This window comes from Myotis myotis, unplaced genomic scaffold (genome assembly GCF_014108235.1).
Source record: "Myotis myotis isolate mMyoMyo1 unplaced genomic scaffold, mMyoMyo1.p scaffold_m19_p_10, whole genome shotgun sequence".
In the NCBI taxonomy this organism is placed as follows: Eukaryota; Metazoa; Chordata; class Mammalia; order Chiroptera; family Vespertilionidae; genus Myotis; species Myotis myotis.
Genome location: NW_023416314.1, coordinates 75,856,306 through 75,978,455, shown reverse-complemented (window position 1 = coordinate 75,978,455; position 122,150 = coordinate 75,856,306). Strand labels below are relative to the sequence as shown.

At 39.5% G+C, this 122,150-nt stretch overlaps 2 protein-coding genes across 6 annotated transcripts; both read left to right on the top strand.

The window, feature by feature from the left end:
• The first annotated feature begins 26,812 nt into the window (after nt 1-26,812).
• PRRG4 (proline rich and Gla domain 4) lies at nt 26,813-38,355 on the top strand. Of its 2 annotated transcripts, none has more exons than XM_036326314.1 (6): nt 26,813-27,074; nt 27,405-27,529; nt 30,197-30,360; nt 31,751-31,799; nt 32,872-33,004; nt 35,727-37,034. In XM_036326314.1, exons 2-6 carry the CDS (start codon nt 27,427-27,429, stop codon nt 35,749-35,751), a joined length of 474 nt encoding a protein of 157 aa, XP_036182207.1. In that variant the 5' UTR covers nt 26,813-27,074; nt 27,405-27,426; the 3' UTR covers nt 35,752-37,034. The 2 variants fall into 2 exon arrangements, with proteins under 2 accessions (XP_036182207.1, XP_036182206.1); XM_036326313.1 differs by lacking the exon at nt 35,727-37,034 and adding an exon at nt 37,056-38,355 and having other exon boundaries at nt 26,814-27,074.
• A 16,888-nt stretch (nt 38,356-55,243) lies between these two features.
• QSER1 (glutamine and serine rich 1) lies at nt 55,244-119,023 on the top strand. 4 transcript variants are annotated; one of them, XM_036326312.1, is made up of 13 exons: nt 55,244-55,449; nt 66,524-66,636; nt 67,132-67,194; nt 72,068-72,559; nt 86,813-87,141; nt 88,076-88,192; nt 88,733-88,866; nt 92,677-92,888; nt 102,075-102,212; nt 106,585-106,682; nt 112,831-112,983; nt 113,997-114,092; nt 115,343-119,023. In XM_036326312.1, exons 1-13 carry the CDS (start codon nt 55,259-55,261, stop codon nt 115,481-115,483), a joined length of 2,277 nt encoding a protein of 758 aa, XP_036182205.1. In that variant the 5' UTR covers nt 55,244-55,258; the 3' UTR covers nt 115,484-119,023. The 4 variants fall into 4 exon arrangements, with proteins under 4 accessions (XP_036182205.1, XP_036182204.1, XP_036182201.1 ...); XM_036326311.1 differs by having other exon boundaries at nt 67,033-67,194; XM_036326308.1 differs by having other exon boundaries at nt 67,033-67,194; nt 72,068-75,757.
• The last annotated feature ends 3,127 nt before the right edge of the window (nt 119,024-122,150 follow it).

The window sequence follows — 122,150 nt, the reverse complement described above, 5'->3', positions numbered from 1 at the left end:
TCGATTCCAGTCAAGGCCATGTACCTTGGTTGCAGGCACGTCCCCAGTGGGGAGTGTGTAGGAGGCAGCTCATCGATGTTTCTCTCTCATCGATGTTTCTGACTCTCTATCCCTTTCCCTTCCTCTCTGTAAAAACTCAATAAAATATATTTTTTTAAAAAATGAATTCAATCAATCTGTAGGCAGAGGTGAGTCTCTGGAGGATTTGAGTCTTTGCCTGATCTAATTAGTCAGAAACAGCATTTGACTGTCCTGCACTAGAGATCTGGAGGCATAGCAGACCTACCTAATACATAGTCACAAACCCAAACAGGCAACCAAAATGGGGAGACAAAAAAAAAAAGAAAGAAAGAAAGAACAAGAGAATGCTCCAGAAAATAAATGAAGATAAGAAACTTATCTGATATAGAGTTCAGAATAAGGATGGTAAAGATACTTAACAGCATAAGAAAAAAGATATAGTAAATATGAAAAAAAACACAGGCTGAAATAAAGAACGATATAGCACAAATAAAGAATACACTGGAAGGAATATACAGCAGATTAGGGAAAGCTGAAGATTGGATCAGTGAGTTAAAAAACAGGATAGAAAAAAAAATCAATCAGAGAACCAAAAAGAAAAATACAATGAAAAAACAGGACAGTTTAAGGGAGCTGTGGGACAACATGAAATGTAACAATCTTTGCACAATAGGTGTGCCAGAAGGCGAAGAAAGTGAGCAAGGGATATAGAATGTGTTTGAAGAAATAATGGCAGAAAACTTCCCTAACTGGTAAAGGAAAAAGTCACACAAGTTCAGAAGGCACAGAGAGTCCCAAGCAAGAACAACCCAAACAGGCCAACGCCCAGACACCTCATAATTAAAATGCCAAAAATTCTCTTGCTTAATGGCAGCAAGAGAAAAGCAATTTGTTACCTACAAAGGAGCTACCATAAGGTTATCAGCTGATTTCTCATCCAAAACTCTACAGGCCAGAAGGGATTGGAATGAAGTACTCAAGGTAATGAAAAGCAAGGATCTGAAACCAAGATTACTATATCCAGCAAGGCTATCATTCAAAATAGATGGTGAATAAAGAGCTTTGCAGACACAAAGAGGCTAAAGGAGTTTATTGCCAGCATTGTAAAAAATGTTAAAGGGACTGCTGTAATGAGAAGAAGAAATAGAGCAAGAAACGTAGGCATACAAAATTAAAATAGTGCCCTAGCCAGTTTGGCTCAGTGGATAGAGTGTCGACCTGAGGACTGAAGGGTCTCGGGTTCGATTCTGGTCAAAGGGCATGCAGAAGGTAACTTACTGATCAATGATTCTCTCTCATCATTGATGTTTCTGCTTCTCTCTCTCTCTCTCTCTCTCTCTCTCTCTCTCTCTCTCTCTCTCTCTCCCTTCCTTTCTGAAATCAATAAAAATATTTTTTTTAAAAAAGGAAAATTTGGCCCTAACTGGTTTGGCTCAGTGGATAGAGCATCGGCCTGCGGACTGAAGGGTCCCAGGTTCAATTCCCATCAAGGGCATGTACCTTGGTTGCGGGCACATCTCCAGTGAGGAGTGTGCAGGAGGCAGCTGATCTATGTTTCTCACTCATCGATGTTTCTAACTCTCTATTCCTCTCCCTTCCTCTCTGTAAAAAATCAATAAAATATATTTAAAAAAATTTGTTCTAAAAAATTAAATGACAAATAAATATGTATCTATCAATAACTTTAAATGTAAATTGATTAAATGTTCCAATCAAAAGTCATGGGGTAGCTTAATGAATACAAAAACATGACCCAACACTATACTGTCTATAAGAGTCTCACCTTAGAACAAAAAACTCACACAGGATGAGTGAAGGGATGGGAAAAAATTTTTCCATGCAAATGGAGACGAAAAACACCCTGGGTTAGCAATACTCATATCTGACAAAACAGACTTTAAAATGAGGACCATCACAAGAAACAATAAAGGACACTACATAATGCTAAAGGGATCCATCCAACAATAGGATATTATAATCCTGGTAAACATATATGCACCTAATATAGGCGCACCTAAATATATAAAAAAAACCTTCTTGAGGACTTTTAGGGAGAGATCAACAATAGTCCTAGTAGCGGACTTTAACACCTCACTGACTTCACTGGATAGATCTTCCAGAGGCTTTGTTACAATAGCGCCCTCTTGTGGACATTCTGAGAACAGCACTTCTTTTATGCCTGGCTATTAAATGGGAGGTCTTCATTCATGATGGTCCTTTAATAGAACCAAAGCTTTCTCCATTTAACCCATGCTGTTATCAATCATGTACAGGCATAAATGAGCCTGTAAGATTTTTCCAGTGTCACAAATGACACCGTGACCTTAGGCCAGCATCTTCATTTGCTTCTTCGGTGATTCACTTCAGCAGATATTAACCTATTTTATAATCCATGAAAGGCAAAATTAAAGGATACCATCCATAAAACAGAATAATTCCTATCAGCAACAAAGTGATGTGTGTATTACCTTATAAACTATATGTCTATACTAGAGACCCAGTGCACAAAATTTGTGCATTTGTGGGGGGGCCCTCAGCCCGGCCTGCGCCCTCGAAGTCTGGGAGCCCTCAGGGGATGTCTGATTGACGGCTCAGCCATAAGCCATCAGTCTGACATCCTTAGTCCTGCTGCGGAAGCAGGAGAGGCTCCCGCCACAACTGCTGTGCTCGCCAGCTCTGAGCCCGGCTTATGGTTGAGCGGCGCTCCCCCTGTGGGAGTGCACTGACCACCAGGGGGCAGCTCCTGCATTGAGCATCTGCCCCCTGGTGGTCAGTTCACGTCATAGCGACCGGTCATTCTGCCATTCGGTTGATTTGCATATTAGCCTTTTATTATATAGAATAGTGTGGTGATGTAATGAAGTAAAGATGGTAATAATCAAAGGCCTAGGGCAAACGCTAATATGCATTTAATCACACAGCATAAAACCATTTGTCCCTACAGTTGAATGCATATGTACATAAAATACATGAGTCAGGTCCTTATTGTTATACTATAACAGCCTCAATTTCACACAATCACATAATGATTGGTGAACTTTGATATTAGCTAAAACATTCAAAGAGTATAAACAAAATCAATAGCTTTACAAATACAAAAAATTTTGATTTTTTAGTGACTAAAATATTTTCCTCAAAAATTTTGCTAAAGAACTATAACTTCCAAGTTTCCTTTTTTTTAATAGCCTATAAGTTGGTATCATCATATTACCTTTATTCTCAGAAATACTCTTAAATCTTAAACTAAATGCTAAATCAGTCTTATAAGCATATCTCCTTCATAAGTAATTATAAATATAAAATTTAGATGTAAAATATGGGTGATATTTGTCACAAAAAATGAATCCTTGTGTGAAAATTGTATTAATGTATATATAAGCTAGTGTATATATTTATATATTTTTAAAGTGTATAAATATATTTTAAAAGTATTATATGTATACAAGCTAGTGTATATATATTTCTTTAAAAGAAAGAAAAAATTACCAAAAAATAATCATATTCTATCTTGTATTAGCAATGGTGTGTTAACCATTATATTGTAAGTTCTTTAATTAGTGACCAAATCTCACTCACTTTTATATCCTCACATTGCCCAATACAATAATTTACAAAAGTCGGGCACTCAATATTTGTTGCACTGAGTTTAACAGATCACTTATATACTCTGGAAAGATGGGGAGTAGGATACGGGAAACTGAGTCAAATAAAGTCACATGTGTAATCAGAGTGTTTCCTGTAACTGTGATAGATAAACTTTGATAGATATCACAATACTAGAAAAGACCTAGAGAATAATAATTATCTAATGAAGGAAAATGGAAAAGCATCCACATATTAATTTTTTAAATATATTTTTATTGATTTCAGAGGGAAAGGGAGAGGGAGAGAGACAGAAACATCAATGATGAGAATCACTGACTGGCTGCCTCCTGCATAACCCACACTGGTGATGGAACCTGCAATCCAGGCATGTGCCCCAAACAGGAATTGAACCACAACCTCCTGGTTCACAGGTCGACACTCAACCACTAAGCCACGCTGGCCAGACCACATATGAATTTTTTAAATTAGACTTCTTGTATAGAGACAGTAAAAAAGAGAGTGACATAATTTAATAAATCTCTCTGTTCAAGAAACTGAGGTGACACAAATTTGAGTTAATGGTATTTAACTTCAAGATCTGAAAGGTGAATAAAGCATTTATTCAAATAAGTGTAACCCCAGACATGATAACACTAAGCATGATATAAAACACATCATAGATAGTCCTGGATGGTGTGGCTCAGTTGGTTGACCGTCATGCCATACACTGAGAGGTCACTGGTTCTATTCCTGGTAAGGGAACATGCCCGGGTTTCAGGCTCAATCCCCAGAAAGGGGCATGTAGGAAGCAGCCAATCAATGTTTCCTCGATGTTTTCCTCTCCCTATCCCTCTCCCTTCCTCTCTCTCTAAAATCAATAAAAACACCTTTTTAAAAACACACCATAGATTTAAAAGGAGGCTCTAAGTGTTCAGAGAGTTCAAAGTACACAGTGCCAAAGCCTCATTTATGTTATCTATAAAATAAGAATGGTAAACTAAGTTTAAATTTTTATTTGTAAATAAGCTCATTAACTGAAATAGTTATAAGTGCAATAGCAATTGGAGTAAACGGTATCAAGGCTACTTGTAGCAGTATAATTCTGATCTAGTCCTATATAATAAAAGGAAAAGGCTAATAGGCAAATAAACTGAACGGTGGGACAACTGAACAACGGGTCACTATGATGTGCACTGACCTCCAAGGGGCACATGTGGAACATGGCAGGCATTGGCCATGGCAGGATGGTGGAGCAGGTGAGCAGGGGCGCCAGACCAAGGTGGGGCACCAGTCACTGTCATCAGGGCAAGCCTCTGGTGGCTACTGAAAACTCTTTACTCCCGCACACCGTAGTCCCATCCAGTGCTCACACCCACTGCCAGTGTCCGCTGCTGGCCCCAATCGCCCCTGAGGGCTTCTCCACCTCCCCCTGCTCCTGAGGGGCAATTGGGGCAGCAGCCACCACTCACACCTGCTAATGGCACCTGCTGCTGGCGCTGGCCCCAATCACTGCACGCCATCAGTGGGTGCAAGCGGGACTGGTGCTGTCAGAGCGTGGGAGTGGTGGGAGCGGGGCTGCCAGCAGACAGCAGACCAGGGGCTGCAACAGGAGGGGCTGGGCAGAGGTGTGGAGGATGGGCCAAGACCTGCCCCTGTGCCCAACGCAGCCTCACAGCCCACAGTTCCTTTCAAGGTGCATGACTTCTTGCAGTGGGCCCCTAGTTGAGCTATGAAGAAGAATTCTTAGGCTATGGAGAAATTCAAGAAATAGTTCAAAGGGAAATCAAATTTGGCAGAAGGATAACATGGTAGTTCTATTGACACAAACTGACCTGGAAAGTAAGAGATCACTGATGAGCAGTCCTCACAAAAAGATATGAAATGAAATATAGATAGTAGTTTAAGGTTATAAATAATCAAGGAAAGGTAGGAGATAAGAGAGAAATGGAAACATTAAGAAGCTAGTAAAGCCCTAACCAGTTTGGCTCAGCGGATAGAGTGTCAACCTGCGGACTCAAGGGTCCCAGGTTCGATTCCGGTCAAGGGCATGTACCTTGGTTGCGGGCACATCCCCCATGTTTCTAACTCTCTATCCCTCTCCTTTCCTCTCTGTAAAAGTAAAAAAATAAAAAAAAGAAGCTAGTAAAGATCAACTGATTAAATATGAAAAGAGGGGTAACTGAAGAAGTGAGGTCTTGGAGTTAGGTAGAGCTGAAACACATTGCTGAATGATTAACCTTAGGAAAAAAAGGAAAGAACACACTCTTTTCTTTCTTAGAAAGTAGAGTGAAGAATAAAGTATAGGGCCAATGTACAAAGATTGTTGAGGTTACAGAAGGGAATAGAATATTATAAAATCAAGTGTAAACCTGGTATTAAATAAATTTCAAAATACCAGAGCTAAGGAGTCTGAAAATATTAATGTAAATAAACCAAAAAATTTTTCATTCATTCAACAAACATTTGTTGAGCCTTCTATATTCAAAACGTAATGATTTAAGAGAGAGAGAGAGAGAAGAGGGACTTTGTCTTCAAGGAACTATGGTAGAAAGAGATACAAATATATAAAAATAATTATAATACAACTAGAGACCTGGTACACGAATTTGTGCACAGGTGGGGTCCCTCAGCCTGGCCTGTGGGATTGGGCTGAAACTGGTTCTCCGACATACCCTGAGGGGTCCCGGATTGTGAGAGGGCACAAGCCAGGCCAAGGAACCCCACGGTGCACGATGGGAGCCAGCGAGGGACAAGGGAGATTGCCCAGTCAGGGAGGAACCGCAGGAGGGCTCCAGGGAGTGTCCAGCCTGTCTCACTCAGTCCCAATCAGCCAGACCCCAGCAGCAAGCTAACCTACAATTGGAGCATCTGCCCCCCTGGTGGTCAGTGCACATCAGAGCGACTGGTTGAAATCAATGTAAAAGGTCTTTTATTTTAAAGACTTTTTAAAAATGAAAGCCTAGGCTAGCCCTGGCTGGGTAGCTCAGTTAGTTACAGTTAGTCATCCTGGTCAGATCTCTGGTCATGGTACATACAAGAAGCAACCAATGCCCGACTGGTGTGGTTCAGTGGTTGAGCGGCAACCTATGAACCAGAAGGTCACAGTTCAATTCCCAGTCGGGGCACATGCCCAGGTTATAGGCTCGATCCCCAATTGGGGGTATACAAGAGGGAGCCGATCAATGATTCTCTCTCATCTTTGATATTTCTATCTCTCCTTCTTCCTTCCTCTCTAAAATCAATTAAATATATTTTTTAAAAGAAGCAACCAATGAATGCATGAATGAGTGGAACAACAAATCAATGTTTCTTTCTCTCTAAAATCAATAGAAAAATTAAATGGAAGGCTAGGCTAGAAAAACATAAACATAAGAGTAGTATGAAAGTAAGTACTACCTCATGTGTATTTTATTTAAGTTATACACACACACACACACACATACACACACTGCCTTTTGTAAACCATGCCCCCCCTACTGTTTTGAGGCACATTATATAAAACCAATAAAAATTTTATATTCTTTCAGAATATCCCCAGATTTCTCATATTAACTGCTGGTTCTTCACTAATTGGTCAAATTTACAATGGTTTTAATTTGATTAGCATGAAGTAGTTAGCACCTGTGTTTCAGTTCTGGCTCTATCACTTATTGGCTTATTATTGGCCTTGCATTATTTTTTAAAATATATATTTTATTGATTTTTTATAGAGAGGAAGGGAGAGGGATAGAGAGTTAGAAACATCAATAAGAGAGGAACATTGATCAGCTGCCTCCTGCACACTCTCTACTGGGGATGTGCCCGCAACCAAGGTACATGCCCTTGACCGGAATCGAACCTGGGACCCTTGAGTCCGCAGGCCGACGCTCTATCTACTGAGCCAAACTGGTTAGGGCAGGCCTTGCATTATTATTTATCCTCTTTCCCACAGCTTCCTCATATGGCATAAAAAGAATAATAGGAATATTTAAGTCACAGGTTTGGGAATTTATTTAGGATTGAATGTGAAAATACACATAAAGGAGTTGGTCCAGCACCTGGCATGTAATAAGCATTCAACATATGAAAGCTATTGACTGCTATCAGAAGAACACGGTTACAGCATCAGTAATTATGAAATCCAGGGAAAGCTAAGGAAACTAAAAACACGATGCTGCCACCCAGTGGGCACTATGACACAGAAATTGACAGCAGGACCCTTCCTGATACTATGGTATGAAGCAGTATAAAAACGAAAACCTTTTCTCAAGTTACAGCAGCACAATTTACAAATCATCAAAGCAGTGACTATAACGTTTAAAATTCAATAATACTACTCGAATCCAACCCTGAAACCAGGAAGGGTTATCACAAACACTAAAATTGACTAAAGAAATGGGCAGAGAAGAAAACTGTGGAGGACTGCAGAAAAAAATTCCACTCACATAGGTTAGACTGCCGTTTCAGTAAGAGTTTTCCTTTAAAAAAAAATTCAACACAGCCATGGGCATTTATCACAACTAAGGCAAAATAGCAAATAATCAAAAGGCAAAAGGATTTCGTAGTGGAATCTTCACATTTTCTTTCTAACCCAGTGGTTCTCAACCTTGGCTGCACGTTAGAATCACCTGGGAATCTTTTTATTTTATTTTATTTTATTTATTTATTTATTTTAATATATTTTTTATTGATTTTTTACAGAGAGGAAGGGAGAGAGACAGAGAGTCAGAAACATCGATGAGAGAGAAACATCGATCAGCCGCCTCCTGCACATCCCCCACCAGGGATGTGCCCGCAACCCAGGTACATGCCCCCGACCGGAATCCGCAGGCCGACGCTCCATCCACTGAGCCAAACCGGTTTCGGCTGGGAATCTTTTTAAAATCCTGATTTCCGGGCCTCAGCCTCCGGAAATTCTGTTTCTTTGTTACTAATGCTGTGGCCCCACCCCATCACAAAGAAACGGAATTTCCAGAGGATGAGGCCCGGAAATCAGCATTTTAAAAAGACTCCCAGGTGATTCTAACGTGAAGCCGAGGTTGAGAACCGCTGGTTTAAACCTATATACTCCGGCGTTAGCAGGATCGGCGGGAAACTCCACTCCAGCCGGCTCGTGCCAGGCACTTCAAAAGGAATGAAGTTACCACAAGAACAGAGAAAACTGGAGAGCTGCTCCTTGGGGAGTTACACACTTCCGCAACCGCCCCTGACGCTAGAGAACCGCTGCCTCATTCTGCGAATTAACACCCAACAAACCCGTCCCGATGCACGGCCACAGTTCCACACGCCGCACACCGGGACCACCGGACGCGTTTGAAATTGTTCACCAGAATGACCGGCATCATTGCCTTGTATTCACAACGAAAACGTGAAGTTTCCAAATAAAACAAAACCTTAAAAACAAAACAAAACAGTATAGACAGCATCGGCGCTTTTCCCAAACTGCGTTTCTCTGTAAGGAACAGACAAGACTCACCTGACTAACCAGCAGCCTCGACAGGCCCGAGGGGAGAAGCCCAACCAGAGAGGCCTGAGGGCGATGGCTTCTCCCGCGCCGGGCGGAAGGTTCTAGAGTCCCCACTGCGCCCGCCAGGGGCCTCCTGGGAAGGACACCGCTCAGCAGCCAGAGCGAGGAGGGGAGGTCGGGCACCCACAGCCGCAGCTGACGCCCTGGAAACTGGGCGGAGGAGGTCAGGCCCGCTCCTCGACAGCCGGCCTCGAGCTGCCAAGCGCGCGGGGACCTCAGCCAGGCGCCTCTGTGGCTCCCCGGGAAGGACTTCCGGTTCATCTTCACCCACCCGAGGGCGTTTCCGGTTTCCGGGCCTTAAGCTCACCAGCTGAGCGTGGGTGGGCAATCTTGGGCAGCTGGGGCAACATGGAATCACTTTTTTTTAAAGATACAGGCTACTGTAAAGCTGTCTCTGGGTGCTCGGTGGTTTTCTTTTGTTTAAGTAGAACATGTATTGGCTCACATGTCTGTGTGTGTGTGTGTCTGTGTGTGTGTGTCTCTGTGTGTGTGTGTGTCTGTGTGTGTGTGTGTGTGCGTGTGAACCTTTGGGGCCCCGCCCGGTAGTTCAGTTGCTTACAGCGTCCTCCCCACTGACCAAGGTAGCAGGTTCCATCCTGGTCAGGGCACTCACTAGATTCAACCAAGGAATATATCAGCAAGTAGAACAACAAATCAATGTTTCTCTCTCTCTCCCTCTCCCCTCCTCCCTCTCTCTCTAAAATCAATCAATAAGATAATAATAATTTTAAAATCTTTGGAATGATTTTTAAACATTTGAATGTGTTACCTGTTTGTTGGGAGCCATGCAAACTGTATAGATGAGGACAGGACAGAGACACTTCTCTACCTATTTACACGTTTTTAAAATATATATATTTCTTTATTGATTTAAGAGAGGAAGGGAGAGGGAGAGAGAGAGATAGAAACAACAATGATGAGAGAGAATCATTGATTGGCCGCCTTCTGCTTGGCCCCCACTGGGGATTAAGCTCGCAACCCAGGCATGTGCCCTTGGCCGGAATTGAACCCAGGACCCCTCAGTCTGCAGGCCAACGCTCTATCCACTGAGCCAAACCAGCCAGGGCCTTATTTACACTTTTTTATGTTTGAATCATGTAAAGGTGTTAATCCATGCAAAAAATTAAATAGTGATTAGTGATTTTTAAGTGAAATAATAAAGAGAAAACTGTAGCTATAATCATGCTATTCCAACACCTAATGTAGAATGCAATATATTTCAGGTCTCCTATATAGTTTTGGCTGTGTTACCAAAGAATTGGTCCCTGTACTCAAAAGTTTAACCAGCCACGGCCTGTTTTTCTCAGTGGTGAGAGCATCGACCCACAGACTGAAGGGTCTCGGGTTTGATTCTGGCCAAGGACATGTACCTCAATTGCAGGCTCCATCCAGGCCCCAGTCGGTCAGGGCGTGTGCAGGAGGCAACCAGTTGATGTGTCTCTCTCACATTGAAGTTTCTCACTCAGTCTCACCCCTTCCCTTTCACTCTCTCTGTAAATCAATGGAAAAAATCCTCGGGTGAGGATTAACAACAATGAAAAAAGTTTAACCATATTTCCAAGTAAAAGTCTCTCTTTTAACTCCATCTTTTTACAGGTCTTTGCCCAAATGTTGCCAAGTTAGGGAGACCTTCCCTGACTGCCATATATACAATAGTAATACCCACGTACATACTCTACTTTATGGATTTTGCTTTATTTTCCATAACACAATCACCATCTAAGATGTCAGATCACAACCATAGCACTGCTGCTCTGAGTTGCTTTGAATCCATATATTCTTCTAAATTCTCCCATTTAACTACGCCAAGCACAGGGCAGGTTCCTTTGTCAAAACCCTGCCTACTGTTCTAATTGTTGGGTCCCAGGCCCTCTGCCTAGGGGCTGGACCTTCTTGGACGCTGGGTTTTAGATGGAGAAGCCATGAGAGGTTGTGGGTGTATAAGAATGAGTCTTTATTGCAGAAGCCAGTGGCCATATAGCCATCAGACAAAACAGTCCTTTACAACAAAGTCCATACAGGCAGCCGGACACCGGCTGGTAAATACATATCGTCCTCACACAGTAGTAGCAGTCTCTGCACCCACAGTTATTATTTGAGCAGCCGCACGCTGCCCCCCTAGACTTATCGCCTCACATAGTAGCGGCACCTGAGCTCTCTGGCTCAGCAGCTTCTCCTGTCTCCCGAGTCTCCAGTAGCTACATCCTCTGTGCCTACTGCCTCTCTAGCACACTCCTCTGCCCAGCACACTGGCTGGTCAGCATGGTAGCTACATCTGAGCTCGCTATGAGCTCTCAGCCTTACATGGTAGTGGTACCAGCTCTCACCTCCTCTGAGCTCTCTAGCTTTTTTCCCTTCTAGCCCACTGGCTGGTTAACAACACGTATTATACTCCTTAGACAAAGAAGGCTAGTTGCCAACAATGGCATCAATCATTTGGCTACAGAAGGGCATAGCGTACCATCAGATCGCTGGAGCCTTGCATCTGCTTATGGTATCTCAATCTTGAACATTTGATTGAGGTGCCCATGTTCAGAGCGGCCTTGGCCATCCGGCATACTATATACAAGGCCGCCACACTCTAATTAGCCTTGACTATCTGGGGACCCTGGCATGGTTCCCACACATGATATATTTGTTTATTGTCTGTATCATAGAACATAAACTCCATGAAGGCAGAGACTTTTTTCACTTTTGCATACCAGATTCTAGCACAATGTCTAGCATTTACATGCTGAATAAATGAATGGATGGAATATGATCTTTCAATTTATTATATGCTAACTATTACAGCTCTACTATAATAATGACTAATATTTACTGATAATTTACTTGTGCCAGACAATGGCCTAAGTGTTTTACATGCATTTTCTTGTTTTGGTCTCACAACAACTCTATAATTATAGACTTTTGCACACTAGGAAATTAAGGTGTAGAGAGGTTAAGGAGTTGAACTTAATGACATCTGATCCCCTTCTAATTCTATGCAAATTTCTCAGTGATTGGTAAATATAAAATATAAGTTATTCCTAGAAGTGTTATTTTAAATAATTTCTAGAATTATTTTGCTATTCTCCTTTTCTAATATATTCACAGTAGATATTTGTTGTTCAATGGAAAACATCTTGGTTTCGATTGAAAATATTTTACAGTAAGAGTTTAGTTCATCACAATAACATCATTATATTAACAAGAACAGTGAAATTAAATGGATCATTTGACTCCATAATTTCATTTTTGAAAGATCATTCCAAGAGGAATGATCAAATGGAGACAGAAGGAAGAATAGCAATTTGTACAAAGGTGTTTATAACAGTGCTATTTATAATAATGAAAAATGTTTAAATAATCATCCGAAAGTAGTTGGATATGTGGAAAACAACATAGTATATCAATAAATTCATACCCTTTATAACCTTTTAAAATTAAGTACACTGTTTCAATGCAAAAAAAAATGCACTCTCAAGCCCTAACCGGTTTGGCTCAATGGACAGATCATCAGCCTGTGGGCTCAAGGGTCCCAGGTTCGATTCCGGTCAAGGGCATGTACCTCAGTTGCAGACTTGATCTCCAGTCCTGGTCGGGGCGAATGTGGGAGACAACCAATCAATGTTTCTCAACCCTGGGTTGTGGGTTTGATTTCCAGTAGGGGACATGCAGGAGGCAGCCGATCAGTGATTGATCTCTCATCATTAATGTTTCAATCTCCCTCTCCCTTCCTCTCTGAAATTAATTTAAAAACATTTTTAAATAAAATAAAAATGATTGAGCCCTGTTCGGTTTGGCTCAGTGGATAGAGCGTTGGCCTGCAGACTGAAGGGTCCCGGGCTCCATTCCGGTCAAGGGCACATGCCTGGGTCACAGACTAGGAGGCGTGCAGGAGGCAGCCGATCCATGATTCTCTCTCATCAATGATGTTTCTATCTCCCTCCCTCTCCCTTCCTCTCTGAAATCAATAAAAATGTATTTAAAAAAAATGATTGAGTAAAAATGTATTTTAAAAAAATGATTGAGTACACTAAACTGGTATTTTGAAAATTACACAAAAAGTAATTGAAAAATTATTGTGAGGGAACAAACCTCTTTTTATTGTAATAACATTGTTATTGTATATAATTTGTATTTATCATATGATTACCATAATTACTTAATTACCTAACATATGATTACATAATGGACTCATACTAGAAACAATGGTACCCACTCCTCTGTATCTGTCACTGATCTAATTCATGGTATTAGTCAATTATGTGGGGAAGAAGTGAAAGTAAGACTAAAAGGGGAAAATACCAAAGGAGACCTTTCTTCTTCCCATCTGACCCCAGCCCAGGATTTTTTATGGAAGGGCCTGTAAAACTTCAACGACCTAAATGAGGATTCATTTTGTAGCTACACACCTTCCCCCCAGTAGATATTTCTCTCTCAAATACCTCACAGATAGAAGCCTTAAGACTTCATTCTCATTCTGTAAGATATGTTTTCCTCTCTGAACACCAGAATTTTTATTCCAGTAGCTATATAGAAACTACCTGGTCCAGATATCTATGTCCAAATACCTAAAAGATATTGTAATGCTGCATAAGATGGAAGTTATATTTTTTAAAAGTCCATATGTACAATGGCCTAAAATTGATATCCCCAAAGTGAAAACAATGATTGGGTAAGTCCTTTAATTTTAAAAATTTGTGTCAAAGTTGGTACATTTTATAGTGAATTCTAATTGAATAGTTTGGCTATTTTGTCTTTTAATATGTTCTTAATAGAGTTATGCCCTAACTGAAAATTAATAAATATATTAAAACTGTTTAGAATTCCTTATGCTTCTTTCACTTGCCTAAGATATCCTTGTAGTCCTCCTTTTTAGATTTTTCCTCCATAGTACTTCGCCCCACTCAGCAGTTCCTTTAGCTTTGGCACGTGATGCTTCCTCTACCTTTATTGTCACTCTACCTGCCCCCCAAATCTTCTCCTTCTTTAAACTTCAGCTCTCTTTCTTTAAATTCCACACCTCCACTTTGAAATTTCATGAACCCTCCACTCCCATCTAAGCAGAATTAATCATTCCTCCTTGGTATAATCTCTGTATTCTACAAATCTTTGTTGTAGTATTTATCACACTCCACTGCAATTATCTGCACTTTCTTTCTCCTAATATATTGTGAACTTCAGGACAAGGATTCTGGTCATATAGACTTTTAAAGCCTTTGGGGAAAGGCTTGTCCCAGTCGGTGTGCTTAGTGGTTAGAGCGTTGGCCTATGCACTGAAGGGTCATGGGTTTGATCCCTGGTCAAGGGCACATACCTGGGTTGCAGATTGATCCCAGCATGTGGGAGGCAGCCTCTCTCTCTCTTCCCCTCTCTCTCTCTGTCTCTCTCTCTCTCTATCTCTCTCTCTCTTATCCTCTACCTTCCACTCTCTAAAAAAATCAATGGAAAAAATATCCTCAAGCTAACACAGTGGATGGTATACACACACAGTGGTTAAGGCATAACTGGCTTGATACAAATCCTAACTCCCATTCACTAGCTGATGACTTGGGAAAAGGCATATTATTTCTCTGTGCCTCAAAATCCACAACAGTGAAATAGGGATAATGATAGTACCTACTTCTAAGATACCCTATATAATAAAGTGGTAATATGCAAATTGACCATCACACCCTCACATCACAAGATGGCGGTCCCCATGTTGTCACAAGATGGCCCACCCCCACGTCACAAGATGACTGCCCCCACGTTGTCACAAGATGGCCACATTTTGCACCATGGGGTCTTGGCAGTGTTGGCTGCGATTTGGTGGGGTATTGCTCCAGAGTGTGGCGGGGCCTGTGTCCCACTTGGGGGAAGCTGAGTGTTGCTTTGTGGCTGTCAAGTGCACAGTTCCATTTCTCTGTAAATGACCAGTGTGCATCATGGCAGCTCCTGCAATGAGCATCTGCTCCCTGGTGGTCCATGTGCATCATAGCGACTGGTTGGACGGTCGGACATTTAGCATGTTAGTGAAATACCATTTGTATACTTAAAGCCTGCTTACAAACTTTTCAAGGACACAAACTCCCTTTATTTCAATCACAGTAAATCCCCCTGACATTAATAGGAATTCCACATAGGTAGGAAAAGGATAAAAGAGCTCTATAAAATATTCTCAAATGCTTATTAGGTTCTTTTACTCATAGAGTTCAGTAAATCAAGTCAAGTGTAAGCAACTGTATCCAAAAATGTGGATCTAAGTGAAATAAAAATATAAAACACAGGCCAACTTAAGGCAATTTTCTGAAGAAAATTCTTCTGATCAGATTTACTTAACAAATTTATATTCTGGCCAAGTGTGGCTTGAAACAACTTTACTAAGTCAGTTTTTTGTTTGTTTGTTTGTTTTTTATTAAATATATTTTGTTGATTTTTACAGAGAGGAAGGGTGAGGGATAGAGAGTTAGAAACTTCGATGAGAGAGAAACATTGATCAGGTGCCTCCTGCGCACTCCCTATTAGGGATCGAGCCTACAACCAAGGAACAAGCCCTTGACCAGAATCAAACCCAGAACCCTCCTTCAATCCATGAGCCGAGCTCTATCCACTGAGTCAAACAAGTTAGGGCACTAAGTCAGTTTTTTAAAATTTCAAAATGAGCCTAGCTGGTTTGGCTCAGTGGGTAGAGCGTCAGCTGGTGAACCAGAGTCCCAGGTTAAGGGCTTGTACCTTGGTTTGCAGGCTCCTTCCCCTTCCAGCCCCATTGCTGGGGGCAACCAATCAATGTGAGAGAAACATCAATGCTTTTCTCTGTCTTTCCCTGTCTCTTCCATTCTCTCTAAAAACCAATGGAAAAATATACTCTGGTGAAGATTAACAACAACAACAAAAAGAAAATGATTTTTTAAAGGGAATGACATTTAATATGGCCTTAACTGCAAAAGTGAAATGATTCGAGTAACTTCTATAAATTATAGTGATTACAATTTGCATGCAGAAAAAACCAGATAAATGGTAATGTATTGTCCTATAGGAATTCCAAGAATAGACTAAGCCCAATTAAAACAAAACAGTTCCAACAATCTTGGGATTACACTTGGCTAAAATACACTCTAACAAAAAATACTAGTAGAGAATTCAAAAATGAAGAACTATAAATATTCATTTAGTATGTAAAAAATAAAGCTGGTTAAAGCAAGAGGGTATTTTTAAACCATTTTTAAAATGTTAATATCCACTGTTGACAAGGAGAAATTACAGTCTTGCTTGTCATTTCCCTTTTTATATAGGTGGGCATATACATTTATAACCCTTTCTGGAGGCAGCATGTATAATACATACATATATTTATGTCTACTCTAGACAAAAAGCCTGGAATGATGTACTCCAAGTGGTACACTTGGAAATGGAATTAGGCATTTTTCTTGCTTGTTCTTGTCCCTTAAATTTTTCAATAAACAAGGATTTTTCTTGCCCCTTGAGGGCAAGGGGAACCAGTTCACTTTGTTGAAGTCAACTTATTAATTAAAAAAAAAAAAAGCTTTTATGAATAAACTAGAATTTTACTGGGCTTCTTAGTGGCATATCTAGAAAGTGATAAATAGATAAAACATAGAAATAACTGAAGAGACATTACATCTTCAATTAGAGAATGACACATGAGATCATGATCATGAGATTGACTCTTGAGATGTTATGTTTACAAATCAGCAATGCAAACGCGCAATAGTTAGGTAAATACAAATGGATTGGGCAATACTCTCATGTATGTTTAAGAACCGAATCTTCACACTTATTAAAGCGAATTGCTAAAATGCCATTTAAAATGGTTATTACAGTAGTGAATAGAGAATGCCCTTTTTGCCACCCTCTTCACAGTACTACATGTACTGAGCAAAAAATGAACCTCATGTTACTTTTCATATCTTTGATGATTAGTGAAACTGAGCATTGCTAAGGCTTATTTATTGGCTGTTTGTACTTCCTCTTTTGTGCAAAAAAAAATTTTGTAATATTAAATGTGTCCAAAGAGTCATTACAATACTACAAAATTTACTCTAATATAAGTATTTAAATAGTTCAGAGTTCATTAAAGTAAAGGACTGGACTGTGTGAAAACTTATTTTAACAGCTTTCTTTTAGATTAGGTCTTTTTTACTAACTAACTTCTATGTTATTTGGATGTTTTACAAAGGATATGTATTGCTTTACTATTAAATAATTATAAATTTATCTTTAAAAAAGAAAGAAAGAAAAAGTATGTCCTTCCTTGGATGAGAAATTGATACCACATGTCAGAGTCAGATCTTGAACTTCACCTTTTCATGACTAAAAGAGAACAAAAGACACTCTTCACAATTCATGGGAGTGTGAATCATAAGTGCAATTACTGAATGACTAAATAGAAGTCTAATGCCAGTGAGGTGAAGTGGAAATCCTATTGGGTAGAAACCAGAAATCCTAGTTTTAATGTTCCCCCTGATTCCCTGATTTGCTTACTGAATTTCATGAGATAAATTGCTTAAAATTCTGCACCTATTTGTCAATGCATTAAACAAAGATCTTAGTTGTTAAAAAAAATGGGCTTATGTGATAATGTATTGAAGTATTAAAAGCAGCTTGAACTAAAAATCTTCATGGACAGTGTCAGCAATTCTAGTCATCAGCAACCCAGTAAGCCTGAAATGTTTCCACAATTATAAGTCTCCTCTCCAAGGCTCGTCTGTTATTTCAGTGTGCATAAATTCTCATAGGCCCATTGAAGGTAGAATATTGGAGGTGACCAATGGGGAGATAACAGATATTTCACATTAATGCTAATGACACTGAAATAATCATGTATTTTAAGAAACCTAATCTTCCTTCAATTTCTGCTCTTTCTGAACAAACTATTTCCCTTTTAACATATTTCAGCTTTTTGAGATGATGTTCTCAAAAAGATGCATGCTCCATAAATTTGTTTCCTAACATCCATGCAAATATCCTATATAATAAAAGGGTAATATGCAAATAGACCAAACAGCAGAACCAAACAACCAATCAAAGTGTAGTATGCTAATGATATGCTAAGTTTGCTCTACTGCTTGCTATGACATGCACTGACCACCAGGGGGCAGACAGTCAACTGGTTGACCAGTCGCTAAGACATGCACTGACCACCAGGGGGCAGATGCTCCAACTGGTAGGTTAGGTTGCTGCTGGGTCCGGCCAATTGGGACTGAGCGAGATGGGCCAGACATGCCCTGGAGCCCTCCTGCGTTCCTCCCTGGCCTGATCGTGCACCAGTGTGTCCCTCAGCCTGGCCTGCACCCTCTTGCAATCTGGGACACCTTGGGGAATGTCGGAAAGCCGGTTTCAGCCCAATCCCACAGGCCACTCCCCTTGGGAGGACACCAGATGCAGGGCTCATGGCTGCTGAGTGCTGCTGCAGCAGCGTGAGCCTCTCTCGATCAGGACTGATTGGGGGCAAGCCCATGGCAGACACAGTGGGCCAGGATGAGCAGGAGTGGCAGGTAGGAGCTGCAGACAGTGTTGGACTGCAGGTTTCAGCCCGATCCCTGCAGGCCACCCAGAGGAATCCCACCCATGCACAAATTCATGCATCAGGCCTCTAGTCTATATATATAAAAGCCTAAACAACTGGCTGACTGGCCAACCAGCTGGTAGCTATGACATGCAGTGACCACCAAGGGGCAGATGCTCAATGCAGGAGTGGAAACCACAGGCATGGAAACATGAAACAGACTGATGAATCTCAGTGGGAAGGGGGGAGGAGGAAGGGCGGGAAGAGATTAACCAAACATCTTATATGCATACTAGAGGCCTGGTGCACGGATTCATGCCTATAGTAAATTATATAATAGCAAGTAATCTAAGACTATCCAGGCAGGAAAGAATAATTAGAAACTTATTTAAGTAGAGTATCTTTACTCTTCTATTATTAAAGGATGGTCAAAGAACCATAGAATTTTAGCATAGGAAGGAATCTTAGAGTTTATTCAGACTAACCAGGGGTGGGCAAACTTTTTGACTCGAGGGCCACAATGGGTTCTTAAACTGGACCGGAGGGCCGGAACAAAAGCATGGATGGAGTGTTTGTGTGAACTAATATAAATTCAAAGTAAACATCATTACATAAAAGGGTACGGTCTTTTTTTTCAATAGTTTTATTCATTTCAAACAGGCCGGATCCGGCCCGCGGGCCGTAGTTTGCCCACGGCTGGACTAAGCCCTCAATGACTCAGAAGAGGATGACAGAGTTCAGAGAAGTGATTTGTTCAAAGTCATCTAGCTAGAGAGAAGCAGACTCAGGACTAGAATTTATTAATTCTTGCATTCACTTAGAAAATCTTGCCATGTGCCAGGTGAGATTCAAAGACTGGTAGATTTTGTTCCTGGCTCTCAGGAACTGTCAGGGAGGCACTGTTGAAGGTGGGTAAAGGAGCGCCATAAATTTTACTAAAGCTGTTAGAGTACATCAGTAAAAGAAACAATGCTTAAAACCCTACATTTTATATTTCAAAACTCATGTTTTGAGAACCCTTATTTGAGAGCTTCAAACCAGAGTGATACATAAAATAACAAAGGAGACTTGTCTGCCTAAGCAGGATAAATGGAAACCTGGTTTATAGACTTCCTAACAGTTCTCCCACGTAATGTGCGACTTTAATCATATCAGTAATATCAACACTGTGTTATTATCCTTCTTCCACGCAGAATTAACAAAATGCATGATTTTTTAAACCCCCTTTTCTCATGTTGTGGATAGAAAGTATGGTTTTGCAATTGATGCCAAATAAACTTATGTATGAAAATGATTCTGTGTTTTCTTAGAACACCTGAACACGAGTTTCCAAAATAGAGGCCAAAATAATGTGTGGCAATCAGACAGTAAGTCTATGATGATAAAATCAGTCTATGAGTCAAATAATTAATTATAGTTGTAAAAATGCCAAGGCCCGAACAAAGAGTGAGAGTTTTGTGACCAATTGTGACACAAGTCCCTGTCAAAGGCCCCTGTGGGCATCTCAGAACTACGGTGATTCTTATTGCTCCGTAAGGATTTTAAGGATTACTCATTTTTAAAAGCATGACACGTAGTTATTATTACTCACAGTGTCACGTGAAACCAGATGACCCCTCACACTGTTCTTTTTTTTTTTTAATATATTTTATTGATTTTTTACAGAGAGGAAGGGAGAGGGATAGAGAGTTAGAAACATCGATCAGCTGCCTCCGGCACACTCCCCACTGAGGATGTGCCTGCAACCAAGGTACATGCCCTTGACCAGAATCGAACCCGGGACCCTTGAGTCCGCAGGCCGATGCTCTATCCACTGAGCCAAACCAGTTAGGGCATGTTCTTGATATTATTTGCTTTGTTATTAACAGTCACTGTTCTTAAATTAGATAAGTAAATATGAACTCTAGTCAAAAATTCCTTTAGTGGACTTTAACCAAATGTTTAAAATAAACTCTTTAACCCCTTTACCTATTTGTTGAATCTGAAAATACCTGCAGACGAGTATATAATCACCCTTGAACACGAGGAGTCTTTCCTTTTCCACCTGCTGATTTTACTAGGATGAATTAAAATTTTGAACAATTGATGTTGAAATGTCAAGGCTAACATGTCACAGAAATATCAAGTTCAGGAAAGTTGCATCTCCTGTTCTGAGGAGTTGAATGGTAGAGTCATCACTGTGTCTTTAAGGATGTGAATGCGATCTCATGCTGTAAGAGCTTCATGGCCACAATCTTAGCATTTCCTGTCACAGCCCTTGAGTCAACCCTCATGCCCACAGTGAGCATGAAAAGTAAAGCAGGTTTCCATTTCATTCTTGAATTCACACAGGTAAGTGGGCGGGTATGTGCTCAAACTCAATGATGCATTATCACTTCAATCCACATATTTTAATCTCATTGCTCTGTTTTTTTTCTTCTTATTTCTTTTTTTAAATTAAATAATTCTTCACCTAGTACCCTCCATTGCTTTGTAATAACTCAAAAAAAAAAAAAAAAGTACTGGAAAGAGTCAAGAGCCAGGCTACTACTTGGCCAATGACCATCCAAGACTTTTTATTTCACGCTCTCTCTCTGTAAAGTAAGAATCATAATATCTGGCCCAACTCCACAGATGGCCAGAATAAGAGCACTTGAAATGCTTTGGAAGAAAGGCATAAGAATACTATGACTTTAACAAGCAAATGGCAGAGGCAGAGCAGCATTGAACAGACTGTCAAACTACAGTGGGAAGCCTGGGGAGGGTTTGGGGGGGTGGGTTAAGAGATCAACCGAAGGACTTATATGCATGTATATAAGAATAACCAATGGACACAAGACACTAGGGGTTAGGGGAGGTCGGGGGAATGTTAAGGGGGGGTGGGGGGAGGAGACATATGTAATACCCTTTGTAATACTTCAAGAAATAAAAATTATTTTAAAAAATTTTGCCGAAGCCGGTTTGGCTCAGTGGATGGAGCGTCGGCCTGCGAACTGAAAGGTCCCAGGTTCGATTCCGGTCAGGGGCATGTGCCTGGGTTGCGGGCACGTCCCCAGTGGGGGAGTGTGCAGGAGGCAGCTGGTCGATGTTTCTCTCTCATCGATGTTTCTGACTCTCTATCTCTCCCCCTTCCTCTCTGTGGAAAATCAATAAAAAAAAATAAAATAATAAAAAAATTAAAAAAAAAACAAGCAAATGGTACAAAATTAGAAAATAAATACTGCAAGTAAATAGAAGAAATCAACAATCTTGGACAATGTTGTTTCTGACTACACTCTTTTCTCTTTGCTGTCTACTCTCAAAATATCTTGCAGTTCCATAGTGGCTGAAGTTTATGTGCATATTGCCAAATGCTATAATATTCTGTAGGATCCAATATTACAGGTAAACATTCAGGGATGTACTTCACTACTGAGAAACAGACTCATTTCTATATCCACCTCCCCTCTCAGGCTATAAAGTGATATTTCACTTGAACACAAAGCCTCATTTATTTTGGTCCAAATATCCAGATATGTGGGTGGATGCCTTCTGCCAAGGAATGTAATTAAAGTTCACATCTGCTGATTCCACAGCATGAAGCATCTGACCATTTGCCACTCTCAAAATAGCGTGAAGTACTTTTCCTACCTGGAAATAAATTGCTTCCACCCAAAAATATAGACTGAGCACAAACAACATAAAAGGCACTCTGCTGGGTACTGTGTAGAATATAAAGCTGAATAAGTCAGTTCTTGCTCTTGATAAGAACTTTATAGGCCCACATTCTTAGATACAGATCTTAGATTACATTCTTCTCCAAAATATGGACAGTGATGATCTCTCCATCCTTAGATGTTAGTGTTGTGGTTTGGCTAAACGAGTGAATTAATAGAAGAATGGGTATTCTAATGAAGACATTTTTTTGTTATTGTATGTCAACCAACAAGAAATCATTTCTAGCCTCTTTAGTTTGATCCCATTTGCTTAAGGACAATAAAAGAACTGAAGAGTGGCCGAAACCGGTTTGGCTCAGTGGATAGAGCATCGGCCTGCGGACTGAGGGGTCCCAGGTTCGATTCCGGTCAAAGGCATGTACCTGGGCTGCGGGCACATCCCCAGTGGGAGATGTGCAGGAGGCGGCTGGTCGATGTTTCTCTCCCATCGATGTTTCTAACTCTCTATCTCTCTCCCTTCCTCTCTGTAAAAAATCAATAAAATATATTTAAAAAAAAAAAAAAGAACTGAAGAGTGAAAGAAGAAGGATCTATGATAGGACCAGGATAGAGAACAAGGCGAATAGGAGTTGGAACTTGTAAAGCAGGGGTGAGGAATCTTTTTTCTGCCAAGGACCATTTGGATATATTTTTTAAAAATATATTTTATTGATTTTTTACAGAGAGGAAGGGAGAGGGATAGAGAGTTAGAAACATCGATGAGAGAGAAACATCGCTCAGCTGTCTCCTGCACACCCCCTACTGGGGATGTGCCTGCAACCAAGGTACATGCCCTTGACCAGAATGGAACCTGGGACCCTTTAGTCCGCAGGCCGACGCTCTATCCACTGAGCCAAATCAGTTAGGGCGCATTTGGATAATTTTAACATCATTCATGAGCCATACAAAATTATCAACTTAAAAATTAGCCTGCTATATTTGGTCAAATATTTAATTAACTCACCCCTAATGCCTTGGCAGGGCCAGACCGAATGATTTTGCAGGCCTTATACGGCCCGCAGGCCGGATGTTCCCCACCCCTGGTATAAGGAATCAGTGAAAACAAATATTCTGTAGAAGATTAAAGAAGAATACAGTTGATTCTAAAACATTAAGATAAAATTGACAATAGTAGCCTTTGTGGGGAGAAAAAAAGAAAATTTAGTGGAAATTGACTTAACCAAAGATTAGAAGGGGTCGGGGAGAATGTTTCCTTTGGCTTCCAGCAAGTGCCAAGCCAAAGCATGGAACCTTAAGTGATGTTCCAAAGAATTGCTAAGCATGTTGTTTGGACAAAGAAGGATGAGAAAATCACCTGCCAGAGGTCCTTTGTCCACCTGCTGCCTTCATTACTTATGGCGGCAGTTCTCAAACTCTTTTATCTTGGGAACTTTATATAATCTTTAACATTAACAAGGGCCCCAAAGAGCTTTCACTTATGTGAATGCCATCTAACGGTATTTCTATTACATATTAAAATAGAGAATTTCAAAATATTATTTCAAATTAAGGCAACGACGAGTACTTACTTTTTGTTGTTTCTCTATAGACTCAAAGACAAGTTCAAGATTTCAACATAACCATTTATTTGAGGATAATGAGGTTATAGCTATCCTGACAGATAATACCAAGGTTAGCTAATAAAATTACAGAAATACTGAGATAAAACATTTTATGAATCTTTATAAATTTCTATTATTTATAAATATATACATATTGATCCTTACATCAACTACCATAGAAAATACTAGAAAACACAAGAATACACATGCAGGCAGGCATTCTATTAGTCAGCAGAGTGATGACATCATTACACATCAAATGGTCTCTGGAAATTTCCACTGTACATTCATAAGAGAATGAAAATGAACTGGAAGGAGTCACTGGGGGAAGTGCTGTTGGACACAAATTTGTAGGGGAATGTTTTCCTTTTGTCATGATTCTAGGAGTGGGGAGGGAAGAAGAAATAAATTGCCTTTTTCTGTACTTTCATTCAGTGGAGGGAGGGAAGCATATATTGGACTACAGGAAGAAAAGCTAATAAATAGGTTGGAAGTAATATTCTATCAGCAGGAACTTGATAGATCCAGGTAAATGCTTTGGTATAGTGGCTCCTTTGAAGAGCAAAACCAAGATTTATTAAATGTCCTTCAAAGTGTTTATCTTAAAAGCAATTACAAGTTTTTAATTATACTGCTAATTACCAAAATCAAGCAATGGAGTTTTTCTTTCCGCTCAATGAATATTAATGTTAGGACTCTCACACCCAGTTGGCCTGAAGGTCAAATCCCCCCAGTATTAACTACAACAATCAAGGCTTAACTACAACAAGACTGCACACAAAGACCACTAGGGGGTGCACCAAGAAAGCATTAAAAAAAAAATGCGGAGACAAAGAAACAGGACAAAATTGTCAATGGAAGATATAGAGTTCAGAACCACACTTTTTTTTTTTTTTAATATATTTTATTGATTTTTTACAGAGAGGAAGGGAGAGAGATAGAGAGTCAGAAACATCGATGAGAGAGAAACATTGACCAGCCGCCTCCTGCACATTCCCCCACCGGGGATGTGCCCGCAACCCAGGTACATGCCCTTGACCGGAATCGAACCTGGGACCCTTCAGTCCGCAGGCCGACGCTCTATCCACTGAGCCAAACCGGTTTCGGCCAGAACCACACTTTTAAGGTCTCTCAAGAACTGTCTAGAAGCTGCCGATAAACTTAATGAGATCTACAAGAAATCTAATGAGACCCTCGATGTTATGATAAAGAACCAACTAGAAATTAAGCATACACGGACTGAAATAACGAATACTATACAGACTCCCAACAGCAGACCAGAGGAGCGCAAGAATCAAGGCAAAGATTTGAAATGCGAAGAAGCAAAAAAAAAACCACCCAACTGGAAAAGCAAAATGAAAAAAGAATCCGAAAATATGAAGATAGTGTAAGGAGCCTCTGGGACAGCTTCAAGCGTACCAACATCAGAATTATAGGGTTGCCAGAAGATGAGAGAGAGCAAGATATTGAAAACCTATTTGAAGAAATAATGACAGAAAACTTCCCTTACCTGGTGAAAGAAATAGACTTACAGGTCCAGGAAGCGCAGAGAACCCCAAACAAAAGGAATCCAAAGAGGACCACACCAAGACACATCATAATTAAAATGCCAAGAGCAAAAGACAAAGAGAAAATCCTAAAAGCAGCAAGAGAAAGAAACTCAGTTACCATACGACTGTCAGCTGATTTCTCAACAGAAACTTTGCAGGCCAGAAGGGAATGGCAAGAAATATTCAAAGTGATGAATACCAAGAACCTACAACCAAAATTACTTTATCCAGCAAAGCTATCATTCGGAACTGAAGGTCAGATAAAGAGCTTCACAGATAAGGAAAAGCTAAAGGAGTTCATCACCACCAAACCAGGATTATATGAAAAGCTGAAAGGTATCCTTTAAGAAGAGGAAGAAGAAGAAAAAGGTAAAGATACAAATTATGAACAACAAACATGCATCTATCAACAAGTGAATCGAAGAATCAAGTGAACAAATAATCTGGTGATCATAATAGAATCAGGGACATAGAAAGGGAATGGACTGACTATTCTTGGGGGGGAAAGGGGTGTGGGAGATGCGGGAAGAGACTGGACAAAAATCGTGCACCTATGGATGAGGACAGTGGGTGGGGAGTGAGGGCGGATGGTGTGGCGGGAACTGGGAGGAGGGGAGTTATGGGGGGGGGGGGAAAGAGGAACAAATGTAATAATCTGAACAATAAAGATTTAATTTAAAAAAAATAAAAATAAATAAAAAAATAAAAAAATATTAATGTTAGTAAAAATTGAAGTTTGGCATGCCAAATAAACTGGCATGTTTGTCAAAAAACGAACACGTGGTTTGAAGATAAACCAGATCTAGAATACGTATTTGTAGATTTTTGCAAAATAAAATTAAGTTTAATTTTATCAATTAAGAAAATGAAAAAGGCAAATTGTCTTATTATCCTAATGGAAATGGTTTTGATCTCGGAGATTCCTTGAAAAGATCTTGGAGACGTCCCAGATCCGGCGAGTTTGAGAACCAATGCCACCGAATAACTTTAATGTCACTTCCCATTTCATATTATTACTAAAGTGACTTTTCTCTGATGCATATGTTGCTCTCCTTCCCAGATCACCCTTTTAGGAATGTTGAGTTAAGGGAACCACAAGACCCCCCCGCAGCTTAGTGGGGCCCAAACCCGAAAACCTCCGGACGACCCGAGGACGCTCCGCTGAGCACAGAGAACCCCCTCCTGAAGTCGCAGAATAAGCCGGGTCTAGAACCCAGATAAACCAGCTACCCTCGCGCTTAGGCGGGGCCAGAACCGGAGGCCAGAGGCCGGGCTCGCCTAGGGCTCAGGAGGGAGGTTCTTGCCTAAGAAAGCGCAGCGCGAGCTCCGGGAGACGCCCGCGCATTGGCCGCCCGCCGCAGGTAGGCGGGCCCCGGGGGCGGGGCGGGGCGGCGCCGCCAGGTGCTCCCCAGGTAGCCGCCGCCTCCCTTTCCCACCGATCAGCTGCGCGGCCTCCCGGGATCCAGGCAGGAAGTTCCGTCGCGCGCGCCCCGGTGCCGGTCAGGGCACTCCTTCGCGGACCCCAGGCGCTTCCGTGGCCCGAGCGCGGGGGCCACCCCGTCCTGCAGAGAGCGTGGCCGAGATTTGGCGGGGAGCAGAGACGGAGGGTCTGGCGGCCGCAGACACCACCCTACGACGCGGCTGCGGCCCGGGAGCTGCGGGAACATGCGCCCGGAGCTGCAGGTGCGCTGCCCCGCGCTGGCCCTGGCGGGGGATGGGTTTCTCGGAGCGGCCACTCCGCAGATCGGGTCCGATTGCAATTCGAGGCAGAGGGTCGCCCGTGGCGGCAGGTGCCGGGTCGGGCGTCGGCCGGGTTCGGGGCGCGGCGTTTGTCCCCAGGCACTTTCGCGGCCGCTGTCAGGGCGCGGATTGGACCCGGGTGACCGAAACCGCGCGCGGGGCACAATTGTCCCGTGGCTCTGAGCACAACAGGCCCGTGACTCAGGTCCTACAGAAACTCAATGCTGAGCCAGGGGCTTTTTTGACGTGTCTTTCTGTTTGTTTCTGTTCTAGTTTGTTTGACCGTTGCTGGACTATGTTTACGCTCCTGATTCTACTCAGCCAGCTGCCCGCAGCTACCATCGCGTTTCCTCTTTGTGCGAGAGGTCCAGAGGAGTCTGGGCATGCGGGGGAAGAAGGTGAGCGTGGCTTCGGTTTCCCAGAAAACCCTCTTGCAACCCCAAGCCGCCTATTATAGATCTCAAATTAGGAAGCATAGTATTTGAAATTACACGCCCTCGTCAATCATAGGAACACTGAAATATTCTTTAGTTTAATTTTTGGTTTATTTGGTAATGTTGTGGTTTAAGTGCAATGGATACAAACTGATTTTGAGTTACTTTTGATTAAACACACACACACACACACACACACACACACACACACACACACACACACAAGATCTGCTTTGTGGTTAACCTGAATGGAGAACCTATTTCAACTTCTAAAATCAGTGAGTGCCAGTTTTCTTTTCTTTTCTTTTCTTTTCTTTTCTTTTCTTTTCTTTTCTTTTCTTTTCTTTTCTTTGTTTACATAAGGCTATGTGGTAATTATAATTAGCATAATGAGTTGTTCTTCCTGGAAAGATAGAGTCCAAGATCTGGTCTGGACTTGTTGAGACCCTAGGCAAGTCACCTGATGCCTTTTGGCTTGAATTTCTTCATCTGTAAAGTCATGGGGGTGAGGAGTGGAATGATCTGAGGTCCTTTTTGATTTTTCAAATCTCTGGATGTAGTCGGATGGTTGTGAGATTAGGTTTGGGGCTTACTAACCTATATTTTCACACCTCGTGGGTTCCAGGTCATAAATAGACTGGTTCCTGCCCATGTTTTAAGGGCCTAACAAAGAAGAAGAAAAAAAAAAAAAAACAACAGAAAAGCGGGGGGGAAAAGGCTTTGGCTCTCATCATCCTTCTCCCTGCTTCCCTACCCAGCGCTAGTACTTTGGATCTACTTCCCCACACATTCCTGTCCCTTATCCCTTCCCTTCTCATCAGATCCTACTCAGCTCATTTTCATTTGGGAAGGATCTGTTACACTAATACTCCTGGATGACTTATTAATGATTAATACAGCTTAGTGTGTTAAACCTTCTAGGAGAGAGAGAGAGAGAGAGAGAGAGAGAGAGAGAGAGAGAGAGAGAGAGATTGGGTTTTAAGATAGGGCAATTATCTTAATCCAGAGGAATTGAACCCTTGATGACAGAATTCTAGGCAATTGGATAGGCTAGCTCATGGTAAAAGGACAGATTTTGGAAGGAGATCCTTCTTGGTATCTCCCAAGTTGTACCATGTATGTAAGTTCACTCATATATGTTGATGATCCATTCTCAGTGGGACCAGATGCTGATCCCCAGAATCCTTGTGAATGTATTCATCTATGCACACAGTAACAGACAAAAAGACACTCTCGAAAATAGTATCACAAACTCTGGAAGGAATTTAGAGATCATACTTGAGTGCAAAAGGCTGGCAATATCTGTGGGAAATGTAAAAGAGGAATCCTCTATGTTTAAAAAGCCAGCTTGTTCAGTTATTAACCATTTTGTTAACACAGACTCTGCGCCAGGCCCTATGCTGTGTACTGGAGATGTAGAAATGAAAGGCTGTAATCCTTGCCCTGGAGGGCCTCTTCATTGATCTGGGAGGCAGGGTGTAAACAGGAAGTGACCATAAACTCAGAAGGTAGTAACAGAGACCTGCAGAGTAGAGGAAAGTGTGTAGCAGTAACTCTGTCTTAGGAGAGTTGTATGGCACAGAAGCCAGTGCTCTCTATATGCAAATAAGACATATGAAAAGGTATATAATAAATGGAAATATGAAAAGTAACTAGGAAAACCTACAGCTAAATTCTGATAAAGGTCAGTGACTTACAAGGAATTTATTTAAAAAACATGTGGAGACTGGAGAGAGAACGAGAATGAAATGTTTGGACTGGTGGGTCTGAAATGCACAGAGGGACTCTTTGAATGGTCTAAGGCAGGAGAAATGGAGACGGATAGAGACTCTGAGGAGGCAGATCCAAAATGCAAAGACCAGAGGGAAAATAGAATCTCTCGCGGAAGTTCAGGATGATCCAGAGCAAGGAAGTTTGCTTCTTTCAATTATAAGCACTTTCAGGGTTACTTAGAACCCAAACAATAAAAAGCAGCATTTCTCCTAAGACTGTGAGGGAGGCAGGGAAAAGTTTGATAAGGCACTGACCGAATTGGAACTTTCACACTCAGGGAAGTGGCAAATAGCCTCTGGGTGAGGATTTGTACTGGCATAAACATCACTTCAGGAACAATAAAACACGTTTACGCCTCTCTCTTTTGTATTCCTTTCAAGTTGAAAGTAGCCTTATTGAGTGCCATTCAGGAGGGTAGGGATATTTTTATAACTCAGATAACCTTGTCGAACAGAAGACCGACAATGAGAAATTTGGCACCGCTTTCTAGTCAATAAAATGTGAAGATCTGGGTGAATCTGAGAAGTAGCAATACAGAAGCAGATTTCTAATATTCTCCTTTCTGAAATTAGATTTCATGTAGTTACAGTTAAGTTAGGCAGGTTTTGAGGTACTGCATTATTGGTTTAGTATTTTAAACCCATGTCAAGTCGAGTAACACTAGACTATATCTACGAATTGCTTCAACTGATAGAATTATTTTTACTGATATTTCTTTTTGTCAGCTTTGAAAACCACACAAGAAAGCTTGGTGTAACTTAACTACATCAAGAGAACTCTTCACTCTTCTCACAATTTAAATAGGAATTTTCTTTCTTATTGTTATCAGTATTTGACATCTTTCTGTTTCTTCACTAGTATTTACATCAAAAGAAGAAGCAAACTCTTTCATTCATAGACACCTGCTATATAATAGATTTGATTTGGAGCTCCTCACTCCAGGTGACCTAGAAAGAGAGTGCATCGAAGAGCTCTGCAATTATGAGGAAGCCAGAGAGATTTTTGTGGATGAAGATAAAACGGTAATTTGGTTAATGATGTTAATTGTCTGGAAATTTAATAACTCGTACCTAAGAAAATGGCCCTTGCAGTCATTAGAGATTTAATGCTTTAAATACAATTAGGATTCTATCTCTGTCATCTCTTTTCTACTTTCTTTAAAAGCGAATTAGCTTTTACTTTAGACTTGGCTTTATACTTAATTAACTGGGCTTATAGTAATCAGCAAATGATTGGTTATGCTGTAATTTTGTGTGCTTAATGTTTATTATCTTCAAAAACAATCATGACGCAGTGAACTAAACTTCAGGATATAAGTTGAGTTAGCTCTCTGACACAGGCTTTAACCCAAGACTCTGAGCAGTGTTTTCGGACGGTGGCCTCACCTTTTGGATGACTGTATTTATAGTTCAGGTATTGGCAATCTGCTATGTGCCAAGTGCTCTGCTAGAGCCTGAAGATACAAAATACACAGTCCCCGCACTCAGGAGTCGGTTGTGTGGCATCACTGTAAATGTAAGGGAGAGACTTTGAGACATTCTCCCTTAAAATATAATGAAATCCCGTCTGTTCATCTTGTAAAGGCACAAAACAGAGACAGCACTGGCCTTGTTATAATCTGGCATATTCTTGAAGAATGTTAAATGACCCAAATTCTTTACTTTTGTAGATTAAATAACCCCAGCTCCTTTTTCCCTTCCTCAAAAGTGCCATTTTACTCTTTGGTCAATAAGAACCTCGCTTGGTATCCTTCAAATGCAGGTTTTAATGGAACGTAGTTTTTTTTCCCAAAAAACTGTGCCCAGCCTCCGCGCTAACATCTGCTGCTTGTATTAGAGAAGGAAAACAAAGTCTACACTTTGTAAGGGTGCCTGTTGAGATTATATTGTTTTTCACAAACCCGTTTTATAATTTTATCACGGTTCCTTAAAATCTCTCCCATTCTCTCAAGTAACACTGAACTTAAACAGCCTTGGGGATGTCTTTCTAAATCAATAAATACCTTTCAATAAAATCTAGCAAACCGAGGTCCCACTTAGCATAGAAAAATTCAGACTCCTTTTCAAAAATTAGTCTCCTGCCTCAGCTTCTACCTTTGGCACTTGCACCAACTCTGCAATGCAATAGTTTCCCTGATGCCTGCGTGGGAGCTCTGGGCAGGTGAAGGGAGAATAGCAGGGTACAGTGGTAGAGAGGTGGCACTGGCAATGATCCCCTGACCATTCCAGAGTTGGGAGAAACAGTAGTGCATGGTAGTGCTTTAATTAAAGTGAGTCACACCCTTTAGCTTGAATGAACTGGTATCTTACCTGTGGTACATGCCAAAAACTTACCATCCCTAGTCTAGGTCATTGGGACCAAATAAAATGACAATGAAATGAAATTAACTTGGAAAATTTATCTTTCTCTTAGCTGGCATTTTGGCAGGACTATTCAATTAAAGGACCAACCACAATATCAGGTAAGACAAGAATTGATTAAATAATGTCTTTCCCACACCCTTTCTTTTATAATACATTTAGTTTCATTATTTGAGTTTGGTTGTTGCTCAACATGCTTACCTTGTAAATTCAAGGAAATTTTCTCAGTTATACACTGGGCTATCTAAGATAGAAAAGGCCCCATTCATCTATTTATACAATGAAAATCAAGTTTGGTGAGATACTCGGGAAATGAGATAATAGGTTTAAAGCTGCTTTAAACAGCTCAGCTAAGTCAAGACTTGCACAGAATAAAAGTTGTACTCCATTGCTTTAAAGTAGTAAACTGTTTTAATTGTTTTGTCTTTTTTTTTTTTACCATTACAAGTGAATGGAAATCATATGTTACTAGGTAAGTTAAGATTGTTAGGTAGTATGAAGTAACTTCTAGAGAGGGACCATCCTGTCTTTTATCTATATTGATCACCTCTAGTTGACTTTTAGGTAGGTTTTTTGCCAGCTGTTCTTTCATTCCTCTTGCATAGGGCCCAAGCTTATAGGGAGATTATATTACACAGCTACACTGGAGTTGCTCAATACATTAATCTTAGTAGTTACTATCAAAGTGTGCCTAGTGGAACAAAGTTTAAGTTTATCCCGCTTAGTCTTGAATATTATTCATTTAATATGACTTATTTAAAAGAAACAAAACCATAACTAGGGCTTTCAGGAAGTGTTTAAAATTATTATTTTTTAAAATATATTTTATTGATTTTTTACAGAGAGGAAGGGAGAGGGATAGAGAGTTAGAAATATCTATCAGCTGCCTCCTGCACACTCCCTACTGGGTGTGTGCCCGCAACCAAGGTACATGCCCTTGACCGGAATCGAACCTGGGACCTTTGAGTCTGCAGGCCGACGCTCTATCCATTGAGCCAAACCGGTTAGGGCTGTTTAAAATTCTGTAGGTCATATGTTTAGCACAAAGATTTTTTAAAAATTAATATTATTTGATGCTTAATATTGTGCTTAGACCCAGAGTTAAATTTATGGAAACCACAGGTAGGGCTTTTCAGTTGTTATATTTACGTTATTTTAATGATTTTTCTTAAGGTGGAAACAGAGAGAAAATTGACGTTTTGGGCCTTCTGACTGGACTAATTGCTGCTGGAGTATTTTTGGTTATTTTTGGATTACTTGGTTACTATCTTTGTATCACTAAGTGTAACCGGCAAGGACATCCAGGGTAAGTACCAAATGAAAATATTTAACTCACTATTACACATTCTGTACTGTTATTTTTAAGTGGATTTAAAATGGCTGCCTGTTTTTTAAATAAACTTTTTATTTTGGAATAATTTTAGATATACAGGAGAGTGATAAAGATAGTTCAAAGGAGTACCATGTATCTTTCACCCAGTTCCCCTCACTGTTAACAGTTTATGTTATCATAGTACATTTGTAAAACAACATTGGGCCCTGGCCGGCTTGGCTCAGTGGATAGAGCATCGGCCTGCAGACCAAAGGATCCCGGGTTTAATTCTGGTCAAGGACACGTACCTCGGATGCTGGTTCCTCCCTGGCCTGGGCCCGGGTTAGGGCATGTCCAGGAGGCAACTAATCAATGTGCTTCTCTCACTTCGATGTTTCTCTCTGTCTTTCCTTCTCTATTCCACTCTCTCTAAAAGATCAATGGAAAAATATCCTTGGGTGAGGATTAACAAACTAAAATAAATAAAAGTTTAAAAAAACAACATTGGTACATTAATATTAACTGAATTCCAGACCTCATTTAGATTTCACCAATTTTTACATGATTGTCCTCCTCCTGCTCTAGGAGCCAATCAAGATAGTACATTGCATTTAGTTGTCATGTGTCCCCAGTCTCCTCTGGTATATGATAGTTGTTTGGTTGCCTAATTTAACACAAATAAAAAACTTCAAAATGCTGTTTCTAAGGTCCTTCAAAAGAATACAAGAAGATTCCCAAATATCAGATTGAATTTTCAATGTTTCCTTCTTTTTTAAAAAAAAAATTGTAATTGATTTTAGAGAGGAAGACAGAGATAGAAACATCAATGATAAGAGAGAATTATTGATCGATTGCCTCTTGCACACCCCACACTGGGGATCGAGCCTGCAACCTGGGCTTGTGCCCTGACCAGGAGTCAAACCCTGACCTCTATAGGTTGATGTTCAACCACTGAACCACGCTACGGGCCGGGCGATGTTTCCTTCTTGAGCAGGAGGCAGATACCAGTGTCCCCACATTCTTTCCAGAGGCAAGAAGTCCCATAGTTTAGTCTGAGTCACGGTGATATCAGATCTAGCCATGTGGCTACCCAAATAGAAAAAGAATAGCTTTTAAATTCAGTTATTTTTACTGATACTTTAAATCAAATAAAAATTAATAAAATAAAATGGTTACCCACTTGAAGATAATAGCACATTAATAAAGTTTCATGAATATTCATAAAAGCAGTACTTGTTTACATAATAGAACCTCAATGTACTTATAGGAATAAAAGGTTATTAGCTTCTGTATTATCTTCTCAATACATATAGATGAGTAAGCATAGAATAATGTTATTTTTAAAAGCACCAGATACTAAACAGACTATTCAAAATTGGGGCTTATATATTCCTATTTACACTTTCAAATTAAGTGAACAAGTGCATGATGGTGACCAGGTGATGAAAAGGTTATGGATATTAGATAATGGTGATGATTACAGAACGTTGTGAATATAATCAATACTGCTGAATTGTATACGTAAAAATGGCTAATATAGCAAATTTTAAGTTATATATATTTTATCACAATAAATTTTTTTTTTCTGTATTGTTAAGGTCAGAGTTTAGGGCAACAATACAGAATTAGGATTCATCTGTTGGAGGATAAAAGCTGAAGCCATGAGAATAGGCAAGTTCTGAGTGAGATGGAAGAACAGAAGGCAAAGGACTGAGCCTGTAAGGATGCCCACAGAAAGGGTGCAGACAGGAGACATGCCAGCAAAGAGGGCAGAGGACAGGGGCAACATAAATTGTAATTCTGTCCCCAAACTGGAATTCCCAAAAAGCTCCCTGAGGCATTCATCTGACCTGTGGGCATGGACTAAGGAGTGTGTCAGACTTCTGTAAATCCTGCAGAAATCTGAGCAGTGAGAGAAAGTAAGGAGAATTGGTTTCATTTTTCTTAAGCCACTATCTTTTATGCTGTATGACTTCTATTAATTTCCCTTATTTAACAGACAGAAAGTATTTCCAAGTATTAAAATTAAAAATAAAAAACGCTGGTCCTTCAAAAGAATACAAGAAGGTTCACAAATGTCAGCTTTTTTAAAAAAATAGTTACACTTAATGTTAGTATAGTATAGTGCTGTACAGTTCACAGATCATTCTTACATCTATTGTCTCACTTTAACCCTCACAGCGACCCTTTGCATTTTAGGGGACATTTCAAACTAGGTTTACCAAATATTCTCCTTTGTTGAGATTAGCTTTTAGATACTTACTAAAGTACATTTCATCTATTGTCCTAAGAAATTCTTCCAGCAGAGTTATTTGTTTTCTTTCTATATTTTGCAAGTCTGAAATGGGGGAAGGGTGAGGAAATATTTGAAAAAGAGTGAAAAATAAGATCATTGTCAGAAAAGTTTGTCTCATTCTTCTGTAAAAACATGCCAAGAAATTGGAAACAAGATCTTTTCATTTCTTAGTTTCTTATTTTATGGAGTAAAATAGGTGTAATATGATGTCCATTTATTTGAGATGTTATTGGTGCATACTTTCTGGTTTCACTCATCTGAGGTGTATGTAAGAAATAGCTGTGTAGATATTTAATGGTTTTGGTGCAGTTATTATATTGTTTCTATATCTCAAGCTTTGAAAGTTGACATGGAAAAATTTATTTGTTCAAATAAAGCATCTGTTCCCTATAAGCAAACAAATAGAACTTTTCGTTACAGGCTAGTGAATGTGGCAAGTGACTAGCCTACCATGAGAACATTCCAGATTTCTGACAGAGGAGGAATTGTGTTCAGCCCTCTAAGTGAACGTGTAATGATCTCGGTCACCTCTCAATTATTGACGGGCTGATTATCCAGTTCCTAGATTTACACAGGTCTTTTTCTTCTCTCCTTCCCTCCAATTTCAGATCTCATTATTACCTCTGAAGGGAAGGGTGTTTTAAGGTGCAAATGGACTTACTTAGTTTGGAAAAGTTTACAGAATTTTGAGTCTGCTAAACTGTCTCTTGTTGGGAAGGATGTTGTAAATATTGACTAGAGGTTGGGGATTACCTATGAATTTTAATTATCTTGTTAGCCATAACTGTAGGAGGTTAATTTATGCATAGATTAGCCAGCTTCACAGCCTAAACAGATCCATTTACTAATGTTTCAATTATCATTTTGTAGTTTACAAGTGAGGAGGGAAAAGGTAGGTTCAAAACATCAGACCCATATTGCATTTCAATTTTCATTGGCTGGTGTAACCGACAAAGTTTTGTGAAAATGGTGGGACTAGAACTAGGCCATATATATATTTTTTCATTGTTGGGCTTAGATCAATGGAGTGGGAAAAAGACATAATGTGAGGAAGGGAACCATACCAGTGAACGCACAGAGCTCATTGCACATACTGAGGAGTGTTAAAGAGGCTACCTTGGCAAGAGCAGAGAGCTATAAAAAGCAGGATGAGGCTGGAATAAGGGAGGCTTTGAAAAGGAGGTACAGGAGTTAGAACTCGATTCAATGGGAAGAACGCTGCAGGTTAGACTTTTGCAGAGAAGAATGATGCGATGAAGGAACTGTTTAGAAGGGACCTACGCATCAGGCAGCAGGACTTCGGGAGGGGGACAAAGTAGAGAGACAGATATCAGCTGCTGTGATTATCGGTGGCATTGGTTTCCTTGACTTGGCGTTGAGCTGCCTTTCAACAAAACCTGGGTTTGGTTTCATGCCATACTTTGAGAAAGTTTTCATCCAGGGAAAGTAGCATATTTTGAGTCCTTATGTAGAGGTAGCTATTATTATTCCCCCTTTACAAAGAGGTTAACTTGCCTTTGGTCACATGACTAACAAAGGACAGGATCTGGCTTCATACCCATGTCTGACTTTAAAGCTCTTGATCTTTCCACTAGACCAAGAAAGACTCTTTCTGTTGTTAGAAACCTGTTGTTATATTAATAAATTAGGTTCAACTTTCATAAAATTAGTCAGTTGGATTTTTAAATGTTGCCACCTTAAACTAAAACTGCTGCCTTTTCTAGACATAAATGCTGTATCTCTGTTTAGTTCTTCAGCCACCTACGTAAGAAGAGGAAGGCAGACTCCCTCCATCATTTTCAGAAGACCTGAGGAGGCTGTCTTGTTTCCATCACCACCTCCACTGGACGACACAGAATTACCTTCTTATGAACAGGCAGTAGCACTGACCAGAAAACACAGTATTTCGCCACCACCGCCTTATCCTGGATCAACAAAAGGGTTTAGGGTATTTAAAAAGTCTCTGTCACTCCCATCTCACTAAGCTCACCTTGCCATCTTGGTGGAAGAGGAGATTCGTATTATTTGAATGGTTCATTTTTCCCGAACCATAAAGACACGCCAGTTCAGCCCTTTATGACAAACTGCAAGAAGTAAAGGAGGAATAAGCATGAGTACTACACCACAGAAGTTCTGTCGGCATCTTGAACCTGAACTTGATCATTATTAACCTGATAAGAAGCTTGGACTCCATATCTTTGCGGTTAAGAAGAGAGCACTTTTTTCTTATTTATTTTAATGGTTCCAAAAAAAAATCTGTAGTATGGGTGTCATAAGTAGAACTGATGAAATATCTGTATCCTTTGTGGTAGATAAAGGTTGTAGATTTTTTGTGTTGAATATTTTAAAAGTAAGAATTTGTAACCATTAGATTATCCCATCATAATATCGGGCCCACTCTTTATTAGGTTTTCTTATTGGTTGCAAAACTTCAAAGAATTTGATACTTCATTATAAATTGATGGCCTTAATATAATCACTTGGTTTTACATTTTAAATTATAAAATGGCATTCACCATATATTGCCGGTTTTAGTTGTTAATTCTGGCTATCAGTCATGTTTCATTATGAGGAGTGGGATCAGTAATTTTCTCTAAAAAACAACGCACTTGCTAAGGAGTTAGATCTTTAGAGGATTGTAATAACAAGGATTTTCAAGAGTGTTACACTAACAAATAAATAAACAGGCCTCAAATCTAGGAGTGGCTAGAATTTGATAAAGTTACCCAAATTACTAAGTAGGCACCTATTTTATTGTTAAACTAGAGGCCTGGTGCACGAAAATTGTGCACTGGTAGGGTACCTAGCAGCTGCTGTCTGGGGCCTCCCTCCCTTCCCCTGGCTGGCCTGCCCCCTGGTCGAACTCCCGGAATAACTCCGGTCAAGGGGACAATTTGCATACTACGTTTTTATTATATAGGATTATCTATATATAACTATAATTATTTATTTTGAAAATATGATTTTTCTAAATAATAGCTTCAGAACCTAGAAAAAGTAATTTACTTTTCTGCTATTAAAATATAATATTGGTTAAAGTTACCAGCAACCCCTTGTATCTCTTAATGTCTGGACACAAAACACTATCAGTAACCATTTTAACTTATATTTTATCTCTCCTTCTAATCGTATTTGTGACCAGTCTCTCCTTAAGAATGTAGAGTTGCCCTAGCCGATTGGCTCAATGGTTAGAGTTTGGCCTGCAGACTGAAGGGTCCCAAGTTTGATTACAGTCAAGGGCATGTACCTCGGTTGCAGGCTCAATCCCTGGCCATGGTTGGGGTGTGTGCAGGAGGCAACGAATTGATGTGTCTCATTCACATTGATGTTTCTGTCTTTCCCCCTCTCACTCTCTAAAATTCAATAGAAAAATATCCTTGGGTGAGGGTTAACAAACAAAAAATAATGTAGTAGAGTATCTAATGTAATAATAGAGGAATATGCAAATTAGCCAGGACGCTGTAATGTCATGATCAACGTACAAGCGGCGGAGAGCTACAGGGGGGTGGGGCAGCGAGCTACAGGGGGGCAAGCTATGAGCGGAGAGCTACAGCAGGGCGGAGGGCGGGGCAACGAGCTACCAGCAGTGGAGAGCTACTGGGGCAGTGGGCGGGGTGGCCAGCTGAGGCAAGTGGCAGGGAGCTACTCACGCACGGATTCATGCATAGGGCTACTAGTAACCTCTGGAATGAATGTGTGTGCACAAATTTTTGTAGGTGGATGTGTATGTATGTGTAATTTGCTTCCTCCTTGCAGGAGCTCAAGAAATACAACTATTACATGTAATAAAGAGATCCAGAATCACACACACACACAAAAGAAAGACAAAGAAAAGAAATATAACATACTCCTGAGAAATAGAAAATTCTGTTCTTTATGTTTTTACCAGGCATTGCATTTTTCTATTAAAGCTCATTTGTAAAATTGTATTCTGTTTTATAATTTTTACAGAGGTGAGACTTAAACTCACATGACTGATAATTCCTTCCAAATTGAATATTTAGAAAGTATAAGTCATGTTACCATATGTGTATGTGTCTCTCCTTTAAGACAGCATGATCTTAAGGCACATAAAAGCAATACCTTCACCATTACAGACTACCAAAGGCATTATCCTTTTTAGATTCTTGTGTCTCTTTGTTTGCTTGTCTGTCACAAAGAAATAATCTAGTAACATTTACATATAATTAGGAAAAGTGGTCCTTATAGAGCCTCCTATATTACCTATAAAAATTTAACTGTTAGTCATAACTTGGCTTTTACAAGTAAGCACTTTTTCTCATGTAACTTTGCACCTTGCACTTTGCACTTACTTTAGCAGATCAGAGGCAAACTCTACTTTGCTCACTTTGTAACAGTCAGACTAAGGCATAGGCTAACTTGCCCAAAATCTAACATATTGGTGAGAGCTAGGTTTATAATGAGCAAGCACACTTTTCTAGGCCCAACTTGTAACTATAGAATTAGACTGTCTCAAATTATGAAATCCAGGGATGTTGTTGCTTAATTCTAAATCTATATGAGGAATTTATAAGCATTTGTCATATGTAATATATGAACCTATATATAAAAGTATATACTAGTATATGTGCCCTAGCTGGTTTGGCTCAGTGGATAGAGCATCGGCCACAATTGACAAATGCTTATAATGTTTGAAAGGAAAATATCTCAATGTAAAATTATTGACATATTTCTGACATATATCCACCCTTTCCTATTCCTATTGTATTTTGGGTGGATTTTTTTGTTTGTGCTTCTTCCCTAGGTAACTGATTAGGGTTAACCATTAAATCTACTTTGACACAAAGTTTTATGTTGAATTAGGTGTTTTCCCCTCTATTACAGTCAGGAAATGAATGGAATATGGGTATAAAAAAGGAAATTGGCCCTAGCTGGTTTGGCTCACTGGGTAGAGCGTTGGTCTGGGGACTGAAGAGTCCCGGGTTGGATTCCGGTCAAGGGCATGTACCTTGGTTACAGGCACATCCCCAGTAGGGGGTGTGCAGGAGGCAGCTGATCGATGGTTCTCTCTCATCAATGTTTCTAACTCTCTATCCCTCTCCCTTCCTCTCTGTAAAAAATCAATAAAATATTTTTTTTTTTTTTTTAAAAAAGGAAATTGGAGAAACTAAGATGGCGGCATAGATAAACACCGGGAAATTTCTGCTTCCCACAACAATCGATAAATGCATCAAAAACACAAGGTGGACATCATCCAGAACTACAGGAGGGCTGGCTGAGTGTAAATTCTACAACTAGAAGGAAAGAAAAGCACACTGCGAGCGGGAGGAGCTGCGGAGGTGGCGTGCAGAGGTACCGGGGCTCGCGCGCGCGCGGAAAGGGTCTGGCACCTGAGGACGCGGCTGTCTTTTTGAATCCGGAGGGAGACACAAGCTCCCGACGGCTCTGAAATCCGGTTCCGGGAAGTCTCTGGGGACCCAGGGCTCATACGGGGAAATACTGGACTGTCTGGCAGCGGGCGAGCTTGAGAGCAGCTTTCCCTCAGAGGTGCTTGCAGCCGTTGCCGGGACACTGGGACTCGCGACTCCTTAGGGCAGGGCTGAGGCTCCGCCATAGCTGCTTTCTCAGCCCTTTGATTCCTTGAGACCCCGCCCCACCCAGGCTGCGGCAGAGGCTTTTGCATATGAATGCCCCGGCCATTTGCAACCTGTAATTACCTAACCGCAGCCGGGCCAGATAGACTCAGAGCTTCCAAGAGAAGGCCCAGGCCCCACAGCGGCTTGCATTGCTACACAGCTGAGCATCATCAGGGCAGCTGATTCTCGCTGCCAATTGCCCTGGAGGTCAATTCCTCCCAGTGATCCTACAACAACCAAGGCATAGCTACAACAAGACTGTGCACAAAGCCCACGAGGGGGTGCACCAAGAGCGTCCACCTCAGGTAACTGGGGAGGCTGAGCTACTGGGCCCTACAGGACACCTAGCACACAAAGCCACTCTATCAACACAGGGAAGCAACCAAAATGCGGAGACAAAGAAACAGGTCACAAATGGCAGAAATGGAGGAAAGCAAACGATTGGATATAGAGTTTAAGGCCACGGTTATAAGGTTTTTCAAGAATTTTATGGAAACCGCCGATAAATTTAATGAATCCCTCAATAAGTATAGGGAGACCATGGAGGACATGAAAAAGGACCAACTAGAAATTAAGCATACACTGACTGAAATAAAGAATAATTTACAGAGATCCAGCAGCAGAAAAGAGGATCCCAAGAATCAAGTCAAAGATTTGAAATACAAAGAAACAAAAAATACCCAACCGAAAAAGAAAAAAGAAAAGAGATTCCAAAAATATGAAGATAGTGTAAGGAACCTCTGGGACAACTTCAAGCGTACCAACATCAGAATTATAGGGGTACCAGAAGGAGAGAGAGGGCAAGATATTGAAAACCTTTTTGAAGAAATAATGACAGAAAACTTCCCCTACCTGGTGAAAGAAATGGACTTACAAGTCCAGGAAGCGCAGAGAACCCCAAACAAAAGGAATCCAAGGAGGACCACACCAAGACACATCATAATTAAAATGCCAAGAGCAAAAGACAAAGAGAGAATCTTAAAAACAGCAAGAGAAAGAAACTCAGTTACCTACAAGGGAGTACCCATACGACTGTCAGCTGATTTCTCAACAGAAACCATGCAGGCCAGAAGAGAGTGGCAAGAAATATTCAAAGTGATGAATAGCAAGAACCTGCAACCAAGATTACTTTATCCAGCAAAGCTATCATTCAGAATAGAAGGTCAGATAAAGAGCTTCACGGATAAGAAAAAGCTAAAGGAGTTCATCACCACCAAACCAGCATTATATGAAATGCTGAAAGGTATTCTTTAAGAAGAGGAAGAAGAAAAAGGAACTCTTACCATTTGCCACAGCATGGATGGAACTTGAGAGCGGATAAATACCACAGGATCTCACTCATTTGTGGAATATAATGAACAACATAAGCTGATGAACAAGGACTGATCCAGAGACGGAGAGGCATTGATTGGACTGTCGGGACTTGGAGGGAAGGTAGGGGAGGGTGGGGGTAAGGGGGAAAGATCAACCAAAGGACTTATATGCAAGCATATAGGCCTAACCAATGGACATGGACAACGGGGGGGTGAGGGCATGAGCGGGGGTGGGGGGCGTGGGGGGTAGAGGGTAACGTGGGGACAAGGACACATATGTAATATCTTAATCAATAAAAATATATTTAAAAAAAAAAAAAAGAAATTGGACTAGAAAAAGAGAAATACACATTTATAATGTTATACCTTCAGTAGATAGATAATTCTACATGGAATGTTCTTTCAAAATGAAAAAAATTAAAGAGAGCACAAAATAATGTGAAAGTTTTGCATCTGTTAATAATATTCCCTCTGTGTAAAAACAGGGTGGGTGAAAACTCTCCGAACAATTAAGAAATAGAACAAAAGTGTCCTCGGTGTCTTTGGTTTCCCCTTTGCCTGTAAAATTCTAATCATTTTTTTTTCTATTTATCAGATACTTTCTGTGTGTACACTTTTCCAGTATGTACAAGAGAATCTTTAACAAGAAAATGTTTGTTAGTGCTGTTCAAAAGCTCAATTTCATATCATTCATATTGTTTTTGTTCTAACTGAATGTGAATTAATTGTTATTAGTTTGATTTGGAATGTTGCATATAGTGCTTATGCTATTAAAAGAGTGTCTAGAATTTCTGTATTTTTTAAACTAGACTCTTTTGTAGATTGCCAATATGACATTTTGGAACATATATGTCATATTGATGCCTTCACTCTTCTGTACTGTGTGATTTCTCCACCATTTTTTGTTGTTTAAAAATGTTTTCCTATCAGGTTAAGAACTTAAGACAATACAGTACAAATGTACCAGTATTTTCATTATCTGGAAAAAGAAATCCATTTTTTTAATGTACATTTTCCCCACAGCCTTGATTATGTTTTGGTTTTAATGGATTTTTAATTACAGACACTTTTTAAACATGTGAATAAAATTTATACTAAGTAAATTTATACTAAGTAAATATTTATTGCTTGTTTCAATTATACTTTTTCCTTACTTAGTGGCATATAACTATATAAATTAAATGTGAACAACACAATGCATGTTTTCAAAACAATGTTTACAGCATGGTGTTGCTGTATATATCTTTCACCCAGTGGGGCCAGCATTCTGTTAAACAATTTAGTTGCCATTGTGAAAGTGCTATTGTCTTTAACATGATTTTAATATTTAATTTATTGTTTGAGGCAATTTTATTATATATTACTCCTTAAAAATTATATATATTAATTTTATATAGTAAAATTGTATAATTTATTTCTGTGGCCTATGACTATACATAATTTAAAAATCAAGAGACTATAGTAATGTTACACTAAACTATACCATAGCAAAAAAATAAAAGATAAATTATAGCATAGAAGTACTTCTAGCTTAAGAGAAATACATTAAGTAATATTAGGTACCATATACATAGAATAAACCCTAATTATTGTTAAATATTACTTTATGTTATACATTTAAATTACCTTAAGTTTTTGCCCTGACCAGTTTGGCTCAGTGGATAGAGCGTCGGCCTGCGGACTGAAGGGTCCCAGGTTCGATTCCGGTCAAGGACAGGTACCTTGGTTGCGGGCACATCCCCAGTAGGGGGTGTGCAGGATTGTTTTTGGATCCAATACAACTATGCATATAAGATTACTTTAATCGCCCTAACCCGCTTGGTTTGGGTTGGGGCACATACCCAGTAGGGAGTGTGCAGGAGGCAGCTGATCGATGTTTCTCTCTCATCGATGTTTCTAACTCTCTATCCCTCTCCCTTCCTCTCTGTAAAAAAAAAACAATAAAATATATTTTTTAAAAAAGATTACTTTAATCAAGGGAATGAGAAAACAAACTAGTGATTAAGAGAAAATATTTGCAAAAGACATCTGATAAAGAAGGCCTGTTACCCAAATTACACAAGGAACTCTTAAAACTCAACAATTAAGAAAACAACCCAGTTTTTAAAATGGGCAAAAGATCTGAATAGACACCTCAACAAAGACAGGGCAGGAGGACAAGGCAAAGGGTATTTTATCAAAGTTGTTGGCAATAAGGGCTCACTTCTGTGAGGACCACTGAAAGAGGTGCTAAATGCCTTCCATAGCAACCCACCTGGAAGCTAAGAGGCTGGAGCGTTTACCCACTGACTTCCCTTCTCTGTTGGATGAGGGTTTCTCCTGATGGGGAGATGCAAGCTCCCTTGAGTTTCAGGGAGCTTCAGTGGAGTCAAAGAAAGCAGAGTGCAGCCCTAGCCAGTTTGGCTCAGTGGATAAAGTGTCAGCCTGCAGACTGAAGGGTCCCAGGTTCCATTCCGGTCAAGGGCACATGCCTGGGGTTGCGGGCTCGATCCCCAGTGGGGGGTGTGCAGGAGGCAGCCAATCAATGATTCTCTCTCATCATTGATGTTTCTATCTCTCTCCCCCTCTTCCTTCCTCTCTGAAATCAATACATTATATATATTTTATAACAATAAAATTTTATAAAAATAAGCAGAGTGCAGCAAGACCTCAGAGGTAAGCCGGGGATGTGATGTGGGCACAGAGGGGTGTTCTACCACCTGACACAAGCAATTTTCCTCTGAATTCTTAAAGTTCTGAGTGAGCAGCAGAAAAACGAATTTATATAAATATAATAAAACTGGTATGATGAATAGTCCAGTGCTTACATTGTTAGTTTCATAAATGTTCCATTTGAGTGGATTTTGTGTGTGTGTAGGTCTATGAAGAGACTGAATTTCAGCTTCTCTCCTGAAAAGAGAAAGCACTCATGGAAGCAGAAGAAACTTGAAGACATGTTGAGGAAGAGACTCTGAGTTTCTCCAAAGTTTGCAGAAATTTGGGAGAGGGTTTTTTGACTTTCACAAGATGTTTTGAGATTACCTTATCCTGAACTTAAACTAAGAAATCCCATATGACAAAACTGAATCTAATACCAATTCCTGACATGCTTAGTACTTAGTATATATATAACATTAGCATGGACACTAATTAGGGGAAGCCTAAATCTTTTCCAACAAGTTCCTTTACTGCGCCCATATCTGGGGCATTGGGATAAAGGGAACAGAGAAAGGAGAGGATATAAACCGGCAGAGTGAGCTTTACACCTTAGGCCGTAGCTGGGAGAAGCTGGAGGCTGGAGGCTGGGAACACATGCTCTATCACCCTTGGTTTGAGGTTCAGTCCTTCAGCAGCAAAACCAATGCAAAATATTTGCTTCAAGTGTTTGCAGGCAACCAGGACAAATGTGATTTTCCTCAACAGTAAAATGTTTGTGTATTTTTTGTGTGCGTGTTTTCCCCAAAGTTTAGCGAAACATTTAAACGGTATTTGTTTGTTTATTTATCTATTTATTACTAGTATCCTGGTGCATGGATTCATGCACATTGAAAGGAAATTAATTAGAAGAAATATTTTAAGATCAGAGCAGAGATAAACGACATAGAGACCAAAAAAAACAATACAAAAGATCAACAAAACCAAGAGCTGGTTCTTTGAAAGGATAAACAAGATTGATGAACCTCTAGCCAGGCTCACTAAGAAGTAAAGAGAGAGGACCCAAATAAACAAAATCAGAGATGAAAGAGGAGAAATAACAACAGACCTCACAGAAATACAAATGATTATTAAAAAATACTATGAACAACTCTACTCCAACAAACTAGACAACCTGGAGGAAATGGACATATTCCTAGAAAAATACAACCTTCCAAAACTCAATCAGGAAGAATCTAAAAATCTCAATAGGCCAATAACTATGGAAGAAATTGAAGCAGTCATCAAAAAGCTTCCAGCAAACAAAAGCCCAGGGCCAGACGGCTTCACAGGGGAGTTTGACCAAACATTAAAGGAAGAACTAAAACCTATCCTCCTCACACTACTACAAAAAATTCAAGAGGAAGGAACACTTCCAAGCTCATTCTATGAAGCCAGCATCACCCTAATACCAAAACCAGATAAAGACAACACAATGAAAGAGAATTACAGGCCAATATCCCTCATGAACATAGATGCCAAAATCCTCAACAAAATCTTAGCAAATCGGATTCAGCAGTACATCAGAAAGATCATACACCATGACCAAGTAGGATTTATCCCAGGGATGCAAGGATGGTACAATATCTGCAAATCAATAAACGTGATACATCACATAAACAAATTGAGAGATAAAAACCACATAGCCATATCAACTGATGCAGAAAAAGCATTTGACAAAATCCAACACCCATTTTTGATAAAAACTCTCAGAAAGGTGGGAATAGAAGGATCATACCTCAACATAATAAAAGCCCTATACGACAAACCCACAGCCAACATCATACTCAATGGGAAAAACTAAAACCATTTCCTGTAAGAACAGGCACAAGACAGGGAGGCCCACTCTCACCACTCCTGTTTGACATAGTACTGGAAGTACTAGCCATTGCAATCAGACAAGAAGAAGAAATAAATAAAAGGCATCCAAATTGGAAAAGAAGAAGTGAAACTGTCCTTATTTGCGGATGACATGATATTGTACATAAAAAACCCTAAAGACTCTATCAAAAAACGATTAGACTTAATAAATGAATTTGGCAATGTAGCAGGATACAAAATTAACGCCAAGAAATCTATGGCATTTCTATACACCAATAATGAACTTACAGAAAGAGAGACTAAAAAAGTAGTCCCATTTACCATCACACCAAAAAAATTAAGATACCTAGGAATAAACTTAACTAAAGAGGTAAAAGACCTCTACTCAGAAAACTACAGGACGTTGAAAAAAGAGATAGAGGAAGACATAAACAGATGGAAGAACATAACATGTTCATAGATTGGTAGAATGAACATCATTAAAATGTCCATACTACCCAAAGCAATCTATAAATTCAATGCACTCCCCATTAAAATACCAACGACATATTTCACAGACCTAGAATGAACTCTCCAAAAATTCATCTGGAATAAAAAAAGACCCTGAATAGCTGCAGCGATCCTGAGAAAGAAGAACAAAGTAGGTGGGATCTCAATACCAGATATCAACCTGTATTATAAAGCCACTGTTCTCAAAACTGCCTGCTATTGGCACAAGAACAGACATATAGATCAATGGAATAGAATAGAGAACCCGGAAATCGACCCGAACCAATATGCTCAATTAATATTTGACAAAGGAGGCAAGAACATGCAATGGAGTCAAGACAGTCTCTTCAACAAATGGTGCTGGGAAAATTGGACAGATACATGCAAAAAAATGAAACCAGACCACCAACTTACACAAAAATAAACTCAAAATGGATAAAGGACTTAAATGTAAGACGAGAAAACATAAAAATACTAGAGGAATCCAAAGGCAACAAAATCTCAAACATATGCCGAAGCAATTTCTTCATCGATACATCTCCTAGGACATTGGAAACTAAAGAGAAAAATAAACAAATGGGACTACATCAAAATAAAAAACTTCTGCACAGCAAAAGAAACCATCAACAAAACAACAAGAAAGCCCACTGCATGGGAGAACATATTTGCCAATGTTATCACTGATCAGGGTTTAATATCCAACATTTATAGGGAACTCATACAACTTAACAAAAGGAAGATAAACAATCCAACAAAAAAAATGGGCAAAGGACCTAAATAGACACTTTTCAAAAGAGGACATTCAGAAAGCCAAGAGATATATGAAAACATGCTCCAAGTCACTAATCATCCAAGAGATGCAAATCAAAGCAACAATGAGGTACCATCTCACACCTGTCAGACTGGCTATCATCAACAAATCCACAAACGACAAGTGCTGGAGAGGATGTGGAGAAAAAGGAACACTCATGCACTGCTGGTGGGAATGCAGACTGGTGCAACCACTATGGTAGACAGTATGGAGTTTCCTCAAAAAGTTAAAAATGGAACTCCCATTTGACCCAGTAATCCCACTTCTAGGAACATATCCCAAAAACCCAGAAACACCAATTAGAAAGGATATATGCATCCCTATGTTCAGCACAATTTACCATAGTGAAGATATGGAAACAGCCTAAGTGTCCATCAGCAGATGAATGGATTAGAAAACTGTGGTACATCTACACAATGGAATACTATGCTGCTGTAAAAAAGAAGGAATTCTTACCATTTGCAACAGCATGGATGGAACTGGAGAGCATTATGTTAAGTGAAATAAGCCAGTCAATGAAAGAAAAATACCACATGATCTCACTCATTTATGGATAATAAAGACCATTATAAACTGATGAACAAAAATAGGTACAGAGGCAGAGCAGCATCGAACAGACTGTCAAACTACAGCAGGAAGGCTGGGGAGGGTTGGGGGGGGCGGGGGGGGGGGTAAGAAATCAACGGAAGGACTTGTATGCATGCATATAAGCATAACCAATGGACATAAGACACTGGGGGGTAGGGGAGGCCGGGGGAATGTCAAGGGGAAAAAAAAAAGGAGACATATGTAATACTCTTTGTAATACTTTAAGCAATAAACAAAATTTTTTTAAAAAAAGAAATATTTTAATATCGCTATTCCCCTTTTCTCTATAATAGAAGTATCAACCAAATTCATGATCAGCAATGACAGATTGAAACACACGCATGCGATTGGCACTAGTGAGAGCTTTATATGTATCACACATGCACACTTAGCCTTTTATAGATATAGAATAAACTTGCTTAATTAGACCTGATTTCTGATGTTGCTAAACATTTCCCAGCCCAATGAAGCACCCTAACTTCTCTTTCAGGTAATTGTCAGCAACACAGCAGTAAATATCAACATGAAGCAGATTATTATTGTAGATCATGCAGGGAGAACAAAGGGTAAAATATTTAACTGTAGCAGTGTTTGACTATATTCTGCGCAGTGAGAAAACCTGAAGTCATTGTCAAGTTCCACCATTTCTTACTTCTTTTCAGTCAGGTCAAGTTTCTAAACTTTCTAAATCTCCATTGTGTTGCTAATGAAAAGAAAATAGGATTCTTACCAAGTCTCCTATCTACCTACTCCAGGACTTCTGTAAGGATCAAATGAGATGAGGCATGTGAAAACGCTTCACAAACATTTGGTTAAACTGTAAAATGTTTGCACCTGGCTATAAAGCAAGTCATGTTCCTGGGCTGAGGAAACTCCAAGGAGGCTAGTCACTAGGGAGAGGAAGCCAGGTGTTGCTATGTGAAGTCATTACCTGGCACCCATAGTGACCATTTCTGGGCTGTGGGCCGCATTTTGCACCATGAGGTCTTGGCAGTGTTGGCTGCGATTTGGTGGGGTGTGGCTCCAGGGTGTGTCCATTTAGCGGAAGCTGAGTGTTGGTTTGTTGGGGCCAGGTCCATGGTGCCTTTATTTTTAAATGGCCAGTGGCCAGTGCACGTCATGGCAACTCCTGCATTGAGCGTCTGCCCCCTGGTGGTCAGTGTGCATCATAGCTACAGGTCAGACAGACAGACACTTAGCCTGACTGGGGATGGAACCTATAATCGGAATGATGCTCTAACCAACTGAGCTACCCAGCCAGGGCCTGTTTTATTCTTTTTTTGTTGTTATCATTGTTGTTGTTGTTGGTGGTGGTGGTGGTGGTGGTGGTGTGTGTGTAAACCTGTGAAGGAACTATGCTTCTAGGGGGGGTACACCAATGTTCTATCCAGGCTGAAGATGTAGACTATGGTGGAACATTAGGATGGGCAAGGGAATGTTTTCCATGGCTTTGATCATGTCACTCCCTGCTTTAAAGTTTCTCTTGGCTCCTTATTGGGAGGAGGTATACTAAAGTAATCAAATGTGTGGATATCGGGCCAAATATAGACTATTTGAACATCAAAATAAATAATTATGGTAATGGATTATAATCCTGTGTTCAAGGACCTCCCAATACCACTCTCACTCTCAATGATTTGCTATAAGGACCCACAGAGTAAGGAAGTTGTGCTGAGGATTACAGTTTGTTACTGTGAAAGAATACAGGTCAAAATCAGCAATGGAAAAAGGCACACAGTGTAGAGCAGGGGTCCTCAAACTTTTTAAACAGGGGCCAGTTCACTGTCCCTCAGACCGTTGGAGGGCCGGACTATAGTTTAAAAAAAACTATGAACAAATTCCTATGCACACTGCACATATCTTATTTTGAAGTAAAAAAACAAAACGGGAACAAATACAATATTTGTATTTGCATGTGGCCCGCAGGCCGTAGTTTGAGGACCCCTGGTGTAGAGCATATGGAAAACCAGGTGCAAGTTTGCAGTTGTCCTCTCTCAGTGGACTACTGTGGACACTGATCACGTGAAGTACTGCCAACCAGGGAAGCTCACCTCAGTTTTGGTGTCAGGGATTTTATTGGTGGTCAGTCACATGGGCATGGCTGACTGTCCTGGTGGCTGAACTTATTTCTCTAGCCTCTTTAGAGGTCAAAAGATACTGTGTGGTCCAAAACCCTCACCATAAATCACATTGTTAGCATAAACTATCTGGTGTGGGCCAAGGCCTCAGATAAACAAAGATACTCTTAACAGGAACGATATTCAAAGTACTTAAAACTTACTGTCCTGGAGTCTGGCAAGGGACAAATCTTTCCTTGGAATGTACAGGGTCTGGACAATCTGGGTCTGCTCAGTTAATCTTTTGGCACAAACCCATTGAATAACATAAGAATCCACGAGTCTATAAGGAAATAAATAAATAAATAAATAAATAGTAAGAAAAAGTTCCCTCTTGTCCAAGAATGATTCTAGGAGGGATAATGGATTAGAAAAATCACTGTTTGGTTACCATGATAATACTTACTTCAAGCAATAATTATTAATGGATGCTCCAGTGAGTTGATTAATGGTTGCCCAAAAGGTATGTCCATGTTCTATTCTTCAGAACATGGGAATCTGACTTTACTTGGGAAAAAGGGTCTTTGCAAGATATAATTAAATTAAGTACCTTGAGATGAGATCATCATGAATTACCTAGGTGGGTCCTAAATCCAATGACTGTAAGAGATACTTAATGTTTTTCTCTTATAAAAGACAGAGCAGCAGACAGATATACAGAAGAGAAGGTAATGTGAGACAGGGACAGAGCAGAGATTAATGTGGCCACAAACCAAGGAATGCCACCAGAAGCTGGAATAGGCAAGTAAGAATTCTCCCCTGGAGTCTCCAGGGAAAACACCCTGCAGACATCTTGACTTCAGACTTCTGGCCTCCAGAACTCAGACAATAAATTTCTGTTGCGTTAAGCCATCCAGTTTGTAAGAATTTGTTGCAGCAGCCACAGGAAACTAATACAGATGCTAAAACCATTGGTGAAAAAAGAGTGACACATCAGGAATTTACAAATTCTTAAAGTACCCACAAAATTCGTACTCATTATAAGGAAAAATATAAAAATATAATAACTCCTCAGTGGGGAAAGTAGGCAATAGTCCTTATTACTGAAACTTACTGGGTTTCAGAGTCAAACATAACTGGTTTGAAGTTCTACCTGCATTATCAATTTATATTAGCTGAAATGATTTTAGGAGTTACTTAACTTCATTAAGCCTCAATTTTCTATAAAATGGAAATATTAATCATCAATACCCATATCTGAAGGACATTTTGAGGATTAAATGAGACAACCCATGTAAAGCCCACAGCACAGGATCCAGCACATATGTATTAAAATACACATTGGTTGTTCTGATGAGAATAGCTATCATCTACAGAATGAAGTTTAAAGTTCCTGTAATATGTCCTGGTCGGGTAGCCCAATTGATTAGAGTGTCATCCCAATACTCCAAGGTTGCAGGTTCGATCCTGGGTCAGGGTACATACAAGAATCAACCAACGAATGCATGACTAAGTGGAACAAGTGGATGTTTCTCTCTCTCTCCCTTAAATCAATTAAAATATGTATATTTTAAGTTCCAGAGAGATAAAAAGCTATACTCATTGAAAGACTTTATGATCAGGCCACACCCCTATCTTTACAGCTACTATTTAAGATTATTTCATTCCCAGGCCTCCTGGTCCAATCCTTCAACCTTGCTCCTTCCAGAGCACCAATCAGCTAAGCCATTCACCAGAGCCCTGAGGTCCATCCATATCAATAGCTCAGACCACTCCTTCTACATACAAAATTGATGACCAAATATGCTTCTTGAAGCTCTGCTCACTGGGAGGAGTATCTCATCACTGTCTGCCAGTGACACTTCAGTGAGACTGTGGCGTCCAAAGAAGCAGGCTTAAACACAGCTCTTTGGACTCCATTGCTGTTGCCCAGGGGGTATGGCAGGCAGCCAGTCAAAGATGAGTGCCCTTAAGGAACTAATCTGTGAGGGAAAGTGGCAGATACACAACTAATTGTAATGGACAGGACAGTGTTAAATGTAATAATAATAAGCGCCATCAGGCAACTGAAAAGGAAGCAATTGGTTTTACTTTGGAAAGTTGGGGGAATGTCATGGAGGACAGCATGTTTGATCTGGATTCTTGAACAATGAATAAAAGTTCCACAGGCAAAGAATGGAATAACCATTTTTATTTAAAACAAGAACAAGGCTCCCTTTTGACACTATCTAGCTCAGACTTAATGCAGCTTAGTTGTGGACTATTTAAAAGAGATCATGAAAAATTTGCAGCATTGGGAGTATATTGCCAGTAGGGAAGAAGACATTCTCCAGATACCCATTTAATAAAAAAGATTTAATGACATTATTTGTAGACATGTAACATTGGAAATGTACGTGTATTGGTTTAAAGTAAATTAAGGAAATTTCACTTAGTGGGCAAAGGAACATGTGACAGAGTAATACATTTTTAAAATACTCATTGAACATTTTGCTTAATATCTTTCCTCTTATTTATGTGATATAAACACACTGCATAATGGTGTGAGGTACTATAAAGGTTTTATTGCCACTTGTTTGGAATTGACTGCATAACTCACTCTGACTAACAGTTGTGGGTACCTCAAACTAAGTGCCATAAAACATTTATAGCATGTCTCTCTACTTCCTATATACCTTCTCCACAGAGACATTTTAGTGCTCAGAAAAATACACATAAATGTAATTGTGAAAACTTTTTTTGGTTTATTTAGATTACAGACCTCCAGTCTGCAGTAAGAAAAATAAATGTTGCAAGGAAGATTTACTTCTCTGCAGGATCTCAGATTTTCTAGCAAATTCCTTCCCCAAGGAAAACCACTTTTCAAAGATATCCTCGGTAACATGCATACTGAAATTAACATAAAATTGGCAAGTCCCTTGTGTCTGCACATTCGAATTCATTTGTAAATAACCACTACTCACTTCCTTGCTTTCCCACCCCAGGACAGGACTCCAAGCAGCACAGGTGCCTAAAGACTTACAAAAAGGAATGAATAGGAACAAAGGGATGTAGGCGCCAGGAGGAAAACAATCTCCCAGGACAAAATTAATCTCAAAAGAAATAGCTAATCCAATACCGGGTATTACCAAAGTTTAAACTGCCTTTAAAATGGTGAACAGAGATAGTGTATCAAGTTTATTGGGTCTTCTACTATGCCTGCCTGATTTGCTTAAACTTTTATCCTAGGCTTATCTTGGGGATAGATTTCTGTGCTAAGCACATAATAGGTGTTAAACCAGTATTGATTTTTAAGGGCGATGGCCAATAAATATAAACTTTACTCTTATTTTTAACTTTTACTTTATGCCTTCACGACCGATGTTTCCTATGATCCCTAAATCTCACTACTAGGGTAGAGGAAACACAACTCATGTACAATAGAAGAACCTCAAATAATAATTTAATTACCGTGCACCAAACAGATAGTAAATGTGTGGGTAAAGAGTCCTGCTGAGGTTCCAAGTCTCAAACAAAAAACTCCAACACAAGATGTGCATAGTGCGTTTAAATTTATTGTAATTAGAGTCATCCAGAAGGTAGCTGGATTAATTAATGAAGAGGCACTATTTATCTTGGGATAGAAGATTCTAAAACCCAGAATGAGAAAATCCCCGAGGTGGGGCGTGGGGAGTTAATAAGAGCCCCTGGGAAAGGTCCTTTCATCGAGGACTGAAAATAAATAATGCATTTGAATTTGAATCTCTTTAAATAGAAATTCCCCCCCTAACAGCAGGAAAAGGGTCCCCTAACCGAGCAGCTCGGGGCAGGAAGGGAGTAAACGGAACCGGGGAACAGCCCGCTCAGCTGTTTCTGGTCGGGGACCAGGCGCAGGGAAAGGAGTCGCGATGTGGGAACCGAGTATCTGGGTCCAAGTAACTCGAAGGGTCAAACACGAGCTCCAGGCGACGCGTGGCCAGGTCCCCCCGCTGCAGCTCCTACCCGTTTCCACTCAGTTCCCCTTCCCTCGCGCAGCGCGAACATCAGGCGCGGCCCCTGCCCACGCGGGGCGCGGCGAGCGGACAGCTGTCCCTGGAGCAGCCGACGGCGGGAAGCTCGCGGCCCGCGGGCTACGGCTGGGGGGCGCCCCTCCGGAACCCCCAGAGCGGGCTGGGCGGGGGAGGCCTCGAGCCTTCACCCCCACGGTAGCCACCGAGAGGCGGCCGGTGGCGGCGGAGGCCTCGAGGGCAGCCCGCTCGGCCGGGAGCTGCGAGCGCGGGGCGCCGGAGCGGGGGGGCGGGGCGGAGGGGGCGGGAGGTGCATCCTGGGAAATCCACCAACATGGGGCGAAACCGCCGCCGCCGCCGCGAGCCCGGGCCGCGGATGCCGCCGCTTCCCTGACGCCCAGCGGGGGCCTCGCCGCGCGCCGCGGCCCAGGAGCCCAGGGCACAAACTGGCCAGCGCGACCTCCGCCCGTCCGCCGCCGGGGCCATGTGAGCGGGCGGCTCCCGCCGCCGCCGCCGCCTCCTCCTCTTCCTCCCCCCTCCCCTCCCCCCCCACTCCCCTCCCACGGGGCCCTGGAGGAGCCCCCGCTGCTGCCCGCCCTTCCTACGCCGCCCCCGCGATGGACAGGAACTACGCGACCTCCGGCTTCGCCGACCCGCCGCCGCCGCCGCCCGCGCCCCCCGCTGCCCCCGCCGCTTCCAGCGCCGCCGCACAACCCCCCGCCCCCGCCTGGGCCTACGAGCCCCGAGCCGCGGCGGCCGCCGCCAGCAGCAGCGGCAGCAGTTGCAGCAGCCCCAGCATCAAGGCCAGGTAGGGAGGTGGGCGGCGGGGTATTGGTGGGCCAGGAAAGGCCGGGGATGCGTTTGGGGCCTTCGCCCCTTTGCAGCACCGCGCAGGGGTCCGGGCCGGGTGGGGAGCCCTCCGCTCGCCTCCCCGCCCTCACCCCCCCGAGGCGGCGGCGGGTGACTCTTCCCGGTGGTCTTGGGGTGGGCGGGGGCGCCCAGCGCGGGATTCGCGCCCGGGGCGAGTGGGGGACGGTGGGGACCAGGGAGGGCTGGTCGGGATTCGTGGGATCCGTCACCTCCCGGGTCCTGGGCTCTCACATGGTGAAGTTTGGGTTCGTGGCTGCACTCGCTCTCACGGAGCCCGAGAGTGCCTCCGGGGTGAGGGGGGAAGGGGGGCTCCGAGGAGGTCGGGGCTGTGACATTCCATTGTATTAGCACCGGCAATGTGGTCTTGGGGGGCCTGGCAGTGTAGGGGTGGGGGAGGCCGGAGAGGAAGAGGCGCCGAGCCGGGCCGCTGACTTTGGGGGGTCCGGGAGGGTTGGGCGGCGGGAGAACCCCTGGGGCGCGGGGCCCCGGGAGGGGTCCTGGTGGCGCGAACGCTGCGCCGAGCGGGTGACATATGTTTGCAGTGCCGGCCAAGCCCAAGCCCTTTCTCTTCCCCGCCTTCAGAGTTCTCTTCGGTCTCCTTCCCTTGCCGCAGCAGCGGCAGAAGTAAGGAATCGCTCTGTGTGTTGGGGAGACCAAAAGTTGGGAAGACATTGGAGGGGGGCTTCCGTGCAGGCCGCAAAGGTTGAAGAACAGGGGCGTGCTTTTCCATTTCGGCTTCTGGCGCCCTGGTCGTCATTGTAGCGCGGGGTTCAAGAGTTCATCTCTGCGAGTCGATAGCAGAACCAAGGGAATCTAAGATATTGACGCTTTCTCGGTATTTAAGCGCACGGGAGACGTGTTGTAGTGCCACTTCGCGAAACGGTCCTTCGAATGATGGCCGGAAGGCGTGGTCTGGTTCGGGTGGTGCGGGAGCGGGGCGTTTTGAAACCACCTCCGCCGAACAATGCTGAGCCCGGTAGGTGGGTGCCGCGTCTGAGGACTGGGATCGGGAAGCCGGGGTCGCTCATGACTTCATCCTCAACTACCGACAGGAAGCTTCGTGGCTTTGCCTCATCAGATTTCTTCATTATTGTCCAGACAGAAGTGAACTTTTTTTTTTTACTTTACATATTACAGTGTTCTAGGTTATCTTTGTTTTTATGAAAATTCCACGTTCACTATTTGGAAAATAGGTGTGAAGATCAGCTGATCTTTGTCTTTAGTTAGTATCTTGGGATGATTATGAGAAATTGAGAAAAATCTGGCACAAGAAACGGGAAATCAGCTTCCTTAGAAAATTTTAGGGCCTTTGCTTAAAAGAACTGCGATTTTTAAAAAAATAATATGATGTCCCAATTTGGAGATAAATACTTAAATGCTGAAATAAATAGTTATAAACAGTCATAACTCTGTATTATATACAATTAAACCATGGAGTTTTATGAAAGATGTTTGGTACCTTTCCCATTACTATTATTATTTTGGTGGTAATTTGACTATCATTTTTCAAGTAGCTTTTGCATTGAAAATGATAATTTACAAATTAAAACTACTTTCTCTTCAGTGAACAGCAATGATAGGAATTTGTGCAGCATTTTTTTATGTTTTAAATGAAAAAAATGTTTTATTAGGTAAATGCTACCTAGTTATTCCTGTTATTTCTTTTAGCAGAATACTTCTGAGGCAAGAAACTAAATCTACTTGTCATATTTTCCAAATGTTGTTTATCAAAATAACAAAGAATGACTTCCCAAACACATTTGAAAACAGTAAGTAGATTCATTTGGAACACATAATCTAGAAAAAAAATTATTTTCTGTTTATTGGAAGTTACTGATTTTTAAATGCTAAGTCCCCCCCTTAAAATATATTGGGGGATGGGGTCAGCAAAATTATAGCATAGAAAATGCAGGCTTTCCCCCTCCCCCACCAACTTGCTTTGTTAACATCTTGTGTTAGGATCAGGCCATCTGTACAGGGCTACACACACTTCTTAATTGCACCTCGTTTTATTCCTCAAACTGTGCAATGCCCTCTTTCATTTCAGTTATATAGAAAATACCAAATCTGAAATGATGCCCTTAAGTCTTTCAGTATTCTTCATTTTCTGAAGCCTGTTCATATTTTTATAACATTTTAAAGAGCTTTTTCATAATTCAGGTTATCAGTTGAATGTTTTTGTTTCCCTTTGTGGCACTTTCTTCTTGAAGGTGCAAATGAGTACTGGTTGTGATGAGGTAATATGGATACATATCCATAAAGAATTAGCTTGTCTGTCGCCTTGTTTCCAGTAACCTATTCAGAAGCTTATAGATGATAACGACATTCAGTTGTTACTGGCATGGGATCGAACATCCTACTTTCTGTCTGCTTGGTCCTGAAATGGAACATTTTCATCAGTTGATAGGGAAAAGCATGGTAAATAATTTTTCATGAGTTTAAAGTAATGCTTTTTTTATATAACCGCTCCATCAGACATAGGTATTTCTCTTATTTTAACCATTGAAAAATAAAGAGCTAATGGGAAACACCAGCATTTTACCTTAAAATAGGGTGTAAATAGGGATTTCTGAATATTTCTCTAAAACAATACAGGCTAGGTACATGGAAGTTCAGGGGTAAGAACTGGTCATATTAGTCTCCATTTATTTGTGCTTTTCTCAGTTGGTTTTAGGGACCAAATGAGCATATTTTTGCCTATCACTATGGAATTGGAAATATTTTTTGTGGGACTATTTTAGATACTATAAATACCTTCACATGCTTTTGGAAAGAAGATGACATCAGGAAGCTGCAGACCTGCTGCCTTTTCTCTATTACTTATATTTTGTACTGAACAGGGAGAGATAGCAGTTTTATCATGGTGATGACAGATGTTTGTATCTGAATATGCACCAGAAAGTGACTAAATGGAAATATTTTGTTTTACAATGATTTATATTTGTTTTTTTGCCTTTCTAACTTGAAACAGTCCGGGGTTTTTCTTTCCACCAGTTTTTAGAATTTCCCAATAAGTTCTTTCTGATTATAGTATGTGTAATGAGTGTGATAGGTACCCCTCCAAAAAAACAAAATAATGATTAGCTTCTCTAAAAATGGTCAGCTACTATATTAAGGACTTTTTGAGTGAGTTTTAAAGTTAGAGTTTCCCTCAAGGCTTTTGGAAAAAGACCTTGTAAGATCACAATTTATGAGGAGTAAGGACAATCCCAAATTACTAAGGTTATTTTAAATAAACTTTTGTTGTTCAGAAAGTGTTTTCCCATAGAAATAATGTTGTAAGTAATAGTAACCATCATTTACTGAGCAACTAATGTGTGCTAGCTACTGAGTGTTTTAAGTGATGTACTAGAACACACATGCACACAATTTAATCTTCCAGCAATCGTTTGAGGTACGTATTTTTACTTTCTTTTACTGAAAATGGAAGCCGAGGCATAGAGACATTAATATACTTAGAGACACGTAGCTAGTAAGTAGTGGAGCTGGGATTTAAACCTGGGCATTGTGGATCTGGAGCCGCATGTTTAATTACTGTACTTAACTACTTCATGATAAGATACATCTACCTGTATTATGGGTTGAATGAGCTTTTGTAGCTGGCCTGGAAACCTAACCATTATTAATATATTTACTTCGCTGTTCTTTGTCACCATTACCTCCCCCCCCACCCCCCCCTAATTGAAACAAGCTTCCTTTCACTTTCATAGCACTGTATTTTCCTCTCTGGCCCACTGCTTTTCCCTGTTCTTCGTTAGTCCTGACTATTTTAATCTCTACATGTTGTCATTTCCTCGGGGCTTGGGACTGATGTGATTTCTTGTCCACTCTGTGCTTTCTCCTAAGCATATAACATCCATGATTATGGCTTTAAATATCATCTCTGGGGACACATGTGCTAAAGCCCAGACCTCTTCTGAGCACCTAATCCATATGCAGTTACCTCTCTGAACTTTTACTTGGGTATGTGATGGGCTTTTAGTTAAGAGCTCATGCTTCCCCCACCACCCCAGCTCTTGTTTGTATAGTGAGGTCCATCTCAGTCACACCTCTCTCCACCTAGTTGCTCAGGCCAGAACCTGGGAGTTGTGTGTACTACTACTTTTTAATCTCTTAAATATATATTGAAATTGTCTACTTTTTTCTGTTCCCACTACTTCACCCTGATTCAAGGTACTGTTATTTTTCACTTGGATTACTATGGTAGCATCCTATGTCATCCTTAGTGAAGCTACCATGTATATCAAATGACTTTCAAATTTATATCTCTAGATTCATACCTAGTTGCTTACTATTATCTCCACATGAATATTGAAGAGGTATTTCAAACAAATATGGATATCACCCTAACCACCAAACTGGTTCTCCTTTAATCTTTCCCACCTCAGTAAATAATATCACCTTTTATTGTATCTCAGGCCTAAAAGTGGGAGCCATCTATGATTCATTTCTTTCCTTCCATATCTACTCCCTTAGTAAATCCTGCTGACTTGAGTCCATGGTTTCCTACATGGACTGTTGCAGTTGCCTCCTTTTGCTTTTCTTGCTTCCACTTTAGCTTTTCTAGAGTCCATTAAGCATGCAACAGTCAGATTTAATATTTCATAATATAAATCAGGTGATGTCATTACCCTGCTTAAAACCTTCCAATGTTTCTCCAGAGGAAAATATAAAGTCCTTGTCATGGACTTTATATAATACACATACACACTTCTTAAAAACTAATAAGACAGCTAACCACCACTTTTTTTTTTTTTTGGCCAAACAATTTAAACAAACTTCATAAGGGAAACTATAAGAATAGTCTATAAAAATATAAAAAGTTGCTCCTCATCATTTGTTATTATGGAAATGCAAATTAAACCACAATGAGATACCTCTACCTACTTAGAATGTCTAAAATTAAGAAGACTGAAAAATTCAAATGGTCAAAAGAATATAAAGCAGAAATGGAATATTCATTCATTATTAATGGTAATGTGAAATAAATAGTACATGCACTTACCTTCTCACCTAGAAATCCCACTCCAAATATTTAATTTAGAGAAATGAAAACATATGTCCACAAAAAACTTATATACAAATGTTCAAAGCAGGTTTGTTTATTCATAGTCGTCCCTAACTGGAAACAACCCAAATGGCCCTCAGGTGACTAGATAAACATGTTATGATATACTAGTATTCATACAACTCATTGAAAAGGAATGAATTATTCATGTATGCAACACCATGAATTTATCTCAAAAACATGTTGAATGAAAAGAGCCAGACACAAAAGAATATAGGCATGAGGCTTATCAGTGGCTATCTGGGGATGAGATGAAAAAGATATTGATTGCAAATAGTCATGAGAAACCTTTTGTTGTGAAGGAAAAGTTGGCTAGGATTGTGATTATATTGGTGTATTTATTTATCAAAATAAGTGAACTGTGCACTTAAAATGGGTATACTTGCCCTGGCCAACTGGCTCAGTTAGTTAGAGCATCACCCGTTCGATTCTGGGTTCGATTCTGGTCAGGGCACATACCTAGGTCGAGGGTATAGGAGGCAGCTGATCTGTGGATGTTTCTCTCTCACATTGGTGTGTCTCTCTCCTTTCCCCTTCCTCTCTAAAATCAATAAAAACATATCCTCAGGTGAAGATTTTAAAAAATGGATGTAGTTGATTGTGTGTAAATTATACCTTAATAAAATTTATTTTTAAAGTTAAAAAAAGATTTTTATGCCCTAGCTGGTTTGGCTCAGTGGATAGAGTGTTGGCTTGCAGATTGAAGGGTCCTGAGTTAGATTCTGGTCAAGGCCGTGTACCTTGGTTGCAGGCTCAATCTCCGGCCCTGATCAGAGTGCGTGTGGGAGGCAACCAATTGATGTGTTTCTCTCACATTGATGCTTCTCTCTCTCTGTCTCTCCTCTTCCTTTCCACTCTCTCTAAAAATAAAGGGGAAAATATCCTCAGGTGATGATTAACAACAACAAAAAAGATTTAAAAATAACCCTAAATTGAGTCTTCAAACAAACAAAATGTAATTCCTACAAGTAATAAGGTAGCTGTAACAATATTACTTTTGAATCAGTATTCTAACTGTTTACACTTAGTGGGATATAATCTTGGCACAGAAAGCACTATGAAGAAATACTGACCTTTACTTAGTAGATTTGTTTTTGGTAGAGGTTGCATTATAATTATAGTATTTTCAAATAGAGCTAATGAGAAATATTGATGTAGTTGTGAATTAGGATTCCAACCTTAGGAAAAGGGAGATACATATGTGAAATCAGGGAAGATGAGGAATACTATATTAGATTTGAATGAGAATTGTCAGTATGAACTCATATATTTTAAAAGACTAGCTTTGTCCACCAAAAGGGCCTAAAAGCAAATGAAACCTCCGGCATCGAACACACCTTACACCCAGATCTTGGTTTTTAAACGCCAATGCCCACTAAAGGGGCTCCTAGTAGAAATGATTGATTTCAGGTCTGGTACAGGAAAAATAACAAGGTGAGCCTAAAATTTCTTGTGTTAGAAGGATGTGTTTGAGCCTAACAGGAATACCTCCCACCACCTCCTTTCTCTGGGAAGAATTCAGGGGCTTCCTCACAACCATTCCTCCAGGATCTGGAAACTACCCCTGGAGATTTTCGGGTAATTGAACAGGGATCAAGGACAGTCTTGTCATCAGATTCAGTCCTGGCCAGGCCATGAGTAGGGTGCTAAGGGGATGGAGCCCAGTTCTATCCTGGGCCCACAGAGCATTGCCTGGCCTGGACCCTGGACCCAAGCCAGCAGAAGTTCCCACGCCAGTAAAGATAAGCTGTGTTCTCCCACCTGGTTCTTGAAAATTTGAGTGGGGCCACCCTGCCTTCTCCAGCAGCTCCTTCCTGCCACCCTCCAAGGCTCCATCTTCATTTATTCTCTCTATTCCTACCGTTTAAACTCTGTTCAGAGTCCAGATGCACTGGGCACTTTCCTCTCTCCCACTGTAGTGTGGCCTTTAAAGCATCCCTAATCTAAACAGGTCAAAGTTAGTCATTCAGAAATACTTATGAAACACACATGAGGGCGCCAGACAGTTCTGGGCACTGGGAAGCCAGCAGGGACCAGGATAGGCAAAGTCCTGGCCTCCCCAAGCGGACATTCTAGGGACTTTCATGAAAGGAGAGTTCCAACTTCACCACAGAGGGGCCAGTCTGGGTGGGGAGAGACAGGGAGAATCACCCTAGATAAAGTCAGTAATTCATCCTTTTGCTTTGAACCACAGCCAGCCAGGGTTACTGAAGCCTAGTGGAAGGGACACTGTCCCTGCTGTTGAACAATTGGCCTGGGGCAAGTTTGAGCTCTCAGCTGTGATGACTGGGCCCTTTCATGCAACCTGGGAATTCACCTACACAGACCTCACCTGAGGCAGGAATGTGGTCTGTGCTGGGCTTCTGTCACCACCACCTGCCCAGACTTCCAACCCGAGGATTCAGGGGAAGCGAAAGCTGCTACATCCACCCAAGGTGCTTTCTATTCCCTTTTGTGTTTGCAACAATCACTGTGTGGACCTTGGCAGGTGCTATCCACATACTCTGGGATTACCTGTGGCATGCAGCCGGGGTCCATGCACAACTGCTTCATGTGGACAATGTGCTGAGTGGGAGTGGGGGTGGGGGTTAAGTAATTTAACTAGAAAGTAGGAAAAAGATCAGAAATATCAGTTTTATGTGAAGAAAAACAATGTTAGGAAATAGAATGAAAAGTTCCCATGAATTCCAAAGTTGAAGATGGGAAGTCAAGTGTATTTCAGCTCCTTGGGTGGTGGCTTTAGTCCCTGTGCCCCAGTCCTATGGGGGAGTGGGGGTTGCCTCTCCTCCACCCTGCCTCACGTCCTGTTTTGAAAGGCTCTGGTTTAAGATCTGCCCTCTGAGGGGGCCTTTGCTTGGTGGTACCTTCTCCCAAGTGCTCTCCAAGCAGGAAGGCAAGTATAGATGCCGAAGAGGAGATTCATTTGCCTGTTAGCCGGCTTCGATAATAGCAACCCAACCAAGTGGCTCTGGGCAACAGGGACAAATCATTCCCTCTCACAGTAAGAGCTTCCAAAGTAGAGATGATCCAAGATTACATACATGAGCAGCTGAAAAATGTCATTGAGGACCCAGGTTCTCTCCACTTTCTCCCCCTGCCATTCACTTTTGCTCACGGTATCCTGTCTCATGTCCCTCATCAGATGTCCCCCAGGTTTCATTGGCCAGAATCAGCACAACCCACTTAACAATCTCCAGGTAAGACGAGGCCCCCACAATGGCCTAGACCAGTGGTCGGCAAACTGCGGCTCGCGAGCCACATGCGGCTCTTTGGCCCCTTGAGTGTGGCTCTTCCACAAAATACCACGTGCGGGCGCACACGTACAGTGCGATTGAAACTTCGTGGCCCGTGCGCAGAAGTCGCTATTTTGTGGAAGAGCCACACTCAAGGGGCCAAAGAGCCTCACGTGGCTCGCAAGCCGTAGTTTGCCGACCACTGGCCTAGACTAATGAAGAGTCGCCCTTTGGAGCTGGGTGGAGCCCATGGTCCTAAAAAGGACATAACCCTAAGAAGAGGGCAACCCAATCAAGGTTCTGCCACCCAGGTAGCAAGGAGGAAATGGCTCCCTAGTGGGCAGCCCACAGGTCTGCAACAGGTGGTGGCCCCATTGACCTCTCTAAGGAAGGAATGGTAAAATGATCCTGATTTTATTCTCATGGGAACCAAACTATTCTAAGACAAGAATCCTGCTTACTCAGCTGCCATCAGGTTGAAGAGATAAAGCCCCCTTGACAGTGTTGACCCAGTGGCTCCCACCACAACCTTCTAGCAAGCCTACAGGTGCATGGGACAGAGAATTTCCTGCTGGTACTGAGAGGCACATGGCTTGTGCCCATTCTGATTACAGATTAATGTCAGAACCAAAACAGTGATGCTTAGCTTCAGTATCTGTCTGTGTAATAAAACTGACCGTGTCCCTCTGTTTGGAGAATACTCACTCTCATGGATAAGAAATACCACTCCATTGGAGATTTTGCTATGGCTTTGTAAAGGTCCTTTTCGAAAAACTGAAAATCTTCTAATTCCTTGTGAAAAAATATAGCACTTTTACAAAGAGAAAGAGGTCAGGAATCTATTTGTCCTGAACACCTGACTGTAAGTCCTCCCTGCAATTCTGTGAAATACACCCTTGATGCTCAGGAGTCCCTTCACTGCCGCTCACCACTCACTCACTTGACTTGGGTTGGCTGTCTCTCTTTGACTCATGCCAGGTCCACAAGTGCTGAAAGCTCAGGTCTCCATCCTGGTTTTCTCAGAAGAGCCAGAGGTAGTAATGGGCACGCCCCTGGAGCCTTCTGATTCTCCTCCGTCTCCAGGAAGTCCTCCCCATTGAGAGTATCCTCTTCCCACAGCAGGCCTTCCTTCCACCTGAAATATGAAAAGCAAGGCTCAGATTCCTCAGCGATCAACCCACACTGTCCACATTGTGAAACTTCTTCTCTGACTCTGCTTCTGAGAGAGTCTGTGTGTGTTCTGTCTCAGCAACAGAAACAGGTTTCTTCTGGAACAGTTGAAAGCTCAGTGTCCGTTGCTGTGCCTGTTTGAGATCCAGGCTCCCACCTATCAGTGGGATCTGGCTCCACCGAGAATCCATTGTCCCTTGGGCCTGGGCAGAGTGGACCGGGACTGTGTTAGTAAGAAGACAGGTTTGAGGGATCTGGGGTTGGAGTTCGTAGGGCAGCCACCCTGGTTTCCTGTGCTGAGTCATTCTACACTGCAGAGGATATCTTTCTCCAGTGAACCTCTGCTCTCCAGAAAAGGCTCCCCTGGTGAGCGCAGCAGTGGTGGCAGGGGCACCTCCGCAGCAGCGCTAAGGATGTCTGACTGCGGACTTAGGGGAATGGGCCTAAGCCATTAGTCGGACATCCCCCAAGGGCTCCTGGACTGTAAGACGGCGCAGGCTGGGCTGAGGGACCTCCATGCACCGGGCCTCTAGTATATATGTATGTATGTGTGTGTGTGTGTGTGTGTATTTAAAAAACTAAATGTAAAGAGATACAACCAAATGCTGTTCTTGAATTTGATTGGATCCTACATTGAAAAAGCTTTAAAATTTCCAAATATTTTGCTAATAATTAGGGGAAATTGAATTATGACCTCTGTGTTACATGCTATTATTGACTTAATGTTGAAGTTCTTTAAGTTAATACTGGTTATATAGGACAATATTCTATTCCTAGGAGATACAACTGAAGGAATTAAGGATGTAGTGTTGTGATGTCTGCAAGTTATTTTCAAGTGGTTTAGTAAAAAAAAAAATAATGTGTGTGTGTGTGTGTAGTAAAAGATAACAAAATGTTAACAATTGTTCAATCTTAGGTGACAGGTGTGTGGGTTATTCACTATACTATTTTAATTTTTTCTGTGGGCTTAAAATATTCAAAATAAAAATCAAGAGAAGAAAACATCTTTTTCTGAATGACTCAAAATGTAATTTCAAGCTTTTGGGAAATAATATTAATGATCAATTTATTTGAATGATCTGATATTACATAGAATGTTAAAATTAGAGGGACCTTGGAGATTATCTTGTTTAGTCCCTTATTCATACAGATGAGGAGATTAGTCTGACAGTAATTGAATCACTTCTTGAAATCACACTGTAAGCCAGTAGTAGAGCTTGGATAGTGAATTCAGCTCTCCTGTTTTCCGGGATATTGCTCTTCCCACTGTACCATGTTTTACCACTCTCAGTAAAAGGACTTTGTAGGAGGTAAAAGTTGAATTAAAGAAAATATTATGTGTCATTTTTCTTCCTTGTATATCTTCAATGTGCTTTCCCCATTTTGACTGCTTGATCTATTGGTCTATAGATCAGGAATTTATAGTCAAAGACTTCCGCTACTTTTGACAGTTGCTGTTTTAGAAACTTTTTTTCTAGAAATTTTTTGATCATATGGTTTGAGCATTGTGTTTTTGGTCACTTATTTTTATTATTCTCTAGTTTAAGCTATGAAGAAGGACATCCCTCACTCTCTGAAACAAATCGCCTTCAGAGACAGACTTTTGCAGCTTCTCATCAACTTCCTGGATATCCTACCACACCTCAGCCAACCGGTAAAAATTCTCTTGTGAAATATAACAGAATCTGGATACATTTAGTGAATAAGGGGGAAAAAATCAGTTTTCACATGTTGGGTTATGAATATGTGTGCAGTACATAACAGTGTCATGGGAAATTTTAAAATAAAAATGAGATTAAAAGCTTTGTCTTTTATTGATAAGGAATATAAACAACTAATTAGTTGGGAGATCTTTTTCATGCATCTTTATAGATTTTAAATGATAACTATGCTTAGTCAAATTAATATTTGTTTGCTACTTCAAAATAAGACAGTTTAGAATTGTAGAATTTTGGCCTCAAATTTCAGAGAGTCCTTTTAAAAATATCAGAAATATAATTTTATATTAATAATATCTTTACTTTGGGATATATTTTATCTTCAAATGTAGGTCTTTCTGGAACATTTGATACTGGTGTGAACAGTGCCAGCACTAACACTAAGGAATCTTCAGTAATGAACTTTCTCTCTTCTGTTGAATCTCAAACAGCTCAGGCTGCTTCTTCAGGAACTACTCTTTTACCACAATTCAGGGCTCCATCCTGGCAGACAGGTGATTCTTTGTTTTCAGAATTTTTAAGTCTTGTAAAAATATACTTTGAATGGGCCTTATCATTATGGTAGTGTGGCTGAGAGTGAAGTTAATTATTGATTTTCCAGTGAACTTTAAAACCTGAAATTTTTCACAATTTTAAGGTGGACAAAATAAATTTTACTAGCAGAAATTCAGTTTTAGCACTCTGATAAAAACCAAATTGAAGAAAGAAGATAATTATTAAAGATAAACCCTAGAAGTAAAGTTTTTATCTGGCAACTTAAATACAGTTGACCCTTGAAAAATGGGTGTTAAGGGTGTATTGACCCCCTCCCCTGCATAGTTGAAAATCCACATATAACTTCTTTTTAAGAGCAAAATTTACTTTTTTTCCTATTACAGTTGACATTCAATATTATTGTATATTAGTTTCAAGAGTACAACATAGTGATTAGACATTTTTATAATTTGCAAAGTGATCGCTTTAATAATTCTAGTGCTCACCCGGCATCATACATAGTTATTACAGTATTCATTATATTTGCTGTGTTGCAAATAACTTTTTAAAAAATATATTTTTATTGACTTCAGACAGAAAGGGAGAGGGAAAGAGAGACTGAAACATTAATGATGAGAAAGAATCATCAATCAGGTGCCTCCTACATGTCCCCCACTGGGGATCTAGCCCACCCAGGCATGTGCCCTGACTGGGAATTAAACCATGACTTCCTGGTTCATAGGTCGACGTTCAACCATTGAGCCATGTCGGCTGGGCATGCAAAAACTTTTGATTCCCCTAAAACCTAACTTCTAACAACCTACTGTGGACTGGACGCCTTACCAATAAAGTAAGCAGTCGATTGCACATTTTATATGTTTATATGTATTATGTGCTATATTAAAAGAAAGTAAGCTAGAGAAAAGAAGATGTTATTAAGAAAAATCATGCCCGAACTGGTTTGGCTCAGTGGATAGAGCGTCGGCCTGCGGACTGAAGGGTCCCAGGTTCGATTCTGGTCAAGGGCATGTGCCTGGGTTGCGGGCACATCCCCAGTTGGGGAGTGTGCAGGAGGCAGCTGATCGATGTTTCTCTCTCATCGATGTTTCTAGCTCTCTATCTCTCTCCCTTCCTCTCTGTAAAAAATCAATAAAATATATTTAAAAAAAAAAAAGAAAAGAAAAGAAAAATCAGCCCTAACCAGTTTGGCTCAGTGGATAGAGCGTCAGCCTGCGGACTCAAGGGTCCCAGGTTCGATTCCAGTCAGGGGCGTGTACCTTGGTTGCGGGCACATCCCCAGTGGGGAGTGTTCAGGAGGCAGCTGATCCATGTTTCTCTCTCATCGATATTTCTGGCTCTCTATCTCTCTCCCTTCCTCTGTGTAAAAAATCAATAAAATATATATATATTTTTTTTAATATATTTTATTGATTTTTTTACAGAGAGGAAGGGAGAGAGATAGAGAGTTAGAAACATCGATGAGAGAGAAACATCGATCAGCTGCCTCCCGCACACCCCCCACTGGGGATGTGCCCGCAACCCAGGCACATGCCCTTGACTGGAATCGAACCGGGGACCTCTCAGTCCGCAGGCCGACGCTCTATCCACTGAGCCAAACCGGTCTCGGCAATAAAATATATTTTTATAAAAAAAAAAAAAAAGAAAAAGAAAAATCATAAGGAAGAGAAAATACATTTACAGTATTTATTTTTAAAAATCTTATGTAAGTGAACCCATGTAGTTCAAACCTGTGTATCTAAGGGCTAACTGTAGTTCTTGTCTACTTGAGAGGAGCAGAGATTAACTTTCTTTTTTAAATTTTAGCTTTTATTGTGAATATAAAATTGTAAGATAATGAAAATATACCTTGTAATGATTTTATATACGTTTACATTGTGAACGAATTCCCCCTCATTTAGTAAATTTACATTCATCACTTTATTTTTCATTTTTTGGTGAAAGATTAAATTCACATATGTCAGCAACTGCAGGCTGGGTAGCTTATATGATAGAATAAAATCATGGAACTGATTTCATCATTAAAGTTACATAAATTTATTCTTAATTAAATTGACTGAATCACTATTTAATAAAAATCATTATACAAGGTGGGGCAAAAGTAGGTATTATAGTTGTTTGTATGGAAAATAATACAATAATTAATAATAATACAAGAATAGACTTTCACATACAACTATAAACCTACTTTCGCCCCACTCTGTATTGTGTTCGTTTATATGTACTTGTAAATTTTATTTTCATTATTTTACTTTTCAACTGTTTCTCACCCCCAGTTATTTGTATGTTTTTATTTTTTACAGGATAACAGGAAGGTTAGTTTTTAAGGTTTTATTTTAAAGAATAAAACGTCATAGCATATTTGAGAAAACATTTGTAAATGATAGCTATAGGAAACAATATTTTATTCTAATGCAAATTACAATAGAGCTTCTCAAAATGCCTCAGCAATTTCTGCTTCTAAGAAGATAATGTTTAGTGTAAAATATAACAGAATATTAAAAAACACAATAGCTTCATCTTTTGCTTCCTGGAATAATTTTACATATTCAGTTAGACTTTCTATTCTAGTTCCTATGGTAATATTATTTTAACCACTAATTATAAGTGTTATTTATTCTTTTAAGTGTAACTAGATATTTTCTGTCCTTGTAGTAGTAATACTTTTTTGACATTTAATGGAAAGAAGTAAGAGAAGAATGTTTTTGAAAGGACTAGAGAATCTGTTTTCCCCAGTTTCTCCAAAGTGGAAAAAAATATTTTTAATGGAAACTCACTAAAAATCATGTAAACAATACAAGGGTATATAATATGGAAAGTGATAGTTTCTAACAACAATCCCACTTTTTAGGGAAGATTTATCAGTTTGTATTTACCCTTTTTTTAAAAAATGTATTTTTTATTGATTTTTTACAGCGAGGAAGGGAGAGGGATAGAGAGTTAGAAACATCCATGAGAGAGAAACATCGATCAGCTGCCTCCTGCACACCCCCTACTGGGGATGTGCCTGCAACCAAGGTACATGCCCTTGACCGAAATCGAACCTGGGACCCTTCAGTCCACAGGCCGACGCTCTAGCCACTGAGCCAAACTGGTCAAGGCAACCCTTTTTTTTTTTTTATGTCTTTGTATATCAAAACATATATCCACCTATCAATGTTTATAGCAATAATATTATTAGGGTATGCCATCATTATTTGATCAATCCCCTGTTGGTGGACATTTAGGTTGTTTCTACTCATTATGTATAATAACTGTAGTGAATATCTTGTACAAATTTTTTTGTGTCCACTTATTTCTATAGGATAAATTTCTAGAAGTGGAACTTTAGGATGACAAGGGCATATACTTTTTTATTTTAGCTGTATATGGCTAAAATGCTGTCCTGAAATGTTAACAATTTCTCTTTTTTTCCCCAATATATTTTATTGATTTTTTAGAAGAAGGGAGAGGGATAGAGAGTTAGAAACATCGATGAGAGAGATCGATCAGCTGCCTCCTGCACGCCCCCCACTGGGGATGTACCTGCAACCAGGGTACATGCCCTTGACCGGAATCTAACCCTGGACACTTGAGTCCGCAGACTGATGCTCTATCCACTGAGCCAGACCGGTTCGGCAACAATTTCTTCTTGACAGTACTTTATTAATTTCTGATTAGCCTTTTATGATAAACATGCATCTGTTGTTACTAGAAATTGTTCATAGGGCATCAAAACTTGAATTGCAAGAGATTTTTAAAGTGCATATATTTTGATAAGAGAAACTTTGCAGTATTAACCTTACTGTAATTGTGAGATTTATTTATCATGTTAAATGTAGATAATTTAGTTTTAATTTTTAAAATATATTTTATTGCCGAAGCCGGTTTGGCTCAGTGGATAGAGCGTCAGCCTGCGGACTGAAAGGTCCCAGGTTCGATTCCGGTCAAGGGCATGTACCTGGGTTGCGGGCACATCCCCAGTAGGAGATGTGCAGGAGGCGGCTGATCGATGTTTCTCTCTCATCGATGTTTCTAACTCTCTATCTCTCTCCCTTCCTCTCTGTAAAAAATCAATATATTTTATTGATTTTTTACAGAGAGGAAGGGAGAGGGATAGAGAGTTAGAAACATCGATGAGAGAGAAACATCAATCAGCTGCCTCCTGAACACTCCCTACTGCGGATGTGCCCGCAACCAAGGTACATGCCCTTGACCGGAATCGATCCTGTGACCTTCAGTCCGCAGGACGAAGCTCTATCCACTGAGCCAAACTGGTCAGGGCTTAGTTTCAATTTTAATGTTATGAATATTTGAGTTTGTCCATTGTTATTTTGCATTGGTTAAATTGATCACTAGAGATTGTGCATTTTTACAGGTGGTTTTTGTTAATCCTCAAGGTCATTTTTTTCATTGATTTTTAGAGATTGTGGAAAGGAGGGTGGGGGCGGGGGGGAGAGACATCGAATTGTTGTTCCACTTATTTATGCATTCATATGTTCCTACTTTATGTGCCCTAACTGGGGATCAAACCCACAACCTTGGCATATTGGGATGATGCTCTAACCAGTTGAGCCACCTAGCCAGGACTCATTTTTACTGGTTTCTTAATTGGCCTTGTCTAACTGTTTATAATCACATTTATGTAACAATTATAGGTATGAGTTGCTGATAACTGTAATTTTGTTTTTGCTTTAAGAAAGCTAGCTATTTGAAAATGTAATTTTCAGAATCTTCTCAAAAAGTAGGACTGTTGTTAGAAACTATCACTTTCCATTTTATATACCCTTGTATTTACATGCTTTTTAGTGAGCAAATGTTACAGAAGTATCTACTATGAAAACATATATATTTGTGTGGTAATTGCATAAATGTCTTCATGTCTTCTCTTCATAGGTATGCATTCCTCCGCAGCAGCTGAACTGTTCGTTACTGGACCTTTGCCAACCACTGGAACACTTTCACCTTCTGCCCTCTCTGCTTATCAGCATCCCACCACCTTCAACAATAGGAACTTTGCTACCACCTCACCTTTGGTGCTTCAGGATTCAAGTTTTAACACTACATCAAATGGAATTCTAAATCCTCATGACCCTTTGCTACAAATCAAAACTTCCCAGGGAACTGTTCCGACTGCTTTGGCATTTGAGCGCCTGGGCAGTTCTGTGTTATGTAACAGTGTACCACCTCAGTCCTCAACATATCGCTCAGCTCAAGAGTCTGCACCCCATCTTTTACAACCTCAGTTCAGTTTGTTGCCTTCAGCACTTGGGGGAACCCAGCAAATGCCTCAAGCCTACAGTACAACTCTCTTTACTAATTCTACTGCTTCCATTGAAAGAGCTCTTCGAGAATGTAGTGTTATTAAACACCATCAGCGGCCTTCAGGTACCCAGTCTATTCAGGCACAACTGACTGGTTCACAGCATTCCTTACATAGTTATCTATCAAATGCAAATGTAGTTAATTTTCAGGAAACAAGCAGGCAGTCATCTTTATCCTGTAGCCCAATTGGAGAGTCCACTCAGGTGAGCAATGGAGGACTGCAGCAGAAGACCTCCCAGGTATCAGTGGAACTTGCTCAATCTTATTCATCTGTAATTCCATCATCAGGGTATCCTCCTTCCACTATAATAGTAAAAAGCTCTTCTGCAAAGGAACCACTCACATCAACTCAGACTCCCAAACCTCAAAGTATAATTCCTCCTGTGCAAACACTAAGCTATTCCAAACCTTTACATAACCAGAGTTCTGTAATATCAGGCCAAGCACAAATTTATTCTACAGCACAACTACCAAGCCTTTTATCAGTTAGTCAGTCCCAAAATTATGGTTTAGTACAACCACATAATGTGCCATCTATTGTTCATTCACAGGTTTATAGATCCAGCAAAGTTGAAAAGTTGCCATCCTTATATAAAACACTGACTTTTTCTGGTTCACCTCAGACTATAACTTCTGAAAATCAGACACTTAATTATTCTTCTAATCAGCAAGAGGTGTTACCCTCAGTTACAAATGAGAATTACCCTGCTCAAACAAGAGATCTATCTTCAGTTAGCCAGTCTCAAAGTTACTCATCTGGTCATTCTCAGGGTTTATCACCAGCTAGCCAGACACAGGTTAATTATTCATCTCAATCACAAGTTTTGTCCGTTGTTAATCCTTCAGAAAGCTATGCTTCGGGGCAGTCCCTAACATTAACAGCTCCTTCTCTTTCTTATTCTTCCGCCTCTCGGGCTCAGAGTTTGCCAGAGTCTAGCACAACCCAGAATTATATTTCTATGCACTCTTCCCAAAATGCTCAAGCTCAAGGGTCATCATCTCCCCAGTCCCAAAAGTTTTTGCCTGCCATTCAGTCATCTTTTACGTCCTCTACTCATTGTCAGACATTAAAGAACAGCATACCTTCCCCTGATCCAAAGTCTTATGCTGAAAGGAAACTTGACTCAAATGTGTATACATCTTCAAAGCAAAAAGATGGTTTTCCAATGCAAGAGTTACAGGTATTACAGCCACAAGTATCGCTTGAGTCATCGACCCAAAGGCTATCTGATGGGGAAATTAATGTTCAAGAATCAACTTATAAGGTGTCAAAGGCAGATGACAGATATTCTCAGAGCGTAATCAGAAGTAATTCCCATCTTGAAGATCACGTTGTTGGGATTGCTCTACAAAGTTCAAAAAAAGAAGAAAGTATGGTTGGTTCAGTGACACAACTTAACCAACAAATTGGCCAAGTCAATAGTGCAGCAGCCCTTGATATTAAGAAGGCAACTGATTTAATGCAAACTCCACAAATAACATTGAATACTAAAGACCTAAACCAGCAGCACTCTCTTATACATAAGGTACATGATGCCAAGGTCCAGGAGCAGCATGATCAAATAATTAATGCATCATCTCAGATTCAAATTCCAAATCATACTTTAGAGCAGGGCCATCAGGCATCTCTTCCTAATACACAGATCCTTTTAGATTCTACCTGTGATTTACAAATTCTTCAGCAGTCAATGCTGCAGGCAGGTTTAGGACAAGTAAAGGCGTCTTTGCAAGTACATCATGTTCCAAGTCCTCAACAAATAGTGCATCCTTTTCTTCAAATGGATAGTCATATTATTCAGAGCAATGGTGATCATTCTCAGCAGCAACTCCATACTCAGAATTCTGAAATTATGAAAATGGACCTCTCTGAGTCTTCAAAACCTTTACAACAACATTTAACAACAAAGGGCCATTTTAGTGAAACAAATCAGCATGATTCAAAGAATCATTTTGTTTCCCTTGGATCAATATGTTTTCCAGAGTCAATTCTTCTCAATGATGAAAGAAATATTTTATCAAATGTGGATGATATCTTAGCAGCTACAGCAGCAGCTTGTGGGGTTACACCTTCTGATTTTTCCAAGTCAACTTCAAATGAAACCATTCCAACTGTTGAAGATGGTAATTCTAAATCTCATTTTCAGCAGTCATTAGATGTCGGGCATGTAAGTTCAGATTTTAACTCTATAACAGCTACAGGAGGAAAGCCACAGAATATAAATGATATTTCCTTAAATGGAAATCAAGTTACGGTAAACCTTTCACCAGTATCTACCCTTCAGTCAAAAATGACACTTGATCAACAGCATATTGAAACACCAAGTCAAAATAAAGCATCTAAACTAACTTCACCAGTGACTGGACCAAGTCATGAAGTCCAGGAGCAAAGGTCTGGCCCATTCAAGAAACAGCCTGCAACCAATCATGACTTTGAAGATGATTGTGAAGTTCCTGTTGATAGTTCATTAAATAACAGAAACCAAGAGTTCGTTTCCAGTAGTAGAAGTATAAGTGGAGAGAGTGCTACATCGGAGAGTGACTTCACCTTAGGGGGTGATGACAGTGGTGTGTCAGTGAATCTGACGAGGAGTGCACTTGCACTGTTGGCCATGGCCCAACCTGGGGAGGCAATCAGTGTCAAGATTGAAGAAGAAAACCAAGATTTACTGCATTTTAACCTTCAGAAGAAGAAAACTAAAGGGAAAGGGCAAACTAAAGAGGAAGAGAACAGTAATCTGAAACAGCTGAAAAGACCTATCCAAGGCAAACGCCAGAATTCAAGGGGAACAGATATATATTTGCCATATACTCCTCCTCCCTCAGAAGGCTGCCATGATGTTTATCAGCATCAAGAAAAAATGAGACAGAAGATCAAAGAAGTAGAGGAAAAACAGCCAGAAGTCAAAACAGGATTTATTGCCTCTTTCTTAGATTTTCTGAAATCTGGGCCCAAGCAGCAGTTTTCCACTCTTGCTGTACGAATGCCTAACAGGACTAGACGACCAGGGACCCAGATCGTTCGTACATTTTGTCCCCCACCATTTCCAAAGACTTCATCTACAATACCCACACCTTTAGTGTCTGAAACGGGGGATAACAGTCCATCAGAAAAAGTTGATAAGGAACTTAAAAACTTAGAACATTTATCTTCATTCTCATCTGATGAAGAAGATTCTGGAGTATGCAGTCAGGATATTTATAAAAGCACCCCTACTACCTTAACTACTTTGGATACTACTTCTGATAAAAAAAAGGAAACAGGTAAAGTTTTAAAATTTAGATTTCATAATTATGGCTGTCCACTATTATTCTTCTGGCTGTAAGACTGGCTTTGAAGCTTTTTTCACTTGAAGCAGGTCTGCAAATTAATTTTCAGGACAAAATGCACAGGTAGGTACCTTAAGGACTTTTTTCCCCCCAGTGTTCCTTGACTGTAGGAATTTCTGGATTTCTGATGGAGTAGTTTCGTATTTTCCTTGACTTTTTTTATCACATGCAACTTAACTTACATGGTATGCTATCCAGACTTGTCTAATCTGAGACACCTTGAGGTGGGATTATGAATATGAGGCATTGTATTGAGGGCCCTGTTGTATAAACTGGCATTTTTTTTTGGTATGCCGATTTTACCTGAAGAGTAACATTTTACTATTAAATGTGGTTATATTGTATGTAGCATGTACAGTTAATATAAGATAAAATTTTCAGGTGGCTCCAGACTATGTCCAAATCACTTTAAGGGAACATTTAGAAGAACTGTTTTAAGAAACACTATCTTATGTAAATAATTGACAAGTATAAATACTACTATTTTAAAGAATATACTAAGGAAAAAATATTTAAAATAGTAAAATAGCTCCCACCTCTGTGCTAGGAACCTAGTAGCAATGGTGGGAGATATGCATTGTTACCTCCAATATACTGATAATATAACAGAGTAAATGAATTGCCCAGGTTCATGCAGCTAGTAGGTGGCAGAGCTGGATTCTGAACTCAAGTTTTCCTGGTTCTAGCCTAGCTCTTTTGTATAAACAGTGGTGCTTCAAGTGTTAAACCTTGTTTTGTGGTGTTCTTAGCTTCTTTCCGGACTTGAGACTACCTTTAACTACTAAAGTGACATGAAACAAATGGTATCCCAAATAATCTATTAGCATAGCTATCTGCTAGTATGTTTCTGAAGAATTCTTACTTGGTGCTTAATGGGAAGAAAGACAAATAATATGTAAAAATTCTTCTTTTCCATATGTTACTCTCTTGCCCTACTCTTTCCATGTTCCCTCTTCTGTGACAACTGAACTTCTCATTGTTCCTTAGACTGTGAGTCTTTGAACAGGTTTTCTTCTACCTCCTCTCCATTTTTAGCCCAGCAGACACTTAGTTATCTTTGAAGACCATTCTCAAAGTCACATTGTGGAAATTACTGCAGGCAGAATAAGTGCTCCTGTCTTCTAAATTCCCACAGCCCTTAATTCTGAAGGGCAGGCATTTTAAATTGTGATGAGATCTAATAAATCCACCTTTTCCTTTATGATCTATGCTTTTTGTCTAGCCCATGGTTACAAAAATTTTCTCCTGTTTTCTTCTAGAAGTTGGAAAGTTTTGCATTTTACATTTAGGAGTATGGTGTCTTTTGATTATATTTTTGTGTAAGATATGAAATATAGGTTGAAGTTAATTTTTTTTTACATATAGAAGTCCAGTGTTTCCAGTACCACTTGTTGAAAAGACAATCCTTTCTCCATTGGTTGTTTTTGCACTTTTGTCAAAATCAATTGGTCATATTTATATGAATCTATTTCTGGACTCAATTCTGTTACATTGACCTATGTGTTTATGGTTTTACCAATACCACACTATTTTAATTGTTGTAGCTTTATGGTAAGGCAGTGTGAGTCCTCCAAACTTGCCTTTTACAAAATTGTTTTGACTATTTTAGTTCCTTTCCTTTTCCACATACATTTTCAAATTAACTGTTGGCATCTACAAAAACTCCTGCCGGGATTTTGATTTTGATTTCCTTGAATCTATAGCATTTTGAGAAAAACAGCTGTTAACAATTTTTTGAGTTTTAACAATTTATGAACATTTTTAAATTTCACTAGTCTTTTTTTATAGTTTTTGGCATATAGATCCTATACATGCTTTGTTAGATTTATTCTGGGATGTTTTTGTGGTGCTATTTATTATAAACTATACTTTTAAAAGCTTTCAAATTCCAATTATTCTTGGTAGATCATAAAAATACAGTTGCCTTTTATATGTTAACTAGAGGTCCGGTGCATGAAATTCGTGCACGGGGGAGGAGGGGGTCTCTCAGCCCGGCATGTGCCCTTTTGCAATCTGGGACCCCTCAGGTAGGGTCCCTAGGCCTGGCTGGCGATCAGGGCCTATTGGGGTTTTCCTTCCCCTGGTTGCCCGCAGCTGGTCCCGCCCCCTCTACTGCCACTGCTTGCCATCTGTATGTCACTGCCCTTCCCCGCTACTGGTCACCTCCCTCTGCGGGTGACAGGTGTGGGGTGCGATTGCTTGGCTGGCCTGGGTCTCCCTCTGCAGGGTGATCGCTGGCTGGCCCCACACACCCACCACAGTGTCTGCGGGCCAGTCGTGGCTGGCTTGGCACCAAAGCATGTCATAGCCTGGTCATCCAGATGGTCGTTCTGCTGTTCGGTCGTTGGTTGATTTGCATATTACACTTTTATTATTATAGATTTTAAATTCTGCAAATACGCACAACTCATTTATTCTAGGATATTTTTATTCCATATGATTTTTTATGTAGAAAATGACGGCATCTGCAAATGGAGATAATTTATTTTTCCTTTTCTAATCTTATGCCCTTTTTATCCCTGTCTTAATGCACATGCTAGGATTTCTTATACAATGTTTAATGAGAGTGATGTGTTGGACATCATGATCATGTTCTTAATCTTTGGCAGAAAGGACTCAATCTTGCCATTAAGTATGATGTTAACCGTATGTGTTTTGTAGATGTCTTTTATCACATTAAAGAAGTTCCATACGTTTCTTAGATTGCTGACAGTTTTTACAATGAATGGAGGTTGAATTTTGTCAAATGCTTTTTTATCTGTTGAAATGATCGTGCAGTTTTCTTGTTTTAAAATTCTTTTAAAAAACTTTAATTGATTGATTTTAGAGCAGAGGTGGGCAAACTTTTTGTCTCGAGGGCCACAATGGGTTCTTAAACTGGACCGGAGGGCCGGAACAAAAGCATGGATGGAGTGTTTGTGTGAACTAATATAAATTCAAAGTAAACATCATTACATAAAAGGGTACGGTTTTTTTTTTTTTTTTTTTAGTTTTATTCATTTCAAACGGGCCGGATCCAGCCCGCAGGCCGTAGTTTGCCCACGACTGTTTTAGAGAGAGAAACATCGATTTGTTGTTTCACTTATATATGCATTCATTGGTTGATACTTATATATGTCCTGACCAGCAATCAAACCTGCAACCTTGGAGTATTAGGACCATCCTCTAAACCAGCGATCGCCAACCAATAGTCTGCGAACCACTGGTGGTGCGTGAGGTCTGAAAGGTTGGCGACCGCTGGTTTAGGGAAACCTTTGGAGCGGCAGTCACCAACCGGTGGTTTGTGGACCACTGGTGGTCCATGAGATTTGAAAGGTTGGCAACTGCTGCTCTAAACAACTGAGCTACCAGGCCAGGGCTTCATGCAGTTTTCCCCTTTTTTTATACATGAATGGATTCGACTTTCTAATTTTTTTTTGCATCTCTGTTTGCAATCGATATTAGTATATACAGTGGGGCCTTGACTTACGAGTGTCCTGACTAACAAGTTTTTCGAGATACGAGCCGTCTCTTGGCCGATTTTTTGCTTTGAGTTGCGAGCTAAAATTCGGGTTACAAGCCAGCTTCAGATACCCCACCGCTAGTTGGCGCAGCGAACATCACAGTGAACGCCACAACATCAGTCCAGCATCACGTGTCTCACTCATTCACTTTACGCGGTTAGCTCTTGGTTGAAGCATCAGTGTTGTGCTCGCATTTGTGCTTGCAGTTATTTTGCAAAACTTGGTTTTTTCAGCCATGGATCTGAAGAAGGTAAGTGCGAAGGACAGTGCTAAGAAGCAGAAGCGGATGATGTGCATTGAATTAAAGAAAGAAATTATCGAAAAACATGACCAAGGTGTGCGTGTAATCGACTTGGCGAAGCAGTACGAGCGTAGCACTTCTACGATCTGCACCATACTGAAGCAGAAGGAGTTGATACAGGCTACAACTCCAGCCAAGGGTGTTACAATAATTTCTAAACAGCGGACATCTATCCATGAAAATATGGAGAAGCTGCTAATGGTGTGGTTAACGGAGAAGCAGCTCGCAGGAGATACCGTGACGAAGGCTATAATCTGCGAGAAGGCACGAGCTATTTACGCTGATTTGCTGCAGCAGACCCCAGGCACTTCAATGGACGAGGTATCGGGTGAGCCGTTTAAAGCCATTCGGGGCTGGTTCGAAAATTTTAAAAAGAGGACTGGCATTCACTCCGTTGTCAGACATGGTGAGGCAGCGAGCGCGGATATAAAGGAAGGTGACATCAACGAGCTCATCGAGGAGCACTCCGAGGAACTGACAACACAGGAGCTAAAGGAGCTACAGACGCAGCAGCACACGGAGGTTGTGCAGGAAATAGATGACACGGAGGAGGAGGAGGAGGAGGAAGAGGGGGTTATCTCTATAAGTGAGATAAAGGAAATGTTGGGAATGTGGGAGAAACTTTCATACTTTATTCAAAAGAAACACCCAGAAAAAATTGCAACTGGGCATGCGATGGAGCTATTTAATGACACTTGGCTAACTCATTTCAGAAATATTCTGAAAGAGAGGATGAAACAGATCTCATTGGACAGGTTTTTATCGAAAACTCCTGTAGGTGAAAGTGATGAAAGCATGGCAAAAAGGGCAAAAATCAGCAAATAAGATTCAGTTATTCAGTTATTCAGTTCAGCCTTTCTCCTCCAACTCCATCAGCATCTTTAAGTCGTTTGATCTCCAAGGTAAATGCTGTACATTAAACTTAATAAAACAAGTTTATTGCGCTACATTCTATTGTTCAGTATTGTGTTTTTATACAATATTCGTTATTTTTAAATACATTTTTCTTTTTTAAAAACATTTAACAAAACAGTTGCGGTGTTTTTTGGGTGTCTGGAACGGATTAATGGCATTTCAATTCATTGTAATGGTGAAAATTGATTTGACATACGAGTAATTTGAGTTACGAGCTCCGTCACAGAACGAATTAAACTCGTAAGTCAAGGCCCCACTGTAGTTTCCTTTTTGTAATTCATTTGTCTGGTTTTGGTATCTGGTTATTGCAGACTTCATAAATGAATTGGGTAGTGTTCCCTTCTTTTGTATTTTCTGTAAAAGATTTGGTGGTAGTATTTCTTCCACAGATGTTTGGCTGAATTTGCTAGTGAAGCCATCTAGATCTGGAGTTTTCTTCATCAGAAAGTTTTTAACTCTGAATTCAGTTTACTTCTTTTTTCCTTTTTTTTTTTTGTTAATCCTCACCCAAGGATATTTTCCATTGATTTTTAGAGAGAGTGGAAGGGAGGGGCATGGACAGAGAGAAACATCGATGTGAAAGAGACACATGGATTGGTTGCCTCCCACACACACCCAAACTAAGGGCCGGGGATCAAGCCTGCAACTGAGGTATGTGCCCTTGACTGGAATCAAACCCAGGATCCTTCAGTCCGCAGTCCAACACTCTATCCACTGAGATAAACCGGCTAGGGCTCAGTTGATTTCTTATTGCTAAATCCTTTTTTTAAAAAAATTCTACCATACTCTACTTGGTCATGATGAATTTTTTTAACCCATTGTAAAATTTAAGTTGCTGGTATTTTATTTGGAACTAGAGACATGATGCATGAAATTTGTGCAAGAGTAGGCCTTCCTTCCCCCGGCCACCGGCACCTGCTTCCCTAAGGCACCTGGGACCTGGGCTTCCCTCCGGCCACCGGCAGGCACCGGACCCCGGCTTCCCTCCAGCTGCCAGCATGCACCCAGGACCTGGGCTTCCCTCGCAGCCCTGGCTTCCTCAGGTCTAATTAGAATATTATGCTTTTATTATTATAGACTAGAGGCCCAGTGCACGAAATTTGTGCACTTGGGGGGGGTTCCATTAGCCCGGCCAGCACCCTCTTGCAGTCCGAGAGCCCTCAGGGAACATCTGACTGACGGCTTAGGCCCGCTTTCTGTGGGGAGCGGGGCTAAACCGGCAGTCAGACATCCTTAGCGCTGCCGCGGAGGTGGGAGAGGCACCCGCCACCGCCGCTGCACTCGCCAGCCTTGAGCCTGGCTTCTGGCGGAGTGGTGCTCCCCCTGTGGGTGCTCCCCCTTTGTTGAGCGTCTGCCCCCTGGTGGTCAGTGCATGTCATAGCAACCGGTCGTTCCATTGTTTGGTCGATTTGCATATTAGCCTTTTATTATATAGGATTTTAGACCTAGATTCATAAATGAGATTAGTTTGTACTGGTTTTCTTTTGTCTAATTCTTGTTTGTATTCAGGAATATTTTGAAGTTTATTACATATTATAGGGATTTGGTTAAACTTTCTAAGAATATGTCTGGGACTTTGCAGTTTTTTCCTGAGGTAGTTTGATCTATCTGGGTCAATTTAAGAAAGGTATATTTTCTAGTAAAATCATCCCTTTTGCTTAATTTTAAAGTTTGTTGTTATAAAATTGTACATAGTATTCCCCTATACATTTAAAAAAAACTTTTTATTGATTTAAGAGAGGAAGGAAGAGTGAGAGAGAGAGATAGAAACATCAGTGATGAGAGAATCATTGATTGGCAGCCCCCTACACACCCCACACGGGGATCAAACCTGCAACCCGAGCATGTGCCCTGACCAGGAATCGAACTTTGACCTTCTCATTCTTAGGTTAGTGCTCATACATTTTTTTTTTTATTATTATTGATTGATTTTTAGAGAGAGATAGAAACATCTATTTGTTGTTCCACTTGTTTATGCATTCACTGATTGCTTCTTATATGTGCTCTGACTGGGGATCAAACCCACAATCTTGGTGTATTAGGACAAAGCTCTAACCTACTCAGCAACCTAGCGAAGTCTTCCCTCATAAGTTTTTATTCCCCTCTATTTCTGTAATTATGTTCTTTTTTGCTCTAAATGACTATTTGAATCTTTTTGTTGATTGATTTGTGAAAAGTTTACCTATTTAATGAGTCTTTTCAAGAAACCTAAGTACTTTTTTTATTCTTTTATCATTTTTTACTCACTTTTTCTTAATTTTCGCTTTTATCGGTTCTTTTTTCCTACGTTCCCTGGTTTCAATTTAATATTCTCTCTTTGGCTTCTTGAGTATAATACTTCATGTTTGTATTTGTTCACTTTCTAACTATTGCCATTGAAGTGTTAGTGGTTTTTTTTGCACAACACTCTGTCTCTATCCCTCTGGTTTCAATTTGTAATGCTCTCACTGTCCCATCTAAATGGTTTGTCATTACAGTTTTGATTTCCTTTTTAACCCAAAAGTTATTAAGAATAGTGGTTTTTTGCCAATTTCCTAGCAGGTTTTGGTGTTTGTTGTTGTTTTGGTATTCTTTTGTTACTGACTTGTGGCCCTGTTATATTATTATCAAGGAAATATGGCTTAAATAATATCTGCATCTTTAAGTGTATTGAAATTTTATTAGTAGCTGGGTAAATGGTCAATTTTTATAAATTCCATGAGTAACAAGTGGTAATAGGTTTCATTAAATCCTTTACATCTCATTTTTCACTATGTGATGAATGGGTAGATGAAAGAAGTATACCAAAATGTTCATGGTTGTTACCACTGAGCTATGGTACCACGAGGGTTTGTATTCTCTACTTTTGTGTATGTTTGAAATGTTTAATAATAAAAAAAGTTTTTAAAAATCCTCCCTATCCTTATTTGTTTTTAGATTGCTTGATCTGTTGATTCCTGAAAAAGGTGTGTTAAAAGTTTCCAACTACATTTAATTATTTATCGAATACAGTTTATTTGATATGTTTTGAACCTATGTAATCAGGTGCATACAATTTTACTATAGTTAAATTTCTTTTATCATAATAAAATATCTCTTTTCCCTGTTTAATTTCCCATTTCTGTTTTTAATATTGCTGTACTAATTTTATTATTGGTAGCATATTTAGTGTATTTTTCCATATCTCTGTTTTCTTTCTTTCAGAACATTTTTCTTATGAAATAAAACTCACATATGGACTATAACACACACAGGAAAAACACATAAAAATTTCCATAAATTTGAAAATGCAGACATTATTTAAGCCATATTTTCTGACCATATACAGCAATTTCATTGTTCAGTATTTTATATTTTTCCCTCAATTAATTTGAAAGTTATACATTCTTTAAAAAAGATATTTGCTTAACTTTTAATTATGGAAATTTTCAAACATAAACAAAAGTACAGTGATTGGCATAATTAAACCAATTTATGTATCAATCAGCTGAACCACATCGGCCAGGCAAAAAGAAAAAAGAAAGATACAAAGAAATAAAAAAAAGTTTTTATTTAAAAACTTCTAAATAACTTGTTACAATTCTAAACACTCATGGCTTAAAAAGGAAACCAGAACTGAAGAGACAAACCACTTAGAAAGGACCGTGGAGCATTGTATTTTAAAACCAATGGGATGTACCAAGAATGTGGAGCAAAGAAGAAAACTTATGACATTAAATTCTACACATTAGAAAGCACAAAAGTACAAAAATAAATTGAATATTAAATTAAACCCAACTCATAACCTTTAGAATTAATCACTGAGTTGGATGGTAATCACTTCCTTGCTTTTCTTCTATCATTTTACCACCTGTGTATGCATCCCTACACACTATACTTTTGTTTTGGCTTGTTTTAAAACTTCATATAAAGAACACCATACAGTATTATATATTTATCTCTACTTGTTTGGAAGTTATACACTTTAAAAAAATATTTGCTTAATTATGGAAATTTTCAAACATAAAAGTACAGTGATTTGTATAATTAAACCAATTTAGGCATGAAATATATTTCTTAAATAATAAGACTGAAAGTCAGAATTATTCCTTTACTAATAAGCGTGATATTAACTGGATTTTTTATAGATAAATACCCTTTATCAGGTTGAAGACGTTCCCTTCTATTTTTAGTTTGTATTTGTATCATGAAAGTGTTTATTCATGATACTGAATTTTGTCAAATGCTTTTTCTGTGCTCATTGAGATGATCCTTGGTTTTTGTACTTTTTTATATTAATATGATGATTGGTTGATTTTCAGATGTTAAACTAAGCATGCATTCCTAGGATAAAACCCACTTGGGTCATTCTTTTTTATGTTGGTAGATTTTCTCATAGTTTTTTTTCTTTGTTTGTTTTGGAGATTTTTGTGTATATATTCATGAGGGAAACTGATCTATAGTTTTTTTCATGGTATTTTTGTCTGGTTTAGGTATTAGAATAATACCAGTCTCAAAAAATGAGTCTGGAAGTACTTCCTCCTATTTTTTGGAATTTAGCAGGGATTCGTATTCTTTTTTTTTTTTTTTTTTTAATATTTTTTATTTGTTTTTTAAAGAGAGGAAGGGAGAGAGATAGAGAGTCAGAAACATCGATGAGAGAGAAACATCGATCAGCTGCCTCCTGCACATCTCCCACTGGGGATGTGCCCGCAACCCAGGTACATGCCCTTGACCGGAATCGAACCTGGGACCCTTCAGTCCGCAGGCCGACGCTCTATCCACTGAGCCAAACCGGTTTCGGCAGGGATTCGTATTCTTATTAAACTGTTGGGTGAACCCATTTAGGCATGTGCTTATCTTTATCTTTGTGGGATGTTTTAAAAGTTCTTTTATTCTCTTTATTTGTTATTGGTCTATTCCAATAATTTTCAACCTTTTTCATCTCATGGCACACATAAACTAATTACTAAAATTCTACGGCATACCAAAAGTATATTTCCTGCTGATCTGATAAAAAAAATAGGTATAATTTTGATTCGTTCCCACCGATGGCTGTTGTCATTTTAAAAAATGTTTTTATTAATTTGAGAGAGGAAGGGAGAGGGAGAGAGCGAAAAACATCAACACTGATTGGCTACCTCCTGCATGCCCCCTACTGGGGATCAAGCCCACAACCTAGGCATGTGCCCTAACGAGGAATCAAACTGGTGACCTCTTAGTGCATGGGGCCAAGCTCAACCCACTGAGAAACACTGGCTAGGGCAGCTGTTGTCATTTTTAAATTTGATAATCTAAGGGAAAAGAGGTCAGTGCCCTGACTAAATACTGCATGTTTTCAAAATTCTTACGACACCAGTTGAAAATCACTGGTCTAGCCCTGACTGGTTTGGCTCAGTGGATAGAGCATCAGCCTGCGGACTGAAAGGTCCCAGGTTTGATTCCTGTCAAGGCATGTACTTTGGTTGCGGGCACATCCCCAGTGGGAGGTGTGCAGGAGGCAGCTGATCGATGTTTCTAACTCTCTATTCCTCTCTCTTCCTCTCTGTAAAAAATCAATAAAATATATAAAAGAAAAAAAGAAAAAAATCCCTGGTCTATCCAGAATTCAGTTTTTTCTTGAGTCTATTTTGGTAGTTTGTGTCTAGGAAATTTGTCCATTTCATGTAAGTTATTTGTTAGCATACAATTTTTCATATTATTACATTGTAATCCTTTTTATTTTATGGCTTCTAGAGCTGGTTCAGAATATTTTTGGGTTGTTGTTTTCCTTTCCTACATACAATTGGCTGTTCTTCTAGGAATATTTCACAGCTTTGGTCAGCTGACCCTTACTTAATTTGCATCACTTTTGTGACTCTATTCTTTGTAAAATATTTTTATATTACGTAAGTGGACTTAGGGTCATTGTAGGTCAATGGAGGTTCTCAGTCTGTAATGCCCACCACTTTGATTATTGAAAATTAACAACCATTCTTTAATTTCTTTCTGCAGTTTTTGACTGTTTCAAGTACTTTTTTAAATATATTTTTTATTGATTTCAGAGAGGAAGGGAGAGGGAGAGATGGACACATCAATGATGAGAGAATCATTGATCAATTGCCTCATGCATGCCCCCTACTGGGGATCGAGCTCACAACCCGGAAATATGCCCTCACTGGGAATCGAACCTTGACTTCCTGGTTCGTAGATGCTCAATCACTGAGCCACACAAGCTGGGCATTTCAAATAATTTTAGGCAAAAATAATTGTTTCTTTTTAAACTGTTATGTTTAATTATTTTTATTATTTATTTGTATTTGCTTGATCTAGTTTCAGAAGCCCTACAGGTGGTAACTACTAGCCTAACTGCCAATACTACTGGTACTTCTACTACTTCCTCCACCTCTGTGGGTACAATTAAGCAAGAACCTCTCTACTCTACTTCATCTGCAGTAAATATCCTGGAAAATAAAGGCTCTACAGAACTCCCAAAGCCCATCGAACTTGATGGTCTTCCTTCAAACCAATTTGCAAAAGGACAAGACACTATTGCCATAGAAGGTTTTACAGATGATGAGAACACAGAAAGTGGAGGAGAAGGCCAATACAGAGAGCGTGATGAGTTTGTGGTAAAGATAGAAGACATAGAGACTTTTAAGGTGATGTGAATGTTCACAGGTATAAAGGCTATGTATAGTTTAGTGGGAATGTACTATTTTAGCTTTCATGATGACTTCAGTAGTATGTACCTAGCTTGAAATTCATAAAATTATATTCTTTATAATAGTTCAATAATAAAATCACTAGTATATACCAGATATTATATAAAGGAAAATAACTTAAAATAATTTTAACTTGTATCTGAGTCTTATGTATTTCTGACTAGTCAATATGTTGCATTTATGTACTAGAGACTAGAGCAGTTTTGAAATGTTAATTTTTTTTTCAAGGCTCTCAACTAATTATATATTAGGAGATTGAGAAAATGATTATTTAATTTTAAAGTTTAAAGAAAATAACAGGAGTATAATGTAAAAGTAGAATTAGACTTATTTTTATAATTTCAAATTATAGAACCATGAGTAGAACTTTACAATTTCACACAAGAAAATTTTATCTATGTTTAAGAAAACTTATGTTTGAGTTTCTGTGTGTTTGCTTTGGTTTTATTTTTTAATTGGGGTGGAAAGGAACAGCATTAAAAAGTACAATGAGTACAAAATTCAAATTATCTATATTCCATTCACAATTAACTGCTGTCATTATTTCAGCATGTTTGTTTATTGTCTTTTTAAATATGTATCTACTGTTATAAAATTGCATAAGTAATACATGAAAATATCAGAAAAATTTTCCAATAGCTATACAAAAGGGTAATGGGCTACTTTGCATGTTAGTGTGCTCTCTATATCTGGAAGAATTTAAGCAGAGACTGAATAGCCAGCTTATATGAATTATTATAAAAATTCAGCTAAGGTAAAAGATAAAAGGTTGCTCTAGATAGGTTTTTAAGATTCCTTTTAGCTCTAAGATTCTATAAATCTAGAATATGTTGCTAGTGTTTGTAAATGTAATTAATTCTGCTTATTATAGGAGGCTTTAAAAACAGGAAAAGAACCGCCAGCTATTTGGAAAGTACAGAAAGCTTTATTACAGAAGTTTGTTCCTGAAATTCGAGTTGGGCAAAGAGAATTTGCTGCTACAAATAGTGTAAGCAAAATGATTGTTTATATTAGCTTTCCTATTTTTTGACAGTGATCCTGTGGAAAATATAGAATGATTTAAATTTAAATATATTTTATATTGAGCATTTATAAAATAGCATAAAATTTGAATAACAGAGTACAGGCATACCTTGGAGATATTGCAGCTTCAGTTTCAGAACACCACAATAAAGTGAGTCATAATCTTTTTGCTGGTGGAAGGTAAGAGTTTAGATGGGCTCAGAGACGTTTAATGTTGATTATCCCGATTTACCAGAAGATTTACAGAGGTTATTCTTTTATACTTATGTACTTATTTAATAGCATTAAGTAAATATCTAATAATTAACCAAATGAAATTGCTTCTGTGTATGAGCCTGCAGTTAAGAATTAGCCTAGGATCACTTTTATTAAGGGTGCAATTAGCCTGCCCAGAGCTGCATTTTGAAAAACGTGAAGGATGGTTATGTGACATTCAAGCTGACAAAGTGATATTCTATGTACAGAATGTATAATTATGTAATTCAAAGTGTTGCTTTTTCCTTAGTACCTTGGATATTTTGGAGATGCAAAGAGTAAATACAAAAGGATATATGTGAAGTTCATTGAAAACACAAACAAAAAGGAATATGTCAGAGTGTGTTCCAAAAAGCCAAGAAGTAAGCCTTCACAAACTAGCAGGTATTTATTTTTTTATATAATACTAGAGGCCCGGTGCATGAAATTAGTGCATGGGTGTGGTCCTACACCTGGCTGATGATCGAAGCGCAAGCATCTGGCATGGAAGGGCAGGTCCCAGCTGACCTCTTGGCCTCCTGGGCCCCCACGCGCCCTCTCCGCCTGAGTCACAGCGCCCGAGTCCCCATGCAGAGATGCGATTAACGTGGACGGACGCCATGGGCTAGGGTGCAGCCTGGGCCTCTGTGCTGCCCAGCGGCGCCACATGGAAGCCAGGCGGGCAACACGCTCTCTCTTCTCTGTAAAAAATCAATAAAATATATTTAAAATAAAAAAGAGCATGTACCTTGGTTGCAGGCACATCCCCAGTAGGAGGTGTGCAGGAGGCAGCTGATTGTTTCTAACTCTCTATCCCTCTCCCTTCCTCTCTGTAAAAAAATCAATAAAATATATATTTTTTAAAAAGAGTAGGCCTTCCTTCCCCTGGCTGCCGGCACTGGCTTCCCTCCGGCAACCAGCAGGCACCCGGGACCTGGGCTTCCCTCACAGTCCCAGCTTCTTCTGGAAAGTCACTCAGAACGATGTCTGGTCTAATTAGCATATTATGCTTTAATTATTATAGATGTTTGTGTAGTAATTATTGGAGAGCTTATTATTGGTGATGTCTTGTATAAAGAATTATATCAGCCAAACCGGTTTGGCTCAGTGGATAGAGCATCGGCCTGCGGACTGAAAGGTCCCAGGTTCGATTCCGGTCAAGGGCATGTACCTTGGTTGCGGGCACATCCCCAGTAGGAGGTGTGCAGGAGGCAGCTGGTCGATGTTTCTCTCTCATCGATGTTTCTAACTCTCTATCCCTCTCCCTTCCTCTCTGTAAAAAATCAATAAAATATGTTAAAAAAAAGAATTATATCAAAGAGACAGATTTCCCCCCCATTATATACAAGTCTAAAAATTCAGCCCTAGGGAATAATTAATTCTTTTTGAAGAAGTGAGAAGAAAAAGAATTTGTAGTCAAGGTTTGAGTCCAGCTTTTTGTGACCTAGAGTAAGACAATCTTTTTTTATACATAAAGTATAATGGTTTGTTGAAAATGATAATGGTTTGTTGTGCTATTCAGACATTGTTCCACATGAATTAAAGGGCCCAAAACATGCCAGGAAAACATGCCCCAAACCATAACACTGCCCCCACCAGCTTGAAGGGTTGTATGTGGGGTGCATGCTTTCATGCTGTTTCCGCCAAATTCTCACTCTGCCATCTGCATGATGCAACTGGAAATGTAATTCATCGGACCACATGACTTTTTTCCAATGCTCGACTGTCCACAATCCTTGTGTTCCTGTGTGAATTGGAGATGCTTTATCTTGGTAACTGCAGACAGCAAAGATGTTCGAACAGGCTTTTGGCTTCACATCCCATATGATGCAGTGTACGGCTAATTGGCCTACAAACGTCAGGTGGTCATAATAATCTGGCCACTCATCATAATATATATCCCACATTCAAAGGCTGTTAAATCGCATTGTTTACCCATATCTTCAGAAAAAATCACTTCTGTTGTGGTAAACAACCTGCTTCCCTATTTATAATGGTCTGGCCCTCTAGCAACTTCAGCGCAAAATTATAGCTAATTTGCCTACCAACGTCAGGTGGTCATAATAATCTGGCCACTCAGTGTATATTATTAAGCAAGTGTACAATAGAATTATCATCATATTAATGTAACTGAGTTGTTGGCAGCATGAATCTGGAAGGACACTGACCTACCTAGCCACATTCCCTGTGGTCTGTATGGGAAAGGAGATACACTAGTTCAGTAGTTCTCAACCTTCTAGCCCTTTAAATACAGTTCCTCATGTTGTGACCCAACCATAAAATTATTTTCGTTGCTCCTTCATAACTGTAATGTTGCTACTGTTATGAATCGTAATGTAAATATCACAGGATGATCTTAGGCGACCCCTGTGAAAGGGTCGTTCGACTGCCAAAGGGGTTGCAACCCACAGGTTGAGAACCGCTGCACTAGTTATTCTCAATCTAGTGCTAGGAAGGTCTAGTTGATTAAAATTCCAACTTATTGGAAACAGCCCACCTTATTTTTATAATGGAATTTGATCCATTTAAATCTCTAGCACTCGTATATAGCAGATCTTCTTTTTAATATATTTTTATTGACTTCAGAGAGAAAGGGAGAGAGAGAAACATCAATGATGAGAGAGAATCATTGATTGGCTGCCTCCTGCATGCCCCCTACTGGGGATTGAGCCCAGAGACCAGGCATGTGCCCTTAATTGCAATCGAACCCGGACCCTTCTGTCTGCAGGCCGTTGCTCTATCCACTGAACCAAACCAGCTTGGGCTATAGTAGATCTTTTTTTTTTTTTTTTTTTTTTAATATATTTTATTGATTTTTTACAGAGAGGAAGTGAGAGAGATAGAGAGCTAGAAACATCGATGAGAGAGAAACATCGATCAGCTGCCTCCTGCACATCTCCTACTGGGGATGTGCCCGCAACCCAGGTACATGCCCTTGACCGGAATCGAACCTGGGACCCTTCAGTCCACAGGCTGACGCTCTATCCACTGAGCCAAACCGGTTTCGGCTATAGTAGATCTTCTTAAGGAGCTCCAGGACAGATACAGTTGGGTCTCCACATCAAAACCTACACCACATGTGAGAGTTTTTTATGTTCACAGCTAGATGTAGCTTTGAAGGGTTTATCATGTATTACTTCCCAAAGCTATACCAGGTCATCTGCTATACCAGGGGTGGGCAACCTTTTTGTGAGTGTGTGCCAAAACCTGCAAAATCTCTGACTCAAAATTCTTCTGCGTGCCAACCCTAATTTTTTGAGAACATGTTACGCCTACTTGATATCTCCTAAGGTGTATGTATGTGAAGAACCTTGAAGAAATAATAGAATTCATTCAAGCAACAAAAACACAGTATATGATGATTAAAAATACATTTATTTTTTAATGTATACATGTACACTGATAGTCCGACAGAAAACTTTATGACTCCGTTTGATATTATCAGTGGGACTTTTGCTGCTGCATCACTGATGACAGATTTTACATCAGGTTTATATTTCGTGACCTTTAGAGATATGCACGAGCTACTGCTTTCATCCTTCAGGCTACTCCTATTACAAGACTTAAAATTCATCACTGAGAACAAAGATTCACAAGCATATGTGGATGAAACCAAAACACTGGTTGGATCTAGGAAGGCAGGGAGAGTTAAGGCAAAGGCATAGAAATTGCTCTTCCCCTCTCTCGTCAATCCATGTCTATGGTCTTTAAGATAACTTGTTATGTAAAATTATTTATTTATCTAAGATGCACCTACACTGAATTTATCTGAAAAATAAAAAAGTTGATATTAAGAAAAAAATTGTAAATGGAAGATTATAAGAGAGGGTTTCGCGTGCCAGCAAAAGTTACTGGCATGCCATGTTTGGCACCCATGCCAAGGGTTGCCCACCCCTGTGCTATACAGCCTCATATTTGGGAAAATTAGTTCATAAAGGGAGGGGGTAGTGAAGAGAGAGAAATAGGGACTGAATTAATAGTCCCTTAGTAACTGAGTATTGAATGTCAGTAAAGAATGCATTTCAAGAGAATTTGGGGGATTCAGCATTGGAGAGGTATAGGACTTGGACTTTATTTTGGAGCTATTGTTGAGGAAGTGAAAGTGTTCTCCAGTCTTTCTCTTTTGGTTTTGGTTTTGTTTTTTTCATTTGTTCTACTTTATTTTAATTTGACAAGATTTCAGTGTGTTAATGAAGTCTGTTTATAACATTACAGAACTGTTCAGGCGAAGCCTAGTAATAGCAGTAAAACTTCTGATCCTCCAACACCAAAAACGACTACAAAAGCCCCTTCCATGAAACCCAAAGGTAAACAGCTAAAAGTAAAGGCTGAGCCACCACCAAAGAAACGAAAGAAATGGAAAGAAGAATTTTCATCATCCCAGTCTGATTCATCTCCTGAGGTCCATTCTAGTAGTAGTAATGAGGGTGAGTTCTCCATGAAATGAGTACCTTAATTACTTTACATCTTCTACATAAATGGGGAGAAGCAGTAGTGCTGATGATTCAATATTTATTTATCTTTAGGAGGTTTAGCTACCTAATCAGACTTTTATAAAAATAAATTCACTTTCCCTGGTCCGTTTGCCCACACATATAGCCTTGTGAAGTAGAAAAAGCAGTGAACTGAAGAAGACCTTAGTAATGCCAGTTCTCAGATGATTTACTAAGAATCCTCTAGTTCAGCGGTTCTCAACCTGTGGGTTGCGACCCCTTTGGTGGTCGAACGACCCTTTCACAGGGGTCGCCTAAGACCATCCTGCATATCACATATTTACATTACGATTCATCACAGTAGCAACATTACAGTTATGAAGTAGCAACGAAAATAATTTTATGGTTGGGTCACAACATGAGGAACTGTATTTAAAGGGCCAGAAGGTTGAGAACCACTGCTCTAGTTCTGAATGTCTGAGTTTGTGTTTATGCTAGAAGAGTAAAATAAGCCTAGGAAGCAGCAACTCTGAAACTCTATATAGTGTATATGTATGTATGTAGCCCTGTGCATGAATCCGTGCGCCAGTAGGTCGCTGCCGCCCTCCTGTATCTCCCCCTGCCCCCCCTCATAGCTTGTTGCCCTGCACTCTCCTGTAGCTCTCTGCAGCCCACTTGTACCTTGCTGGCCCACCCTCCTGCTGATCCGTGATCTGGTTGTGATGTGCTTGGTCGTTACACCTCAGGGCATAATGGATAATTAGCATATTCCTCATTAAATAGGATATTCATATATATATGGGATTTTATCAATCATCTACACTAATAAAAGAGAAAAATGGTAATTGGCATACGGCGCTACCCTTTTCATTGGCTAATCAGGGCTATATGCAAATTAACTGCCAACTAAGATGGCAGTTTACTGCCAACAAAGATGGCGGCTAATTTGCATATGTAGGTACAATGCAGGGAGGCGAAAGGGAAAGCAGGAAGAAGCCCCCTGCCACTGACAGTGATCAGAAACCCAGGGGGGAGCTAAGAGCTGGGGGGCAGGGCAGAGGCGGCCCCAGGGCCGCCTCTGCCCTGCCCCCCAGCCATGATCGGAGAATCAGGCGCTTTTGCCGCCCTGGCCAGTGATAGCAGGAAGTAGGGGTGGAGCCAGCGATGGGAGCTGGGCAAGGTCGAAGCTGGCAGTCCCGGGAGCTAGGGGTCCCTTGCCTGGCCCTAAAGCGGAGCTCACGATTGCGGGGCCGCTGCAGCTGCGGGTCCCTGCTGCCCGAGCTGGACGCCTCAGCCAGAGGCGTTAGGCCTGGGCAGGGGCAGAGCGGGAGATCGCGGGAAGCTGGGAGTCCCCTGCCCAGGCCCAATGCCTCGGCCAGAGGCGTTAGGCCTGGGCAGGGGCGGAGCCTGCAACCGCGGGGAGCTGGGGATCCCCTGCCCAGGCCTGACACCTCTGCCGGAGGCCTCAGGCCTGGTCAAGGGGCCGATCCGGTGATTGGTGATTGGAGGGTGATGAGGGTCAACTCCTCTGGCCGAGGCATCAGGCCTGGGTGGGGGGTGGAGCCGGGGATTGGAGGGATATGATGGTCCCCTTGCCCAGGCCTGAAGCCTGGGTCAGAGGCGTCAGGCTTGGGCGGGGGTGGAGCAAGCGATCAGAGGGAGATGGGGGTCCCCTGCCCAGGCATGATTCCTGGGCCAGAGGCCTCAGGCCTGGGCGGGGATCAGAGCCAGTGATCAGGGGGAGATGGGGTCCCCTGTCCAAGCCTGACACCTCTGGCGGAGGCGTCGGGCCTGGGCAAGGGGCTGATCAGGCGATCGGAGGGTGATGGGGTTCTACACCTCTGGCTGAGGCATCAGGCCTGGGCAAGGGGCAGAGCCAGCAATTGGAGGGGTCTGGGGGTCCCCTGCCCAGGCCTGACGCCTGGGCCAGTGCTGGGGTCGAACCCCAGCAGGTCCAGGGGTCCCCAAAGGTGTGGACGGAGTCGGCGGAGAAGGAAGGACACGGAGACAGCGTTCAGTTGATCAGCAGCCTAGCCAGGATCTCTAGCCAGGATCTCCAGCCAAGTTCTGGTCTGGATCTCCAGCGAAGTTCTGGCTAGGATCTGCAGCCAGGGTCTGTGTCCATGTTCTCTTGCTAGGTTCTCCAGCCAGGTTCTGTCCAGGTTCTCCAGCCAGGTTCAGTCACCAGGTTCTAGTCAGGTTCTCTTGCCAATTTCTGTAGTCAGGTTCAGTCCAGAATCTTTTGCCATGTTCTCTCGCTAGGTTCTGTCTCTAGGTTCTGAGCCCAGTTTCTGTTCAGGAACTTTTGCCATGTTCTCTCCAGCGAAGTTCTTCTGTCTCTAGTTCTGTGTAGGTTCTGTCTTCTTAGTTCTGTGTTCTAAGCTCTGTATTCTAAGTTCTGTCTCTTGCTGTTCTTGTTGCATCTGTATTTATACCAGTTGATTCAATCCTATCAATCTCTATTACAAAGGTTAGGGCGTTTCTTATCTTCATTCCAGGGAGTAAAGATTATGTAGCTTAAGCACGATTGTTCGTAGTTAAAGTGATTAATTACCCGCCTGGCACTTAGTTAAGAGGTTTTATTCCCTCCCTAACTTCAGGGGAAAATCCCTACCTGGGGAAACAACCTTTCTCAGAGACCTTGGTTAAAACACATAGTACCAAGAAGGTGAGCAAACATATTAAGAACAGTATGCCATATATGCCAGGTCCCTTGAAACAGCAAGCATGGACCGGCTCCCGGCAGGCCAGAGGCATCAGGCCTGGGCTGGGGGCAGAACCAGTGATGGGGGGAAATGAGAGTCCCCTGCCCAGGCCTCTGACAGAGGCGTTAGGCCTGGGCAAGGGGCTGATCCTGCGATTGGAGGGTGATGGGGGTCAACGCCTGAGGGCTCCCAGTATGTGAGAGGGGGCAGGCTGGGCTGAGGGACACTCCCCACACACACACCCAGTGCACGAATTTCGTGCACCGGGCCCCTAGTATACTAATGAAAGGGTAATATGCTAATTAGACCGGGTCGACTGGACATCTTCCAATCATCCTGCCTTCCTTCTGGACAAAGCCACGGTGGTGGGGGCCAAGGCAGAGGCAGTTAGGGGCGATCAGGCCAGCAGCGGAGCAAGCAGTTCGGGGGCGATCAGGCCGGCAGGGGAGAGCAATTGGGGGTGATCAGGCTGGCAGGGGAGGGCAGTTGGGGGCAATCAGGCTGGCAGGGGAGGGCAGTTGGGAGCCATCAGGCAGGCAGACAGGCAAGCAATTAGGAGCCAGTGGTCCTGGATTGTGAGAGGGATGTCTGACTGTCAGTTTAGGCCTGACCAGCAGGCAGACATCCCCAAAGGGGTCCCAGATTGGAGAGGGTGCAGGCTGGGCTGAAGGACACCCCCCCCTCTCCTGTGCATGAATTTCGTGCACCAGGCCTCTAGTATACTGTAATGCATACTGCCACCAGCCAACCAGTTGCCCATGGCTAAGCTAGGTAACCTCTCTGTGCTTTACTTCTCTTTTATAACATGAAAAGATTGAAATAAATCAGTTATTAATTTTTTCTTACCTTAGAACCCTTGTTCACTCTTAAAAATTTTGGAAACATCAAAGAGCATTTATGTAGGTTATACATAAATATTTACTTTCTTAGAAATAAAACCTCAGGTAGCTGTAAAACACAAGAAAATGTCAGTACACATTTCATTAGCCATCAAACTTATTGTATAATTACAATAGGCAAGAAATTTCAAATGGTTCCGTGGTCTAGAGCAGAGGTAGCAAACTCTGGACAGTGAGCCAAATAGGATCTGCAACCTAGTCTATAAATAAAGTTTTATTGGCATGCCGATTCATTTGCATATTTCATACTGTTGCTTTCCAACCACAGATTTAAGTAGTTATAACAGAGAGCATGTGACCATTAAAGCTTCAATATTCACCATCTGGCTCTTTACAGAAAAGGTTTGCTGATCCTTCTATATTAGAGCATAAAGTTGAAGGTAGGAAGGAAAAGATGAAAGGTTGATGGAATACCATGTATGCCATGCTAAAGCTAAAAACTTGGGATCCTGTAAACAAAGGAGAGCCCTTGTAGGGATTTAAGTAGGAAACAACATGAGAACTTTGAAATTGAATTACAAGACATCATAGTTTAGATATAAATTGAAAATCTGAACCTAAGTTGTGGCAGCAGGGATGGAGGGAAGAGAGGAGACACATTTGAGAAATTTAGTTTGTAATCTCGGCAGAACTCGAATGATGAATTGGTTATTGGGTGCTACTGTTTGATGTCCAGAATGGTTTCTCACATAACAAGTATCATTACTTGGTAGCTAATCTTAGAGATTATTTGAATTGAAATAGAATCATCATAAAAATTCTTCCTCAGGGCAAAAGTTGACTTAAAATGTACTGTTTTTAAAAGCTACTTAGGAATGGTTGTTTAGAAGTGTGCATATCAGAATTTATAAAGGAATTCAGTGCTTTGAGTATGTATGGAAGGCATAGATAATTTTTGCAGTTAACATTCCTACTTACTTTTTTGTTGTTAATGCCCCCCCACGGACATTTTTTTCCATTGATTTTTTTTTTTTTTTAAGAGTCAGAGTGAAAGGGAAGGAGAGGGAAAGGAGGAGAGAGAAAGAGAGAAACATTGATGTGAGAGCGACACATTGATTGGTTGCTTTCTGCATGCGCCCGGCTGGGCTGGTGATCCGACACATTCTAACCATTTAGCAACACTGGCCAGGCCTACTTACTCTTTGGAATAGAGAGGTATGGGTTCTGAGCATACACTAAATTTACCAAAAAACAATCACAATAATATTTTTCTTTCATTGGTAATTTGAGTAACCACTAGGTGTCACTTAAAGTTAGGCAAACATTTTTAGTACTACTTAAAAAGAAGGCAAATAAATGTAGTTAGTCCTCACCTGAGGATATTTTTCCCATGACTTTTTTGTTTTTGAGAAAGTGTAAGGGAGGTGTAGAGACAGAGAAACATTGATGTGATAGAAACACATCTATTGGTTGCCTCCTGCCCCAACCAGGGATCGAGCCTGGGGAACCTGCAACCTAGGTACATGCACTTGACTGATAATTCAAGACCCTTCAGTCTGCGGGGCAGTGCTCTAACCATTAAGTCAAACTGGCCAGGGCAAGAAGGCAGAAATTAATAATAAATATAAAATTAACAGGCTTTTGGTTTCCAACCTATTTATTTCAAAACTTCTTAATAGCCCTGACTGGTTTGGCTCAGTGGATAGAGTGTCGGCCTGCGGACTCAAGGGTCCCAGGTTTGATTCTGGTCAAGGGCATGTACCTTGGTTGCAGGCATGTCCCCAGCGGGGAGTGTGCAGGAGGCAGCTGATCGATGTTTCTCTCTCATCGATGTTTCTAACTATCTCTCTCCCTTCCTCTCTATAAAAAAATCAATAAACTATATTTAAAAAAAACCAAAAAACTTCTTAATAATCTTTAAGTGAGGATAGAGTGAGGATTCCAAAATACTTAGGTTTTCTATTATTTATATTTACTAAGTATCAGTTTAAATAAATTTTAAAAATATTTCTTTAAAATAAACCAATTAGATACTAAGTTTTGTAACAACTGTATTTTCCTAAGTTAACAGTATTTAGAAGAGTAGCATTTTCATATTTGCTTCTACATTCAGTTTGTTATTATATACTAGCTGCCGAAAGCTGTGGGCCCCCAGCTGTAGGCCCTGCCACCGTGAGCGGCTTTCGGGGTTGGGGGGGCACAAGAGGTGCTCCATGCACCTCCTGGTGACCCACAAGTCCTGCCTGCCACAGCAACCGCAGGACCCATCAATACAACTCCTGGTGAGTTCAGTCTTTGGGCGTTACGGCCACAGGCCTTTTATAATATAGATTATTTTGGTTAAAGTATATGAAGAAAACTCAGCCTTACATAGATATGTAGTTGGGACAGGGAGGAGTATTTTAATTACCTTTTCATGGATATTTTTAATTACCTTTTTTTATGGATATTTTTGTTACTCAAGGAAATTTTTTATTTGACAAACTTGAGTAGTAGTAGTTTCTTCAGCTTTTCATTCCTGTTACATTAAGATCTATTGGTTCATCTTACCTTTTGAATATATCTTTGATCTATGAATGATTTTATAACTTTCATATAATGATTTTATAACTGGTCATGTAAAGATACTTGTTTGCTCACTGATGTACATATTCTATTTCATTTTCATCATATTTTAAAAAGTTGTTTTTATTTTTATTATTTTAAAAAATATATATATTTCTTTATTGATTTCAGAGAGGAAGGGAGAGGAGAGAGAGATGGAAACATCAATGATGAGAGAGAATCATTCGACTGCCTCCTGCATGCCACCTACTGGGGATCGAGCCCGCAACCCAGGCATGTGCCCTTGGCCAGAATCGAACCTGGGACCCTTCAGTCTGCAGGCTGACTCTCTATCCACTGAGCCAAGTCGGCTAGGGCTTAACCATTTTTAAGTATACAAATCAGTAGCATTAATTATATTCACATTATTATGCAACTATCACAACTATTTCCAAAACTTTCATCACCCCAAACAGAAGCTTTGTTAACTATAAGCATTAACTCCCTTTCCCCCAGCTGCTGGTAATCTCTAATCTACTTTCTGTCTTCATGAATTTGCCTATTCTAAATATCTCATATAAGTGTACCTGGCTTATTTCATTTAGCATAATGTTTTCAAGGTTCATCCATATTATAGCATGAATAAGAACTTCATTCCTTTTTATGGTCCAGTACTATCCCATTGTAAGTTTATTCACCTGTATATACATTCATTTAGTTTAATTTTTAATCTCTTGATAGACACTTGGATTGTTTCCCCCTCTGCAATGAACATTGGCATACAAATATCTGTGTCCTTGTTTTCCATTCTTTGGGGTATATACCTAGAAGTGAAATTGCTGAGTCATGTGACAATTGTATGTTTAGTTTTTTGAGAAACTGCCACGCTGTTTTTCACTATCGTTGCCCATTTTACATTCCTACCAGCAATGCATGGGGGTTCCAATTTCTTCACATCCGTACCAACACTTATTATTTATAGTGGTGTCTCACTGTGGTTTTGACTTATATTTTCCTAACCTCTAATGGTGTTCAGCATCTTTTCATGTACTTGCCATTTGCTTATCTATGCAGAAATGTCTATTCAAATCCTTTGAACATTTTTAAATTGGGTCATTTTTCCTTTTGTTCTTGAGTTGTGGGTGTTTTTTATGCAGTCTAGATATTTAACACTTATCAGATATATAATTTAAAAACATTTTCTTCCAATTTGTAGGTTGACATTTCACTTTTTTTTTTCCACTTTTTTTTATTACTGATTTCAGAGAGGAAGGGAGAGTAAGAGAGAGATAGAAACATCAGTGATGAGAGGGAATCATTGATTGGCTGCCTCCTGCACGTTGGATCCAGCCTGAAACCCAGGCATGTGCCCTTGACCAGAATTGAACCTAGGACCCTTCGGTCCACAGGCCAACACACTATCCACTGAGCCAAATTGGCTAGGGCAGTGATGGTGAACCTTTTGAGCTCGCCGTGTCAGCATTTTGAAAAACCCTAACTTAACTCTGGTGCCGTGTCACATATAGAAATTTTTTGATATTTGCAACCATAGTAAAACAAAGACTTATATTTTTGATATTTATCTTATATATTTAAAGGCCATTTAACAAAGAAAAATCAACAAAAAAATGAGTTCGTGTATCACCTCTGACATGCGTGTCATAGGTTCGCCATCACTGGGCTAGGGCAACATTTCACTTTTTAAATAATGTCCTTTAATGCACAAAAGTTTGAAATTCTAATGAAACCAAATTTTTCTTTAATTGCTTCTGCTTTCAGTGTTATATTTAGAATCCATTACCAAGTCCCAAGTCATAAATATTTATTCCTATATTTTCTTAAAAGTTTTATGGTTTTACCTCTTACATTTATGTCATATTTTTATAGTATCAAAAATAACATTTATTAATACCACCTCTGTTCTCATTGATGAAGTCTTTAAGTATTGGGACAATGGCAGATATAATTTTTCCAGAATTCTAATTTTCACTTGAAACCTCAATTTTTATTTTTGGCAACAAATACCATTAGTTGTTTTCCTTGAAGTGATAGACTCACTTCATTAAATTTTTTTTTAATCCTCACTCTAGGATGTTTTTCCACTGATTTTTAGAGAGTGGAAGGGAGAGGGAGAGACAGAGAGAAAGACTGATGTGAGAGAGACACATCAATTGGTTGCTTCCTGTCCCACCAGGACTGGGAGCTTGCAACCAAGGTAACGTGCCCTTGACCAGAATCGAGTCCACAGGCTGATGCTCTATCTACTGAGCCAAACCAGCTAAGGCCACTGCATTGATTTTTAAGAAAATGTCTGCTGCATACTTAAGTCTGAATAGGCATGGTGTGTCTGTCAGTCATTCTTTTAGATAAAAATGGTGTCCCAGCTTTGGCTGCTGTGGCTCAGTTGGTTGGGTGTTATCCCAGGCACCAGGAGGTTGCTGGTTCTACTCCTGATCAGAGCATATGTCAGGATTATGGGCTCTGTCCCCAGTAGGAGGCGTGCAGGAGGCAGCCGATCAGTGTTGCGCTTTCACATTGATGTTTCTCTCCCCTTCCCCTCTCTCTAAAAATCAATACAATATTATTTTTTTAATAATGGTGTCCCATAGGGAAAAGATGTCTAGTTTACTTTATGACTCAAACAGTTATATGGATGATCTTCTTGGAGATAATCATCACACTTCATAGCAGAAGCATTTTATATGTACTTCTCCTATCTGTGATAGGGCCCAGGGAGGAGAAATAGGTTCTGATGAGGCTGGTCTGGTGTTGGGCTTCAGAGTCACCTAGGAACCTTTTATAAAGTATAATTAAGCTTCATTGCAACTTCCATCCCTTGTCAAAAGATCATGTTTTAATAAATCTAGCAATGGGGGGGAGAGGGGGGCGCGGCGGCGGTTGTTTTGCAGGTATAAACAAGCTTTCTAATTCTCTCACCCAGGTGTTTTTAAAGGCAGAGTGGGAGAACCATTTTAATTAGAGAAATTTTATCTACATCCTTTCATCTGCTTATACAGTCTTGTTATAGAGAAACCTGCTTTTTAAAGTTGTCAGGAAAGAATATTTAATATTTCATCTTTTCTCCCTCCCAGAATTTGATCATCCAGCTCCCTTTGTCACTCGTTTTTTGAACACAAGAGCAATGAAGGAAACCTTTAAGAGTTACATGGAATTGCTTGTTAGCATTGCTTTGGACCCTGACACAATGCAAGCCTTAGAGAAGAGCAATGGTACAGTCTGCTAAGTAGTACTTTTTTGGTAGTACTTTATGGATCTATTTTATTCTTGTGTTTTAATTATGTGTTTAATGTATGGTTTTTGTAACATATACCTATACTTTGTCCATTAACAAATCAATGGTATGCATAGCCCATGGACACAGACAGTAGTGTGGTGTAGGCCTGGGAGGGGCAGTGCAGGGTGGAAGGAGGTCAATGAGAAAGAGGGGGAGGACACCTGTAATACTTTCAACAATAAATATAAATTTTAAAATAATAATAATTAATTAATTAAAAAAACCAAATCCATGATATATATCTATTCTGTAAAATGGTAATATCTTTTCATGAGTTTTCTGAATATTTGAACAACTTTATATTGGATGCACTTTTATTGATTTCTATTCATAGTAAAATTATGTAACTAACCAATAGTTTCTTTCAACTGCGGAATCTTTATCATCCTCATAATATTTCATGTATATCATGAACAATCCAGATACAGTAATTAGAAAGATGAATCAGATAATGATATAAAAATTAAAACTGTATATTTGTGTCCAGTAAAAGATACATCACAGTAATTATTTTCTAATCTATTAGTAGTAAAACTATATGCATTGGGTTACATTCATTAATATTTCTTTATACTTTAGTAATTTTTTATTATAATAAAATAGGGATAAAATTGACATATGAAATAAACTTATAATTCGCATCGCTGATGTTGCTCACTAATACTCAGCCTTCAGCTACTTTAGTCTGTACCAGGGACAGCTAAGACGGAATGAGCCCTGCTGGTGTGGCTCGGGCTGAGCATCACCCCCTGAACCAGGAGGTCGTGGTCTGATTCCCGGTCGGGACACGTGCCCAGGTTGTGGGCTTCGTCTCCAGTGTGGGGTGTGCAGAGGCAGTCAGTAATGATTCTCTCTCATCGTTCCTGTTTCTATCTCTCTCTCCTTCTCCCTTCCTCTCTCTGAAATCAATACTTGTTTTTTGTGTGTTTTTTTGAGAAGGAATGAAAGGATTTATGAGCTAATTTTCATTACCCTTATATCAAAATGAATTGAACGGGTATGAGATCAAAAGATAATCAGATATTTCAACAGTAATGCCTAATAATACATATTGTTTTATTATTTCCACATATTTTGCCGGGCTATTCCATTTCAATCCCAGAAGAACTTGGACATCCATTTTGGTGGATAAAGACAGTGAGGATCAGAGGTTAAGTGACTTGCTTAAGGGCCCACAGCTTGCAAGTAGCAAAGGATTAAGATCCAAGGTCTTCTAATTTCTGGTCCATGCTTTTTTGACCATCTGATATAATCTGTACATCATTTTAGAGTAGAGATTGTCTAGTCAAAAATATTTATTTGGTGTAGACTAAGGTTCAAAAAGATTAAATGTATTTCCTAAGTTAACAAGTTAGTGGTAGATGAACCATGATCAAAACCCAATAGTTGCTCTAGCTGGTTTGGCCCAGTGGATAAACTGTCAGCCCATGGACTGAAGGGTCCTGGATTCCATTGCGGTCAAGGTCACGTACCTTGGTTGCAGGTTCAATCCCCGAGGGAGGCAACCAATCAATGTCTCTCTCTCACATAGATGTTTCTCTCTCTTTGCTCCCCCACTTCTACTTTCTAAAAATCAATGGAGCCCTAGCCAGTTTGGCTCAGTGGATGGAGCGCCGGCCTGCAGACTGAAGAGTCCCAGGTTCGATTTTGGTCAAGGGCATGTACCTTGGTTGCAGGCACATCCCCAGTAGGAGGTGTGCAGGAGGCAGCTGATCGATGTCTCTCTCTCATTGGTGTTTCTAACTCTCTATCCCTCTCCCTTCTTCACTGTAAAAAATCAATAAAATATATTTAAGAAAAAAAAGTAAAAATCAATGGAAAAGTATCCTTGAATGAGAATTAACAACAACAAAAACAATACTTAATTTCTGGGTTGGTATTTTTGCCATTAAATGTTTTCCACTCTCAAAGCTTCTTGCAACATAAAATACACATCTCTTAGCAGTGGTCATTTCTCAACAGTTGTATTTTAAATGATTTTTTAATATTGCTTATCTTCTTATTTTTCTCCATATAATATGAGGGGGAAAGATTTTAATGGTTATATTTAAAAATTCATAAGTATGTAAAAGTTGTTTTTGTTTAATGTAATTCTCATAGTATTTGAATAGAATTAATCACTACTAGAAAGATAAAAGAAAACTATCAGGTGTGTTATTGTGTGACCTTAAAAAGTGTTCCTCACTAAGGACTTTATCTTCAATTAGGGGACATGTTCTTTCACTGGTCACTGTGCTTGTGTTTGTATTTTAAATATATAAAGAGTGGTTTTATTCATCTCTGAAATTAGAAACTAGATCCGGAGGATTATATATACATTTTCAGAAAGGTCATTAAAGATTATTCATGTTACAAAACATCATCATCTAGCTCTGTCCCAGTGGCTTAGTTGGCTGGAGCATTATCCTGTACACCTAAAGGTTGCAGGTTCAATCCCCAGTTGGGGCCGTAAAGGAGGCAACTGATTGATGTTTCTCTCTCACATTGAGGTTTCTCACTCTCCCTTCCTCTCTCTAAAAAAATCAATAAAAACATGTCTTCGGCCCTAACCGGTTTGGCTCAGCGGATAGAGTAGCCGTGGGCAAACTATGGCCCGCGGGCCGGATCCGGCCCATTTGAAATGAATAAACCTAAAAAAAAAAAAAAAAAAAGAAAAGACCGTACCCTTTTATGTAATGATGTTTACTTTGAATTTATATTAGTTCACACAAACACTCCATCCATGCTTTTGTTCCGGCCCTCCAGTCCAGTTTAAGAACCCATTGTGGCCCTCGAGTCAAAAAGTTTGCCCACCCCTGGGATAGAGCGTCAGCCTGCGGACTGAGGGGTCCCAGGTTCGATTCCAATCGAGGGCATGTATCTTGGTTGCAGGCACATCCCCAGTAGGGGGTGTGCAGGAGGCAGCTGATCAATGTTTCTAACTCTCTATCCCTCTCCCTTCCTCTCTGTAAAAAATCAATAAAATATATAAAAAAACAAAAAAAAACACATGTCTTCAGATGAGGATTATTGAGAAAGAGAAAGCAAAGAACAAAGAAAGAAAAAGAAATCATCTAATAACCTAAAATATTTAATACAACACCAAAAGTAATTAAACTTATATTCTGAAGGTGCTTTTCTTAAAAGTCCTTAACATTTCAGAAGGGTGAAGAAGGAAGCAGAAAGTTTTGGGTTGGAATCCTTGTTATACTTTTACTCTCTCCTTTTTTAAAATAACTATGCTGACTCTTGTGTTTTTAAAACTGGATTTCGATCATTTTTCTTCCCCTACTTTTTTCTAAGTTAACTAATTATTTTAATCCTCACCTGAGGACATGCTTTTTTTATTGATTGAGAGAGTGGTGAAGGTAGAGAGAGAGAAAGAGAAACATCGATGGGTTGCCTCTTGCACATGCTCTAACTGGGGGTTGAACCCACACCCCCCTGGTATACAGGATGACACACCAAGCAACCAAGACAGGGCCTTTCCCTACTTTTTCTTTGCCCCAAACTACAGTGAATTAAGAATATCATATTCAGTATTTTAGAAAATTTTATAATCCTATATAATAAAAGCCTAATATGCTAAGTGGCTGGTCAGTTGGCCACTGAACAAATCAAGGGTAATATGCGAATGATATGCTAAGGTCACTCAACCGCTCACTATGACACGCACTGACCACCAGGGGGCAGATTCTCTGATCAGTAGGTTAGCTTGCTCCTGGGGTCCAGCAGGTTGGGACTGAGCAAGACGGACCGGACATGCCCTGGAGCCTTCCCACCGTCCCTCCCCAGCTGGCCAACCTCCCGCAGCCCTCCCCAGCCACGATCGTGCACCGGTGGGTCCATCGGCCTGGCCTGTGCCCTCTTGAATCCGGGACCCCTCGAGGGATGTCAGAGAGCTGGTTTCGGCCCTATCCCACAGGCCAAGCTGAGGGACCCCACCGGTGCAGAGCCTCTAGTGTTAAATAAATTTCCAATAATTATAATACTATTATTGTTCAGATGGTAAATGAGGTCTGGAGAAATCAGACAGCTTGCCTACTTGTCAAATCACTGCTATCAATCAATTCTGGTGTCGGAGAAGGGTAAAACCTAGGACTTTTAATCCTTTCATACTAGGATCATGCTTTTTTCTCACTTGACTATTGTAAACCTATTTTTCAAGTTAGCTTTTGTTCAGAAAACTTCATGTCCTAATTTTCAAAAGCATTACTTTATATAAGCCAATTAAATTAATGTCTTGATATATTAATGATGTGAAAAACTTTAACGAGTTTTTGAGTTGATAGTTTATCCTGTTATAATAAATTTTTATCTTGTTTTAGATGAGCTACTTTTGCCTCATATGAAAAAAATAGATAGCATGCTGAATGATAACCGAAAGAGACTTCTTTTGAATCTTCATTTGGATCAATCATTCAAGGTATTTTCTTCAGATGATTTATTAGCAAACTCAGTGGGAATCGTAGTCTTAAATACAATAGGAAGGAAATTTATGACAGTCATTTTCCATTTTATAAAATTTCCTTACCCAATAAAAATTTGATTTTTATTCATTGAGTCTTTAGCTTGTCTTCATTATTAAGCATATTCTTTTTTTAAAAAATTCTTTATTGTTGAAAGTATTACATATATCTCCTTTTTGCCCCCATTGGCCACTCCCAGCCTGCTCCCACCCCCCAGTACAGGCCCTCACCCCCTATTGTGTGTGTTTATTGGTTATGCTTACATGCATGCATACAAGTCCTTTGGTTGATCTTTTACCCCCTGCCACCCTCCCCTACCTTCCCTCTGAGGTTTGACAGTCTGTTTGATGCTTCTATATTTCTGGATCTATTTTTGTCCATCAGTTTATGTTGTTCATTATATTCCTATTAAACATATTCTTAATGTTAATTGTTTACTTTTCTTTGCTTAAATTAAGTTTTTAGGCTAATATATTTATCTAGTATTCCTTCTATAAAATAACTCACAACTGTTTCAAAAATATTTCCTATAAACTACCACTGGATACCAATCTTTTTTACTTTTAAACTTTTCAAATTTTTCACATTTCATCTATAGTTAGAATTGGCATTTTCTTTGCATGGTCATCAAAATTCCCTTTACTTGCCTTATTTAGCCAATATCTGAGGAAAATTAATCCTCATATAATGGTAGGAGATATATATAATTATATCTGTTAATATATCTTGCCACTATAAGTTGTTTTTAGTGTTATCAGAAATATTTTAATTTATATAAAAATATATGTTAATCTAAACTCAGAAAATTTATCACAGAAGCTACCTAGTTGTCAAAAACTCTCCAGCTCTTATTTAGAGTATAACATATAACATCTAAAAGTGTTTGAGTCTATCTTCAGATAAATTTTTTTGCATATTTGTATAGCTTTTCTTTTTATTAACAGTTTATTTTTTATAGCAGTTTCACGGCAAAATTGAGTTTCCATATGCCACATACACACGAACAACCTCCCCAGTTATCAACATCTACCAGAATGATACATTTCTTATTATTGATGAACCTACACTGACATATCATTATAACCCAAAGTCCATAGTTGACATTATGGTGTTGCACATTTTATGGGTTTGGACGTGTATCCACTATTACAGTATCATGTAGAGTAGTTTCACTGCCCTAAAAATCCTCTGTGCTCTGTCAAGTCATCTTCCCCGCCCCCCAGCCTTTGGCAACCACTGATATTTTTACTGTCTCTTTTTACCTTTTCCAGAATGTCATATTGTTGACACCACATAGTGTATAGCCTTTTAAGATAGGCTTCTTTCACTTAGTAATATGCATTTAAGGTACTGCCATGTCTTTTCATAACTTAATAGTTCATTTCTTTTTAGCACTGAATAATATTCCATTGTCTGAATGTACCAGTTTGTTCACCTCCTGAATGATATCTTGGTTGCTTCCTAATCCTGGCAATTATCAATAAAGCTACTGTATACATCCATGTGCAGGTTTTTGTGTGGGCTTAAATTTTCAATTTCTTTGGGTAATTTGTATAGCTTTTTCACATCACTGTTTTATCTGAACTCTACATAAAAGTGAAAATTGATTTTATTTTAGCTAGGTGAAAATTAAGGCTCTGAACACTGAGTTCAAAATTAATTGACACCAAACTCTACCAGTAGTCCTATATTCTTCACTGATATGTACTTGTAGGGAAAAATGTCCAAAGTTGGTAAGAAGCTCATTACTAAGAATTTGGTCTACTGACTCCTAGTCAAGTATTTTCCACTTAACTGTTTTTCAAATGAAATATCCTTTGGGAAATACCATGTTTCTAGAGACAAGAGAATATTCTTAGATGTGTGTTTTCTAAAGATTTATTAAATCTTAATAGTGACCAGTTTTGGCTAACCATGCTTTAAATATCAAACCAGTTCTCTAATAACTTGCATTAAAATAAAGCTACCACTTGAAATTTAATAGATTCAGTAGATATTTAAAGCTTATGTAATAGTTTATGATAAGCAAGTGAAAAATTAGTTTTGATATTCTTATTTTCACAGAAAAAAACAAAATTTTTAAAATTAGTTAATTTTGGATAGCCAGTTAGCCTGGAGGTCAAATCACCCCCGGTATTGCCGACAACAATCAAGGCTTAACTACAACAAGACTGTGCACAAAGCCCACTAGGGGGTGTACCAAGAAAGCATAAAAAATGCGGAGACAAAGAAACAGGACAAAACTGTCAATGGAGGATATTGAGTTCAGAACCACACTTTTAAGGTCTCTTAAGAACTGTCTAGAAGCCGCCGATAAATGTAGTGAGATCCTCAAGAAAACTAATGAGACCCTCGATGTTATGATAAAGAACCAACTAGAAATTAAGCATACACGGACTGAAATAATGAATACTATACAGACTCCCAACAGCAGACCAGAGGAGCGCAAGAATCAAGGCAAAGATTTGAAATGCGAAGAAGCAAAAAACACCACCAGAAAAGCAAAATGAAAAAAGAATCCGAAAATATGAAGATAGTGTAAGGAGCCTCTGGGACAGCTTCAAGCGTGCCAACATCAGAATTATAGGGTTGCCAGAAGATGAGAGAGAGCAAGATATTGAAAACCTATTTGAAGAAATAATGACAGAAAACTTGCCCCACCTGGTGAAAGAAATAGACTTACAGGTCCAGGAAGCGCAGAGAACCCCAAACAAAAGGAATCCAAAGAGGACCACACCAAGACACATCATAATTAAAATGCCAAGAGCAAAAGACAAAGAGAGACTCTTAAGAGCAGCAAGAGAAAGAAACTCAGTTACCTACAAGGGAATACCCATACCACTGTCAGCTGATTTCTCAACAGAAACTTTGCAGGCCAGAAGAGAATGGCAAGAAATATTCAAAGTGATGAATACCAAGAACCTACAGCCAAGATTACTTTATCCAGCAAAGCTATCATTCAGAACTGAAGGTCAGATAAAGAGCTTCACAGATAAGGAAAAGCTAAAGGAGTTCATCACCACCAAATCAGTATTATATGAAATGCTGAAAGGTATCCTTTAAGAAGAGGAAGAAGAAGAAAAAGGTAAAGATATAAATTATGAACAACAAACATGCATCTATCAACAAGTGAATCTAAGAATCAAGTGAATAAATAATCTGGTGATCATAATAGACTCAGGGACAGAAAGGGAATGGACTGACTATTCTTGGGGGGGGAAAGGGGTGTGGGAGATGGGGGAAGAGACTGGACAAAAATCGTGCACCTATGGATCAGGACAGTGGGTGGGGAGTGAGGGCGGATGGTGTGGCGGGAACTGGGAGGAGGGGAGTTATGGGGGGGAAAAAGAGGAACAAATGTAATAATCTGAACAATAAAGATTTAATTTAAAAAAATTAGTTAATTTTGATAATTTTCATTTATAGCCATTTCTAAGCTATATACACAAACAGTACTAAAATTTAGAATGATTTGATATAAAATATTACAAACAGATTATAAACTATTTTCTATTCTTTAGAAATAACCCCACTTCCCATGATGATCCCGGTAATTTTAGGAATCCTAAAGCTTTTTGAAGTTAATGATCTATTTCCTCTGAATCCTATTTACTTCTAGTCATCTTTAGCATCTTGTGCTTATTAGAAAGAGCACTTAAGTTTTCTCCTTTCGTCTGCATACTGACCTAGTGTTCATTGTTCCCAAATGTAAAATCCATTTATTTTTATTTTTTGGTCTTTAAATTCCATTTGTTATAAAGAGTAATTCAAGCCTGGGCATGTTTTATAAGGAAAACACCAAAGTATATAATAGCACAAATAATCTAAGAAAATGAAGCTAGAAATTAGTGATAGCTCACTCTGGTAGAAAATAGTAAAGATTCTATTGTGTCTATTAAATGAAACTTAGTTCCCTCCTATACTTATATATAAAAACATTAGGGTCTCTGTTTAAAAATGCATTGTTGGGAATACCAGGTGTTTGGGAACTCACACAGGGTTTGAAAAGAGTGGCCTTGAAGGTTGTGACTGTTTATAAAACAGTTCAGTTTATCAAATGAGAAGTACAATCTATATATATAAAAGCCTAAGCGACCATTAAGGCAGAACAACTGAACGACCAGTAGCTATGACTCACACGGACCACCAGGGGGCAGACGCTCAACACAGGAGTTGCTCCCTGATGGTTAGTGCACTCCCGCAGCTGGCCAACCTCCCGCAGTACCTCCCCATGGCCAGCTGGCCCTGATCACCCATGCACAAATTTGTGCACTGGGCCTCTAGTTTGTATAATATAATGGGGGAAAATAAAGATAATGTGAACTCTTGAACCCTTTTAGTATCAAAATATTAAATGATGCTAGTAGCTCAATTTTTAAAAACTATTCAAACTAGTTAAATTTAGCTACAAATATTCAATTATTTTTTTAAAATATATTTTTATTGATTTCAGAGAGGAAGGGAGAGGGAGAGAGAACTAGAAACATCAATGATGAGAAAGAATCATTGATCAGTTGCCTCCTGCACACCCCACACTGAGGATCGAACCCGCGCCCCAGGCATTTGCCATAACTGGGAATCGAACCGTGGCCTCCTGATTCATAAGTCGATGCTCAACCACTGCGCCCACTGTGGCCAGGCTCCAATTATTGTTTGTAGCTTTTCATGTCAGGATGATTTGCCAAGTAGGTAAGGGCATAAATACGCCAGTGACTTTTAAAGAATGGACTAGAATTGGTTCTGCCATATGGCCACTAAATTATCAGTGATAACTATTGTATCATTGTGGTCACAAAACTCATCAAACTCTGTTTTACACTCTTTTTTTTTTTTTTTAATATCTTTTTATTTTTTTATTTTTTGTTTTATTTTTTTTTTATTATTATTAGTTAAGGTATTACAAATGTGTCCTCATCCCCCCATTAACCCCCAACCTCCCCCTCCCCCCCCCTCCCGCCCCACACACGCATGCTCCCATCCCCCTGTTGTCCATGTCCATTTGTTTGGCTTATATACATGTATACAAGTCCTTCGGTTGATCTCTTCCCCTTACCCCCGCCCTCCCCTACTTTCCTTCTGGGGATTGATAGCCTGATCGCTGTTTCTCAGTCTTTGGGTCTGTCCCTTTTTTGTTTTACACTCTTATTTCACAACTGCGTTTCCTATAGTCAAAAGAAGCAAGAGAAGTGGTGAAGCCAGAGGAACATTACAACACTTGTTTCTTGCCCTGATCCAGGACTTGACCAAGTTTTAGAGTGTTAACAGTGGTTCAATTGGTAGAGCTTTGAAGAAACTTAAGTGGATTTACAATGGTTTGACTTAATATTTTTACGTTAAGATGGTGTAAAAGATATATGAATTCAGTAGAAGCTATACTTCGAGTTTTGAATTTTGACCTTTTCTTGGGCTACAATATGTGGTATGATACTCTTATAATGCTGGGCAGCAGCAGGGACCCACAAATCCCACTTAGCCTCGTGATCACAATGTTAAACAACAATGCTCTGTAGTGTAGTGGTAAATGCATTTTCAACTTACAGTATTTTCAACTTAGCATGGGTTTATCAGAATATAACCCCATCATAAATTAAAAGCATTTGTATATGTCCCTCTTTCCCCTACATTGAAACCAGAAAGGCATTATTGCAAAGAACTTTCTGCCTCATTCGGGGGTTCCCACAGTGTCATGTGGGGTTGCTTACCAGCATGTCATAAAGTTGACCCAGATACAAGGGATGGGGAAATAGAATCTACATTTTTTTTATTTGAGGTATACTTGCATACAACATTATATTAGTTTCAGGTGTATAGCAAGGATTCAGTATTTGTCTATACTGCAAAATGATCACCATAAATATAGTTAAGATTCACATCTTGATGGGGAGGGGAGCTGCAAAGAATTTGGCCATGTTTAACACTCCCACGTATGTGTGTATTTGAATATCAGATATGCCACACCCAATCAGTGTTCCCCATGTATATATATTTGTGTGTTTATGTACATGTATGTAAACGTTTATATATTTTTTAAAGTAAATTTGAGTAGCTATAAGGAGTGTAAATTAGTTTTCTTCTGATGTCAATTATTTTTGCTTTATTTTAAAGAATGCTTTGGAAAGTTTTCCTGAACTAACAATAATTACTCGAGACTCTAAAGCAAAAAGTGGGGGATCTGCTGTTTCTAAAATCAAAATGAATGGCAAAGCTTATAATAAGAAAACTCTAAGGACTTCTAAAACAACCATTAAATCTGCACAAGTAAGTATATATTGATTGATGTTATTATACCTTTTCCAGTTGTTAATATAATTCTAATTAAAACATTGAGGCAGGCAAATATTTTACTATATTGTTGTTAAATTTGAATTATTTTCAGGTAGGAATGAGCCACTCTGGCCTAAAAAGCAGGGATTCCATCTTATTCTTTGTTTCTCTCCATTACCTAGCACAATATCTGGCATATAGTAAGTGCTCAAAATATTTCTAAATAGCCTAGTAAGCAAGGAAATATACCATGCTTGAGTGTATATTTTATAGTTTTTTTTGTCATTGGATACAAATGCATACAGATAATGAGTGTGCACACATTTAATAAGATTCAGTGTTGACCACATATCTGCAAAATTGTTACAATTGAAATTGATTCATTTTCAAGCATGGTCTAAATTAATGCCTATTCAGAAAAAGAAGTGATAAATTCATTCATTCTTTCAATAAAGTTTTTGGGGTTTTTTTAGTGCTTGTAGTATGCCAAATACAGTTTTAAGTACTAAGAATACAACAGTGAAAAAGGGTCAAAATTTCCTGCCATTTAATTTATATTGGGGATGGAGTATGTAATAGATAGATACCCATGTTTTAGTTAGGCTAAAAAAGAAGTTATAGAAATATATGTTATACATGGAGGAAAACATGAGAAATATATAACATTTTGTTAATCTTGTTTATCTCTGAACCAAGAAATTATAGGATTCTTTTACTTTATAAATCATCTTATATCTTCATTGTTTAAACTTTTCTATAATGGTTAAATATTTTGAAATAGTGTATATTTATGTTCAGGAAAAAAAGTGAAGGTTTAAAAATAAAATTTAAATTATTTTGAATAAGCCTCTTATTAATAGCAGCTTATTAATACGAGCTAATATCTAGCCATACAAGTCACTTTTAATATTTCCTTTGAAACTTTTAGCCTAGCATTTTTATAAAAGTGTTCTTAGCTCAGGTGCTCCATGAAATAAATATATCTCTAAACTGTTTTCTTATTACAGGAGTTTGCTGTTGATCCAGAGAAAATACAGCTATATTCTTTGTATCATTCACTCCATCATTATAAATATCATGTTTATCTGATATGTAAAGACGAGGTAATTCTTTTTTCATTTATTTAAAAACAAAATGTATGTTTTTCCATGCTTTAAGGAGACTGTAACTATAGTATTTTTAATGTGTCAAAGAGAATTGCTTAAAAATGTATGTCTCTATATTCTCCTATAAGTAATGACTATTGCTCCCAGCCTCTCTGTTGTGTTGTGCTCAGATTAATCTGAGGCTCACCGCCTCTCAAAGGAGCTATAAGTGGTAATGTTTTAGGTTGTGGGTGCTTGGTTTACATTGCCATAATAAATGGTACTTGATTATATTTTCTTCTCAATGTATAATGATCCTGTTTTAATATACTTCAGTCACATATATCTCACTGTTTTCCTTATCACTAGAATGGCCCTATCCTTTTCAATTATAGAGAAATGGGGTCTTGTTCTTGGCATGAAGAAATGATAGTTAACATTTAATTGTAACTTTTAAGTATCATAATTTAAGTTGCTTAGAAATTATATATGACAATAGTAATCCACTTTGTGGATGGGATATAAGGATTAACTCGCTCAGGGTTTAAATGTAGACAGTACTATCAGGTGTTTTGTTTTGTTTTTAATTAAAAAGGGTTAAGTTTACTCACAGTTACATGTAATGGATTTCATAATGGTCTGTTTCGAAAGATGTTCTAAATCTAACCTCTGTTTAGCAAAGGAGAAAGTAAAGGTGGTCATGCAAAATATGTTCACTATTTTTACATTATCTTAAAGGAAATATTGACCTCAAATTTTGTCATTCTGCTTTTAATACAACTGAAAGGAATTTAAAAAGTTTGAACCAGCCCTGGCCGGCTTGGCTCAGTGGATAGAGCGTCAGCCTGCGGACTGGAGGGTCCCAGGTTCGATTCTGGCCAATGGCACATGCCTGGGTTGCGGGCTCAATCTCCAGTGGTGTGCATGCAGGAGGCAGCCGATCAATGATTCTCTCTCATCATTGATGTTTCTATCTCTCTCTCCTTCTCCTTTCCTCTCTGAAACCAATAAAGAAATATATTTAAAAAAAAAAAAGTTTGAACCACTTTTCCTGGCCTTCTTCCTTTCTCCCATGGAGCCAAAAATGATAGGATTAGACTTCATTCAAATGTATATGAAATAATTATTCTCCGTGGATGGGTTTTTAAAAAAAGATCAGTACTTATAGGTGAATTAATAAATCCTCTTTTCAGGATATAGAAATAGTCTTTATAAAGAGCTTATAAAGTGATATGTATAAGCTAATGTGGCAATTCTCTTTATTTTAGATCTCTTCTGTGCAGAAGAAAAATGAAGATTTAGGACAAGAAGAAATTGTTCAGCTTTGTATGAAAAATGTAAAATGGGTAGAAGACCTATTTGAAAAATTTGGAGAACTTCTAAATCATGTACAGCAGAAATGCTTCTAACATTTCCAGAAAATTTTCATCTGTTTTGTAGCACTAATGAAATGGTGGAGGGAGTGATCAAAGTTGGTCTAGAACAGTGGTTCTCAACCTTCCTAATGCCGCGACCCTTTAATATAGTTCCTCATGTTGTGGTGACCCCCAATCTCATTGTTACAAATTGAAGATAATTAAAGCATCACAAAAACAATATGTAATTATATATGTGTTTTCCGATGGTCTTAGGCAACCCCTGTGAAAGGGTCATTCGACCCCCAAAGGGTCGTGACAGGTTGAGAACCCCTGGTCTAGAGCCTTGGATAATCAAATGTCAAGTAGTGATCTCCTGCAGGCACACCTGCTCTGGCCATAGAACTTGCTTGCATCCTGACCTCTGCTGAAGGACAGTGGTGCTGCCAAGGAAGTCAGTCCTTCGAAAATGGACCTACGTCCCACCACATTTTTATCCTAATGAATGATTTTTCTATTTTGTAAACCATTTGGTAACTGAGTTTTATTTTCAGAAATGTTTTTTGACAAATGATGAAGCATGCACTAAATATTTTTCTTTATTGTTAGGTAACACATAAGTAGCTTGATTATTTTTTCCTGACTCTGACTAAACACCAGAATGATAGAAAGGTGGCAGAAATCATATGTTTGTATTCATGTCTGGCCACAAAACAGAAAGTATTGTACATGTGTAAACAGATCTGGTGTGCTATGACATTCTGTATGAGAATATCATCAATTTAAAATATAAAATTCAGAAACTGCATTCTGCTTTACAAACTCCTTTTACTCTTAACATGTTCAGGAAACTGGATGTGGAATTGGTGCAATTCTATGACTGCTTTTTGTGTGAAATTATATTGTGATAAAAAACAACAACAATGACATACTATCTTCCTTATCTCGAAGAAAAGTATTTTCCTTTATACTGTTTTTTTTCCTTTGGAAAAAAATTTCAGTTGTACATTTTATTTCACTAATAGTTGTATTTTTCACAAGGAAAATGTTGTGATTATAATTGTTTGATGTACCTGTACTACACTTTTCGTTTTCAGTAAATCTTATTTAGTTATATGTTGAATTTCAATTGTGAATTCTATCTTGAGGTAACCTTTTTTGTTTATACAGATTTGCTTCAGTGTTATCCAGAATATGCATTCAGTACTAGAATTAGTTTAGCTTTATAATGGGGTTGTGTTAGACACTGCTGTAATTTTCTGATTCATGAAAATAAATTTCTTACTAAACAAGCATTTGATTAACTGATTTGTTGAAACGAAAATCTAACCACATTATACATTTTAAAGAATAAAATTTATAATTAGATTACATGCATGCAGTGTTAAACACAGCCTACCTGACTCTCAGAACTGGAAGTGGTAGAGCTCTCCTTGGTGCCTTTCCAACCTTTATACATGCTATCATAGCTAGTTAATTTGTCAATTTGTCAAGTACTTTAGCTGAGAGACAGTGAATGTATTAGGTTCAACATGACCTTGTGTTTTTTGTGTTTGCCAACAGGATGCCTTATTTGTTTGAGAAAAAGATTTAATAGTGTCCTTCTAAATGATCTCCTTTTTTAGGATTCTAAAGAACTTGTTAATCATCATACTTTTGTTTATTTTACTACCATTTAGTGCCTTAAGTCCTATCAAGAAAGCAGTGTTACTGCTCAATGCCCAAATAAGACGTGCTTATGTAGCTATTGCTATTGTCTTCATTTTGAGTTAACAGGCTAACTTCTTATAATTAAAAACCTAAGTAAACTGGCAAAGAATTGAAGGTAACATGTGACTTGATTTGGGAATAAAACATAGCATTGAGTGAAAAATGAGTATTGAGTTAACCTTACATATTTATTTCTGATGGTTATCTTTTTAAAAGCAATAATCCTTAATTCAACAATCTTTGTATCTGCCATTAGACAAGATACTCAATATCAAAGTTTCTCTCTAAGGTTAAATGTTTCATTTCTGAAAGTTTTATAAAAACACCACCAGGCAGCTTATTTTGAAAACAAAAATAACCTAGATTCTTTTTGATAGTTCAAATAAGAAACTATCAGCAAGTGAAAGCATCATAAAATTAATTTTGTTATGTAGAAGAGTAGGAAGCAGCGATATCTCTTTCTGGTACTGACTCTGGACAGAATTGGTTTCTTTCATTTCAAAGTACAGAGTAGGTAACTACATCTCCTAATGTAGTGTTTAAGTATACATCTTTACTCCCCCAGCTTTCTTGCCTGAATCACTGATGATTTATATTTTTTTAGAAGCTGTGTTGCATTTAGGTAACTTGAAGTACATGTTTGAAATCACTAGCCACATTTTATTCACAAGGTCCATGGAAAACAGATGTTTCCTATAGAAAACCACCCATTTTCTTTTCAACTGCAGTTGTCCTCAAACTGTTTGCAGTTGTATTCATTGTAATAAAACAAGTGTTTTCAATAACATCAGAATATAAGTCTATAATACTGCCTGGAACAGATCCATTGTTTTGTACCATTTTTTTCTCAGGTAATCCATATTACATGAGATTACATCAAACTTGGGCTTTAAGGGAAAGTGGGACAATTATGACAACCATATATAAGTCCTTTAAGAAGCTGAATAAATATCTAGCTGGGTAACATTCACATTACTTGCCAGGGAATTTAAAATTTATAATATAGAAATAACTTTAGGTTGTAGATTGAGTTAAAGAGGGGTAAAGCAAATGTTGCCACAACTTAGAAAAACATGTTTAAGGAAGATTAGATTTTTTTTTTACCTACAGGTATCTGGAAACAATTTAATATAAAAAGTCATATGTTGGTGTTTGTTTATAGTGCAGATTAGTGGTTGGGGAAGTGGCCTAGAAAACAGTATGATGGAAAAATCTTAAAATTTTAAACGGCTTAGAAAATGTTCAGATTATCTTCCAAGTTTCTGAAATTTAAAAATGAAAATTATAGATGACTCATACATTACTACTATTTTCAAAGCTTTCCTCACGTTTTTTAGTCTCATTTTCCTTTTACTATACATACTTATTTTCAGCTATTTTCCAACCTATGACTTTGGCAATATACCCATAAAACCAATGTAGCAGCAGGGTTATTGAATTAGCTTTGGGTCCCAAAAGTTTCTTCAGCTGTACAAGTGAATTTTATTGTATTTTTAGAATACAGTTTTTGTTTTAAACTGTACTTTCATCTGTTGCCCAAAAATGTTATTTAACTAGAGTGAAAAATCCCAGGATAACTGCTTCTGCGTCAGTTGCATTCGACACAAACTGCACAAATGAACAATGTACGCTACTGGTTGTACATTAACTTCCATGTGCAACTTTTAGCATCTGTGTTCTCAAATGCATGTTTTTGTAAATCACCTTTATTTATAAGTGGCAATAATTGAAGTTAAGGATACAAAGAAACCTGCATTTGCAATCCAGAGTTTTAAGTGGTCCATAATACAATGTATGGAAATGTGAAAGATAATTTTGTACATTTGTTTGTTACTAACTCAGATCATTAAAATGAAAGCAATTTTTTAAACAACAAAATCAGAATGTTTGGGGTTTGGTCTATTTTTTAATATTTGAAAACAGGTATTGTATTTTACTAAAGCATCATCATGTTACAGATTTCTCATACAACACATATCATGTAGAGTCCTAAACAAAGTTATTAGGTATAGGTGGTATATGATCCACCCATGATTTTCTAAAATTAAGTCAATATTGATTAATTATATACTACCTCAGCTGACAATATCAGAAAATAACTGAGTTTGTGTTAAGGTAGAACTCTTTTAGTCCTTTTCTACATATAAAGGTGTATGAATCCATTAATTCACCTAATTTTTTATTTGAAAATAAAGCAAAGCTAGAAGTAACTGCTACTCTCAAGATATTTTTATTATCTATATTAAAAGGTAAAAAAGAAATGTGTCCTGACTGATCCTTTAATTTTCAGAATAAGATGCTGCCTTAACCTTCAAATAATATTTTAAAATACTAAATATTTCAAGCAAAAATATTGTCAGCATTTTTGCTGTTTTAGTTTTGGTTATATAAGACCTTATTCCTTGATTTATTTTACACAGTTCAAAACTAAAACTTTAATCAATGGTTTCTATCAAAAAGTATTTTAAAATTCTGTAACTTATCTCCATTTGGTTGCTGACATTGCTGTTCATTTTAGTATTTTTGCACAAAATATTTTAGAATACAGCCACTATTCAAAACTATATATTCACATACAAAACTAAATGATAGAAATTAATACTACACTGCTTTGTTAATGTAGTTCTTTTTTAAAAAATATATTTTTAATGATTTCAGAGAGGAAGGGAAAGGGAGAGAGAGATAGAAACATCATTTATTGGCTTCCTCCTGCACGACCCCTACTGGGGATCGAGCCTGCAACCTGGGCATGTGCCCCTGACTGGAACCGAACCTGGGACCCTTTAGTTCACAGGCTGAATTTCTATCCACTGAGCCAAACCGGCTAGGGCTTATATTCTTTTTTTAGTATTTTAAAAAACACTTTGTAGCCAGGCTAGTGTGGCTCAGTAGTCAAGCACTGACCCATGAACCTGGAGGTCCAGGCTCGATTCCCTGTCAGGGTACATGCCCAAGTTGAGGGCTTGATTCCCCAGTAGGGAGCATGCTGAAGGCAGCCAATCAATGGTTCTAATCATTGATGTTTTTATCCCTTCCCTTTTCTCACTCTGAAATCAGTAAAAACATTTAAAAAATTTTTTGTATCTCAATGAAACTCAGTTATTTAACCTGACTCAGGGAAGATTTGAAAGGGAATACTGCTACTCTTTGTTTTCCATGTGGAAATGTTTTTATTAGCAGAAAAATAATAAAACTACTCATAATTTTTGTTCTTAAAGCCCAAGAATATAAAAATGAACTTGTAAAAAAAATTACAAACCATTCTCTACTCGGTCTTTGACATCGGCCTAACCCACACTTTCAGTTCCCAATATGGGGATAAATCGCAAGATTATGTATTTATGGATTTGCCCTTTTCTGTAGTGTGGCTTTAAATTCCTAAATTTTAGAGATACCATATTTAAATGAAAATTAAAAAGGACATTCCAAAGTGGAATAGAAACTAGATTATTGATCATTTTAGTTTATGTACATATCTGTTCTTCAGTTAAAATGAATAATTTAGAACTGAATGGTTTCAAATAAAAGGAAGATACAATTACCTGTTAGTCTATTGTTAAACCTTATCTATTTTGTGATGTTAATCAGGAGTCAAGAAGTTACTCTGCAAAAATAACTTAAGTTTTACATATTTATCTGTGATACATGGAGAATTTACTGTTTATACCCGAACTAAATATAAGTGTTCTTTTAACTTAGCTCTTTAAAGTATTTAGAATAAGGCAACAATGAAAATCAGTTAGAAAATAGAATAGGAAATAATGGACATAATAGAAATGTTTTTCTTAAATTGTAGCCAAAATTACTTTTTTTCCTGTCCTTCCCTCCTTCACAACCTTCCCATGGACTTTTTTCATTGCCTTTAATCCAAACTCTATCACAGTTTACAAAGCCCCTAAGCACTGTCCTCCTTCTTACTGCCCTTCCTCTATGTGGCCCATTCTTAATAAAGTTTAAGTTCCTTAAATGTGCATGTTTTTTCTTGCCGCCAGTCCTTCCTGTTCCCTCAGCTGAACTATTCTTCCTCCATCTCTTAATTCTTCAGATTTCACTTTAACGTCACTTCTGTTAGCCAGATTAGATTTTAACCCTCTGGACTAGATTAGATGAGCATTCACCACACTTTGTGTGGTTGCTTGATTGTTGTTCTCTCTTGTGCTGGATCCTAGCGGCCCTTGATGATAGGACCCATGTGTATTTTGCTCACTATTGTATTCCCAGTGTCTAGTGCAGAATCTGGTTTCATTAAATATTTGATGAATAACTGAATATATGAATGGAAAGTTACAGGTAGCATTAATAAGGTAAAAACAGTTAAGTATTCACTGGGATTTTGCAATAAGAGCATTAATGACCTTAGTGTGCAATAATTGCAACATCAGGAGAAAATGTCAATGCCAGGCGTTTATATAATCCAAGAATGCTGGTATTTTATGAAAAAGTGAAATGTAGAAGCCATCGTATTTCACATTTTGTCCTCATGAAGAGAGAGCCCAGGGACCAGGATTTCACATTCCTGTCTTTTGGGTTTTCAGACTCTTCAGATAGAATAATTAAGAGAAAAAGTCCTGGTAAAAGTAAATGAAAGTTTCTGGTAGGTGCACTCCCTGTGAGCAACATTCTTGGGTGAAGAGTTCATTTACTTGGGGCAGTCAGGGAAGGCTTCATGGAAGCAGTAATGATGAAACCAATTCTCAGGTTGGAAGGACTTTTAAACAGCTGGTTAAGAAAGACCACATGAGCCCTAACTGGTTTGGCTCAGTGGATAGAGCGTCGGATTGAAAGGTCCCAAGTTCGATTCCAGTCAAGGGCATGTACCTTGGTTGCGGGCACATCCCCAGTAGGAGGTGTGCAGGAAGCAGCTGATCGATGTTTCTCTCTCATTGATGTTTCTAACTCTCTCTCTCCCTTCCTCTCTGTAAAAAATCAATAAGCTGAAACCGGTTTGGCTCAGTGAATAGAGCGTCGGCCTGCGGACTGAAAGGTCCCAGGTTCGATTCCGGTCAAGGGC

Bases quoted from the DNA above. Each gene is read 5' to 3' on its own strand.
- QSER1 (XM_036326308.1), top strand. From the start codon at position 55,259: ATGGACAGGAACTACGCGACCTCCGGCTTCGCCGACCCGCCGCCGCCG. The intron at 92,889-102,074 runs GTGAGTTCTCCA...TCTCCCTCCCAG, and splicing joins TTCTAGTAGTAGTAATGAGG to AATTTGATCATCCAGCTCCC. The intron at 114,093-115,342 runs GTAATTCTTTTT...TCTTTATTTTAG, and splicing joins ATCTGATATGTAAAGACGAG to ATCTCTTCTGTGCAGAAGAA.
- PRRG4 (XM_036326313.1), top strand. From the start codon at position 27,427: ATGTTTACGCTCCTGATTCTACTCAGCCAGCTGCCCGCAGCTACCATC. The intron at 27,530-30,196 runs GTGAGCGTGGCT...TTTCTTCACTAG, and splicing joins TGGGCATGCGGGGGAAGAAG to TATTTACATCAAAAGAAGAA. The intron at 33,005-37,055 runs GTAAGTACCAAA...ATCTCTGTTTAG, and splicing joins AACCGGCAAGGACATCCAGG to TTCTTCAGCCACCTACGTAA.